Source organism: Budorcas taxicolor, chromosome X, assembly GCF_023091745.1.
Source record: "Budorcas taxicolor isolate Tak-1 chromosome X, Takin1.1, whole genome shotgun sequence".
In the NCBI taxonomy this organism is placed as follows: Eukaryota; Metazoa; Chordata; class Mammalia; order Artiodactyla; family Bovidae; genus Budorcas; species Budorcas taxicolor.
The window spans coordinates 9,044,207-9,188,385 of NC_068935.1; the positions used below are offsets into that span (position 1 = coordinate 9,044,207).

Here is a 144,179-nt window from a genome sequence, read left to right on the forward strand (position 1 = left end):
TGTGAGGAATAGTAGTTACAGCTTGTGTTAGACTTTTTCCTACAAATATAAACAAAAGCCTATACAGAACAGTCCAAAAGAATCAAAGTTTTCTCAACTTCACACACACAAAAATGTGTACATTGCTTAGCTTCTAATAATTTAATCACTTTGGCTGGCCAGCATCACTGTTAAAAGTACCAACTTGGATTCTGACAGGAGGTTAAAAGCATAGTCTCAAAGAATCCTGTATGAGCTGAGGAGAAACAGAAATGGCATTTATACCTTGTATTAGGGACTTACTTTCTATAAAAGTTTGATGCCTACAACATAAACCCAACCCCTCACAGGAATAGGCCAAAGATGCCACGCTTTCCACACTTTCAGAAAAGTGTGCTTCTCAAAGTGGAGTTCAGAGCTGCTTTGCAGTGGGCAACCTGGTGCCTGGAAGTGAGACAACCCACAGGACACCTCTGGCGCATTGCAAAGGGGGAGGTGGACTTGATAGTCCGTGAACAGATGCGCCTCAGCTCGAAGGGGCTTTTAACTGGCCATCCAAAATAAACAAACACACCGGCCCACCTTCAGGGCAAAGCAGGCTGTTTTTTCTACTTTTCACGTGTGATTTTTTCTTTTTTTTTTTTTTAGTAATGAGAAAAAATGTCTATAAAATACCAAAGAAAACTTCAAAAGGTTCTCCTAGGCCACCCTAGCGAAAAATAGCTATTTGAAAATTGCTCCAATTATCCTTTAAGGAAGCTTGATTATCCTTTAAATCCTTCTTTAGCATTACTGATTTCAATAACTGAGTCACTACATTTGGAAAGCCACGATTTTTTTTTCAATTGTGTTATCCCTATACCTTATATCAAGTCACCCATCGAATGTTTTAATGGAGAATACCCTTTTTCTGCAGTAACTCCAAGTACTTTCAAATAGGTACTGCCAAATTCATTATTAACTTTAGTAGCTTTTATCCACTTTCCTTGTACTGTGATTGACTCCTTACCATTAAATTTGGGCTTCCCTTGTAGCTCAGTCGGTAAAGATCTGCCTGCAGTGTAGGAGACCCGGGTTCAATCCCGGGGTTGGGAAGATCCCCTGGAGAAGGAAATGGCAACCCAACTCCAGTATCCTTGCCTGGAAAATCTCATGGACAGAGGAGCCTGGTGGGCTGCAGTCCACGGGGTTGCAAAGAGCTGGGCACGACTGAGCGACTAACACTTAACTTACCATTAAATTCAAGGACTGTGAACGTGTGGCAGTCAGAGATGAGCTTGCTTCTTCTACTGGATAAAGAGGGTTATCCTGGTGGCTCAGATGGTAAAGAATCTGCTTGCAATACAAGACACCTGAGTTCGATCCCTGGGTCAGGAAGATCCACTGGAGAAAGCAATGGTAACCCACTCCAGTATTCTTGCCTGGAGAATTCCATGGACAGAGGAGCCTCGAAGGCTAGAGTCAGGAGAATCAGAGTCGAACACAGCTGAGCAACTAACACCCACACAGTGAATAAAGAAACTCAAAACCAAAGAAAGAATTCCCCCATTCCAACTCCAACTTCAATGATTAATTTCCTTATTACCCTGAAGGTACAGGTTATTTCTCTCCCCATCCAACTTCTTAAACTATACAATAAAAATGTCTAATCTCTAGGAGAATGATAAGCATTATGCTCTTTCATAGCAAGGAATGTGTGTCTTTCACAGGGAATAATTTTTGTACACGGGGACTTTTTAAAAATGTGTCAAGATCTCAGGTTTACATTTCATATCCACAACTATATTCACCAAGTAGAAATGTGGGGCTTAGCTTTCGCAGTGGGAAACCACCATCCCAGATTTTCCAAAAGTTAAAACACAATGATTTTAGAGGAAAACACTATTCTGTAAAAGATTTATATTTATTAATCAAAGGCACAAAACTATTAAAAGTTAACCTTAGTATTGACAATTAAGTCATATGAACCTGGCAAGGAAATACCAGCTAAAGCTAATGAAGATCTGTTGCTTTAAAATCCCCAAAAGAATACAATAACTCTGGCACCAGTAATAATTAGAACCTTTCAAATAATAAGGGAAACATGTTACTGTAAATACCTTAATTCAGAGGCAGAGAAATGTAAAGTGTTAAGGTGTTGCAACCTGGTGTATCACGGAGCATGTGTAGTGCCTTTTAAAGTCTTGACTGCCTTAGAAGTCAGAGACCATTACCACCAATTGGCAACTCTGATGATGAGTGTTATCCAACTACTGGCTGGAATTAAATTACACAGTGTGACTAATGAAAACATTTTAATTTCTTGAAGCAAAGTATACAATCACACGAGATAACTCTGGCTGGGAAAAGGGCAACTTTGGAAGGGTCAGTTTTTGATCTTACTACATGAACAGCAAACTCACTGTCTTTCAAAAGCCCCATACCAAGACAAAAAAGTCAAGAGGAACAGTTTTGCTTTGTTTACAATTTATTAAGCTCTTCCAGTGTTTCAGAGTGATATGGAGATTTCAATGATATAACATGAATGGGACAGAAGGTGGACTTCGAACGTATCAAACTGTCTTGATCGAATCAGACTACCGATGTAATTTTTCAATCTATCTGTAACAAACGTAGGTCTTCCATCCAGGCAATCTTATAATTCACAAAGTTGGGGATAGGGATGTTAATATCCTAAATTAAAGGAAAAATAGTTAATTTCCTTGTAACCCAAACGTCAATATCTGTATTCATTTGCACACATTTTAATCTAGTCTGCTACTGAAGATCTCCAGGTGTTCCCAGTGAGTGACTCATCAAATGTGAAGGGAACCCTAGGGATTAATTCAGCCAGCTACAGTTCTCACGTTTTATCATTTAAATTCTGAAATTATTGAAACACATGTTTCTCCAGAATCTAGTGAAGCTAGATGAGTTCATGGCTCTAGTAATAGTCCACCAGAAGACTGCAGTAAATGAGAATTGGGTAAAAGACCAGGGGGAAATGCCGGTACTGATCAAGAGCCAGAGTGTACTTGCCAGGGACCCTTACAAGTATCTTCATTTCTCTTCATTAGGTCCAAATCTGTTAGAAAGGGGACCATGAAGGATCTTTAGGCTGACATGTAGGTAAACCCAGAGAGGCCCATCTGTCCTGTTACGGCCATATTTTTGCCAGACTAGTGCTTATGCATGGCTGTGCTGTGTCAAGTCACTTCAGTTGTGTCCCGCTGCTAACACAATACTGATAATATCTGAATGCACTGCTGGACATGATCTTCTTTGCAAACTCAGTCCTATCCATCACATGTATAGGCTGGAATAAACACTGACAGTGCTGAGGATCAAAATGAACATACCTTAAAGTTGGAGAGTAATAGGCCCGTGTTATGTTGGTTACACTATCTCATACTGGTTATTTGTAATGGCACGAGAAAGGCAGTAGGCTAGAAAGATTCCAATCAGCTGGAAATAAAATATAAGCAAAACTAAACATACATATACACACAAAGCTTAAAGACCTCAAGATACAGGTCCTTTCACTTCCAATTCGCTACTTATTTCCTTAAGTTTTTTCTATAATAAGCTTATACGTGATGTCTTAACTACAACTGTGATCTGGAATTTCACAACCATCCCTGACATAAATCACTCTGGGAAAATCCTGAAGCCTGGGGAAACTTCTTATTCTCCCTCTCAGTTATCAGAGCAAAAAGGATATGGCTTAGAATAAGCATCTCATCAAGTAAAATCTCCATCTATGAGGCAGTACTGTGATAATGAAAATGCTGTCCAGCATGGTGGCAACTAACCACATGTGGTTTTCAAGCACTTCATATGGGAGCCTGAGGAGCTACAATTTTAATTTCATAGTTATAACTTTTGAAAGGTGGCTATTTTATTAGAGAGTACAGATTCAGAGAGACCCAAGAGGGTCTCACAGAACTCTGGAGCTGTGGAAGACAGCATGGTAAAACAGAAGCCAAGACAACCAAAAACTGGAATGGAAAGGGCAAAACCACTATGTTTCTACTGAAATGATCGACTGAGTTTTGTGAAAATGCGACTTCTCTAAAAAATCTCCTTGCTATACAGGACCCAGAGGCAAAAACTCAAAGCCTTTAAAGTGGAAATCTTGTAGCCTACACCTACAAGAGTGATGAAACATTTCCTAACAACAAGGACTTACTTGGAAGCAAGCGACTCCAAAAGAAATTCCAGCAATAACTCCCATCTCTGATTCTATAATGGTCATCACCATTATAAAACAACCCTAATGGAAGAGAAATTTTAAAAAATAAACAGTAAGTACAGTCCAAGCAATTAATACTTTGATCACATCTCTGCAAAAGATGATCTTTGTTCTTTTATTAAAATTGATTCTTTCAGAACAAATCCTATCTCCTTTGAGGGACATGAGATTCACTTTTTGGATTATGCATTTAAGTGTCACTTAATCACACGTCACAAATTTTCTGAGCTTCAGTTTTCTGCGCTATTACAGATTATGTGTATTGTGAGGGAAAATTAAATTCTTTTTTTACTCCTTACTTCATTGTTTACTTTATCTGCATCTCTCTGAGGAGAACAATCTTCAAGTTTACAGCAGCTTTCAGGAAATCCTTTTTCCGAGTAATAATTAGTATCCTTCCAATCTCTATAGTTGGTGACACCACAACAATGCAACTGAAAAAATCCAACAAAAGCATTTAGAGTTCATCTTACAACTATGTAGTCAAACAATTACACCAGCATCTAAGACTATACTCAGTGATCTCTATCCTATGACATTGGCATTAAAATTCATGAGATAAACATTTTGGAACTGGTCTGCCTTTCATTGTTATGGTGCAAGTGGACAACATATGATAGGCAGGGCCCTATCATCGTCTCTGAGGGAACAGGGAATGTGCCTCCCTCTTGAGAAGCCACCAGCTATGACCACTTACCATGCTTTGGATCTTGTCTACCGCATCACTTCTGTAATCTCCCGTAGCGTTATATTGCTTTACAGCTTTCTCATAATTATTCTTAAAGCTGTTCTTAATCTACAGCAAAGAAACACAAGGCTGGTAAACAAAGATTCTAGAATGTTCTTTCGCTCTCCAGGTCAAATAAGAAATTGCAGCAACATATAATTAATATCTATGGTCCAATTCTATCTTCTAAGCAATATGGTTTTGCTAAGGGGACTCCTAAGCAAAACATTCCAGTAAAAGATGATAACTATGAGAAGTTCAAAGTACAATGGGGACCTATATTTATTCGAGTGGCAGCTTTGTCCTGCTGTATCTCCCACCCTCACTATCATTTTGTTAAACACTCTCCTTGATGAGGCCTCAGTACTCACTGAATGATTTCCTAACCCCAGATTTAACAGAGTGGAATTCCAATTTCTAATTCGATTTTAAGGTTTTGATGAGTGGAGAAGGTATCAATTTTGTGTTACCAGTTTTGTGCTAGTGAAAGCACTATGAAAGCTGTCTTTTAACTGTATTACTTAAATTTATCCAGTTTTATCTCTTAGAGGATAAATTTTCACATATTCAGGTTCCCAAAGGCAGGCTTACCTCATGTCTGAAAACAAATCCTACGATAGCAGCAACCAATTCAACCAAAAAAATGAGAGTCAGAAACATTGCATACTGTGGGATAAAAAGAAAGTCCAAGTCAGCATAAATAAGGTACATGACAGCTGCAAAGGGAGTCAGTGTTCAGCGCATTGTTCCTGAAAAGGGCAGGGAAAACACAACACAAGTGGGAATTGGCAGCTATGCTGTTACTTGCTAAGTTTTCATAAGGAAGAGGAAAAATCAGAAAGGGGCCATGCCTAGTTCCAAGAAACAAAACCTACAACATATAAGCCTTTTCAAAAACCTACAACCAATTTTAAGAAAACAAGGACTCACCAGTTTCAGCATCCATGCAGAAGCTCGGCAGGTAGCAAAACAGCCAAAGGTGCCCAAAAGTATAATGACAGTGCCAGTGCCAATGAGCACAAAGGGGACATTGGTGGCCTTCTCATTTAAAAGGGAAAAATAATTCTCTAGGCTCACCTTGCCCCAAATGCCAACGGCAAGAAGGATAACACCAGTGATCTATGTGGGAAATCAGAGAATAGAGTTACACACTGTATACAGTAGCATCTTCAAACCACACACCACTAGATGTTTAAGAAACAATAGGTGTGAGAACTGACGTAGCACTCTGGCCACAGAAACTGTGGCTGGGATACGGCAGACAAGGGGGGACTGTACAGGGGCTTAGGAAGCGGAGCTGCACACAAGAACAGGTCTTGATAAACCCACACGCTGGATTGCTGTAGCCAGGACAAAACCAGGGGGCAGCTAGGCATCTTGACAAAATTCTTAAACTTGATCTGGTTTTTTTTTTTTTTTTTTTTTTTGCCCTAGGGCTCAAAACTTCCTTAACCCATTTCCTCCCGCCTTAGGAAGAAAACCTTCCCGCAGGTACGGGGAGAGGGAGTGTTTCTAAGCGTTCCAGAAACAGATGTGCACAGCGTACAAAAGAATGGTACACAAAGCAAGCCTAAGGATAGACTGGCGGGAGTGGAGCCATTATCATACTTACCTGCGAAATACTCCCCTCTTAGGAAGCAGTGAAAAGAAAGAGACTATTATGCAAGCGAGCCCTCACCGGGCCCAGGCAAGCCTTGCTTCTCAGGGGACACTCTCTGCTTGCGTTGGGGGCGGGGGAGGGGGGTGTCACTCCATTCCAGGCGCCCCGCATAGAATTCGAACGCTAGGCACTTCTGGTCCTGGTTCAGCCTCTCGGCTGCCCAAGACCCCGACCCGAGCGGGCGAGATGCCGGAACCCGAGGTGGAGTCCCAGCGCCGAGGTCCCAGCAGCGACCGCCGCCCCAACCCCCCTCGCGCCTCCCTTCCCACTTCGGATCCGAGCTCCCTGGGCTCAGGGTCACACACCCCCTCCCCGACTCGAGCCCGGGGTCCCCTCCCGTCCCCGGAGTCTCCGTCTCTCACCCAGAAGATGAATGTGTAGATCAACAGGACGCTCTTGAAACAAGTGATGACCGGTTTGGTCTGCAGCCTCCGAGAAGGGGACGCCATGACTCGCCCGAGACCCTGCCCAGCGGCGCCCGGCGATCGAACAGCGAGCGAGGCGCGGAGCCCCCGAGTCTTCCCGGAAACTGCCGAAAAGTTACGAGCGCCCGCAACTGAGAAGAGCCGGAAACACTGTACAGTTTTCCAGAGGGTAAAGTCTGGGAGGCTGTCCGGAAAGTGACGACAATTTCCGAGCGCCCTCTGCCGAAGGTTGCCGAAAACGCTGCACAAAAGGTTCTAGTCTCGGAAATTTCTTCGATCTTCAGAGTGGAGGTTGCTTCATTTTTTCGCTTATGGAATGTTTCCTGGCCCCTACCCCTCTCCATGCCCTTATAACTGCATCATATTGTTTCTAACACCAGCAGCGCCAGCAGCGCTCTGAGATACGGCCTCGCCGGCCCCTAATGCCCTAAAAGGGTGGGAGGAAAAAAAGGATGAAAAGAGGTTAAAAGTAATCTAAGAGTATCTTATTACGTAGCAAAATATTCTCAAGACACAGACATATATTTCCAAAGAGAAACAAAAGGAAAAGTGCAATTTACCTGAGTGGTGGAATTACGCTGATTTTTTTTTTTTTTTTGGTCCCTTGTTTTGTGCTTTTCCATTTTTGAATACTGTTTTAGGAGGTGGGGAAGGGACTGAAGAATAAATAACCACTTACTGAAAGAGTTCCAAAGGTAGATAGGAAAGATAATGAATTTTAGAATTTCTCTACAAGAATTTGCCAAAAATTCTTTTTTTTTCTAGTCATTTTATTTATTTATTTATTTATTTATTTATTTATTTTTACTTTACAATATTGTATTGGTTTTGCCATACATCAACATGAATCCGCCACGGGTATACACATGTTCCCCATCCTGAACCCCCCTCCCTCCTCCCTCCCCCTACCATCCCTCTGGGTCATCCCAGTGCACAGCCCCAAGCAGCCTGTATCCTGCATCGAACCTGGACTGGCGATTCGTTTCTTATATGACATTATACATGTTTCAGTGCCATTCTCCCAAATCATCCCACCCTCTCCCTCTCCCACAAAGTCCAAAAGACTGCCATTCTTGCCTTTATCCCTCTCCCTCCTTATCATCTAAATTACTGGAGATTAAGGAAAAGTGCTTTAAAGTAATTAATCCTGAAATGTAAGTTCAGCTATTAGCTACAAACTTTCAAAAGGGAAGGCGCTACAGAGAATACCCGGTAAATGTGACTCTCTTTTAAATATTAAACTTGAAAGGCACTGTAAATTCCAGCCCTCTGTATTTTCAGATCAAGAACAGCTGATCATGAAGAGGGTGAAATCATGGGTCACACAACTAATAGCAAAGGCAAAGCTAGAGATAACTGTGCTCTTCAATCCTCTCCTCTATTATATAAGCTGTATTTGGTATTTGGTGCCTACTCATCCCAAAGAAATTCTACCAGTTGCTTAGATCTTCCTACAACTTGAGACCATGTGTTCCTAAGAACTTAAACTGCTTCTAGGATGGGAATGAATCACCAGAAAGTTTCCTGTCCCTTATGTCCACAGGCAGACCTGAGTCAAACTCTAGGGTGAAGTGGAATTTTAAAACACACACACCCACACGCGCGCGCACGCACAACAGCCCTCTTCACAATCTCCTAAATACTAGAGACCTCAGGATAGGTAGGGATTTTTTTTTTCATCCCTTAAGGTCCGGTTTCTTAACAAAAGTATAAGCTGTTTGAGGGAAGAGACTGTCAAGTGCATGTGGAGGGGGGGAGGGGGTTTCTAGGGGGATGGGATTAGAAGACAGTATCAGTTTCCTAACCAACCAATTACATCATCAGTGACACAAGCTTAACATCACAAATGGTCATTCATTGTATTGCCATGGCAATAAGCCCTGCATTGGTGAAGAAGAGGTGACTGCCTAAACTTTTTTGCTCTAAATCTTGCTTTAAACACATACCACAGAACCAGAAAACAGGAAAGTTCCATTCACTTGGTCACACAGAGCTTCCTTGTGCTTCAAATATTGACCTAGGACCAGCTCCTATAGCATCATGCCAGATGTCTGAGGTCCAAGAGAGCAACTGTTGGAGAATTATTGCACTGCCATGCTTTATACTAAAGCATGAAAAGCCTAACACATAAACACATGGAGAGAACAGGTAAATGATACATCTATACACTTCATAAACACTAAGATCATCAGGAAATAAGGCAGACATCAACTTTTAAAACACCATATATGCCACAGCCATAGGAAATGAGGTTGAGGGGGCTCTCAGTATATGCAAAGTTTAGGTCTCCCTAAACTAAAGAGCACACATCTGAGGGGTTCTCATATTAAAACAAAAAAGTATCAAGGGAAGTCTTGCTAAATTATTGTCATCTTAAATGAAGTTTCCTCTGAAGCTTAGGTTTGTACCATGTCCTGAAAGGGATTTTCATTGTGAGCCTGAGAGCAAATATTTCTGTGGCCAAAGGAAAAACAAAATAGCAAAGCAAAAGCTGCATCTTATTTCCAAGAATGTGTTGATTTTCCTCCCCTCCCTTCCTCTGCTACTCACAAAACTGCTTTGTTTGAATAACAGTCAGTGCCAAATTAAACCAAAACCTGACATGGAATTTAATATTCCTATGGCCACAACACCTTGAACAGTGCCTCCCACCCTGCTAACCCCACTCCCACCATTGCCATGCCATCAAGCCCAGAAGTTCAGTTTAGTTCAAATTTAGGCCTGGGTCTGGTCGAAACCCAGACGAAGAGGCATCTAATCCCATCTAGGCAATGTAAGAAGTAAGTCTCTATGTTATAAAATAAATTTATTCCTTAAAGTATTAATAAATGCTGTACTGAGCATTGACTATGTACCGACCACCGTTGCTAAGCAACCAAAAAGTGTTACCTCATCCTGACATCACAAAAGTCCTTATTGTGAGGCCGCGACTACCATTGCTCATGTTTTACAGATGAAGAGACAGGTTCAAAGAGGCTAAGTAACTTGCCTAGGACTAAACCCTGGCAACTTCCATTTCTCTCATCAGAAACAGAGCCCACTCTGTGATGAGATATGGCTGCTATTGTACATTTAACCACAAACAAGGGCTCTTTGGAGCCCCTGAAGCACAAGAACCTCAATGGTTTCCCCAATTCTGCCTTGTACTTGCGGGTTTTGTTGAATTTTACTTTTGCCTTCACTCAATTAGCCCAACCACCTAGGAGGTAACCCTGCCCATCCCAGCGTGGTAAAGGGAGTTCAATAGCTTTTTTTGGTTCAACCTCTTAATTTCTCCCTCTTTTCTGATCACAAAAACACATTTGATGTTGAAAATGTAGGGGGGGAAAGCAAGATACTTTCCTTAAATATTGTTACTGCTTGTTTTACATTCAACATTTAGTATAGATCTGGTCCCTTCTCTATTAACTTCCTGTAACCTTTAAGATTAAAGTGTTTTTCTTTGACATTTGAATGATGTCTCCTCCAGCACATCAGCTTATTTCCTATGGCTTTTCCAAAGTGAATTTTCTGTTCCATAATAAGCCAGTAAGATTATCTCCCCAATAAATAAGATCTGTTCCCTACTTCCCAATCTCTAAACTCAAAATCCCTGTCCCACAACTTAAGGTTCAGCTCAAACCCAACCCAATGAGAACAACCTCCCCCAACTCTCCAGCCTGGCCAACACATATACCTCTTTCTTTATCATCAGTCCTTATACTCTGATCATTCACATTAACTCATACCCTTAGTCAATTGCTACAGTATCTGCTTCTTTTCTGCTTACCTGTCTTACGTCTGGTTGTCTACATGTTCAGAAACTATGTGAAGAGCCAGTTTGGCTGGGCTCCTGCACCCGCTTTTATACTCTCCGGGACCCTAGGACACAATGCTCAATTGATGAGGTCATTTGGTGTTCGGCCAATCCCTGTTCAGCTCATTGGTCATAGCTGACCTCTGAGGCTAACCACTTAGTAGTTGCTCAAGGTTTGATTAATTAAGTGAAATTAAAAACTAAATGTCTAAGCCATCCCAGTATCACACTGACATAAAATGGAAAAATTAAGTTGAGCTGTTAGATAACGTCTTGGGACATTACTTCACTCAGTTGTGTCTGACTCTTTGTGGCCCCATGGACTATACAGTCCATGGAATTCTCTAGGCCAGAATACTGGAGTGGGTAGCCTGTCCCTTTGCCAGGGGATCTTCCCAACCCAGGATCGAACCCAGGTCTCCCGCACTGTGGGTGGATTCTTTAGCAGCTGAGCCACAAGGGAAGCCCTCTGCTTATCTTATTTTCATTTTCTAATACCTTTTCTAGCATCCCTCCAGTTACCTTTGGCTAAGCACCTATTGTAAAATGTAAAAGCACCTTCTACTTATTAAAGTCTCATATTTTACATTATAGTCATCAGATAAGCATCATTTAAACAGATAATTTAAACATCATAATTTTGACAGATAATTCATAGGTATAGTTTTAAAAACTAGCTTCCTAAATAAGAATATCTTTTTTATTCCTCTTGTCTTTTGTGTATTCTCATTGTTCCTTCTCTGAAATTGTCTTTTTCATTCACCCTTTTCCCATGTACTCCTTTCAAATTCTCTATGAATCCTTTCTTCCTTTTCTAGTCCTTATCTTGCCTTTTTCAAAAAGACTCATAATATACAATTTGGGACACATGGGAATGAGAAATACTCCTAAATGGTATTAAAATTTACATTTACGTATCAATTTGTCTTAGTCTGCTTTCTAAGAATGATTTCGAATGTAGGCTTGTTGAGCTTTGCTGAGATTTCAACTAGTCAGTTTCCGTATGTAATATTTCTTAAAACGATATCTTTTTGACTCTGAGGTGCTTCTTCTTAAAAGTTTTGATACTAAACTTCAAGAACTGAAAAAAAATTATATTTGTATGTATGAATGTTGCCAGTCTCTCTGTCTTTGTGTTGTCTTCCCAACCAAATCATAGGAAAAAGTGTTTTATTTAACTTTATATCCCCACAGTGTCTAACATAGTGTTACCCACACGTAGTAGTGCTGAAGAAATGTTGGTTTTTTTAATTAACCCCCCCAAAAAAATATTAAAAAAGAAAGAAAGAAATTAACCCCACCTGTTTGTTGTAAGGTCTCCGCATTACCCACCCCAGTGCTTCATAGGAATGCTGCCCCTCTTGTCTCACTTATCCCCTTACCTTGATCTCCCTATGATTTCCATAATCTTCTCCTTCATTTTCTTCTTTAATGTCTCACTGCCACCCCTCTGCCCTGCTCCTTCCCGCCCTGAGTGGGACACAAGGCCTGTGTAGCATCTTCATCTAGCATGTTCTGGGCTCTGTGTTTGGTGCTGGGGGGATGAAGAAGACTAAGCCGTGGTCCCACTCACAGTCTAGTAAGGGCCAGAGACGAGTCTGAGTTGAACAGACTAGTTAGAGTAGGGAACAGAGGTGATCATAGATCAATAGTGGCAATAATGTGATAAATCCTATAATTGAGACATGAGGCATGTACAAAGTGATATGATAGAAAAGGAAGGTGAAGTAAACCAGCTCTGGCTGGGATGGGCTGAGGGAAGCTTCTCAACAGGCCAGGAAAGAAGGGAAAGGGTTACAGAGTGGAGTAAACATATCTGTCCCAAGCCACCACAGTGTGAAAGGAAGAGCAAGTTTAGTGTTTCCAGAATGAGGAGTCACGGAGTGAATGTTTCAACCAGGCTGAGGACATAGGGAGATTTGCTTGTGTAGGGTACGGTGTGTCCTGCTAAGAGCTAGGACTATATTCTTTGCCACAAGGCAGTCAGTGAAGGGATTTTTAGAAAGAAAACAGCCCTGGTAGAATTTATCCCTCTGCTCACTTGCTCGCCCTCTCTCCTCTCAGTCTCTCTCTTTTGCTCTCTCTCTCACGCTCTCTGTCACACACACATTTATATAATAGATTCACTCTTTTCTAACACATAAGTTGAATGTAAATGCCTATATCTGATTTCAAGGGCCCTACAGGATTTATTCAACTTGATTTCCCACTGCTCCTCTGAACCCTCATACCAGTTAGCCCATCCCCCGCTTTGACCTAACAATGAGCTCTTGTTTATGTCATTTCCCTTGCCTGAGAGCAGACCACAGCCCATGTCTTCCCACAGAGTTTTCACAGTGTATTCCATACCTTTTGGAAATTTATAGGGTCTTGTACAATTTTCTAATTGTGTCCTCCTTCTCTCCCCTAATAAACACAAACCCTGTGGGAGCTGCAGAGTAAGCTTCATAAGACCAAAAATCACACAATTTTTCTCACCACTGTCCCTCATTTCTTAGCTTACACTGGAAGCCCAATGAAGATTGGTCAGCTTAATACACAAAATTGTAACATTTTTGTTAAGTGTCTCTTTCCTCTAATCCATAAGGGCAAGGGTGTCTCTCGAGCACCTCGAACAGTGTGTGGTACATAATAGATGCTCAATAAATATTTGTTCAATTAATTATGGATTAGGATGTCAGGAATTTTGTCCTCCATTCTTAACACAGTAAATGCTTGATAAATTTATTGAAGAATGAGGCCAAGACCATGTCTTTAGCTACCTTATAAAATGATCACACTGTAAACACTCAGTACGTAGTCATGATCAGTGGATGGAAAATGAAACAGGCTTGCTACTGAACTTTGTATTATTGTAAGTACAATTCTTCCCTTCATAACTGAGAAGGGGTTACCAATTTGCTTACATACACAAGGAATAAATTATTTCGACAGCATCTAAAACAATTTCTTCCAGGACCACTGCATTTTCGAAGTTGGAAATGCAACTCTGAAGGGAGGGAAAGTATCAGGAGCAGATATGTCCCATGGTAGAACAGTCTCATTATCAGACACTAAAATGAAGAAAGCTTGCTTGGTGAGGGGAAACACGGCCCTCCATCAGAGATCTGTGAGAAACAGCTTAGCAATGGCTCTAACCTTGCCATGCACAGAGAGATCATTTCAATTCGCTTAAACAACCTCCCCCTAAAGCATCTGTAAGTATGCTTTCTCTCTGCTCTTTTTACAGGAAATCAGTTTGATCCTGAAGGCTGGAAGCACATGGTGTATTTTGTCAACAACATAATCTTATCAGAAACTGAAATCCATTGGAATTAGGTCATCAGAGAGAATTTCAAAGTGGGTCTGACCCTGTGCATATGGATGGCAGGGCAACTCGGGGGTGGTGAGTACTAAAGAATTACAGGGAAATCTCCAGGCAATTTCAAAATCAGCTCCGCTCCTCCCCTCTCCTGAGAGTTTGTGGAATTCCTTTTCATTCAATCCTGATGTCATTTAAAAAAAAAAGAATGTGTTCTTCACTGCGCCACATCTCTGGAGGCCCTTTAGCCAGCCTGTTAGTCATTACTATACTCACGGGCTTGAGGCCAGCGCCACTCACACTCTCCTCTGCTCAGCAGCAGACGGGCTGAGCTCCTCTTATCCTTGCATTCCTTCTCCTTCATCTCTCTAAAATCTTTCTCTGAGGGAGGAACAGCTATAGCTTTGGCGCTGCTATAGCTTTAAGGAAACTTTTGGCAGATGCCAATGTCCTAACATCTGGGCAGTGTTAACAGAATCCTGGAGGCCCGGACAGACCAAGAGCCACTCATTCTAGGAATGTTAAAAAGTAGTTTTTCCGACTGAAGAGAGGAGCAGAGAGGAAGGAGAAAGAGAAGAGCGAGTACAAAAAACCCATACATCAGGTAAGATCTGCTGTTTCACCCTTCACCCCATACCACACCACCCCATCTCTCAACCCGAGGGAATAGTGAGACCCAGGACTTAGGCAACATGGCTCGGGGATGGGGTGGGGGGAAGAAGTTCTTTTATGAAATTGGACCATATGCTGCTTTCTCTTTGAGCTGTGGCCTGGCTGCAGACACAGGTTCCCACTACGTTCCCTGCCCACAGCAGAGGGGTGGCTGACCCCATGACTGAGTGAAGTTTTCAGTTTGAGATTGGCGAGAAAGGTGGGTAGGGAAGGGGTCACAGACTCAGAGCACTGGGTCTGCAAAGGAAAGCCCCTGCTCCCAAACCAAAGAACTGGATGGAGGCTGCATGTGGGAGAGGGGCTTGATGATTAGTGCATCTCTCTGTAATCTCCTCTCTCTCGTCCTTTCATTCCCTCTTTCTGCTTTCATCTCTTGTCTTCAGCTCTGGCAGATTATCTTTTCTTGCTGAGATTCCTTCGCACGTCTCTCCACTTTCCTTGCCTCCCCAGCTTGCTCTCACTTCTGTATTCTGCTTCCTTGCTGCTCTCTAGACAGAATCTGAAGCTAGATAGCAATGAATTGGAAAATGAATTTCTGCCATTCTTGTACTTCTCATGACCCTTAGGGATGCTGGTCAGAATCTGCCATCTTTTTGTTCCTCCATTTCTGGGACTGACCCCTCCCCTGAGCATGGCGTTTCATTGAAAGCCTGTGGGTAAATGGGTACTTGCTGAGAAATCCAGTGGCCAGTTTACAGCAATGGGCAGCAAGTTTCAATACTGTCATTTTGAAGTATTTGCCTACTGGAAACCACAAAACTCTCATCCCATTAGAGTCCCATTAGAGAGTCCCTCACTCATTAGAGTGAGGACAGGATGGGAAGTGAGAGGGCAGTGGGAGGTTGCTTACCCTCTCCTCACGTACCTTAGTATGTTCTTTCCAACCTTACTGACTTCCTGCTGGCTCAGCAGGATAAAACTAGAAAGTTAGGCTGGACTTGAAAGCCAGAAGCCACTACCAAACCGCTAAGCCTCGAAATCCAAAGCTAAGAACTGAGCCAGGGTATAGTCACTGCCTGAGAGACTAGAGGAAGGAGACATCAGTCCTGTTCAAGATGGAATTGGTAATAACAATATCTAATATATATGGACTGCTTCCCTGTGTGTCAGGCAATAATCCACTCTATAATGTAAATTCTATTATTATGCCCATTTTATAGATAAGGAAACTGAGGCTAAGAGAAGGTTAGGAATTTGTCCAAAGCCCCATAACTAATAGGGACAGAATTGGATACATATCCAGGTCTATGTAACTCCAGAGTTCAAGTTCTTAGTCTGTATATGCTGACACTTTCTCAGATTCATGGTTAGGAAGCGCTAGTTCAAAGGATGGAGCCTGGGACCTTTAGATTGCAGGTTTCTCTCTTGGTTCTATATGACTTAATGTTGGCCCTTTCCTGGTCTTGATATCTCAGTGTCCCTCTCTGTAACTTAGGCCATGGAACTCTGGCATCAGATATCAGCAGGATCAACTGAGAAGTGGTTGTTTTCTGTCCTCTTCCTCCTGAGAGGAAAAGACCAGAATTCACAAATAGAGTCTTATTATCCTCAAAGTGGGAGATCCTTACATAGGGGACAATATAACAGGCATTTGTTAATTTAAAAATCTCTCTTCTTCCTCGTAGATCCTGCATGTGTGCTTCCTCTCACTTTTGGAAGTTCACTGATGTCTGATTTCTGAAAGTCATCCTCCTTTGCCTTGGTGCTCTGGCCACATACCTCTGTTTTTGAGTCCCTAACCCTCTTCCCATCCCTCCTCACCCCCTTTTCAAGGATGGCCATTCAACTAACTCGAAGAGGAGCTCTCTCTCTGTTGCTCTTCCTCACTCCAGCAGTGATGCCAACATGGTATGCAGGTATGTCATAGGAACTGTAGCCCATTATTTCCAGGAAGGGCAGGGCTTAGACCAAGTCTTAGAGAAGGGAAGGGTTAGACTGAAATCGGAGGCACTTAGATACAGAGAAGAACCATCCTCAAAAAAGAAGATGGTTAAACATTAAGGCAGGCTACGGAGGGAGGCTTTTGAGGCAAACTAATAAGAGATTTTTGAAAACAGGCTGCACCAGCATAAAAGTGAGTTTGGTCGATATATCCTTGTAGCTTATTTGCACAACACACGGAGTATAGCAAATATTTTATAATCACTAAAAATGGAGTATACTCTTTAAAAATTGTGAACCACTATATTGTGCACTAGTAATTTACGTAATACTATATACATGAACTATACTATACATGCTGCAGTCCATGGGGTCGCAAAGAGTTGGACACAACTAAGTGAACAACAGCCGCATACTTGAACTAAACTTCATAAATATAAATAAATATTACAACTGTGGCTTGTTAACATGGCTTTTGAGACCATTATATTACCTGCTTTTCCATTTTCTCTGTCTTTCTCTCTCCCCTCCCAGACATTATTTATAGGATGAGATTTTTATAGCTCCTTTCTGATAAAGATTGCTAATAACAACAATTCAGACCACATTCTGTTGAACAGGAATCCCTCAGTTTCTTCTGGCTTGTTTCTTACTTTGGAAAGGATGGGGATTTCTAGATCCCTGAATGTTTCATCCTTTGCCTCTGGGGAGATATAAGGAGCTCAAGAGAACTCACTCCGTGAGGAGGGAAAGGAAGGGGAGGAATGAAGGAAGGATAATGAGGTGCCAGACAGGAGTTTTTGATGGGGCCCAGCTGGCATTCCAAGTGGTAATAATACTCTGTGGCCAGCACTGTCTGCCTTCATGGGGGCTGGGGGGAGCAAGGGAAGGAGCCGGCCCAACTAATGGAGTTAGAAAAACATCCAGAGATGAGTAAATAACAAACTGCTTCCATCACAGCTGCAGTCATCGTAGCTAAAATTTTCCACATGCCCTTAGCTCCTGCTGGAAGCCTCTGGCAGAAGCTCTGTTTGGAACAGCTGCGTCAAGTTTTCAAACAAATATGCGAACTTCTTCCCCTGTTTGGCTTAACTTGGCTTTGTAGGGGGTGAAGCATGAGGGCTGATACTGAGATGAAGATGTTCAAATCAAGCCCTTGGCAGAGCACACACTGTTTGGGGTTAAAGGAGCCCAAGTCTCCAGAATATATGTGCAGCTATCCTCCCCAAACTCTCCCTAGCTTCAGTTCAAGTACATGAGACCAAAATCCAGCCAAAAACCATGAGTGTAGGCTAGATGAGTGAACCCTGATTCCGAATCACTATAAGAAACCCCAGAGCACACTGAGGCCCTTACCTTCCCCAGGGTGGAAGCCTGAGCTTTTGGAGTCTTGAAGACAATGCAGCTTTTTAAGACTTGGATTCATTTGAAAGTCTCAAAAGGCCATTTGCAAAGGTGGCCACTCCCCACTTCCTACAAGAGTCACCATGCTCATCACTCCTTCTTGGGAGCCCCGACTAGTGAAGTCTCTGACGGTCCTGCTAACCTGTTCATTCTGTCCTTTTCTTTTCTTAGAAGGCTATGTGATGAGAGATACTTGAGGATTTCCCAGTAATCTTTCCCTACATCACTAACTCAACTGTCTGAGTTTGCTCTGTTCATGTGTTCATTTCTTCACTCAGTAGATATTCAGTGACCACCGTATGCATTCGGGACTGTTTTGTTCATGGCTATAACCTTGTCCTCCAGTGGGAGTAGCACAAGGAAAGCAGCCATGTATGGATTCTGGGCTAATCAGAAATAGGATCCAGGAATAATCATCAGGGTGTAGGAAGGGTTAAAAATAACAATCAAGCCAGCAGTGGGTTAAAAGTGTGTATTGGCATATCTGTGCAGTTCAGGAAGTCAGACAGCATTTCTTATCATAATCCAAGCATTAGTGTGGATCTTAAAATAGTCATCAACTATCAGTTACATTTCCAACCACACCTTTGTAAAGTGTAGTGCTTTAGAGGGTCTGTTCCATGGATGTTGGAGGAACCCAGTAACAGAACTCACGGTAACCACCAATCAGCCTAAAGGGACCAAGGAATGATGCCAAAGCTTCTCCCCACCAGGGCTGAAGAGGGACAGACAGATAGAACAAGGTGGGGAGAGGGGTCCTCTAGTTTCATATATCACATCTCAGTATCTTAATATTTTCCAAAAATTATCCAAAGACAGGCAAAGATGAGCAATGGAAAGGCTTAAAGTGGTAAGGTGGCCCTAACTTATTCCTGTCACAAAGCAGACTTGGCACTGGGCCAGCCAGCTTTGTGCCCTGGTGAAGACTGTAATTATCTGACTGAGTCTTCACCTCAGCTTTTCCACATCCCTTGTAATTCTGGAATGATATGAAATGTTGGGTGGCCTTCGATCCCACACCCACAGAGTTTAAAAAGCTGAATTGCAAGAAAGATTTTGGATTTTTATTTCTGTTGGATGTTGTCCAAAGCTTTCCCCTACAACCATCTTTAGTGGAGTGTCTGAGTTTGGCATCAAGGGGATCAAACCACTGTGGGCTGCTATGCCCACTCTGCTCCTTACTAGCTGGGAAACCTCAAGCTAGTTCCTGAATGCCTCTGAGCCTGTTGCCTCATCTGTATTTGAAAGCAATAAGAGTGTCTACCTCACTGAGATGTCGGAGTAGGTGCTGAGTGATGGTAAGAATCACTGTTGTTATTGTGGGGGTCGTTATCCAGCCATAGGCCTTGGACACTCCTGTCTGCTCTTTTGGTAAACAGAGGCTTGCTCCCATGCTGGGAATTTGTTCACAAGCAAGCTCTGGAACAAGAGTATGGGGACCAAATCCTTTAGAAAATCACACGCATCTGGCCTCCTGTTTATAGGCATTGTAAGGCTTTGATACTAAACTGAAACAGCTGACAAGAATTCTGTCCACCCCGCCACCTCCCTCCACCACAAAGAAACCACTCGGGTGGGAAAAGAGGGAGCAAGGGAGAGAGGCCCAAGGAGAAATAAAGGAAAGCCAGGAGAGAACTGAAAAGGGAAACCAGAAAAAAATAAAGGGAAGGAGAAAATATGAACTCTTTCCTCTGGAATGAGGGCAAACCGATGAGGCTATGATTTCATAAGACAAACTTTCAATTTGATTCATTCCCTTGTTCATCAAGTTGGACTAGTTTCCCAACACCCACCCCTCACCCCCAGTCTGGGCCCGTGGGGAATGGAGGAGCCTCATCATCTACCCTCTGCTCCACCCATTAGTGCAGGGGGCCCCGTGTCCCTGCCCAGAGAGGAGACAGGGTAAGCTTGTGGTCAGGGTGTTTACATAGGCCAAAGGGCTCCAGCGCTAAAACCCAGCCTCGTCCCAGAAGCACACCCTCTCCTGGAAATGAAGAATTGTCTCTGACTCCAGCACGGCTGGCTGCTCTATTAATGTGTGTGCTTTAGGCACAACAGTGAGGCTGGAAAGAGAGCTTCCGGAAACTTCCCTCCGGAAAGGACCAAGTTGTATTCCAATTAGTATGCATGACCCATTTCCTGCTGTCTGGTGGAACACACTGTTTAGTCTCCCAGACAGCCGCAGACTGGCCTCCACAGGGACTGGACCACTTAACAGAACGGGGGTGGACTCAGAATGTTCTCTAGTTCAGCAGCTCCCTGCTAAGGCTCCTGCTGATTAGAGTGACTGAATATTTCTGCAAACCAGGGCAAACTGCTCAGGCAGTGAAACTCCTACCCCCTTGCCTCTTGAGCCCTCCCTCTTTGCCCTGGCATGCCACCCCTAGCCCTGGCAATCAATTTAAATTGAAATTGTAAGATTTCCTATCACCATAAGGCTCTATGTGTTTTTTTTTAAAAAAAGCTTCCTGCATAGAATTATCCTTAATACACAGTTGATAAAAAAAAAAAGTGAAATTCGCTCAGTTGTGTCCAACTCTTTGCAACCCCATGGACTGTGTAGCAAATGGCTGGTGCCCTGTGGGCTGGTGGGAGCTTGAGGAATTGTTTGCCTCTGATGACTGTAAGAAGGCCCATCATTAGTGGAAAGACCCTTGCTCAGGTTCTATTTTTTGCCTCCTATCTGGGACAACAGTCCATCCTCAGAACTCAGTCATCAGTATCTCACCAAGACTCCTGTGTTGCATCAGGGAAATGGATCATTTCTAGTCCAAATGGGCAGAATGCGTGGATGGTCAAGAAGTTTGTTTTTTTTTTAATGGAGTCTTCCAGTGCTACCAGTAGCCACCTGACCCCCTGGACTATAGCCCACCAGGCTCCTCCATCCATGGGATTCTCCAGACAAGAATACTGGAGTGGGTTGCCATTCCCTTCTCCAATGGATCTTCCCAATCCAGGGATCAAACCCGGGTCTTCTGCACTGCAAGCAGACTCTTTACCGCTTGAGCCACCAGGGAACACCAGTAAGCTGCCCACCCTTCCCCCATTATGAGCTCACCCTCTATGTACCTGAGGTGTGGAGGTTTGCCCACATTAGTTGCGCTGCTTCACAGCATAGGATTTTTCCCACTAAATAGCCACCTCACTCTCCACCCATGGAGTGTCATGTCCTCAGAAAGGGACCAAGCTGGAAAGCAGGAAAGGTTGGAAAGGATTTGCATCAGAGACCAATATGTTATCTTGATATTTTCTTCATTCTAGGCTCAGGCTACCACCCAGATGAAAGCTACAATGAAGTCTATGCTGAAGAGGTCCCACAGACTCGCATCCTAGACTACCAAGGTAATCCTCACTGCTTGTCAAGCTTAGGAAAGGCCTTTTCCATCCTAATGCCTAGGCCCTGTCTGATGCATCCTCACCCGGCTTGGCTCATTTGTATCAAAGCTGCAGTTCAGGGAATCAAGGGCTGTGGTTTCCAGCCATGAATCTTGTTACTGACTTGCTGCGTGATCCAACCTCTCGCATTGTTTGCCCATCTATCACTAAGTGTGGACTGAGAACCTACTGTATGCCTAATTCTGTGTAAGGAAAGCCTTGGGTGCTACAAAGGTAAAGTTTTGTCCCCCTCAAGAAGCTTACATTCTCCTAGGGGATATGAGTGAGGGGGCAATAAAGTTAGCAGGTGTAGGGCAAGGAAGCATGAAACTCTGTGCTAGCAGGAAACACAATAGGAATTAAGAAAAAGAAGTCAGGGGAGGGGTCATGAAAGATGATGTTTAGACTAGGCCTTGAATGATGGGTAGATTTCGAGAAGCAGAACAGAGACAGGGGGGCATTCAGCAAAGCAGATGGCCACAGGTAGAGAGAGAAGAACAAACGTGTAAGAGGAAGGCACTGGGAAGAATCTAGTCTGACTGGAGGAGATGGGATATGTAGGGAGTTGGAGGAGGTAAAGTTGAATATAAACAGTGAGACCAAATTAGGAAAGGCTCCACAATCTAGGTGGTGGTAGTTTAGACACTAGGTCATGTCAGACTATTTTGTGACCCCCATGAACTGTAGCCCTCCAGGTTCCTCTTTCCACGTAATTCTTCAGGCAAGAATACTGGAGTGGGTTGCCATTTCCTTCTCCAGAGTATCTTCCTGACCCAGGGATTGAACCCATGTCTCCTGCATTGGCAGGCAGATTTTCTTTACCACTGACCCACCTGGGAAGGCCACCATGATCTAGAGACCCTTCTAAAGAGAGGCTCAATAGCGGTTCCTGCTTTAAAAGGCAAGTTAGACCACGTGATTTCTACTATCCTTTCCATTTCTAAGATTCTTAGTTTCTGTGCTTTGCTGCCGGGGTCCAGCCCCTGTGGATCCAGGGAATTTGAAGGGTGGGCGGCGTTGGCGTGGAAAGACTTGTTTATTGATTGATATAAGATTAGATTAAGAAACTATAGTGCAGTAAGAAGATTAAGTGGAGGAGGAGGGCTGAATAGCTTGGTTTACGCGGAAGACCAATAAAATTCCAGACAAGGAATTTGCACCATCTACGTTGGGCCACCGGCGCCGGCTTGAATATCTAAGGGTGCCTCGCCTTAAGCTCCCTTTCGAGCGGGTCTTAACAGCCAGGGCAGGTAAGTAGACCTGGCGAGCCTCCGCGCCCCAGATGGAAATTCAGCCTGAAATTAAAGTAAAGAGCAGAGGGAGGAAAAGGGAGAGAAGAAGAGAGAGAGAGAGACATGAGGGGAGCCAGATTCCCAAGAAACCAGGCCGAGACTAGTCCGAGAAGCTGGTCCGAGAAACTGGTCCCATCCTTTATTGTTCAGAAAGCCTTTTATACTTTTTATAAAACATGGAAATCAATGGGTAACACAAAATTATGTAGCGTTCACAGCCCAGACTCTTTCTGTACATCATTTTGTATACAAAAGGTCTCAGGTGATTTACATTATCTTCTGGCCAAGAGGCTTGTTAACTTTTTGGCTCTCTTCTTTAATGAATGTTAATCTCGTTTCCCCTGAAGTGTTTTTCTTTAATCTGCATCTCCTTAAAGCGCTAAAGTTACATCTCTATAGAACAAAGGCGCAGTGGGTTATAACAAAGAAGGTACTTAACTCAAAGATCTAATGTTGCTAATACCAGGTCTACTAGTTTTTCTATATACCAACTATATCTAAAAATAAAGGATATGAAAATTTGGCAGCAAGCGTTGACTCAACAAATGAAACTTTTAATCAGTCCTATTGTAGTGACTTTGACTCCTTGGAAGCCCCTACATTCCTAGGATGTTTTCAGCTTCCCGTGCCTCCTGCGGTCAGGAGGCCTCAAACAATCACATGCGCAGCTGTACGAGTCCTGCAGGCAGGCCAGAAAGCCATCAGAGGGGTTTTTGGATTGAAACACTCAAATGCAGAAGACTAAAGCCCTGAATTGACTTTTTCCAGAGAATGTCAGAAGAGTGGAAAAGCAGAGCACAAAAACCGGCAGATTTTTGTTGGGGTACATGCTTAGAAATTTCCAGAGGGGCCCCTGAAGTCTGAGCACGCCTTGCGTATGTCAGCTTCCTTCCTCATGACCTTGTCACGGGCGGGATTCCTCACACTGGCTCCCGGCACTTTGCGAGCCATGTTGAGGAGTTTGGCTGTTGTGATAAGAGTTATAGGGAGTCGTCATATGTTTTTGCATAGGGGAGCGGCATGGTAAATAGTCATTTCAGAATATCAACCTCATTATTGTGGGCAGAAAGTAGGAGTTCAGGAGGGATAGAGCCTGGGTCAAAGAGATTCTCCAGGAATCAGTAACAGTGAGGTTGGTTAGAGATGATTGATGCCAGTGGAAAGGAAATGAAGACCAAGGATGAGCACCAGAGATGTTGTAAAGAAAGAGATGATAAGACCTAGTACAGATTTGATGTACCGAGAGGTTAAGAAACAAAGGACTCTCTGAAAGCATCCAGTCTGGCACCTGGGAGAACTGTAAGACCCTTCTCAGAGAGACAAGGTTAGAAAAGAAAAGTGGTTTGTGCCCTATAGGCAGTGGGGAGAAGAAAGACGGAGCTTCGTGGGTCAGAGTCATTAACTTAGATGGATGAGCTATCTGAGGGAGCAGGGGCCAACATCAGAGCCTTAGAGGTCATCTGCATATGCGAGCAGGAGAAGGGGAAGCAACAAGGGGAAAAGAGATCACTCATGGTCATCCTTGTAGGAGATTGGGGTAGCATCTAATATGTTACAAAAGCCACAGGAGAAGAGAATTTTAAGGGAGGGGAAGGAATAGGAGATCTGTGTCAAATACTGGAAAGAAACAAATTGAGGGGATTACAATGTATTTGGCAAGAAGAAGGTAAATGGTAACGTTTGAGAAAACAGTTTCAATAGAAAAATGATGAGAGGTTGGAGTTCCTCTCTGCTCCTTTCTAGCTACCTTCTTTCTGCCTATCTTCTCACTCTGCCAAATGGTCTAGACCCACTGCCTGTCTCAGCACCTGCCAACCCCCAAACTCCCTACAGTCTCTTGCCTTCTCACCCACAGATCTCCATGCTGAGACAACAGCCCTTGAAGGTCAATGACAATCCTCTCCCAAAGCCCAAGTCATATGGCCCCTTTTTGAGCTCAGCCTCCACATCTCTCAGCAACAGTGAACACATCTATTATCTCTTCTCACCCCACACCCATCCCTGGACTCCATGACATTTCACTGTCATGATCATGGCTGAGGCCAAGAAAGGAGATGGACTCTCTAGTAGTGACAGGAGGAAGAGTGAGGCATGGATCTGAACTTCAAATGATCATGATCTGTCTCCTGAGCTCCCAGACTACACCTCTAATTGCTGCTAGACACTTCCATTTGGAGATATTTAAAACTAAATTCTTTGATCTTCCCTGAAAAAGGTTTGATATCTGGCTTCACACTTTTGATAACCGTACCATCATTCTGTTCAAAATACCTTAATGTGACCTTTAACAGCCCCCATCACCTTTAATAGCCCCCCTTTCTTCATCACCTCTCACCAATCATTCACCAAGAATTGTCATTTCTTTATTAATCCAAGTGATTAAAACTTATTACCTTACATATGGTTAATGACAACTGCCTCCTAATTGCATTCTCTGACTCATGTGGTCTCAGTCTAGATAGTCTGACAACACATTATCCCTCCTCCTCACATGAAATCTATGAGTAGCCAGATTAATAGAGCTCTACTCTGTTTCCTGACAGCTTTAGTCCACACTGAGCTTTCCCTCATTTATTCATTCTTTTATTCATTAATTCAGTGACTAGTTATTGAGTACCTACCTTCTGATATAAATTTTTATTATCTGGATCACTCATTTGGCATTCATTATATACTGCCTCTTTGGTTTACTTTTTATTACCCTCAACCAAATAGTTCTCTGTTTAACAGAAGGTGCCACGTATGACACTCCCATAGAACTATGTCAAAAGTAGATGCTCAAGAAATGAGTACTGGCTGGTTGGAATTCTGGGAGCAAATGCCAGATTGTAGTAGACCATAAATGGGAGACACAGATAGGAAAAAGCAACAGATGCAGAAGGTACTTTCAAGGGGTCCAACAGCCCTGTGATTAATATTAATCTGCCTCATTGGTTATTTTTAAATGTGTATAAAGCCATTTAAAAAAATATAAGCTACATGGTGGCCTTTGGTCTTGGGGATAAAGTGTCTCATGGCTATCTTTGGGACTTAGTCTCAGGACATAAAACTAATTTGGTAAGGTTATGGATTGCAGCCTTCCAGGCTCCTCCATCCATGGGATTTTTCAGGCAAGAGTACTGGAGTGGGGTGCCATTGCCTTCTCCGTATCTATGTTGAGGGGGGAGGGGCTGCCAGGAAGGTACAACCTGAAGTTCCAGCATTCCTTGTAAGGTCTTGTGATCTCATAATCAACAGCTCTGCCACTGTGGTGCTTAAAAGACTTTCTGTAACTTGGGGCAGGCACCTCCACATGGCAGCCCTGTGTTGTTCCTTGAAATGGGATGAACCAGTGGTTCAAACCCAGACAGCGACACAGGGAATATCATTCCCACTCCCAGGGCTAGATATGTTTTACACATGCATCTTCATTTGACTCTCAAAACAGTCCTACGAAACTGGTTTATTAGTCCTACTTTACAGATCAGGAAACAGCTCTGCTGCTGCTGCTGCTAAGCTGCTTCAGCCGTGTCCGACTCTGTGTGACCCCATAGACGGCAGCCCACCAGGCTCCCCCATCCCTGGGATTCTCCAGGCAAGAGCACTGGAGTGGGTTGCCATTTCCTTCTCCAATGCATGAAAGTGAAAAGTGAAGGTGAAGTCGCTCAGTCGTGTCCGACCCTCAGCGACCCTGTGGACTGCAGCCCACCAGGCTCCTCCGTCCATGGGATTTGCCAGGCAAGAGTACTGGAGTGGGGTGCCATTGGGAAGTTCAATTTAGAGCATCACAGAGCTCAGGAGTGGCAGGGCAGGAATTCAAGTGCAGGAATGTCTGACTTCAAAGCCATGCTCATTCTATCTCTTTCATCGGAAATGTAGCCCATTGTGGGTTTTTTGTTTGTTTGTTTGTTTGTTTTAAAGGATGTTTAAAAAAAAATTAAGGTTAACCAATAAAAAGCACATCATTATTTTAGAGCAAACTGCCCACATACTTTGGTACCATTTTCACTAATCTTGAATTTCCTTTCCCTCTCTTAAACTGACTCCTAGCTTGGAGTCAGAAACACTTCTCTGAGGTGTGTCCCGATCCTCTGGGCTACCACTTGCTCCCGGATTGCTCCATCACCGGGCAGGCTGACAGCTGCCTGTGTCATCTGATGATAGTCACGAAGAAGGCGCTTTCAATCATGTTGGCAGCACACTGTTCTCTTTACAATCTCTAGAAAGAGATATTGCAGAGGCCACAGGCCTGAATTCGGATCCCAGCTCTTCTACCTTCCAGCAATTTTGACCGTGGACAGACACGTATTATGTGCCAGTCACTGTGCTATGCGTTTTATAAATATTATCTAATTTAAATACTTTTCATGCTTGCTCTCCAGTTGTTGGCAAGACCTCTGAAACACATTATTAAGTTTATTTTAAAAAGCGCTGTGGGAACAGTGGACGTACTCTATGTGGTAGAGGAAGAGAAAAGAAGACTCACTTTATATGTGTAAAGAAACTATTAACAGTAGTTTCCGGTAGGGGGACTAAGTAGGGATAGGTGGGGGAGCAGGGGTGGAAGGGAGAATTTAACTGTATAACTTTTTTTACTTTGGGGATTTTGAACCACATGGTTCTATTACATATTCAAAAATGTAAATGTATACTTCAAAAGAGCAGAGTTTCACATGCTGCAATGACAGATACTGTGGTTTGAAAAAAATGGGTTTTAGAGCCAGACAAATCTTGGGTTCATATCCAGCTCTGCCCCTTACTTGCTTCTGGTTTGGGGCAAGTTACTTCCTCATCTGTAAAATAGTGATAAACACCCACGCACCTTTTCAGGGCTGTTGGGAGAACTATGTGAGATGATGGATGGGAAAATGAAGTTATAAAGCATCGTGCCTAGCACACTGTAGTTACTCCATAACGACTAACACTTTTCCTACCACATTCTTTGTTTCAGTTTCCCATCAGCATTCTCTGGGTATATTTGTTCACTTAAGATGTACTCTGTTAGTAAATTTCAATTATGCTGCTTGGTGAGACTGAATGTGGATGGCATGAAGGGCACTGTCACATGCCTCACTTGCTTCCACATAATGTACCCACCGTCTCCCCTGTTCTACCAGTCTGGTGACCACACCCAAAAAGAAAATGAGGTTAGCCTTGAATTCTTTGTTCTCGAGGTCACTTGGAGATCACGTTTCTCTTCCTAACTGCTCATAAGCCTGTGTTTAATTCTAAACCATTTTGCTATCAGTGCTATCAGTCTTACCAAGCAGCATAATTGAAATTTACTAACAGAGTACATCTTAAGTGTTCTCACTACCAAAAAAAAAAATGGTAACTATGTGAGGTGATGGATGTGTTTATGAACACATTTGAAGTCATCATTGAAGTAATCATTTAACATTGAAGTTAATTGTTGAAGTAACTATTTAACAATGTATACATATATTAAAACATCATATTCTTCACCTTGGTGCATGCATGCTCAATTGTGTCCAACTCTTTGCAACCCCACGGACTGTAAGCCGCAAGGCCCCTCTGTTCATGGGTTTCTGCAGGCAAGAATACTGGAGTGGGTTGCCATTTCCTACTCCAGGGGATCTTCCTGACCCAGGAATCAAACCTGGGTCTCCTGTATTTGCAGGCAGATTCTTTACCACTGAGCCACCTGGGAAGCCCATTGTTCACCTTAACTATTTACAATTTATGTGTCAATTATACCTCAATAAATCTGGGGAAAATGAAAATTGGGATAGTGAATTTGCTCTTTCCAGCCTTCCAACCTGTTCATTTTTTTCTTTTGGTAAACTGTAATGCTTTATAGTTCTTTATTTTTATCTTACAGTCTTATTAAAATATAATTGACATACAACACTGTATAAGTTTAAGGCATACAGCACAAGTTTAGTGAGCATCCATCATCTCATATAAATATATCATTAAAGAAATAGGAAAAAATGTTTTCCTTGTAATAAAAAGTCTTAGGATTTACTCTCTTAACAACCTTCATATATGACACACAGCAGTGTCGATTATATTCATCATGTTGTACATTATATCCCTAATACTTATTTATCTTATAACTAAGAGTTTGTACTTTTGACCACCTTCATACAACTCCCTTCCCTCCTTCCCCTGCCTCTGGTAAACCATAAATCTAACATGTTCTCTTTATGCCAGTATTCCTTCAAGCCAGCAAATCTGAGCTTATTTATAAAAGCTGCTGCTGCTGCTGCTGCTGCTAAATCACTTCAGTCGTGCCTGACTCTGTGCGACCCCATAGATGGCAACCTACCAGGCTCCCCCATCCCTGGGATTCTCCAGGCAAGAATACTGGAGTGGGTTGCCATTCTTTCTCCAATTCATGAAAGTGAAAAGTAAAAGTGAAGTCACTCAGTCATGTCCGACTCCTAGCGACCCTATGGACTGCAGCCCACCAGGCTCCTCTGTCCGTGCAATTTTCCAGGCAAGAGTACTGGAGTGGGTTGCCATTGCCTTCTCCATTTATTACTGTCTCAGCATTTACCCTGATGTTTATATTTCCCTTTACTATGCTTGCTTATTCTACCCATTCCAATTTTATGTGTATTTTTCTTGACCCAATAAGGGTGAAACATAGAACAGGAGTGATTGTTGAGGTCCCAGCCTCGAATGTAAAGTCTTAATCATATGTGTTGTGACCATATAATCAACAGCCCTGCAACTGTAGTGCTTAAGAGACTTTTTGTCATTTGGAGATGGTTTCTCCAGATGGCAGCTGTGTGTCACAGCCACAGGCTCAAAAATAGCACTGGAAGCTACAAGCCTGTTGTGGCTTAAAGGCTAGTTTTCTCACTGTCATCTGTTTTCATTCTCCAGCTGCCCTCAAACAGAGGCTCTAACTTTTTTTGTTCCTTTGGTTCCTCGTGACCTTTTTTCAAAGCCCCCCCTTTTTTGTCTCTTAGGATTTCGGAACCAAATGAGCTCATATGGGGCTTTAGCTTTCCCAACCCCAGGCTAAGAAAGCTCTGTCATCCCATGTACCCATCCTTGAGCAGGTGGTCCTCTGCTTGTTTTTATGTTCCCCTTTCAAACCTTAACCTACTGAAGAGTCATTATTTGTGTAGCCAATGAGGTGTTTTTATGATGCTTTTATGATCTCATGACCCTATTACCTTTTGTGCTCAGTATTGTACTGCGATTAGACTTTCCTTCCTAAACAGCCTACTTTGATATGCATTCCCTCCCTCTCTCTAGCTTACATCTTTGTGTTATTTTTAAACAATTATTAAAAGTGTACATCCTATAAAATTCACTTTTTTGGTGTATAGTTCTATGATTTTTGACAAATGTGTAGAGTCAGGTTACCAATGCCACAGTACCAAAAATTTGCCAAGGGCTGCCCCTTGAGGGTATCCCCACCGCTATCCCTGATCTCTGGCAACCCCTGATCTTTCCCAATATTTCTGCTTTATCCAGAATGTCACATGCATGGAATCATAGTCTGCAGTCTTTTGATTCTGACTTCTTTCATTTCACAAACTGCACTGGAGATTTGTCCAACTTGTTGGATGTATCAGCACTGCCTTCTTATGTATGGATAAACCATGCCTAGTTTAAACGTTCACATTTGGAAGGATATTTGAGCTGTTTTCAAGATTTGACAATTATGAATAGAGATATCTTAAACATTTGTGTACAGGATTCTGTATGAACATGGATTTTTATTTCACTTTCAGCTCAGTCAGTTCAGTCACTCAGTCACATCTGACTCTTTGTGACCCCATGGAGTGCAGCACGCCAGGCCTCCCTGTCCATCACCAGCTCCTGGAGTTTACACAGACTCATGTGCATTGAGTCGGTGATGCCATCCAACCATGTCATCCTCTGTCGTTCCCTTCTCCTCCCATCTCCAATCTTTCCCAGCATCAGAGTCTTTTCAAATGAGTCAGTTCTTCACATCAGGTGGCCAAAGTATTGGAGTTTTAGCTACAACATCAGTCCTTGCGATGAATGTTCAGGACTGATTTCCTTGAAGATGGACTAGTTGGATCTCCTTACAGTCCAAGGGACTCTCAAGAGTCTTCTCCAACACCACAGGTCAAAAGCATTAATTCTTCAGTGCTCAGCTTTCTTTATAGTCCAACTCTCACATCCATACATGACCACAGGAAAAACCATAGCCGTGACTAGACAGACCTTTGTTGACAAGGTAATGTCTCTGCTTTTTAATATGCTGTCTAGCTTGCTCATAACTTTCCTTCCAAGGAGTAAGCATCTTTTAATTTCATGGCTGCAGTCACCATCTACAGTGGTTTTGGAGCCCAAAAAAATAAAGTCTGACACTGTTTCCACTGTTTCCCCAACTATTTGCCATGAGGTGATGGGACCAGATGCCATGATCTTAGTATTCTGAATGTTGAACTTTAAGACAACTTTTCACTCTCCTCTTTCACTTTCATCAAGAGGCTCTTTAGTTCTTCTTCACTTTCTGCCATGAGGGTGGTGTCATCTGCATAACTGAGGTTATTGATATGTCTCCTGGCAATCTTGATTCCAGCTGTGCTTCTTCCAGCCCAGCGTTTCTCATGATGTACTCTGCATGTAGCTTAAATAAGCAGGGTGACAATATACAGCCTTGACGCACTCCTTTTCCTATTTGGAACCAGTCTGTTGTTCCATGTCCAGTTCTAACTGTTGCTTCCTGACCTGCATACAGATTTCTCCAGAAGCAGGTCAGGTGGTCTGGTATTCCCATCTCTTTCAGAATTTTCCACAGTTTCTTGTGATCCACACAGTCAAAGGCTTTGGCATGGTCAATAAAGCAGAAATATATGTTTTTTCTGGAACTCTCTTGCTTTTTCACTTGGGTATATACTAAAGTGGGATTGTGGAGTCACCTGGCAACTGTATATTTGATCTTTTTAAGAAATTACCAAATAATTTCCTGAAGTTTCTTCATCTCAGCAATGTATGAAAGTTCTAGTTTTCCCCCATCTTCATCAACACTTAGTATTACCAGAGTTTTTTTTTAGCTTTAGTCATCCTAATGGGTATATAATGATATCTTTTTGTAGTCTTAATTTGCGTTTCTCTAATGACTAGTGATGCTAAACATATTTTCATGTACTTATTTGTATCACTATATCCTCTTCAGTGACATGTCCTTTCATATCTTTTGCTCATGCTCTGACTGGATTGTTTGATATTTTTATTGTTGAATTTTCCAAGCTCTTTAAATATTCTGGATACTAGTCCTTGGTCTTATATATGGTTTGCAAATTTTTAGCCCCAGTTTGTGGTTTATCTTTTGTTTATCACCAGTGCTTCCCATAGAACAAAAGTTTTTAATTTTGACAAGGTTCAATTTCTTGATTTTTTTAAATTTTATGAATTGTGCTTTTGGTATCATGTCTAAGGCCCCTTTGTGTGCGCATGCTAAGTTGCTTCAATCATGTATGACTCTTTGTGGTCCTATGGATTGTAGGCTGCCAGGCTCCTCTGTCTGTAGGATTCTCCAGGCAAGAATACTGGAATGGGTTGCTATGCCCTTCTCCAGGGGATCTTCCTGACGCAGTGATCAAAGCTGTGTTTCTTATGTCTCCTGTATTGTGAAAGGTTGTTGCTGAGCTGTGAAAAATGCCAGGATTCTTGGCCTCTGGAGAAGAGAAATTCCATCTGGGGCCAGTGATGAGGCTTGATCGCTCAGAGCTTTTGTGGGACAAAGTTTTATTAAAGTCTAAAAGAGATAGACAAAGCTTCTGACATAGACATCAGAAGGGGGCAGAAAGAGTGCCCCCTGCTAGTCTTTCGCCAGATGTTTTATGTCTGTTAGGAAGCTATTAATCAGAAAGAGACACCTCAAGGCTGAGGGAGTTTCACCAGGCCCCTCTCCCACAATATGTATTTTTGAGATGGGACGGCACAAGGTGTATCATCCTCCAGCCATAAAACAATTGATATGAACACTGGTTTGTTGAGCTATTATCAGTCCAAGGTTTGAGAAAAGAAAAAAGTTAGTCTTCGGTGGAACCATTTTGAAGAAAGGCAAATTCCAAAGCAAATACATCGTTTCATTAGCACAGCTTAAGAAAAACATCTCTATAAGAAAAACGCATTGGTTAGTTCAAGGTCTGAGAAAAGTTACGTTCAGGTGGAACCAGGTGTCTTTTAAACTTGCAGCCTATTTCCTCTGTTTGGAGACCCCTGGCCTTCCTGCCTGTTACCCTCTCAATTAGCAGGTGGGTTCTTTACTAGTAGTACCACCTGCCCTTTGCTGCTGCTGCCAAGTCACTTCAGTCGTATCTGACTCTGTGTGACCCCAGAGATGGCAGCCCACCAGGCTCCCCCGTCCCTGGGATTCTCCAGGCAAGAACACTGGAGTGGGTTGCCATTTCCTTCTCCAATGCATGAAAGTGAAAAGTCAAGGTGAAGTCACTCAGTCATGTCTGACCCTCAGCAACCCCATGGACTGCAACCTACCAGGCTCCTCCGTTCATGGGACTTCCCAGGCAAGAGTACTGGAGTGGGGTGCCATTGCCTTCTCCACACCTGCCCTTTGCCTAGTCCTAAATCCTAAAGACTTTTCTATTTTTTTCTAAAAGTTCTATAATTTTACTTTTTTCATTAAAGTTCATGATCCATTTAGAGTTAACTTTTGTTTAAGGTATGAGATACGGGCTTCCCAGGTGGCTCAGTGGTAAAGAATCCCTGCCAATGCAGGAGACACAGGAGATGCAGGTTCAATCCCTGGGTTGGGAAGATCCCCTGCAGGGGGAAATGGCACCCCACTCCAGTACTCTTGTCTGGAAAATCCCATGGACAGAGGAGCCTGGTGGGCTACAGTCCATGGGGTCACACAGAGTAGGACACGACTTGGAGATTGAGCACCCATACACACACATGGGACATTTCAGTTGAAGTTCTTTGCCTTGCTTTTCCTCTTTATTTTTGCCTATGGAAGTTCAGTTGCTCCAGCATCATTTGTTCAAAAGACTATTTGTCCTCCATTAAATTGTTTTTGTACCTTTGTCAAAAATAATTTTGCCATATTTGTGTGAATGTGTTTCTGGGCTCTCTGTTCCGTTCCATCAATATGTGTATCTGTCCTTCCCCCAATACCACACTGTCTTGATTACTGTACTTCTAGCTTACTTTTCTTCTATTGCTACAGTCCCCCGATGGTGTTATACATTAAATATCCAGGATGGAGAAGCCACATGCTACTCACCAAGAGGAGGAAATTATCACAGCAGCCTGGGCACTCGCTGTGAGCTTTCCTGTGACCGGGGCTTTCGACTGATTGGACGGAGATCCGTGCAATGCCTGCCAAGCCGCCGTTGGTCTGGAACTGCCTACTGCAGGCGTAAGTGGTGTGCATGTATAGGCCGACATCTGCATGTGAGAGAGGCCAGCCAGCCATCCAGCCAGGGTACATGCCTGGAGGTATTACTATGCCCTCTGTCAAGTACAAATTGAAATTTTTCGCAGGATCCCAACAGGGCCTTTCGCCATCCTAACATTCCAGCTCATGTTCTCTCCCTGTGACTATGGATCAAGCAATAGGGGCATTTTAAGTTGCAACCAGGCTTCCCCAGTGGCTCAGTAATAAAGAACCTGCCTGCCAATGCCAGATACATGGGTTCAGTCCCTCAGTTTGGAAGAACCCCTGGAGAAGGAATGGCACCCCACTCCAGTACTCTCGCCTGAAGAATCCCATGGACAGAGGAGCCTGGCCGGCTACAGTCTGTGGAGTCGCAAAGAAACTGGCGTGAGTCTCAAAGGGCCCAGGAGTGCATGGAAAGCTTCCACCCGGGGCCGGATGTGCACTTAGGCCTTCCTCTGGAACTCTCAAGCATGTGCAGTCTCAGACTCTTTCCCACTTGTGGTAAACTAATGTACTTCCTGGCCTAAGGTCTTAGGCCTTGGCAGTGAAGCTAAAAGACATCTTCTGGTCTTCATTTTCTTCTGAAAGTCAAGAAGAACCTCCAAGGTTCGAATGCAGGGGTGCTAGTACATACATTTCACATCATGTTCACCTCAGCTCCCAAATCCCTACCTCTTACTGAAACCCTACAGCCTACCCTATTTTGGCAGCTAAGCTTTGCCTGTCCCTACATCCATTGCTGAATGCCATTTGTAGAACACCCCTGTGTGTAGAGCCATTAATTACCAGGCTGATTCTAGACTAGCCAATGTGTGCATGTGAATGGAGTGTCAGGGGATGTAGAATGCTGAGCATTCAGAGATAAATGGGGTTGTTTGGAGAAGATGCTGTGGAATAGAGGAGAAGTTTGGTAGCCAGAAAAAGGAAGCAACCATTCCCCTCTAGGTGACTATAAGCCTTGTTATAGGACTAGACCCCATCATTTCCAAAATGAATTTGAATTGACCTTACAAAATTAAAATACATCGACAAATTAACATGAAACCAGTTAAAAGTTTGTGTTGTATGCGTGCTCAGTTGCTCAGTTGTGTCCGAGTCTGCGACCCCATGAATTATAGTCTGCCCGGCTCCTCTGTCCATGCAATTTCCCATGCAACAATACTGGAGTGGGATTCCGTTTCCTTCTCCAGGTGATCTTTCCAACCCAGGGATCAAAGCTATGCCTCCTGAGTCTCTTGCATTGCCAGGCAGATTCTTTACCACTATGCCTGCTTAAACACTGAATCTCACTTTGTACTTCCTCATAAGAGACACATGGAAAACACTTTGGATCTATCATTTTCACTGTCATATAATACTAAGAAAATCAAATCAACAGAACAAAAGACCTTTCTTCTTGGCCCTGATTTCAAGAAGGTCATTCTTGCTTAGGTCTTTATATAAAGGAGGCTGGAAAACATAAAAGGCAATCACCTTCAAGTCTGGTTTGACCAGGAAGCAAAAACAAACACAGTCAATAAAATCTTTAGTCAAAGCTCCGATAATGAAGTTAGGGAGGGTTAGAACTTAGACAACCTAAAGGAACATATGGCTGGCCTACTTCCTTCAGGTGTTGGGTATTTCATACTGGACTTTGGCAAGCACAAGCTTACAATCAGTTCATGGGAGCTGTTGCCACTTCTGGCACACGTAATGTCTAAAGCACATGGACTCGCCTTTAAGCAAATGCCTCCAAAGCTGTCTGCCCCTCCCCACTGGGAGTGGCCTGACTTGTACTCTCACCAGCACAGAGGACCAGTGGGCATGTAAGTGAGCCTCAGCTGAGGAGTGTGGCAGAACCAACATTATATTCAAAATGGAGTCTTGAATTTGTTCAAGGGCATCTAGCATTTGTGGAACAAGAGAGGAAAACTATGAGCTGCTGAGGCCCCAAATAAGCCCAGAGATTTATATGCATTGTCTCTATATTTGGCGCAACAATCCTACTTCATGGTATACACGTTTTAGTGATGGAGACACTGAGGCTTGGAGGGAGATGTAAGTTGCTCAAGTCACAGAGCTAGTTAAGTGGTGGAGCTGGGATCCAAACTGAGGTGCGTTCCTCAAATCCATGAACTTGGATGAGTAACTTCTTTGAGACCATCTCCCGACCTCCGCCCCTCAAGAGTACTATTGTACTTCATAATATCAAACATAAGAATGAAATTAGGAAGAAGAGGCAATCAGGCACAAAAATGTCAGAGCAGTTGGGCATAGGTTTACCTGTATTTTCTGCTGTCTCTGACATGGTCTTCCCTGGGCTAGATGCCTAGGTATTACTTCCACATAGCTCCACAGGCCACTGAGCTTGCCTCCTGATTCTCTCTTAGAGATGAGATGCCACGCGTTGCCATTCATCACGAGTGGCACCTACACGTGCACAAATGGGGTGCTTCTTGACTCTCGCTGTGACTACAGCTGTTCCAGTGGCTACCACTTGGAAGGCGACCGCAGCCGAATCTGCATGGAAGATGGGCGATGGAGCGGAGGAGAGCCTGTATGTGTAGGTAAATGCTGGTCGCTCCCAGTTGTCCTGCTGCAAAGAGCCAGCCTCGCATTATGTCCACTGCAGAAGGCATTCCCACTAGCTGCAAAAGGCGGCACCCTGGGCACAGGCTTAACAAAGCAATCGCTTCCCTTGGAGTCAGGCCTCACAAGTTTCATTGAGCATCTTGAACTGCCTCTTTTACCTACCCAGTGGTGTGGTATCGTTTCATGGGTTCCCTCCAGGGAAGGCAGGGATCCGCAAGTCAGCACTTAATTTCTGACCTTGGCAGACATAGATCCCCCCAAGATCCGTTGTCCCCACTCCCGTGAGAAGATGGCAGAGCCGGAGAAACTGACTGCTCGAGTATACTGGGACCCACCCCTGGTGAAAGACTCTGCTGACGGCACCATCACCAGGTGAGCCAGAGATGCCGCCTACACCTCCCGCCAGCTTCTCTCTCCCAGGCACTCAGGTAGCCCCACTGAACCACACAGACTGATGGCACAGTGATGTGTGCCCCAAACCCCAGTGCTAAGAGCCACTTTCCTCAGTGGCTCTCTCACCCTGTCCCATGTAGGTTGATACTTCGGGGCCCTGAGCCTGGCTCTCACTTTCCAGAAGGAGAACACGTGATTCGTTACACTGCTTATGACCGAGCCTACAACCGGGCCAGCTGCAAGTTCATTGTGAAAGTACAAGGTCAGAAAGAAGTTTTCCATTTCGGCATTGCTTATTATTTCTGCTCTTCTCTTACCCTCTAGATGCTCATCACAACCCTCTCCTCACTATGCCTGAAACAGACACCTCATGCAGATTGGGAGAGGGGAAACTCAAGTTCATGAAATAGGTCACTCAGGAAACCTGTATACATGTGTACACACATTTCAGAAACTCTGCCCCCCAACAAGACTTTCTCATTCTCCTAAATCTACATGAAACCCACCAACATACTCTGTATCCATTTCTTTTCTTAGCCTTCAAATCAATGATTAAAGTCAATCAGCCTTCATTCTCAGTCTTTCTCCTCTGCTGAAATTGGTGGTACTGGCTACTGATTCTTGCTTTTTGTTTTGTTTTCATCATAAAATTAATTCATGCTCATTGTTGAACATATGGGAAATAAAGTAATACACAAAGGGGGAAAAAAACTATTACTCTGTCACCCAGAGGCAATTGTTGTTAATCTTTCGGTAGTTTTCTTCCAGTCTTTGGTTCACACATACTTAAAAAATACCTAATTGAGATCACACTGCATGTCCAATCTTAGGTCACCCTTTTTCACTTTTCATTATAACACAAGTAAATTTCTCATGTTCTTTAAAGTTTTTTCAGAAGTCTTTCAATCACAGTATAATAATCTACTTCTAAGAATATATCATACTTTGCTCAATGCTTCTCCTCCCACTGACGGATATTTTGAAGTGTTAGTGGCTCAGTCATGTCCAAATCTTTGCTACCCCATGGACTGTAGCCCACCAGGCTCCTCTGCATGGAATTCTCCAGGCAAGAATAATGGAGTAGGTTTCCATTTCCTTCTGCAGAGAAACTTTCCGACCCAGGGATTGAACCTGGGTCTCCTGCATTGCAGGTGGATTCTTTATCTTCTGTGCCACCAGGGGAGCCCAATGATATTTCATATTAAAGGTAATTTATAAGGTGGTCATCTGTATGCAGAGTGTCCCCAAAGTCTGAAAACAAAAGTGGCAATTTTTTTTTACAGATTGCTAGTCTTTTGATGACTATATATATATACTTACCCATGCTTCCACATTTTATGAACACTTTTGTCTACATTTCAGATTTAACTCCATAAGAAAGCAAAAATTTTGCCTCTAGCCCTGGCCATTGGCAACACAGAGAAGTCATTCATTCTGATTATCCTGGGTCTGCTGATCTAGAAAACCCAGCATGGGCACCCTCTTAGCCTATTGTTCTCTGCAAGAATTACCATAGCCCCTAACTGGAACTTCTCCCTGACAGTGAGACGCTGCCCAACTCTGAAACCACCACTGCATGGCTACCTCACCTGCACCTCAGTGGGGGACAACTATGGTGCCACCTGTGAATACCACTGTGATGGAGGGTATGAGCGCCAAGGGACCCCCTCCCGGGTCTGCCAGTCCAGCCGCCAGTGGTCAGGATCACCACCCATCTGTGCTCGTGAGTACAACTAGGGAATGGGGAGAGTGGACATAATGATCAGGGCTTCTTTGAGGGGTCTCCCAATGTCTATGGCTCAGGAACCAAAAGCAATGCGTCTGATGTGGGAATGGGGGATTCTGTGATGTTTCAGAGCCAATGTTCCCCTCTAGCATACTCCACCTCCAAGAAAAAGGATTTAAAATCTCCAAGTGTTCTTTTAGGATTTCCCCTCAAGGAAAGGGAGAAACAACCGAAAAATTTTAACCTGAAAAACTCAGGATGTTGTTATCCATTCTGGGATGAAGGGACAGGCCATATTCTGACTGGCCATGTGCTTCTGCCCTAGCTATGAAGATTAATGTCAATGTCAACTCAGCTGCTGGCCTTCTGGATCAGTTCTATGAGAAACGGCGACTCCTCATCATCTCAGCCCCCGATCCCTCTAACCGATATTATAAAATGCAAATCTCTATGCTACAGGTAAGAGCCACTCCCCTAATCAGGGCTTAGCTCCTTTGCATTCCCCTATCCCACTCCGCTGGGTTTCCCTGGTGGCACAGTGGTAAAGAATCCAACTGCCAGTACAGGAACTGTGGGTTTGCTCCCTGGATTGGGAAGATCCCCTGGAGGAGGAAATGGCAACCCAGTTTACTATTCCTGCCTGGAGAATCCCATGGGCAGAGGAGCCTGGTAGGCTACAGTTCATAGGCTCACAAACAGTCAGACAACTTAGCAACCAAACGACAACAACAACCCCACTCTGTTAATCTCTTACTACGTCTTACTCAAAGACTTGCTCTTTCTACAGCACAGATGCTACTTCTTTAGATTGTAGACAACATTTGATTAGTTTTACTGTAGACAAATTTAGGACAATTTTAAAACAACTGTGTTTTTACTGAAAAGGTAGTGAAGTCATTGGCATGGTGTGTTGCAGGAAGCTTGATGAAGGATGAGAAGGCAGTGTGGCAAAGCACTCCCGAAAGACTTGTAAGACCTGTGATCAAATGTAAATGTGGGGAATTAGTTTGTTTAAGTCTTCAAGGAATAATAACACTAACAAACATTTAGACAGTGAGGGCTGTATAAGGACCAGGTATACAAGTATGTACTTTATACATATTCATTTAATTCTCCCAACAATGCTTAAAAAGTAGGTACCCTTACTATCCCCATTTTGCAGGTAAAGAAACTGAGGCACAGAGAAGTTAATGATTTGCCCCAAATCACTAGCTAACAAATGGCTGAGCTGCAATTAAACCCAGGCAATCTGACTCAAGGATCTGTGCTCTTAACCACTACTAATAGCAGACAAGAAGGAAACAGGTCATGATATTGCAAAGTAAAACAAGGGTATTGCATAAGGATTTTTAACATTCTACCAGATATCTAGTTAAAGCCGCTGTTGGGGAATGAAAACAGAAAGGACAGAGTAGTTCTGACTCCTGGGACTTTCAAAAAGAATAGGCTAAGTTCTATCACTATTCTATCACTATGTTGCACACCTGAAACTTATATAATATTGTAAATCAACTGTTTTTGTTGGTTCCATTGACCAAGTTGAGTCCAACTCTTTGCAACCCCATGGACTGCAGCACACCAGGCATACCTGTTCTTCACTATCTCGCTGAGTTTTCTCAAACTCATGTCCATTGAGTCAGTGATGCCATCCAACCATCTCATCCTCTGTCACCTCCTTCTCCTCAACTGAAAAGGAGAAAAATAATATAATAACAAAAATAAAGAATAGACTAGGTTCTTGAAGAGAATTCAAAGTATGCTGACAAGACTCTGAGAAGCTGAAAGGGTCTGGATACCCAGGTCAAAGAAGAAGCTATTTAGGGGGTTTCTAAAGGTTGAGTTCTTACGAGTTTCCAAGTTAGCATTCAGAAGGCCATGATGAAAGCATCCATATCAAAAGAATGACCCTGGGTCTAAACCAAAAAGGACCCCGTCCCTCCAGGGATCCAAAAATGGCAGACAGAAGCAACACCTCAGCTTGAAAAGAAAGCAGCAACAAGAAAAGGGAACAGCCAGGGAGGACTGTGACTTTGAGGCCAGGTCTAGAAGGGCAACCCAAAGGTTCAACAAGGGGTGGAGCGCCAGGCAGTTCTCACTGCTGCTTTCAACCTTGCCCCAGGTAACTGGCTGAGAGGCACCCCTGATGGGCGAAGCAGGACAAAAAACTGGTACGGTTACAGGCTGCACTTCCTAGTGGGAGGAAGGCAAGAACGGGTCACAGAAAGAGCACTGATACTATTTGGGGGGAAATTCTGGAGACCAAGAGAAGGCTGTGGCCGTGTAGCCTAATGGTAAGGAGCACACAGGCTTCTCAGGTGGCACAATGGAAAAGAATCTGCCCACCAATGCAGGAGATGCAAGAAGCATGAGTTTGATCTCTGGGTCCAGAAGACGCCCTGGAGAAGGAAATGGCAGCCCACTCCAGTATTCTTGCCTGGGAAATCCCATGGACAGAGGAGTCTGGTGGGCTACAGTCCATGGGGTCACAAGAGGAGGACAGGACTGAGCGATTAACACACCAAGAACTTATGTAGCTTCAGTTGTAAAATAAGGAAGTCCTGTGGCTGTGATGTACAGCATGGTGACTATAGCTATATAATATATTTGAAAATGGCTAAGAAAATAGATCTTAAAAGTTCTCATTGTAAGAAAAAAAGTTGTGACTCTGTGGTGATGAATGTTAACTGGACTTATTGCAGTGATCATTTAGACAAATATCAAATCATTATACTGTACACCTGAAAGTAGTATGTCAAGTAGGATCTCAATTTTATTTTATTTTACTTTTTTTTTAACAAAAGTTTATTCTTAAATGTACAATAGGTTCCAAGACAACACTTCATTCTAGCTATAGGTGGCAACAGATATTATGGCAGGGAATCCAGGTGTTTAAACAGGAATGGAACTAAGGGTCATCATTACCTCAGGCACAAGGAACAGCTTACTTTTTGCCAGATTTCTTAATTCCACCAGTGGCCAGGGGGCCTTTCCCTGCAGCCTTTGATTTTAGCTCCTTGAGTCTCTTCTGCTCCTCCTTCCGCTTCTGCTTGAATGCCTTATCTTCCCCGTCCATCTCCTTGGCTTGCTTCTTGGGCTGCTTCAGGGGCTTCTTCTCACCACCTTCACGGCCAGACATGGCGCCTGCCGCCCCTTCCCCAGACCCTGCCACTGGAAGTGGACTCAGTTTTAAAAAGAACATGGAAAGATGCTCAACATCACTCATTATCAGAGAAATGCAAATCAAAACCATAATGAGGTACCATCTCACGCTGGTCAGAATGGCTGCCATCAAAAAGTCTGCTAACAATAAATGCTGGAGAGGGTGTGGAGAAAAGGGAACCCTCTTACATTGTTGGAGGGAATGCAAACTAGTACAGCCACTATGGAGAACAATGTGGAGATGCCTTAAAAAAACTGGAAATACAACTGCCATACAACCCAGCACTCCCACTGCTGGGCATATACACTGAGGAAACCAGAATTGAAAGAGACACGTGTACCCCAGTGTTTACTGCAGCACTGTTTACAATAGCCAGGACATGGAAGCAACCTGGATGGCCGTCAGCAGATGAATGGATAAGAAAGCTGTGGTACATATACACAATGGAGTATTACTCAGCAGATGAATGGATAAGGAAGTTTTGGTACATATACACAATGGAATATTACTCAGCTATAAAAAGAATGCATTTGAATCAGTTCTAACAAGGTGGATGAAACTGGAGCCTGTTATACAGAGTGAAGTGAGTCAGAAAGAGAAACACCAATGTGGTATATTAATCTATATATATGGAATTTAGAAAGACGGTAATGATGACCCTATATGCAAGACAGCAAAAGAGACACAGATGTAAAGGAGAGACTTTTAGATGATATGGGAGAAAGTGAGGGTGGGATGATATGAGAGAATAGCATTGAACATGTATATTACCATATGTAAAACAGATGACCAGTGCAAGTTCGATGCATGAAGCAGGGCACCCAAAGCCAGTGCTCTGGGACAACCCAGAGGGACGGGATGGGGAGGGAGCTGGAAGGAGGGTTCACCATGTCAATGTATGGCAAAAACCACCACAGTATTGTAATTAGCCTCCAATTAAAATAAATAAATTAAATTTTAAAAATGAACAGGAGGTGTAGGCTGAAGGAAGAGGCAGCACTAGAGCAAAAGCAAGACAAGGATTTAAAAAATATCAGTAAATGAAAAGTTGGTAACCCCCCCAAAAAAAATAACTTATGTATTTAAAAATCTATGCAAAACTAAGCAAGGAGAGATGATGTTACTGCAATTTGTTAATTACATTTCACTTTTCTGTCCCACATAATATAACCAATCTCTACACTTCATTAGAATAAAGGAAACACTGTTAGGGTAAGTGGGCTTCCCAGGAGGCACTGGTGGTAAAGAACCCACTTGCCAATGCAGGAGACATAAGAGACACGGGTTCGATCCCTGAGTCAGGAAGATCCCCTGGAGGAGGGCGTGGCAACCCACTCCAGTATTCTTGCCTGGAGAACCCAATGGACAGAGGTGCCTGGCAGACTATGGTCCATAGGGTGACAAAGAGTCGGACAAGTTTGAATCGGCTTAGCATGCACACACACACATTGGGGCAAGTGCTTCAGGAATGACAGAGGAAAGTGGTGGTAGACCCCTTCATGTGATGGTTTGTGAAGAAGCCCCTCCTTTCCCACACTGCCTCGACATGGTCCCAAGAGGAATCAGTTAAGCAGCCTTAGGTTTGGGAATTTAGCAGATGGAACAGCTTTGATCTATTCAGGAAATCCTTCAGGATTTTTCTATTCAGGAAAACCTTCTTCTCTCCCCTCCCAGCAATCCACTTGTGGACTGGACCTGAGGCACGTGACCATCATCGAGCTGGTGGGGCAGCCACCTCAGGAAGTGGGGCGCATCCGGGAGCAACAGCTGTCAGCCAATATCATTGAGGAACTCAGGTCCAGACTGGAGGGCGACAGGAAAGGAGTGGGCAGAAACCTTAGGCAGGACATTGGCCACAAGAAAGTTGTGGGAAAATCAGCAAACACTATTCTCTTGGGGAATTGCTTGTTTGAACTCTTTGGATGCATTAGGTAAGATCAGAGTGGCAGGGCATCAGGATGAAATGGCAGGGTGTTGCTGAAAATACAGATGACTACCTCAGACCAGCTCAGGACTGTGCTTTTATGAGGCACCTCAGGTGACCCTGAATCACAGCCAGGGCTGAGACACAGACTCAAACATGACTTAGATAAGCCTTTGATCCTGTCACCTGGTGGTTGTATCCTTTTGCCTTCAGTCTGCAAATGAGCAAAAAGCATCTTTAGGCAGTGAAATCTGAATCATACTCATCTGCCCCTTGGGGAGGAGAAGACCATAGGGAACAGGTGGTAGAAGTTGACTTTGCTCATGATCTGTCTGTTACCACCCTCCCAACCCCTCCCCCCACATATACTCAGAACCAATAAAGCCATCACTCCCCTCTGTTCCATAAACAATACCTGCCCTTAGGGCTTAATCTCAGGGACAGAAAGATTCAGTCCCAGGTAAAGACTGGGCCTTCCCTGGTGGCTCGGTAGCAAAGTCAGTGGTAAAGAATCCACCTGCCTATGCAGGAGATGCAAGAGACTGTGGATTCAATCCCTGAGTTGGGAAGATCCCCTGGAGAAGGGAAGGGCTACCCACTCCAGTCTTCTTGCCTGGAGAGCCTGGTGGGTGACAGTTCATGGCATCACAGAAGAGTCAGACACAACTTAGCCACTAAACAACAGGAACAAGAGGAAAGACTGGAAAACACTCAGAGGAAGGAGACTGCACACTTGGTGACGTTGATCAACCTGAAGTTTGACCAGGTGATATTGATCAACCTCAGGGCTGCCATGTTTGTTTGTGCAGGCTATGCTTGTCTAGCTCTGGGAAGCACCGGTCACGGCACAGTGCCCGTGACTGGTGCTCCCTGGAGTTATTACGTGCAGCCCGCATCACTATATGTGATAGCCCTGTGTAAGGGGGCCTGTGAGGCAAACACAGCTTGGTAGTATCAAAGCTGTTCCATCTGGGGTGAGGAAGGGAAAGCTTAACAGAGCTAGAAATGTTGGGGAAGCAAGACTAAGGTGTGAGCAGAGAAAAATCAAGGGGCTTGAGATAGGTACTAGAAGGGATGGGGCAAGGGATTCGGTGGGGAAAGAATTAGTCCATCAGTGGAGCTGTGAAAGATCAGAGAGGACTAGAGTCTGGCGGGATGATGTCCAGACAAGGTCTCACACGTCCCTGGGCTCATCTCTCTAGGCAATTTCAGCACCTCACTCGCTCCTACTTCAACATGGTGTTGATTGACAAGCAGGGAATTGACCGGGAACGCTACATGGAACCTGTCACCCCCGAGGAAATCTTCACGTTCATTGACGACTATCTACTGAGCAATGAGGAGCTGATCCAGCGCCGGGAACAAAGAGACATGTGCGACTGAACTTGAGTCGGAGCATGGTTGAGGTCAAGGGAAAATGTTCCCTGGTCAGCCAAAACTGGGGCCTAATCAAAGGAGAAAATGCTTTCCCACAGCTCTGAGGAAAGGACTCTAAGGTGGGTGAGGTTCCCTGATCCTGGGACATTTCCAGACACCTTTCCTCAAGCAAGTCTCTGCTTTACGTAGCACTGGAAGAGCATAAGAAGCTAGGGAGGGACTGAGGACAGGCCCTGGGCAGCAGCTTGTGGATAGAAAGTCTTGCTTCTGCCCAGCTCTCTAAAATCTTTCAGAGAAGTAAATTCTAAATTCACTCACTAACCAGCTGTGTTTGAAATGGTTCCTCTACCCTGAGGGGACAGCAGAAGTCAGCACCATCACAACAGACAACCAGGGCACCATCAAGTGTGGCTGGATCTTCCTTACAGGTTCACTGTGGGGTTGGAAGTGAGGCAGAGCTCACTCTTATTTGTCCTTCTCCCTTGTAGGATGTTGGGCTACAAATGTTAACCGTCTGTTAACCATTCTATTAACCATCATCTCCCCTAAGAGCTAGCAGGCTGCTGCAGTTGGGAGGGAGCTTGGGGACAAAAGTCAGACTAGAGCAGAATGCTGTCTCCTGCCCGTCCAGCTAGCTCATGGGCCACAGTCTCTCCCTGCTGAGCCCCTTCCTCGAAGAAACCCCCAGCTCGTGAGCCAGGAAACCTCAGAACCACCAAGTGGAAACTACAGCATGGAGAAGGAAAACAGACAGCATCAGCCACATGTATAACCTATTAACACGTTAAAGAGATGAGTGCAGAGCAGGCAAGGATTGCAACAGCGCACACACAAGCACTAAGGGCCGTGAGTGCATTTCCATTGGGAAATGTGAGTAATGTGGGATCTTGTGAAGCAGAGCAACACTGATGCACACTAACCCTGCTCTGGCTTCGGCCACACTCAAGCATGCACAGTGTTTGAAGAAAGGCAGTCTTCCCTAGGCTGCTGGGAACCTTCTTTTCTACACAAGTGGAAACAGTGTCAGGTTAAGACTCAGAAGCCATTCACCTTCCACCTTACCCAGGGGGTAATTATTAGGAAATTAGAGGTGAAGAGGAAGCGGGCTAGACTGAGAAACAGGACTAAAAGGCTGGAGCACTGACTATGTGCCCGGTGCTGTCCTGAGCACTCACAATTGACTGAAATGCTCATAAGAACCCTCTAAGCTAGGTCTTGTTGTAAGCCCATTTACACATGCAGGGATGGAAGCACAGAGAGGTCACACAACTTGTCATGATCACACAGTTCAGAAGTGTAAGCCCTGAGAGGTCACACAACTTTCCTCAGATCACAGGTTCAGAAGTGGAAGCACTGAGAGATCAGGCAACTTGCCTAAGATCACACAGCTAAGATATGAAAAGCAGAGAGGTTAGCCAACTTGCCTAAGTTCACAGAGTTCAAGAGGAATCGAAGGGAGGTCAGGCAACTTGCCTAGGATCACAGAGCTCAAAGTGAAGAACAGAGAGGTCAGGCAACTTGCGTAAGATCACATAGCTGATAAGTGGAAGCCTACAGAAGAGAGGCAACTTGTCTAAGATTGCACATCTCAGCTATGAAAGCTCAGAGAGGTTAAGCAACATTTCTAAGATCACACAGCTCAGATATGGAAGCACAGAGAGGTTAGGCAACTTACCTAAGTTCAACAGTTCAAGTGGAAGCATAGAGAGGTCAGGCAACTTGCCTTAGATCACACAGATCAGAAGTGGAAGCACAGAGAGGAGACACAACTTGCCTATGATAACACATGTGAAAAGTGGAAGTATAGAGAGGTCAGGCAACTTGCCTAAGATCACACAATTCACATATGTATGAACACAGAGATTCGGCAACTTACCTAAGATTACAGAGCTCAAAATGGAATCATAGAGATGTTAGGCAACTTGACTAAGATGAAACAGCACAGATGTGGAAGAAGATAGTGGTCAGGCATCTTGTCTAAGATCACACAGCTCAGAAATGGAAGCACAGAGAGGTCAGGCACCTTGTCTATGATAACACAACTTTGAGGTGGAAGCACAGAAAGGTCAGGCAGTTTTCCAAAGATCACACAACTCAGATAATGAAGAATAGAGAGGTTAAGCAATTTCCATAAGTTTAACAGCTCAATTGGATGCACAGAGAGGTCAGGCATCTTGCCTAAGATCACACAGGTCAGGGATGGAAGCACTGACAGAAAGCCTAAGATGCCACAACTCAGAAATGGCAGCACAGAGTTTTGGCAACCTGCCTAAGATGACACAGCTCATATGTGCAAGCACAAAGAGGTCAAGCTACTTACCTAGAATCACACAGCCCAGATGTGGAGCACAGAGATGTAAAGCAACCTGCCTAACATCACACGGGTCAGATACAGAAGCACAGAGAAGCTATGCAACTTGGCTAATATCACACAACACAGAAGTGGGAGCACAGTGAAGTCAGAAAACCTGCCTAAGATCACACAACTGAGAAGTGGAAGCACAGGTAGGCAATTTGCCTAAGATCACCCAGCTCAGAAGCAGAGCACAGAAAAGTCAGGAAACTGGCCTAGGATCAAATATTTCAGAAGTGGAAGCACAGAGAGGCAAGGCAGCTTACCTTAGATCACACAGCTCAGATATTGAAGAATAGAGAGTTTAGGCACCTTGCCTAATATCGCATAGCACAGACGTAGAAGCACAGAGAGGCTGAACAACTTTCCTAAGATCACACAGCTCTTAAGTGGAAGCACAGACATACAGGAAACTTGCCTAAAATCACCGACCTCAGAAGTAGGAGCACAGAAAGGTCCGGAAACCTGCCTAAGATCACAATGACAAGAGTGGAAGCAGAGAATGATGAGGAAACCGGCCTACAATCAAACAGATCTGAAGTGGAAGCACAGATAGGTCAGGCAGCTTGTCTAAGATGACACGGCTCAGAAGTTGAAGCACAGAGATGTCAGGCAACTTCCCTATGATTACACATTCAGAAGTGGAAGCCTAGAGAGCTTAGGCAACTTGCCTAAGATCACACAGATCAGATATAGAAGCACAGAGAGGTCTTGCATCTTGCCTACGATTACAAAGCTCAGAAGTGGAAGCACAGAGAAGTCAAGCAACTTGCCTAAGAAAACACAGCTCAGAAGTGGAAGCACAGAATGGTTAGGCAACATGCCTAAGTTCACACATCTCACATATGGAAGCACAGGGAGCATAGGAAACTTGACTCATTCACACAGCTGAAATGGAAGCACAGATCAGTCAGGCATTTTGCATAACATCACACAGGTCAGAAGTGGAAGCACAGAGAGGTCAGGCAACTTGCCTAAGATCACAGAGCTTAAGTGGAAGCACAGACGTTAGGCCACTTGCCTAAGATCACACAGCTTAGAAGACAAAGCACAGAGATGTCAGGCAACTTCCCTATGATCACACCGCTCAGACGTGGAAGCACAGAAAGGTCAGGGTATGTGCCTCATATCACAGAGCTTAAGTGGAAACACAGAGAGGTTTGGCAACTTGCCTAAGGACAGACAGCTCAGAAGTGGAAAGACAGAGAGTTACACAGAATCCCTAAGATCACACAGCTCATAAGATGAAGCACAGAGTGATTAGGCAAGTTGTCTAAAATCACACAGCTCAGGAGTGGAAGCAAAAGCGGTAAGGCAACATGCCTAGGATCACACAAGAACTGGAAGCACAGAGAGGCTAGGGAATTTGCCTAAGATCACACCGTTCAAAAGTTGAAGCACAGAGAGTACAGGCAGCTTGCCTAATATCACACAGCTTAAGTGGAACCATTGAGAGTTTAGGCAACTTGCCTTAGATCACACAGCTCAGAAGTGGAAGCATAGAAAGTTTAGGCAAATTGCCTAAGATCACACATGCCAGATATGGAAGCTCAGAGATGTTAGGTAACTTGCCTAAGATCACACTGTCCAAAATTTGAATCACAGAGAGTTTAGGCATCTTTTGTAAGATCACAAAGCTCTGAAGTAGAAGCACAGAGAGTTCAGGCAAATTTTCTAAGATAATACAGCTCAGAAGTGAAAACACAGAGAGGTTAGGCAACTTGCCTACAATCACACAGCTCAGAAGTGAAAACACAGAGAGGTTAGGCAACTTGCCTACAATCACACAGCTCAGATATGGAAGCACAGAGAGGTCAGGAAACTTCCCTATGATTACACAGCTCAGAAGTGGAAGCAAAGAGAAGACAGTCAACTTGCCTAATATCACAGAGCTTAACTGGAAACACAGAGATCTTAGGCAACTGGCCTAAGATCATAGAGCTCAAGTGGAAGAGTGAGAGGTCAGGAAACTTCCCTATGATCACACAGCTCAGAAGTAGAAGCACAGAGAGGTTATGCAGCTTGACTAAGATGAAACGACTCAGAAGTGGATGCAGACCATGATTAGGGAACTTGCCAAAATCACACAGCTCAAATGTGGAAGTACAGAGAAGCTAAGAAATTTGCCTAATATCCCACAGCTCTTGTGGAAGGACAGGCGGGTCAGGCAACTTGCCTAAGTTCACAGAGCTCAGAAGTGCAAGCACACTGGGGTCAGGCAACTTGCCTATGATCACACAGTTCATAATAGGAAGCACAGAGAGATCAGAAAACTTGCCTACCTCACACAGCTCATCAGTTCAGTTCAGTTCAGTCACTCAGTTGTGTCCGACTCTGCGACCCCATGGACTGCAGAACACCAAGCTCCCCTGTCCATCACCAATTCCCAGAGCTTACTCAAACTCATGTCCATCGAGTCAGTGATGCCATCCAGCCATCTCATTCTCTGTCATCGCCTTCTCCTCCTGCCTTCAATCTTTCCCAGCATCAGGGTCTTTAACAAGGAGTCAGTTCTTTGTATCAAGTCGCCAAGTATTAGAGTTTCAGCGTCAGTCCTTCCAATGAATATTCAGGACGGATTTCCCTTAGGATTGACTGGTTGGATCTCCTTGCAGTCCAAGGGACTCTCAAGAGTCTTCTCCAACACCACAGTTCAAAAGCATCAGTTCTTTGGTGCTCAGCTTTCTTTATAGTCCAACTCTCACATCCATACATGACTACTAGAAAAACCATAGCTTTGACTAGATGGACCTTTGTTGGCAAAGTGATGTCTCTGCTTTTTAGTATGCTGTCTAGGTTGGTCATAACTTACCTTTGAAGGAGCAAGGGTCATGGCTGCACTCACCACCTGTAGTGATTTTGGAGCCCCCAAAAATAAAGTCTCTCACTGTTTCCACTGTTTCCCCATCTATTTCCCATGAAGTGATGGGACTGGATGCTATGATCTTAGTTTTCTGAATGTTGAGTTTTAAGCCAGCTTTTTCACTCTCCTCTTTCACTTTCATCAAGAGGCTCTTTAGTTCCTCTTCACTTTCTGCCATAAGGGTGGTGTCATCTGCATATCTGAGGTTATTGATACTTCTCCCGGCAATCTTGATTCCAGCTTGCGCTTCCTCCAGCCCAGCATTTCTCATGATGTACTCTGCATATAAGTTAAATAAGCAGGGTGGCAATATACAACCTTGATGCAATCCTTTCCTGATTTGGAACCAGTCTGTTCTTCCATGTCCAGTTCTAACTGTTGCTTCTTGATCTGCACACAGATTTCTCAGGAGGCAGGTAAGGTGGTCTGGTATTCCCATCTCTTGAAGATTTTTCCACAGTTTTTTTGTGGAAAAAAAAAAACTCTGCCATCTTCTTCACACAGCTCATATCTCGAAGCAAAGAAAGTTCAGGCATCTTGCCTAAGATCAAACAGCTCTTAAATGGAAGCAGAGAGAGGTCGGGCAACCTGACAGAGATATCACAGCTCAGATATGGAAGCACAGAATGTCTAGGCAACCTGTTCAAGATCACACAGCTCAGAAGTGGCAGGACATAGAGGTCAGGGAACTTTCTAAGATCACACAGCTCAGAAGAGGAAGCACAGAGAGGTTAGGCAACTTTCCTAAGATCACACAGCCTTTATATGGAAGGACAGAGAGATCAGGCAACTTGCCTAAGATCACACAGATCAGAAATGGAAGCACAGATACATAGGCAACATGCATAAGATGACACATCTTTTAAGTGGGAGCACAGAGAGGTTATGCAACTTGCCTAAGATCACACAGCTCACAAGTGGAAGCACAGAGAGGACAGGCAACTTGCCTAAGTTGACACAGCTCAGAAATGGAATAACAGATAGGTTAGGCAACTTATCTAAGACAACACAGCTCAGAAGTGGAAGTACAGAATGGTTAGGCACCTTGCCTAATATCATACAGCTCAGATATGGAAGCAGAGAGAGACTGTAGTCAACCTGCCTGAGATCACATAACTCAAGTGGAAGACAGATAGGTCAGGCAACTTGTCTAAGGTCACAAAGCTCAAAAGTGGAAGCACAGAGAGATCACGTAACTTGCCTAATGTTACACAGCTTAAGTAGAATCACAGAGAGTTTAGGCAACTTGCCGAAGTTCACACAGCTCAAGTGGGAAGCACAGAGCATTCAGGCAACTTGTGTAAGATCACACAGCTCAGAAGTGTGAGTGTAAGATTAGAGAGGTTAGGCACCTTGCCTAAGATCACACATGTCAGGTATGGAAGCTCAGAGATGTTAGGTAACTTGCCTAAGATCACACAGCTGAGATGTGGAATCACAGAGAGGAAAGGCATCTTGCATAAGATCACAAAGCTCAGAAGTGAAAGCACAAAGATCAGGCAACTTGCCTGAAATAATACAGCTCAGAAATGGAAGCAGGGAAGGGTTAGGCAACTTGTCTAAGATCACACACCATAAATATAGAAGCACAGAGAGATTCAGAAACTTGTCCAAGATCACACAGCTCATGTGGAAGCACAAACAGGTTAGGCAACTTGCGTAATTTCAGTGGCTTATTGGAACCACAGAGATGTCAGGCAACTTGCCTATAATCACACAGGTCAGAAATGGAAACAAAGAGAGGTCAGGCTACTTGCCTAAGATCACACAGCTCAGAAGTGCAAGCACAGAGAGGTCAGGCTACTTGCCTAAGATCACACAGCACAGACAGGGAAGCACAGAGAACAGGCAACTTGCCTAAAATAATACAGCTCAGAAATGGAAGCAGAGAATGGTTAGGCAAGTTGTCAAGATCACACAGCACAAATATAAATACACAGAGAGATTAGGAAACTTTCCTAAGTTGACACAGCTCGGAAGTGGAAGCACAGAGAGGTCAAGCAACTTGCCTAAGATCACACCTGACAAGTGCAAGCAAAGAGATCAGACAGCTTGCTTAAGATTACACAGTTCACAAGTGGAACCACAGAGAAGATAGGTAACTTGCCTAAGACCACACAGCTCAGAAGTACAAGCACAGAAAGGTCAGGCAGCTTGCCTAAGATCACACAGCATAGTAGTGGAAGCACAGAGAGGTCAGACAACTTGCCTAAGATCACACAGCTTGGAAGTCAAAGCACAGAGATGTTGGCAACTTCCCTGTGATCATACCGCTCAGAAGCCGAAGCACTGAGAGGTCAGGCAAATTGCATAAGATCACACAGCTCAGATATGCAAGCAACAAGCAGTTGCTCAACTGGCCTATAATCACACAGCTCAAAAGTGGAAGCACAGAGATGTCAGGCAACTTGCCTAAGATCAGACAGCTCAGAAGTGGAAGAACAGAGAGGTCTGGCACCTGGCTAAGACCACACAGTTCAGGAGTTGAAACACAGAGATGTCAGGCAACTTCCCCATGATTACACATGTCTGAAGTGAAAATGTAGAAAGGCTAGGCAACTTGCCTAAGATCACAAGGTTTACATATGGATTCAGAGAGAGGTTATGCAACTTGCCTAAGATCACACAGCTCAGATGTGGAAGCACAGAGAGGTCAGGCATCTTGCCTAAAATCACAAAGCTCAAAAGTGGGAGCACAGAGAGGTTACACAACGTGCTTAAGACTACACAGCTCAGATATGGAACAACAGAGAGGTTAAACAACTTACCTAACATCACACAACTCTGATGTGGAAGTACAGACAGGTAAGAAAACTTATGTAAGATCACACAGCTCAGAAGTGGAAGACAGAAAAGTCAGGCAACTTGCATAGCATCATACAACCCAGAAGGGGAAGTACAGAGAAGTCAGAAAACTTGCCTAAGATCACACAGCTCAGATGTGAAAGCACAGAGAGGTCAGGCAACTTGCTTAAGATCACACAGGACATACATGGAAGCACCGAGAACAGGAAACTTGCCTAAAATAATACAGCTCAGAAATGGAAGCAGAGAATGGTTAGGCAATTTGTCAAGATAACACAGCTCAAATATGAAAACAGAATTTGGAAACTTGCCTAAGTTCATACAGCTCATGCGGAAGCACAGATAGGTCATGCAACTTACCTAACTTCATACAGCTTAGAAGTGGAAGCTAGAGAGCTCAGACAACTTGCCTAATACCACAGAGCTTAAGTGGAAGCACGGAGAAGTTAGGCAAGTTTACGAAGATCACAAAGCTCGCATATGGATGCACAGAGAGGCTATTCAATTGCTTAAGATCACACAGCTCAGATATGGATGCACAGAGAGTTTACACAACTTACGTGAGTTCACGCAAACAGATGTGGAAGCACAGAGAGGTTCAGCAACATGCCTTAGATCACACAGATCAGCTATGGAAGCACAGAGAGGTTAGGAAACTTGCCTAAGATCACACAGCTCAGAACTCAAAGAACAGAGAGAGCAGGCAACTTGTTTGATCATACAGCTCAGAATAGGAAGCACAGAGAGGTCAGGCAACTTGCCTAAGACAAATAGCTCCTAAGTGAAAGCACAGGGAACAGGAAACTTACCTAAGTTTACAGAATTCAGAAGTGGAAGCACAAAGATGCTCTGAAATTAGCCCAAGATCACACAGCTCGGATGTGGAAGCACAGGAAGATTTGGCAACATGTCTCAGATTACTAAGTTCAAAAATGGAAGCATAGAAACGTTAGGCAAGTTGCCTATGATTGTACAGCTCAAATGTGGAAGCACAGAGAGGTCAGGCAATTTGGCTAAGATCACGCAACTCAAAACTGGAAGCACAGAAAAGCTGGAAATTTGCCTTAGATCACAAAGCTCAGATATTGAAGCAGAGAGAAGTTAGGCAACTTGCTTAAGATCACACAGCTCAGAAGTGGAAGCACAGAGAGGTTACACAACTTACCTAAGGTCACACAACTCAGAAATAGAAGCACAGAGAAGTTTGGCAACTTGTCTAAGATCACAAAGCTCAAATATGGAAGCACAGAGAGGTCAGGCAACTTCTGTAAGATCATACATCTCAGATATGGAATCTCAGAGAAGTTAGGCAAGCTGCCTAAGATCACACAGCTCAGATGTTGAAGCACAAAGGGGTCAGGCATCTTGCCAAAGATCACAAAGCTCAGAAATAACCTTTACTACACAAAAAGCTCCAAGGAGTTAAGCCTTATCTCTGATCCTGGATCGAAATCCTCTCCTCTGGAGGTCACGAATCCTGGCATAACACAGCTCGCAGCAGCAGCCTTTCATCTTGGGAGCTCGTCTGGGATCTTCAAGACAAGGTAAAGGTGCTTGGAGCTCTAATTATTTGCTCTCCTGGTAAGAAAGTTTTCTGCTGTACTTTACTAACTCTATGGTGTGCCTGTGTGTTTGAAAGCAGCATGAAAGAGACGTGCCCTGCTCCAAGCCAGTGATGAGCCCTGCTCTACAGTTTTGTGGTGCCTCATAATGACTGAAGGCAGCCCCCAAAAGGGAGCCTTGTCAGGGGTTTATACCAACCTGCCAATGCCAAGAGGCACTCAACGTCCATGCAAGGGGAACAGTCAGAAATGGGTGAAGCATATGGACTTTTTCAGTCACCTTTTCCTAGTCTCTTTGACCATTTTGTAACTGCCTGAGGAATTAAAACTACTAACCAAACCCTGTCAGATCACCGTCTTTCAAGGGACTTGCGATCCACGCTGTTGGTTGTTTTATCAGACACTAGAGACAAGGGCATGTTCAGTAGCTAGGTGGAGCACTAGCTCCAAGAATGTCTCTCAGGCAAGCAGTTGCTCTCCTGGCCGCCTGCCTCAGGGGCTAGCAACCTGAAAGTGAATCTTTATCATGGCTGTGCCTCCGATCAATGTGGATAGGAGTACTGCTGGTGACCATGAGGTTTTTGAGGACACAGATTGGGAATCCCAGGATCTGGTCAGATTGGAAGTGCAATGGGCTTCTTCCTTTGGGAGTGCTAGCTCTTAGCAGACCAGAGGAGGCTCTCCAGTGGCTTTGGAAGGAATGAACCTAATAGCTCGAGGACAAAAATTAATTTTTCCTCACTGGCCAGCCTTTTACCACCTCTTTTGCTATTACATATACTGGTGTGGTGGAGAAGGCAATGGCACCCCACTCCAGTACTCTTGCCTGGAAAATCCCACGGGCCAAGGAGCCTGGTGGGCTGCAGTCGGTGGGGTCGCTAGGAGTCGGACACGACTGAGCAACTTCACTTTCACTTTTCACTTTCATGCATTGGAGAAGGAAATGGCAACCCACTCCAGTGTTCTTGCCTGGAGAATCCCAGGGACGGGGGAGCCTGGTGGGCTGCCATCCATGGGGTCACCCAGAGTTGGACACGACTGAAGCGACTTAGCATACTGGTGTGGTGACACTTGGAAGGGACATCTCGGAACACCAAGAAACAGGTTAACTCCAGCCAGGGAAGGATGCTTAAGTGGGAGACTTGTCTCCACCCCCATCTAGAGCAGGGAGGGACACCTCTGGTAGAAAAAAAGCACTGGTCGTTGATTTTTTTCTCTTACAGATGGGAGCTAAAATTCCAGCCTCACTCCTTTGAACTGTATCCTAAAAAACTGGGATAGATTCAATCCCTACAGCTTAAAGAAAACGCACCTGATCTTCCCATGTGATACTGCATGGCCACGGTATCCATTGGAAGATGGCGAACAATGGCTGGTTGGAGGGTCTCTTAATTATAATACTGTCTTACAATTAGACCGGTTCTGTAGAAAACAAGAGAAATGGGTAGAAATAGCAGGTGTGTTGCCTTTTTTATTTCTGTGAGACATGCCAGGCTTATGTCCTAATGGTACAGATTTGGGTGTGAAAACCTCAGCTCTCTCCTGTCCTCCTATGAGAGGGAGGATAGAAGACAAAGAGATAAGGAAAACAGGTTTCTCCAATCTATCCCTGGGATCATATGCATGCAAAGGGCAACCTGAGAGGCTGAGGAACAGCCACACAAGCCATTGCCTCTCCATGAAGCACCCACTGGGGAAAATAACCAATCCATCAGAGTTAATAACCCCTTTTCTTATCAAGAAATACAAATAATCAAGGAAGATCTGGGAAACTATTTGGAGGACCCAGAAAAATATATTAGAGCCTTTAAGGGTGTTACTCCGCTTTATGATCTTACTTGGAAGGATGTGATGTATATCCTGGGGCAAACACTAACTTCTGACTCAAAAACTCAAGCTTTGAAGAAAGATATTGCCTATGGAGATGAATGGTTTGGTAATGAATCAGCAGGAAAGAGGGAGGACAACATAGCCGTCCTCCCTACTGGGAATCAGGTAGTCCCAACTACAGAACCAGACTGTGACTATAACATGGGTAAAGTAAGATGGAATCTGGGTCATTTTGTCAGATGTATTCTTGAAGGACACAGGCAAGCATGTGCTAAGACTTTAAACTATGCCAAACTGGCAAACATAGAACAGGAAGAGAAGGAAGCACCTGTTAAATTCCTAGATAGACTGCAAGAAGCCCTTCATAGATTCACCAAGACTGATCCTGAAAGTGAAGAGGCAAGAGTGATCTTAAAGGATAGATTTTTCACTCAGTCGGCTCCAGATATCTGCTGTAAGCTACTAAAACAGGCATATGGACCAAATCAGTCTTTAGATAATCTGTTGCGACTGGCTCATAGTTTAGTATGGCAAGAAATATGAGGAGAAGAAGGAAAGGCAGAGAAGACCAAGGAACAGGCCTAATAATGACAGTCAGAACCATTCTGAGACAGCCTGAGAAAAGTGCCCAGAGGGACCCAGGTGGAAAGGCATAGATTTGCTATTACTGTGGAAAGGAGGGGCACCTCAAGTGGAATTGCCCTCAGGCTTCTAAGCTGCCCCTGAATCCATATCCAGCCTGCAAAGACCACACTGGAGGGGAGACTGCCCCCAGAGGTATAGGCCCCAGCGGTCAGACTCTCAGGACAATCAGGACCAAAGCTGCCTAGGAGTCCCCACACAAGCTCCAGTCTTAATTACACCTGAGGAAACCTGGGTATTAATAACTGTGGGGGGCCAATCCGTTGATTTCCTTTTTCACAATGGGGCAACTTACTCCGTGCTTACTGAAGCCCCTGGCCCACTTTCTCCCCGATCCAGTACTGTGATGGAAATGCCTGGATGAGCCAAACGTTATTATTTCAGTTGTCCTCTAAGTTGCACCTGGGGCTCTGTGCTGTTTTCACAAAAGTTTCTGATCATGTCAGAGTCTCCCTCACCACTTTTTGGGGAGGGATATACTGAGCAAGGTCCATGCCTCTGTTTTCATGAATATGGAGCCCTCTCTTTCTCTCCCATTAATTGAACAAAATGTAAATCCTAGAATGTGGACTGATGGGAAAACTGTAGGTCGATCACAAAATGCTGTTTCTGTCGTTATCAAGCTCAAAGACCCACACATATTTCCACATCAAAAGCAGTATGCTCTAAAACCCGAGATTAAGAAAGGGCTAAAACCTATCATTGAAAATTGAAGAGTAGGGGCTACTAATTCCATATAACAGTCCACGCAACACTTCTGTTTTGGGTGTGAAAAAGTCAAATGATAAATGGAAACTAACTGCCGGGGTCCAGCCCCGGTGGATCCAGGGTGATTCGAAGGTGGGGGGACGGAGTCGGCATCTTTGGAAAAATACATATTTAATCACAGATATAGAGAGATTAGAAATGGATAGCATAGTAGGAAGATTAGTGGAGAAAAAGAAGCTGAATAACTTGGATTACGTGGAATAGCATCCATGCTCCAGATGGGAATTCAGCCAGAAAAACGGGAGCAAGAAAGAAGCGACATGGAGGAATCAGTCTTTCCGGAAACTGATCTGATTTCTTTATTTTTGGGTTTGCTTATATACCTTTTGTTACACATAGGGATGAATAGAGTCACGCGGGGGGTCAGCAGTCCTGACCTTTATCAAAATCAGGTGCTTCACATAAATGCATAAAAAAAGGTACATCATCTTCTGGCCATGAGTGAGACCTGCTGACATTTTATGATCCTTTCTTTCTGATAACCAAAAAACTTATTTCTTCCAAGGGTGTTTTTTCTTAAACCAGGCACCACCCTCCAAATAAAGTTACATTCCTATAGAGTGAGGGTGTAGTGAGTTACAATCAAGCAAGGAATTTATTTAACCCAAGGTTAACATGATTAGTCTTAAAGGTTAATACTTATTTCTCCTATATGCTTAAAGGTTAATACTTATTTCTCCTATATGCTAGTTATATTCATTATAAGTGTAGGGAACATGGAGATTTAGCAGCAAACATCAGCCCAACAGATGAAAATCCTTTCACCAATGCTCCCCTTAAGATCTATTTAGTCTTAAGATATGATAAAGTTACATTTTTACATAGCAAGGACACAGTGATTTATAACAAAGTACAGTGATCTATTACAAAAGAGAAAATCCATTAACTCAAAAAGTCTAGTATTGCTAACCTTAAAAACTACTGTATTTCCTTTGCTATATTCCAAATACATTGATTAATATATTCCCAGGTGCCTAAGGATATAGAGGCCTGGCGGCAATCATTGACTCAACAAGAAGAAGAAGCCCTATGCTAATTAAGACTCTCAAAATACTCCAAAACTCTCTGTGCTGTTTATGGTTGAGAGGTAGTAAACAATCATGTGGCAGGAGTATGGATAATCCTGTCACACAAGCTAGTCTGTCAGCAGAGAGGTTTGACCTGAGACATCCTTGTCCCACCCAGAGCAGGGAATTAGCAGCAATTATTGACACAACAAATGAAAAACCCTTCACCAATATAACCTAACCAACCCACTATACTGACAATTTCCCAAAAGAATTTGCCTTTAGTAAGTCTAAAACATCTCGTGCCTCTCAGATTGGGAGGCTGTAAACAATCACATGTGGCCAGACTAACCTATACAGGTGGGCTAGATAACCCTCAGAGGAGTCCGTAAGCTGAAACACTCTTGTCACGCCCAGGAATTTTTATTGCCTTGGAGCTGCACGTTTACTCCTTCTCCGAGAGAAACGGTTATGGGGGAGAGCCCCCCGTAAAGTCAGAGGTGTAGGTGAGAGCATAAAACAGACTCTGGTTTTGGGGTAGATGCTCGGGAACAGGGGGTTTCCTGAGGCTTGATCACACCTTTGCGTATGCCAAGCCTCCTTCCTCATGACCTTTGCCATGGGCGGAGTTCCTCACGCTGGCCCCCCGGCAACTAACTAGTTCAGTTCAGTTCAGTTCAGTTCAGTCGCTCAGTTGTGTCCGACTCTTTGCGACCCCATGAGCTGCTGCACGCCAGGCCTCCCTGTCCATCGCCAACTACCAGAGTCTACCCAAACCCATGTCCATTGACTCGGTTCGGTGATGCCATCCAACCATCTCATCCTCTGTCATCCCCTTATCCTCCTGCCCTCAATCTTTCAAAGCATCAGGGTCTTTCCAAATGAGTCAGTTCTTCACATCAGGTGGCCAAAGTATTGGAGTTTCAGCTTCAACATCAGTCCTTCCAATGAACACCCAGGACTGACATCCTTTAGGATGGACTGGTTGGATTTCCTTGCAGTCCAAGGGACTCTCAAGAGTCTTCTCCAACACCACAGGTCAAAAGCATCAATTCTTCAGCGCTCAGCTTTCTTTATAGTCCAACTCTCACATCCATACACGACTACTGGAAAAACCACAGCCTTGACTAGACGGACCTTTATTGACAAAGTAATGTCTTTCTTTTTAATATGCTGTCTAGGTTGGTCATAACTTTCCTTCCAAGGAGTAAATGTCTTTTAATTTCATGGCTGCAATCACCATCTGCAGTAATTTTGGAGCCCAAAAAATAAAGTCAGTTCAAAAAATAAAGTCAGCTACTGTTTCCACTGTTTCCCATCTATTTCCCAAGAAGTGATGGGACTGGATGCCATGATCTTCGTTTTCTGAATGTTGAGCTTTAAGCCAACTTTTTCGCTCTCCTCTTTCACTTTCATCAAGAGGCTTTTTAGTTCCTCTTCACTTTCTGCCATAAGGGTGGTGTCATCTGCATATCTGAGGTTATTGATATTTCTCCTGGCAATCTTGATTCCAGCTTGTGCTTCCTCCAGCCCAGCGTTTCTCATGATGTACTCTGCATATAAGTTAAATAAGCAGGGTGACAATATACAGCCTTGACGTACTCCTTTTCCTATTTGGAACCAGTCTGTTGTTCCATGTCCAGTTCTAACTGTTGCTTCCTGACCTGCATACAGGTTTCTCAAGAGACAGGTCAGGTGACTAGTTCAAGATTCACAAATAATAAATGAAGCTGTGGTTCCTTTACTCCCCATGGTGCCTAATCCTTTTACTTTGTCTAAAATTCTGGAATGAGACAAATATTTTTCAGTAATTGATTTAAAATATGCCTTCTATTCTATACCATTGGTGGAGGAAAGTCAATTAGTCTTTGCCTTTGAAGACTCTACCCGCCAGATTCTCATTTAACCTGGACAGTTTTGCACTAGGGGTTTCATGACAGCCCTCATTTATTTGAACAGAGTTTGTCACAGGATATATAAACTTTAATAGCCCCAAGGCAGTGTCATTACAATATATAGATGATAATCTGCTCTGTGATCAGACAGAGGAAGCTTGCTCACAAGCCTCAGAAGACTTCCTAAACTTTTTGACTGGCTGCGGTTATAAGGCATCTAGAGAAAAGGCTCAGCTTTGTCAACAATCTGTTAAATATCTGGGCCTAGTCATATCTAAAGGGATGAGGGCCATAGGCCATGAGAGAATTAAATCTGTACTAAATCATCCCCTACCTATGACTTTGAGACAATTGAGAGGATTTGGGGGAATCACAGGTTGCTGTCGCATTTGGATTCCGGGTTATGGGCAACTTGCCTGGCCTTTATATAAACTTGTAACTGAAACTCAGCAAGCCCAAACTGACACACTGGTTTGGTCTCCAGATATTCAAAAGGCTTTTAAGGCTCTTCAAAGTGCTCTCCTGCAAGTTTCCACTTGAGCTTGCCCACAGGATCAGAGTTGAATCTATTTGTCACTGAAAGGAAAGGTATGGCCTTGCGAGTTATGACACAACCCCAAGAACCTCACCAACAACCTGCAGCTTATCTAAACAAAGAATCTAAGAGTAATTTCTGCTATTGCTTTACTAGTGCCTGAAGCTCTTAAGTTCACTAGTGGGCAAAATCTTACTGTACTGACTTCTCATGATGTGAGTGGAATTTCAAACTCTGAAGTTAATATTGGATGACAGACAGTTGGTTTCTTAAATATCAGTCATTGTTATATAACTCAAATTTCAGCTTTTCAAAAGACATTATGGGAACTCCAGGAGGTGACTCCTGACCCAGCGTCTGAGTCAAACAAGTCACTGTTTGAGCAGGAACCGTCCTGATAAAGACATTGGGATCTGGAATGAGCCAGAGTAAAATCTCTTGAGCCCCTCTGGGAAGGTCCTTACCAGGTATTCTTTCTTCTCCCACAGCTGTCATGGTGTCAGGAATTGATTCATGGGTGCACCACACTCAAGTTAAAAAGTGGCACCCTGACCCCTCAGACTAAACAACATCATTTTTATGTCTTTGTTCTCTATACTTTTACTTTTCAGATGGGCCTAATAATCTATGTGGGCCTGCTTTTGCTGACTCCAAAAATCCTGAGTCTGCTGTTTGAGTCTCAAGTCAATGCCTTCCTGTCCTGGGCTCATTCCTATGCTGCATTCCACAATTGGTCTAGTTGCTGGGTCTGTGGAGCACTCCCCTCCTCATCAGTGGAAGCCTTCCTGTGGTGGACATCTCCACTTCAGAGAAAGGACTTTCTCCAAGTTGGCGACTACCTTCTCCAACAACAATCATATGTGATACCACTTCTTAATCTGATGACGACTAACAATGCTAAGAGGGACTGTTGTAACACTTTGTACCTTAACTACAGACATAATGTGACTTTTAACTTTGATTATACTTTGTCTTCGTTTATGACTCTTTTGCTGCATATAAGAAGAATTGATGCTTTTGAACTGTGGTGTTGGAGAAGACTCTTGAGAGTCCCTTGGGCTGCAAGAAGCTCCAACCAGTCCATCCCTTTATTTATTTGTGTGTGTGTGTGTGTGTGTGTGTGTGTGAATGCGGCAAACTTTTATTTTATTTTTTTTATTTTTTATTTATTTATTTATTTATTTTTTAATTTTAAAATCTTTAACTCTTACATGCGTTCCCAAACATGAACCCCCCTCCCACCTCCCTCCCCATAACATCTCTGTGGGTCATCCCCATGCACCAGCCCCAAGCATGCTGTATCCTGCGTCAGACATAGACTGGCGATTCAATTCTTACATGATAGTATACATGTTAGAATGCCATTCTCCCAAATCATCCCACCCTCTCCCTCTCCCTCTGAGTCCAAAATTCCGTTATACACATCTGTGTCTTTTTTCCTGTCTTGCATACAGGGTCGTCATTGCCATCTCAGTCCATCCCTTTAGGATCAGTCCTGGGTGTTCATTGGAAAGACTGATGCTGAAGCTGAAACTCCAGTACTTCGGCCACCTCATGTGAAGAGTTGACTCATTGGAAAAGACCCTGATGCTGGGAGGGATTAGAGGCAGGAGGAGAAGGGGACAACAGAGGATGAGATGGCTGGATGGTCACTGACTCGATGGACGTGAGTCTGAGTGAACTCCAGGAGTTGGTGATGGACAGGGAGGCCTGGCATGCTGCGATTCATGGGGTCGCAAATAGTCAGACACGACTGAGCGACTGAACTGAACTGAAGAGACAAATGGGTCTAGGTCTGGTGGTTTTTAACTTGATTTTATTAAATATGGGGTGAGGTCATATGGCTAACTCCTGAAAAGGGACACCTAATGTCTAGTGCCCCCATATGCTGGGAAGAAATAGAGCCATCCCCAGAAGTTAGCCAACAAGTTAATTATAATGACTGGAAACAATTGGGGGTTTTGCCTCAAGAAATATGCAATGTAATCATGTCTATGTTTTATAATCCCAGTACAGGTCCTCCTTTTGCCTGGCCAGGCATTGACTGGGACTGGACCCCTCAGTCATGCTGGCTTGTTCCAAACAGAACCTACTGGATATGCCGTTCTTATCTATGGGTGTGGCTTCCCCCTGGCTGGATAGGGAGATGCACCCTAAGTCTAGCTTGTACTCATGGCTTCATATTTTCAGAGCTTCCAGAGAAGCCTGGTAACTTGCCATACCCTAGAACTTGTTGGATACGGTCTGTATTTCACTGGCATGATTATTTGGCTGCAATATTCATTCCCTCTCTGGGGACCTCAGATGTTATCCTATGAGTTGATGCTCTAAGTTTACTCAACAAGCCTTACAAGATTCTCAAAAAGCTATTTAAGCCCTTAATGCTGAACAAATACAAATTATAAAGGTGGTTTTAAAAAACAGATTGGGCTTAAATATTCTAACAGCCACACAAGAAGGAACTTGTGCCATTATTCATACTCAGCGTAGTACATATATACCAGATATGAGCACTAATGCTACTCAATTTACTAAACACATGAACGCAATGATTCAGGCTATGGATACTCCTGAAGCCTCAGTTGCTTCAATTTGGGAGAGGTTAACTAGTTCCCCATGGTGGAAAACTATCTGAATTGTAATAATTCTGATTGTTCTGTTTTTGCTGCTTGCCCCTTGCACTTGTAAGTGTGTAGCTGGATTTGTTTCTAGCCACATGAAGGCTTTTAAGTTACAACTGGTTGTCCAAGCTCCTATGAGTGCCACAGCTTTCTCCAACTACTACTTGGGGCCTCTGGGTCAGAGAACCTCGATATGAGGGTTAGGAGAATATGTTGCCTCACCAGTTAAGGGATGACACCCCTTGTCAGCTCAGAAGCAGTTATGGAATAAGAATGCTACCCCTTTTCCCTGCTTCCCTGGTGGCTCAGACGTTAAAGCATCTGCCTCTAATGCGGGAGACCTGGGTTTGATCCTCTCCCTAGACAACATAATTCCCCTAAAAGAAAAGGGGGGAATGATAGGGTAGAAAGGCCAGAGGTCCCCAAGTGGCAGGAGGAAATAAACCGCAAGTGGCAGACATTTTTTTTTCCTTCTCTGTTGCCAAAACTAGTTCTGCCTAAGACTACCTTTTTTCTTTTCTCAAACCTTGGGCTGATAATGGCTCAACAAACCAGTATTCATGTCAATTGTTTTATGGCCAGAGGATGACACACCTCATGCCATCCAATCTCAAAAATACATATTGTGGGAGAGAGGCCTGGTGAAACTCCCTCAGCCTTGAGGTGTGTCTCATCTGACTAGCAGCTTGCTAACAGACATAAAATGCCTTGCTAAAAACAAGCAAGGGGGCACTCCTTCTGTCCCCTCTGATGTCTGTGTCAGAAGCTTTCCCTATCTCTGTTAAACTTTAATAAAACTTTGCTACACAAAAAGCTCCACGTAGTCAAGTCTCATCTCTGACCCTGGATCGAAATCCTCTTCTCTGGGGGTCATGAATCCTGGCATAACACACGGTTTGCAGCAGCAACCTTTCAATATGAAGAGAAAGAGAGGCTTGTGGCTGAATAGGAAAGAGAGGTCCAAGGAGTGATACTTAATCTTCAATGTCTGTAAACTTGAGCAAGATTAAAAGTTAATGTAAAGGAGCCATCCCATTTAATTTTTTACCTTTAACTTTTCCCATACACTCATTTTCCTTCTCAACCTCTTATTTCCACTGCAGAGTTAAGAGACATCTCAAATGGAATAGTGTAAATTGTGAGCCCAATGTATATTGAGTTATTAGTAAATGAAAGAATGAGCCATTGTATTTCAATACAATGGTAGTACTTTCTAAATCTTTTGTCTCACATAGAGACAGCAGATGTTAGAAATTCTGGTGTGACATACCTGGATATGGCATGGTCTGAGGAGCCATGCAGTGTTGAATGGAAGACAGGTCTAGAATTGTCCTATCAATGCACTAACCTAGGGGCCAGCCCAGGAGCAGCAGTTAAGCAACACCACAACTTGCTGCCCTGGTGCCATCTCTCACTGAGCTCAGTGCCACTCACTGAGCTTGCCAGGTGAGTCAAAGACAAGCCTGTATTCCCAGGATGGGAACTGGATTAGGGTCTGCTCAGAGGCATGATGTTGCACTCCTCTTAGGAGCTTTTGAGTCTCCCTAGAGCCTAGACATCCTTCTCTCTTTAGAAGTTTGAACTCAAGCCATATCAGAAAGACATTTGCTTCCTTTCTAATGACATCTACCTTCTCTTCTCCTGGAGAACCAGGAGAAATGACTTCACACAATGCCTGCCATAGCCCCAGGTTTTCTTATTCACCCTTCAGGAGAGCTCTTTGTTAGAGATGAGTCCCATTTCACAGATGACAGAGCTCCTCCTCTTATAGCTTCTATTGCCTGTCCAGATAAGTGGGAACCTGGGGTGAGGTTCCATCCCTTGCCCTCTCTGGGGGACAGTGGAGCAGGCTTCATTTTAGACAATGGGCTGGAGAAATGGTCACTTTGCTCTCCCTGATATAACAGGCTCCAGGGGTACTCCCTCAAAAGCCCCTATTGATGAGTATGATAGTGCAGATACATGTGCTCATGCTTTCATTACCTAGGAAAATCATTCACTGTGTTCAATTTCATGTGGAGATGAATTAAAATCAAAATGAATTGCCAGCATATTCCATGCCATATATTTCCATGTGTGTGTGTGCGTATCATTGGGCTGTGTATAGGAAATATATAAGGTTATTACTTATAAAAGTACAGTATGCCAGGTAAAAATGTTGAGATGACATACCTCTGAGAGGTAGACATTTCCTTCTTTACCTCAGAGTCCCCCTTCCCTAGTGGGCAGGACAGCTTTTGAAGACTGGGGAAAATAGAGTATCATTTGTATGTGGAAGCCCTTCAAGGGTAAAGTCTGGAAGGTTCCACAGGGGGACATTTTCAGATACCCAGAAGCAAAGAGCAGGGAGATGGCAAAGGAGGGGCAGGTCTGATGGCCTTCAGTGGAGCCGGAGCTGATCAGAGCAGTGCTTCAGCTAGCCATCTCCCTGGCAGCCCCCAGGTTACCACTGTCCGCAGCTGAGAACCAGGAATGCTCCTGAGTAAGAATCTTCCCTGAGTCATGAGAGGATGGGCACAGGGCCAGGCATCCAGGGAGAGTCCAGTGCTTGTCTGCTTCCTTCACCTCCATTCTCTGTATTCACTGCTTATATTCTCCACCTTCAGTTGGGTTCATCCCTTGCTGCTGCTGCTGCTAAGTCGCTTCAGTCGTGTCCGACTCTGTGCGACCCCATAGACGGCAGCCCACCAGGCTCCCCCGTCTCTGGGATTCTCCAGGCGAGAACACTGGAGTGGGTTGCCATTGCCTTCTCTGAGGCATGAAAGTGAAAAGTGAAAGTGAAGTCGCTCAGTCGTGTCCGACTTTTCGCGATCCTATGGACTGCAGCCCACCAGGCTCGTCCATCCATGGGATTTTCCAGGCAAGAGTACTGGAGTGGGGTGCCATTGCCTTCTCCGGGGTTCATCCCTTAACTTCATGCTAATCACCACTCCTAACATTCACATTTTGGCTGAGTAGTAAGAAAAATAATAATACTCATAAAACTGAAAATAAAAAAAAAAACCAACCCACAGCAGTGATAAAAGATACCAAGCACACATATTAGATGAACTACTAATTTATCAAGGTAAATTAAATCCCAGCATCAACTCCTAGTCTTCTGACTGAAAAGGCTCTATCCGTAGTCTGTTTCTATAGTGAGTGTACTGTGTTAGGACTGAGGCCAACACAGGTTAGGGACTCAACCCAGGCCCTGTGGCCAGTTGATGTCTCTGAAATTGGACACTTGTTTGATGACTTCTGTCTAGCTGACCTGTCCCTACTCTCTACCCTCCTGTACTATCCTTCTTGTACTAATCCTCCTTCAATAAGAAGTGACTTGCTCAACTTCCTTTTGGGGGTTCAATAAGAAGTTACTTCTGGTCAAACTAGAATTTAAAAAATGGGACCAGAAAGCATGAGGAAGTAGGAAGTGATGAGATGGAACCAAAGTTTATTTCGTGATACTTTCCAGATACTTTTTCAAATCTTCTATTTAATAGGGCATAGGAGACACATTCCCAGGTGGCACTAATGGTAAAGGACCCATGTTTCAATGCAGGTAGATGTAACAAATTTGAGTTTGATCCTTGGGTCAGGAAGATCCCCTGGAGAAGGAAATGGTAACCCACCCCAGTATTATTGCCTGGAGAATCCCATGGACTTAGGAGCCTGGTGGGCTGCAGTCCATAGGGTTGCACAGAGTCAGACATGCCTGAAGTGACTTAGCACACACTCATGCACAAGACACAAGGTGGCCCTGGAGTAATACGTCTAAAGTCCTCTTGCAGGACAGCCATTCTTTGAGGTTTTCCCCTTTTCTTCTTCAAGTCTAGAAGTAGGTGCCCATAGTCCTATTTTACAGATGGTCAACCTCAGACTGACAGAGAATGTAAAATTTCCAGGGTCAGATGTCTACCCTTTGCTCTCTGTACAGGCAAAGCAGCAGCTCCGTTTTAGATGGTAGATTTCCAGGGCTTAAAGATTGATAGTGGAAAACTAACCTGATGCCGGATCTAGGTTGTGTCATGCTCTCTGTTGGATGTGAAGATGATAATGGGGATGAAATCCTACTCCATGGGTCAGGAGGAATGGGTGTGGGGGCCACAATGATTAGCTGATTCCTGAGGTGCTGAACTGAACCCAGGAGGCAGCACAAGCTGTTACTCTTTGGAAAGAGGACCTGAATTGTAGGATATTAACATGTTCACAACTACTATATAAAACCTGTTTTACATTTTATCTCATTCAGTCCTAATCTCTATTAAAGGCCAATATGCACTTACAAACACTGAGGAAGAGAAATTTTTGTATGATTTTTTAAAATTGAAATACTGCTAATGTACAATATTGTGTTAGTTTCAGGTGTACAGGAAAGCAATTTGGATATATATATATTTCAGATTATTATCCATACTTTTTATAAATTATTGAATATAATTTTCTGTACTTTAGCAAAACTCCTTATTGCTTTCTGTTTTTGGGTATAGTAGTTTGTATCTGTTAATCCCATATTCCTATTAATATTTTGTCCCTCTCTGCTCCCTATGCCCTTTGGTAATCATAAGCTTGGTTTCTCTATGAGTTTGTTTCTATTTTGAATATAGATTCATTTGTATTATTTTTAAGATTCAACATATAAATGATATTGTGTAATATTCAGTTTCACTTTCTGATTTGCTTGACTAATTATAATATGCTCTAGGTCCATCTATGTTGCTGCAAATTGTAATATTTCATTCTTTTAGGACTAATTGTCCTCTGCGTGTGTATGTTTGTATTATATCAAATCTTAAGCCAGTCATCTATTGATGGACACTTGTGTTGTTTGCAAGTCTTGGTTATTATAAATGGAGATGCTATGAACATCTGGGTGCATGTTTCTTTGAATTACACTTTTTTTGTTGTTATATATCCAGAAGTGGGATTTCTGGATCATATGGCACCTCTATTTGTACTTTTTCCAGAAACTTCCATGCCATTCTTTATAGAGGCTGCACCAGTTTACATTACAACCCACAGTGTATCAGGGTCCCTTTTCTACACACTCTCTCCAGAATTTATTTTTAGACTTTTTGATGATAGCCGTTCAACCCATGTGAAGCATAACCTCATTGTGCTTTTGATTTGCATTTCCAGAATATTTAGTGATGTTGAGCATCTTTTCCTGTGCATCTTGGCCATTTGTATGTCTCTGGAAAAATATTTAGATCTTCCCCCTTTTTTCACTGTGCTTTTTATCTTTTGTTATGTGTGATGTGTGTGTGCTTAGTCATTTCATTCCTATCTTACTCTTGGAAAACCTGTGGAGTCCTCCAGGCTCCTCTGTCCATGGGATTTTCCAGGCAAGAGTACTGGAGTGGGTTGCCATTTCCTTCTCCAGGAGATCCTCCCGACACAGGGATTGAACCTGGGTCTCCAGCATTGTAGGCAGATGCTTTATTGTCTGAGCCACCAGGAAGTCCTAACTTTTTTTTTTTTTACACAAAACTATATTAAAAGAAAGTTTTATAAAACAGGTTGATCAACAGCTGAGTCACAAAATAATAGTGTAGAAATACATTTATTGACTTAGATATTAAACATCTCTTTAATAATAATTCACTGAATGTGTATTGTCAAAGATAGAGGATGTTTTTATGTTACAACTTTGCATTTCTAGAGTGTTTTCAATATGTAGATCACTGAATAAAATGTTGAAAATACAAAAACTTGCACCTTGACAACAGACATAATATTCATATATTCATTGCTTTAAAAGGAGATTAACACAATGTATTTTGCATTTTTCTGTATATGTGTGTATTTATATCTGTTTTTTTGTCTCAAATTGTTTATACCAGTTACTCATACACTAACTCATGGAGCTTTCTACTCAGTTCACTTAGGGGCTGGATTTCCAGTCCCAGGGCTTGAAGATCCCACCATGGGCATAAACACAGAAGGACTGCAGCCACTGAGCAGTCTGGAAATCTTGGACTGCAGGATGGAATCCGTTCAACTCCACACCAACACTACAGCTCTTTCCATCCTCCATCCTTTGCCAAATCCCCAGTTCAGACATTCACACCTGCAGTTCTGACTCTGCTCACCAAGTGGCAGCGTTCTCCTTTTTCGACAGGTTTTTCCTTATCTTCCTCAAAGAAAAGACATCATTTTTTAAAAGTAAAAAGTTTCCTAAAAGAAAAAGTATGTACAGTGGGACCTTAACTTTCTTTGAACATTCAGATGTGTATAAAAAGACTAAAAGGATATATGTATAGTTTCTATCCTGCTTCTCACTGAAGTATTATCTGTACTGTGTATGTAGTATGTACCAGCCAGGAACTGTCAGTCCAGTTCCTTCTCTGCATCTCAGCCTCTCTTTTCATCTTCAGACCTGCATAACTGGAAATGCCCACAGGAAACAAGATGGACATCTGGAGCCATCCCTTAGGGTATGACCTCAGGCTCCATTCTAAGCAAGATTAGTCCAAACTTGACCCTGAGTACTGGAAACCATCATGGAAACAAGAAATAATGTAGCTGAGTGGGAGAGCTTGTAACATGGGAGATTGTGGCACCTTCTAACTCAAACCCCTGTCCTTTTACAGAGGACTAATAGGCTATTACCATCTTCTGACTCAGAGAGTCAAGGATGAGGTGATCAATATTGGTTTCAGTTTTGCTTCTCACCAGATCCAGCTGGAAGTTTCCCTTTCTCTTAGTCTTTTGTTCTGTCAGAATGATACACTTTGGAATTGATTTCATATGTCTTCTCTCTATCCCCAAGAAAAACAAATGCAAAAAGGCAAAATGGTTGTCTGAGAAGGCCTTACAAATAGCTGAGAGAAGAAGAGAAGCTAAAAGCAAAGAAGAAAAAGAAAGATATACCCATCTGAATGCAGAGTTCCAAAGAATAGCAAGGAGAGATAAGAAAGCCTTGCTCAGTGATCAATGCAAAGAAATAGAGGAAAACAATAGAATGGGAAAGATCTCTTCAAGAAACATAGAGATACCAAGAGAATATTTCTTGCAGAGATGGGCACAATAAAGGACAGAAATTAACCTAACAGAAGCAGAAGATATTAAGGAGAGGTAGCAAAAATACACAGAGGAACTATACAAAAACGATCTTCATGACCCAGATAACCACGATGGTGTGATCACTCACCTCGAGCCAGACATCCTGGAATGCAAAGTCAAGTGGGCCTTAGGAAGCATCACTACAAACAAAGCTAGTGGAGGTGATGGCATTCCAGTGGAGCTATTTCAAATCCTAAAAGATGATGCTGTGAAAGTGCTGCACTCAATATGCCAACAAATTTGGAAAACTCAGTAGTGGCCACAGGACTGGAAAATGTCAGTGTTCATTCCAATCCCAAAGAAAGGCAATGCCAAAGATTGCTCAAACTATCGCACAACTGCACTCATCTCACACGCTAGCAAAGTAATGCTCAAAATTCTCCAAGCCAAGCTTCAACAGTATGTGAACTGTGAAATTCCAGATGTTCAAGCTGGATTTAGAAAAGGCAGAGGAACCAGAGATCAAATTGCCAATATTCGTTGGATCATTGAAAAAGCAAGAGAGTTCCAGAAAAAACATTTACTTCTGCTTTATTGACTATGCCAAAGCCTTTGACTGTGTGGATCACAACAAACCGTGGAAAATTCTTAAAGAGTTGAGAATACCAGACCACCTGACCTGCCTCCTGAGAAGTCTGTATGTAGGTCAAGAAACAACAGTTAGAACTGAACATGGAACAATGGACTGGTTCCAAATTGGTAAAGGAGTACATCAAGGCTGTATACGGTCATCCTGTTTATTTAACATATGCAGAGTACATCATGCAAAATGCTGGGCTGGATGAAGCACAAGCTGGAATCAAGATTGCCAGGATAAGTATCAATAATTTCAGATATGTAGATGACACCACCCTTATGGCAGAAAGCAAAAAAAGTACTAAAGAGCCTCTTGATGAAGTGAAAGTTCAGTTTAGTCTTTCAGTCGTGTCCAACTCTTTGAGACCCCATGAACCACAGCATGCCAGGCCTCCCTGTCTATCATCAACTGCCGGAGTCCACCCACACCCATGTCCATCGAGTCAATGATGCCATCCAACCATCTCATCCTCTGTCATCCCCTTCTCCTCCTGCCCTCAATCTTTCCCAGCATTAGGGTCTTTTCCAATGAGTCACCTCTTCACATCAGGTGGCCAAAGTGTTGGAGTTTCAGCTTCAACATCAATCCTTCCAATGAACACCCAGGACTGATCTCTTTTAGGATGGACTGGTTGGATCTCCTTGCAGTCCAAGGGACTCTCAAGAGTCTTCTCCAGTGTAAGATGGGTGCAATTGTGTGGTGTTTTGAGCATTCTTTGGCATTGCCTTTCTTTGGGATTGAAATAAACACTGACCTTTTCCAGTCCTGTGGCCACTGCTGAGTTTTCCATATTTGCTGGGATATGGAGTGCAGCACTTTCACAGCATCATCTTCCAGGATTTGAAATAGCTCAACTGGAATTCCATCACCTCCACTAGCTTTGTTCATAGTGATGCTTCCTAAGGCCCACTTGACTTCACACTCCAGGATGTCTGGCTCTAAGTGAGTGATCACACCCTCATGATTATCTGGGTCGTGAAGATCCTTTTTGTACAGTTCTTCTGTGTATTCTTGCCACCTCTTCTTAATATCTTCCGCTTCTGTTAGGTCCATACCATTTCTGTCCTTTATTGAGGCCATCTTTGCATGAAACGTTCCCTTGGTATCTCTAATTTTCTTGAAGAGATCTCTAGTCTTTCCCATTCTATGGTTTTCCTCTATTTCTTTGCACTGATGGCTGAGGAAAGCTTCCTTATCTCTCCTGACTATTCTTTGGAATTCTGCATTCAAATGGGTATATCTTTCCTTTTCTCCTTTGCTTTTCACTTCTCTTCTTTTCTCAGCTATTTGTAAGGCTTCCTCAGACAGCCATTTTGCTTTTTTCCATTTCTTTGTCTTGGAGATGGTCTTGATTCCTGTCTCCTGTACAATGTCAGGAACCTCCATCAATAGTTCATCAGGCACTCTGTCTATCAGATATAGTCCCTTAAATCTACTTCTCACTTCTACTGTATAATCATAAGGGATTTGATTTAGGTCATATCTGAATGGTCTAGTGGTTTTCTCCACTTTCTTCAATTTCAGTCTGAATTTGGCAATAAGGAGCTCATGATCTGAGCCACAGTCAGCTCCCGGCCTTGTGTTTGCTGACTGTATAGACTTCTCCATCTTTGGCTGCAAAGAATATAATCAATCTGATTTCGGTGTTGACCATCTAGTGATGTCCAAATGTAGAGTCTTTTCTTGTGTTGTTGGAAGAGGGTATTTGCTATGACCAGTGTGTTCTCTTGGCAGAACTCTACTAGCCTTTGCCTTGCTTCGTTCTGTACTCCAAGGCCAAATTTGCCTGTTACTCCAGGTGAAGTGAAAGAGGAGAGTGAAAAAGGTGGCTTAAAACTCAACATTCAAAAAACTAAGATCACTACATCTGGTACCATCACTTCATGGCAAATAGATGGGGAAACAATGGAAAGAATGGCAGAATTTATTTTCTTGGGCTCCAAAATCACTGCAGGTTGTGACTGCAGCCATGAAATTAATTTCCTTGGTAGGAAAGGTATCACAAAGATTGACAGCATATTTAGAGCAGAGACATTACTTTGCCGACTAAGGCCCGTCTAGTCAAGGCTATGGTTTTTCCAGTAGCCATGTACGGATGTGAGAGTTGGACGATAAAGAAAGCTGAGTGCTGAAGAATTAATGCCTTTGAACTGTGGTGTTGGAAAAGACTCTTGAGAGTCCCTTGGACTGCAAGGAGATCAAACCATCAATCCTAAAGGGAGTCAGTCCTGAATATTCATTGGTAGGACTGATGCTGAAGCTGAAACTCCAATACTTTGGCCACTTGATGCGAAGAACTGACTCATTGGAAAATACTCTGATTCTGGAAAAGATTGAGGACAGCAGGATAAGGGGACAATAGAAGATGAGATGATTAGATGGTATCACTGACTCGATGGACATGAGTTTGAACGAGCTCTGGGAGTTGGTGATGGACAGGGAAGCATGGCGTGTTGCAGTCCATGGGGTCACAGAGAGATAGACACAACTGAGTGAACTAACTGATGTCTTCTCTCTAAGAAGATGAGAGGGTGGTTCTATCCATTTAGTCATGTGACGGGTGCATTTGAGGTGACGCAGAATTCCTGCTTCATAAAGACGTTCTCTGCCAGTCAATGGCAGCCTGGTATGTATTCACAAGAGATGGGAAGGACTAGAGACTGAGCTATCAAGACAAGCACTGGATGAAGACTCCGGTCCAAATACCAATTCTCTTGACTTAGTGAAATGGTCTTCCCAGATTTCTCACATGATGACCACTCTTTTCTGGGTTCCTCTTAAACCTGGCACTCTAATATGATCCTTTTCTCTCTCTCCTGCCCACAAATGTACACTCACAGTAAATTCCTCTATAAGCTAGTAGTCGAGAAGTTTTCCAAAGATGACTTCAAATCCATGGGCAGTAAGGGAAAACCCTGGTAACACTTGATTCCATTAAAAATTGTCTGGCAAAAAAAAATCCCATAAGCAAAGTAAAATGAAAAATTACACATTAGGAAAAAATATGCAAGTTATGTAACTAACAAAGTTTATCTACTTGTAGAAGAGAGATTATGCAAAAGAAAAGGCAAATTAGAACATTCTGAAGGAGAAAGCACACTAGACACAGAGGAGTACTTCCAAAAGAAATGTTCCTTAAATATGTTTAAAAATGTTCAACCCAACTCTTGATTAAGAGATGTAAAGAGAAAAAAAAAAAAAAAAACAAGTTGCCCTTTCTCATCATGTACATAGTCTGTGAGGAAATAGGGAGACATATACACTGCTGGTGGTAATATAACATGTACAACTCCTAGCCAGGGGATTTGTTACAGTGTAAGCAAAGAATGGGACACGACTGAGTGACTGAACTGAACTGAACTGAATGAAATTACCAGGGTACTTACCCTTGGAATCAACAATGTCTCTTCTAAGAATCTACCCTAAAGTAGCAATGTAAAAGGAAAAAAAGACATAAGCACAAAACCATTTCTTCCAGAACAATTCATAAGATTTTAAGATAAGATACAAGACATATACACCAACAGGGACCTAGTTGAATAAACTGTGGTCCACCTACATCCGAAAGGACTATGCAGCTATTAAAAAAAATAATAAGACTCTCTTTCTGTATTGCTATGAAGTCATCGCCAGGATATAATGTTCAGTGATTTAAAAAACAGGTGTAGAAATGTGTGTAGAGCTGCTGCCTCAGGTAACTACTTACAATAAATTAAAATCACATGACATTAAGAATCAATCACAGTTGCCATGTTTTAGTAGCTAAATGTTCAATTCCTGAATAAACCTCTGTTAGTTAATGGTTGCTATGTTGAATAGCAGAATACGGAATGTTCCCATCTCCACAGAAATTTCTATTGGATAGCTCTGAAATAAAATATAACAAATTTTACATATGAAAGGTAGTGAAAACAAATGTGTGTTATCTTTTCTCATATTCTCTAAGCTGTACAGTTGATACAAATGATGATAAAAATGTGTACCTATAAGGGGACAGAGGAACATCCCAGGATGCATGACGACGTTCTAGATTCTCTAAATATGAGACCTATGTTTACTGGCTCTATTCACTGAAAAGGGCAAGAAACTGACCAATCCAGTAGCAATCAGCAACCATAGTCCCTGCACTGAATACTCTAAACTCATTTCCCACTAAAAGGGACCAGGCTTCCTGGAGAAATGCCTAATTTCCAATCTAGGTAAGGATTGTACAAGGTGAGTCTGGACTGAACTCTCATACAGAAATTATATCAAAAGGAATCATAACCGGAGGGGCTTCCATTGGCCAAAGATAGAACAATTTGAACGTCAAAAAAAAAAAAAGTTAATGATTGTAATGCACTGCTGCTGCTGCTGCTGCTGCTGCTGCTGCTGCTGAGTCACTTCAATCATGTCCAACTCTGTGCGACTCCAGAGATGACAGCCCACCAGGCTCCCCCATCCCTGGGATTCTCCAGGCAAGAACACTGGAGTGGGTTGCTATTTCCTTCTCCAATGCATGAAAGTGAGAAGTGGAAGTGAAGTCGCTCAGTCCTGTCCGACTTTTCGCGATCCCGTGGACTGCAGCCTACCAGGCTCCTCCGTCCATGGGATTTTCCAGGCAAGAGTACTGGAGTGGGGTGCCATTGCCTTCTCCGTGTAATGCACTAAAACGCCTTAAATATAGGAACATCTATGAGCTATGTATCTATGTATCACATTCTTTTAAAAAAGCCAACAAAATTAAAACACTGCTCACCTTTGAGAGTCCTAGGGTAAAAACTCATTTTTGAAAGTGGAAATGTTGCCAATAAATTGTATATTCATCTGGCCTTTCCTTGCATATTACACCCATGCATAGTTAATGAGGGATGGATTCTTTTATAAAAGAATTATAGCTAATACATGCAGAAGAAATTGAAGAATTTGTACACCACACTTTTGCAACCTTTTATGAAATGTGGTTCTAAGCAATGATCATTAGATGCTGCAAAAAATGATGTGAGAATTAGATGGGAAATTTTAAAATGATTGTGTCACAATATCTTTTAATTCGCCTTTCCTCATTTGAAAAATGGAAATAATTATATTCATATTAGACAATTATTGTAAGGAGAAAATATCTCAAGTGAATCCGGCAAAGGATGCATATAGTACTGAATAAGTATCAATGGTCTAATTTCATACCTTACCTTCCTTCAAAGGAGATTCCCTTGAAACAGTCCAAATAGTATCATAAGACAATAATGTGGAAGTACTACACAGAAATGCATGTTTTCACTATGTCTTCACTTTAGTGCCGACTCTTTGCAACCCCATAGACGGCAGCCCACCAGGCCCCTCTGTCCATGGGATTCTCCAGGCAAGAACACTGGAGTGGGCTGCCATTTCCTTCTCCAAAAGGAACTACAGAAAGAAAGAAAGTGAAGTCACTGAGTCGTGTCCGACTCTTTGCGACCCCATGGACTGTAGCCTACCAGGCTCCCACATCCATCGAATTTTCCAGGCAAGAGTACTGATGTGGGTTGCCATTTCCTTCTCCAGTTTGAGAGTAGTAGATGCAAACTATTATATGTAGAATGGATAAGCAACAGGACCTACTGTATAGCACAGGTAACTAAATTCGATATACTATGGTAAACCATAACGAAAAATAAAAAGAATATAGATGTATAACTGAATCACTTCGCTGAACAGCAGAAATTAACACAACATTGTAAATCAACTAGACTTCAAAAATATTCAGTTCAGTCGCTCAGTCACGTCCGACTCTTTGAAACCCCGTGGACTGCAGCATGCCAAGCTTTCTTGTCCTTCACCATCTCCCAGGAGTTTGCTCAAACTGATGTCCATTGAGTCGGTGATGCCATCCAGCCATCTCATCCACTTCATCCCCTTCTCCTCCTGCCTTCAATCTTTACCAGCATCGGGGTCTTTTCTAAGGAGTCAGTACTTCGCATCAGGTGGCCAAAGTATTGTAGCTTCAGCTTCAGCATCAGTCCTTCCAATGAATATTCAGGACTGATTTCCTTTAGGATGGACTGGTTGGATCTCCTTGCAGTCATCATCTTAACTCTGTACTAAGGATTATATAACAACAATATATCTTGCTTGAGGACATGTTTATCTTTTTTAACAAGGAATTTCTGACTAATCTTGTTATTTTATATGGGAGTGGGTCTGGTAAGACCTTTCTATTGTTAATGCATGTTGTGGGAGTGGGTCTGGTAAAAGTATATAAGGCCTTGATAAGACTAGGGACTAGGGCACTATCAGTCCCTCTTCTGATGTCTGTGTCAGAAGTTTTCTCTGTCCTTTTTCACTTTAATAAAACTCTGCTACACAAAAGCTCTTGAGTGATCAAGTGACCAAGCTGGTCCCTAAGCTAAATTTTCAGAGATCATGAATCTGACATCATTCACCATAAGCTATCACCATAAGCTATCACAGTGACCCAGAAAACCACAGGGACTTAACTGTTGTGAATTTATACATTTTCCAATCTCATGCATTTTCTACAGCACTCATAGAAGGTAGAATAACAGATCTTCACAATATTTTGGAAAAAACTAATGTACAGAGGTTAAGCAACTTGGCTAGGGGTCATACTTTTGTTAAGAGGGAAAGCAGAGATTGACACCCTATATTTCCAAGCGCAGAAGGCATGAGGCTCAGGAGCACATCACACCACACCGTATTCAAATGAGTCTAACTTTCCTGCTGATCTGTGTCTTTTTTTTAAATTTGATTTAATTTATTTATTTTAATTGGGGGCTAATTACAATATTATAGTTGTTTTTGCCATACACTGACATGAATCAGCCATGGGTGTACATGTGTTCCCCATCCTGAACCCCCCTCCCATCCCTCAGGGTCATCCCAGTGCACCAGCCCTGAGCACCCTGTCTCATGCATCAAACCTGAACTGGCGATATATTTCACATATGATAATATACATGTTTCAATGCTATTCTCTCAAATCATCCCACCCTCATCTTCTCCCACAGAGTCCAAAAGTCTGCTCTTTACATCTGTGTCTCTTTTGCTATCTCGCATATAGGGTCATCGTTACCATCTTTCTAAATTCCATATGTATGCATTAATATACTGAATTGGTATTTTTCTTTTTGACGTACTTCACTCTGTATAATAGGCTCCAGTTTCATCCGTCTCATTAGAAGTGACTCAAATGCATTCTTTTTAATAACTGTGTAATATTCCACTGTGTATATGTACCACAGCTCTCTTATCCATTTGTCTGCCGATGGACATTTAGGTTGTTTCCATGTCTGGCTATTTTAAACAGTGCTGCGATGAACACTGGGGTACATGTGTCTCTTTCAATTCTGGTTTCCTTGGTGTGTATGCCCAGCAGTGGGATTGCTGGGTCACAAGGCAGTTCTATTTCCAGTTTTTTTAAGGAATCTCCATACTGGTTGTATTAGTTTGCATTCCCACCAACAGTGTAAGAGGATTCCCTTTTCTCCACACCCTCTCCAGCATTTATTGTTTGTAGACTTTTGGATAGCAGCCATTCTGACCAGCGTGAGATGGTACCTCATTGTGGTTTTGATTTGCATTTCTCTGATAATGAGTGATGTTGAGCATCTTCTCCTGTGTTTGTTAGCCATCTGTATGTCTTCTTTGGAGAAATGACTGCTTAGTTCTTTGGCCCATTTTTTTATTGGGTTGTTTATTTTTCTGGAATTGAGCTGCAGGAGTTGCTTGTATACTTTTGAGATTAATTGTCAGTTGCTTAGTGTGCTATTATTTTCTCCCACTATGAAGGCTGTCTTTTCACCTTGCTTATACTTTCCTTTGTTATGCAAAAGCTTTTCTGTTTAATTAGGTCAATTTTTTAATTTTTGCTTTTATTTCCATTACTCTGGGAGGTGGGTCATAGAGGATCCTGCTGTGATTTCTGTCAGAGTGTTTTGCCTATGTTTTCCTCCCGGAGTTTTATAGTTTCTGGTCTTATATTTAGGTCTTTAATCCACTTTGAGTTTATTTTTGTGTATGGTGTTAAAAGTGTTCTAGTTTCATTCTTTTACAAGTGATTGACCAGTTTTCCCAGCACCACTTGTTAAAAAGATTGTCTAAAGGGGTATACCCCTCTATAAGCAAAAATAGATTCTTGCCTTTATAAATATAAATGACACACACACTAAAAAACTAGTTTAGTTAAAACATAAAAATGGTGTTTTTGTTGAAATCAAATAGAGCTTTCCACTCAGCATAAAAAGAGGCTTCACTTTCTGTCTAGATACCTCAGTATCCCTGTATCCAGTCTGTGTCCATTTTCTACACAGACTTCCTGAGGTCTCTGGGTTTAGGGCATAGCCCTTCCCTCCCACCTTCTAGCTCAGGGATGTTCAAGCTGTAGTTCAGTGTACTGTCACGAGGTGGCACCATCCTACCGCCAGTCACGTTTCTCTATAAACTTCGGTTCAGTTCAGGTGCTCAGTCATGTCTGAGTCTTTGCGACCCCATGGACTGCAGCATGCCAGGCTTCCCTGTCCATCACCAACTCACAGAGCTTGCTCAAACTCATGTCCATCGACCTGGTGATGCCATCCAACCATCTTATCCTCTGTTATCCCCTTCTCTTCCTGCCTTCCATCTTTCTCAGCATCAGGGTCTTTTCTAATGAGTCAGTTCTTTGCATCAGGTGGCCAAAGTACTGGAGTTTCAGTTTCAGCATTAGCCCTTCCAATGAATATTCAGGACTGATTTCTCTTAAGATTGACTGATTTGATCTCCTTGCAGTCCAAGGGACTCTCCAGAGTCTTCTCCAACACCACATTCCAAAACATCAATTCTTTGGTGCTCAGCTTTCTTAATGGTCCAACTCTCGCATTCATACATGACTACTGGAAAAGCCATAGTGTTGACTAGATGGACCTTTGTTGGCAAAGCAATGTTGCTATTTTTTAATATGCTGTCTAAGTTAGTCATAACTTTCCTTCCAAGGAGTAAGCGTCTTTTCATTTCATGGCTGCAGTCACCATCTGCAGTGATTTCAGAGCCCAAGAGAAACTAAAGTCTGTCACTGTTTCCATTGTTTCCCCATCTATTTGCCATGAAGTGATGGGACCAGTGGAGAAGGCAATGGCACCCCACTCCAGTACTCCTGCCTGGGAAATCCCATGGGCGGAGGAGCCTGGTGGGCTGCAGTCCATGGGGTCGCAAAGAGTCGGACACGACTGAGCAACTTCACTTTCACGTTTCACTTTCATGCATTGGAGAGGGAAATGGCAACCCACTCCAGTGTTCTTACCTGGAGAATCCCAGACATGGGGGAGCCTGGTGGGCTACTGTCTATGGGGTCGCACAGAGTCGGACACGACTGAAGTGACTTAGCAGCAGCAGCAGATGGGACCAGATGCCATGATCTTAGTTTTTTGAACGTTGAGTTTTAAGCCAGCTTTTTCACTTTCCTCTTTCACTTTCATCAAGAGGTTCTTCAGTTCTTCTTCACTTTCTGCCATAAGGGTGGTGTCATCTACATATCTGAGGTTCTTAATGCTTCTCCCCACAATCTTGATTCCAGATTGTGCTTCATCCAGCCCAGCATTTCTCATGATGCACTCTGCATATAGTTAAATAAACAGGATGATAATATACAGGCTTGATGTACTCCTTTCCCAATTTGGAACCAGTTGGTTGTTCTATGTCCAGTTCTAACTATTTCTTCTTGACCTGCATACAGAGTTCTCAGGAGGCAGCTGAGGTGGTCTGTTTTTCCCATCTCTTTAAGAATTTTCCAGTTTGTTCTGATCCACACAGTCAAAGGCTGTAGCATAGTCAATGAAGCAGAAGTAGATGCTTTTCTGGAGTTCTCTTGCCTTTTCTATGATCCAACAGATGTTAGCAATTTGATCTCTGGTTCCTTTGCCAGTCCAGCTTGTACATCTGGAAGCTTTAAGTTCATGTACTGTTGAAGCCTAGCTTGGAGAATCTTGAGCATTACTTTGCTAGCATGTGAAATGAATGCAATTGTACAGTAGTTTGAGCATTGTTTGGCATTGCCTTTCTTTGGGATTGGAATGAAAACTGACCTTTTCCAGTCCTGTGGCCACTGCTGAATTTTCCAAATTTGCTGGCATATTGAGTGCAGCACTAACAGCATCATCCTTTATGATTTGAAATAGCTCAGCTGGAATTCCATCACCTCCACTGGCTTTTTTGTAGTGATTCCTCCTCAGGCCCACTTGACTTCACACTCCAGGTTTTCTGACTCTAGGTAAATGATCACACCATTGTGTTGTGGTTATCTGGATCATTAAGGGTTTTTTTGTATAGTTCTTTTGTGTACTCTTGCCACCTCTTCTTAATATCTTCTGCTTCTCTTAGATCCATACTGTTTCTTCCTTTATTGTGCCCATCTTTGCATGAAATATTCCCTTAGTATCTCTAATTTTCTTGAAGAGATGTGTAGTCTTTCCCACTCTACTGTTTTCCTCTATTTCTTTGCATTGATGATGTAGGAAAGCTTTCTTATTTTTCCTTGCTATTCTTTTGAACTGCAGTCAGATGGGTATATCTTTCCTTTCCTCCTTTGCCTTTCACTTCCCTCTTCTTAGTTTTTTGTAGGCCCTCCTCAGACAACCATTTTGCCTTTCTGCATTTCTTTTTATTGGGAAGGGTTTTGATCATCCACTCCTGTACCATGTTACAAACCTCCATCCATAGTTTTTCAGGCACTCTGTCTATCAGATCTAATCCTTTGAATCTATTTGTCACTTCCTCTGTACAATTGTAAGCATTTTGACTTAGGTCTTACCTGAATGGCCTATCGATTTTCCCTATGTTCTTCAATTTTAGTCTGAATTTTGCAATAAGGAGTTCATGATCTGAGCCATGGTCAGCTCCTGGTCTTGTTTTTGCTGACTATATAGAGCTTCTCCATCTTCAGCTGCAAAAAATATAATCAGTCTGATTTTAGTGTTGACCATCTGGTGAGGTCCATGTGTAGAGTCATCTCTTGCGTTGTTGGAAGAGGTCCTTTTCTATGACGAGTGTGCTCATTTGTTTCTGTATGTGTGTGAAAGAAAAATGGAGGTGGGAGCCACCTGCAGGCCAGAGTCCTGACTGCAGTTTGAGGCTCAGGACAGATGGCTTGACAAAGGAGTGAGGACGACGATTGGGATGTGGGTTAATGGTTTTAGCCAGGGTTTTCCAGAATTTTTCACTTACTGGTAGCAGTTTTCCTGTGTCTTCCTTTTTCTGGCGTATATAAATCTGAGATTGGAATCAATCTCTAGTCTGATCTGAAGAGAAAGCTACACTGGTAAAGGCGGCATGTGCAAGCTATGGGAGGCACAGAAACAAGCACACACACGTAGATACAGTGCCCATTCAGCTTTGAAATTCACTTTGCTCTATGAAAGTGATCACAGGGAACGTCTATAATGTGAAGGCTCTATGTGCCCGTACACGTGCACTGTCATCTTCATTGTCAGCTGGGATTTGGGCGTGTGTACTCTCCGGGCCACAGCATCAGCGACTGGAAGACGCTCAGTTCTCAAGCCTGGGAAGCCCATTTTATAAAAGGCAAGCTTCTCTGTGTCTTCAGCTTATGGTGAGGTACATAACTTCCTTCCAGTCCTGCCATTAATCTGGAGAGATACTGTTGGTGCTATGACCCTAAACTTTGTTGTCTATCAAACGGGACTTTGGATACTTTGTCACATGGCTATCACAAGGAGAAAATGAAGAAACATATCCAAAGCATTTGGCATAGGGTGTAACTTCAAGGGGAGAAGGCAATGGCACCCCACTCCAGTACTCCTGCCTGGGAAATCCCATGGGCGGAGGAGCCTGGTAGGCTGCAGTCCATGGGGTCGCGAAGAGTCGGACACGACTGAACGACTTCCCTTTCACTTTTCACTTTCATGCATTGGAGAAGGAAATGGCAACCCACTCCAGTGTTCTTGCCTGGAGAATCCCAGGGACAGGGGAGCCTGGTGGGCTGCCGTCTATGGGGTCGCACAGAGTCGGACACGACTGAAGCGACTTAGCAGCAGCAGCAGCAGTGACTTCAAGGGCTCTTTCAAAGTCAGGACTCAGTAGTAGGCTCTGGCTGAGTCTTGTGGCTAAGGCAGGCATTGTGGAAAGGTGTTTTTCATTGTTTCTCCTAATGAAAAGATAGCTCTCTTTATGCAGGAAGCAACTATTTCTCTGATATGCCTTAACTTCAAAGTTTTAATAACAGAAGGATGTCTAGTTTCTTAGGAGACTCTGAAGCGCCAAGGACTGCTCCACGTCACACTTGTGCATCCTAATCCAGTTCCCCACACTGCGAAGACAGCCTTGCCTTTGACACGCCTGGTCAGCTCCGTGAGAGATGGCACCGGGGCAGCGAGCTGTGATGTTACCCTAACTGCTGCTCCTGGACTGCTCCCTGTTTTGATACACTGATAGGAAAATTCTAGACCTGTCTCCCATTCAACAGCGCAAGGAGCCTCAGATCATGTCACACCAGGATTTCAGCTATGTGCTGCCTCCTTGAAAGGCAAAAATCCAAGAATTACTAGCATTTTGGGATACAATTGTCTATTATTTTATCCACTAATAACTACAAATACATACTAGAAACCATCTTGTCCATTGAAAGTGTTTCATTAACTCTACTGTGAAAAAAAATAAGAAAATAAGGAAGGAAATGAACATATAGGAAAATTCAATGGTTAAATCTGACATAAGATGGCCCATTCATATTAATTTCTAAACTTGTTCCAAATTTCTGGCATGGAGAATTTTCGAAACTACTTATTATGTGGCTGTGCCCGATCTTAGTTGCTGCAAGGGAACTCTTAGTTGTGGAATGTGAAGTCTTAGTAATGGCATGTGGGATCTAGTTCTATGACCAGATGTGAACCCAGGCTGTCAGCCTTGCAAGCACAGAGAATTAGCCAGGGGACAACCAGGGAAGTACAGACACTGCACATTAAAAAATAAAACCTCTCATGTCCCCTACTGCCTATGGAGACACAGGTGACTCTTTCTCCTTCTCTCTCTCTCCCTCTACACTTTAAAATGTAAGTTCCACAAAGATTTTTCTACATTCCCTATTAACATCAGAAAAATTTTTACATTCCCTGTAAATATTGCTCATTCCCATCAACCTCTCATCTCACTGCGTTATCGGTTCTGCCCCCATGATTGCAAAGAACACGCTCTCACCAAGGTCACAAGCCACCCATTTGCCTGTAGGTCCAGCTATTTTGTGCAAGTATTCACATAATATTACTTTTAATGACCATGTGATATAACCGTGTTTGAGCAGACTGCACCTGTCACTTAATAAATCTTTGACAGTTTCCCAGGCTCTGGAGCATGAGGTACTTACTGGGTACAAGCTGTCCTGTTCCCTAACTATGCAGTCCTATGTTAAATCCTGTTCTCACTGTTTCTCAGTTTTCCTCTTTTTTTTTTTTAGTGTTCCTATTATAAAATGGGAACTAGCAACAGTGACTACCTCATAGGGTTGCTAAGAGCACTTAAAGTGACAATATATTTTTTTAAAAGGTAATAATAAATGCCATCTACATTTATTTAATTTTATGTATCTTTATTGGCACTTCTATCAACATAGGCTGAAAAATATAGAATATAGTGTCATGATTATTCACAATACATTTAGGTATGCTGTTACTCAGTGTTATCAGCTACCAAAAATCATTGAACAAATCTCCAGAAACTATGTGGTATAAAATATCTAAAATGTGTTCTCTCATAATCCTGAAAACCTCAAGCCCAAATCAAGACGGTGGGCAGGACCATGCTTCTTCCAAAGGCTCTGGGGGAGAATCAGTTCTTGATTCTTCCAGGCTCTGGTGGTTTCGCTCCAATCTCTTCCTCCATCTTTACATGGCCTTCTTTCGTGTGTGACATTTCTCTCTTGCCTTCTCTTTAACAATTACTTTAATTTCCAGATTCTCAATCTCTACGGTTTAGTGATCCATGAGAAATGAAACACTCTCACATCGCTTGCACAAAAATGATAAGAATGCTAATCAGTACATTCTAATGGCTAACACATAACACTTAATATTTTCTCACAGAAATGCCTATATGGTACGAGTATCAGAAAGACTAACTGAGACACTGAAAATTATCTGCAAACCAACTACAGTCAGGAAGACTTTTCACAGACAAACATGTGATTATATATGTAAACCTTAATACATTACACTGTTTTGCTCCTTTTTGGTCATGGACTATTCCAGGAAGGTTTAATTGCATAACTTTAAATTTGAGGAGTCCCTAAAATATAAACCAAAACTGGTCTTAAAAAATATTGGTATGATGAAAGGATAGATTTTTGTCTATTGAGACAAATGTGGTTAGTTGCTAACTACACTTCAGCTCTATCATTACTCAGAGGATAACCATTTATGACAGAGGTCAAACTAAATTTTAAACTAGCATCAGAATTCTACACACAATTACCCAATCAATATTGAAGTAGATGCCATCACATATGCAAAAGATTACAGAATTTCAGTTTCAAAATTTGGAGGGAAAAAAAATCTTACTAATGCTTAAAAACCCTGACAAACTTAACCTAGAATTATTAGCTCCAAGACATTTTATTGTATTACGACCTTAAAAGGATGACAAAGTAGACATCAGTCGAAATGCTGTTAGAACTATTGTTTGTTTGCTCAAAGTTGTTGATAATAATGAAACAAAAAAGTAATAATGTCTGAATTTCACAGAACATAACTGCTCCCTTCTTATTTAACATTCGAGGGTATGACAAGGCAAAATCTAAGTATCATACTTTCTATTTTTGTTCTTAAACTCAAATAAAAGTTAGTATCAATACAAATGATAACAGAATAAAATAAATACATGCTTACACAGGTTCTACAATATAGGATATAGTGACATAACTCTGCCAAAATAAAATCCAATTTTGTGTTGTAGAACAGCAGATTACACAGAATAGTGTGAAAAACTATAAAATCCAAAGTTTTCTGTGTCATTAAGCAAAGAAAGGATGAGGAAGAATATTTTGCCAAACTGCACCTGCTACTCTGTCCTAGACCCAGTTGTCTGATCATCCACTCAGTTCCAGCGCTTACAAACTCTCAATCTACCCAGGCAGCCGCACCCAAGATTAACTCCTTTCGCATCAAAGGTCTAGTTTCTTTTCTGTACACTAAGTCCTACTTTTCTAGGAAAGTCTGATTTTTCTGACTTCATGTTCAACTTAAGCCATTGAAGGCATAGAAATTGCTGTAATACTGAAAGCAGAGATGGAAATTAGAGTTGTCAAAGGTGATTTTCAAGTGTTCTGCAAATATAATGGGAAAGTTACAAGAAAAGAGATTTTAAACTCTGCCTGGATTATGTAGCTACTTGGTATATTATAATGTTACTTTGATTACTAGTCAGGATAAAAAGGTGCTCAAAGGCAATAAAATATGCATTTGGGGGACATACATGGAAATGAAGTTTTCTTGACAGTTGGCTAAGGCATTTTTATATCCATAACAACTGTCAACTAAAACTTAGTATGTCACAGATCAGTTTATCTTTTAAAGCTTCTATCTTTGGCATTCTTCCTCTGTCCATTTAGTACTTTGTCTGGAGGTGAAGACATAACCCATAACTGATATTCATCTGGGGATCCTTTTGACCAGGTTAGCCTCATTTGTTCTTGATCCACCTCTTTCTGACGCTGTAATGAAGCAGAAAATAACCTGTCCCTTTCTTCTTGTTTATGTCTCTCAAAGAGGTTCCAAATCTATCAGTCTTGGGGTAAAGTGAACTTGTTTACTCGGCCTGAGGAAGATTTGGGGAACAGTTTTGTTCTTTTTGTAAAACAGCATGGATTGCTGACTGCTTCAGACAAAGATTCCTGGTTGTTGTTGTTGTTGTTGTTGTTTTGGAGATATCTTTATTGGTCAGTAGGTGAGACTCCTGGTTTCCTGTCACAGCTGTGTTATTTTCAAGTGTCTAGGTTATATCTGATACTGTACATCCACTCTCAGCTTTACCATAAGGCTTAATTGCAGCTTCTGCAGAAGAGGGAACTCTGGCTTCAGGTTCCTTATGACTTGCGACACATAACTTTTTCATGACTGCTCTGTTTTGGCTTCCTTCAAGGCACCATTCTCCACCTCTGGCACATAACTAGGTTTAGGTGACTCCACTGAAGATTCTGCACCTTGCTTTTGAACTTCAAGGCATATCTGAGGAGAAAATGTGGGCATACCTTCCTCAATTTCTGTATCTTGCCATGTAGGGTTCTTCACATCACTGCTGTCAGTCCCCTTGGACATGGAGGTTTTCCCGTCTTCTTCTACAACTTCAAACTGTGATGCTAACCCAAGTTGAGAATTTGGTGACAAATACTTCGGAATATCACCAGTGTTTTTTTGTTCGCTCTTCCTTTTCCTTTGTGACTTGGTTGTGTCAGGATCAGATTTTTTGGAATCCGAGGGGGAAGCTGAGACACTTTCCTCACAGATATTGCTAATATCAAGGCTTTGCCTTCTTGCCAGGGTTTTATTACTTTTCAGTTGTGCTTCCATCTCTCTGTGCCTTTTTTCTGCCTGTCTCTTTTCCTCTTCTTCCTCCTCTGCCAGTAATCTCTGCATTTATTCTTCACTGGCTTTGTTTTCTTCTTCCTGATTGGCTCCTCACTCCGCCTCCATCTTGCTTTTCTCCTTTTCATATTCTCTTCTTAACTCCCTAGGTTGACTTAATAGGTGAACTGGCTGATAGCTGATGGCTGATTTCCTCTGACTGTTGCCCAGAGACTCTAAGTCTGCATTCCTCTGAATAGTACTTTTTGAATTATCTCCCACAGTTCCATATTGACAAGAGAATTTCTTTGGGTATGGTACCGAGTCCAGGAAGCAATCTGGCAGTGACAGCTGGAACAGCACAAATTTGTCTTTTCAACAGTTGACTTGAAACATGCTTCACAGAGCGTGTGGTTACAAGGTAGTGTCACAGGCTCAATGAGGATTTCCACACAGATCTGGCACTGGCATTCCAACAAGGAAGGGATGGTGTCTTTGCATACAGCCATTTTAATATGCTAATAAGGTGTATTCAACATCAATACAACACTTCAGGAACTGGGTGCATCAAGTGCACCACTTGACGTAAAAAGGTGTTCCAAGGGCCAGGTAAACAGTATGACCGTGGAAGGTGGTGTATTTGCCCATGTTTAAGACAAGTACGAACGGGCTTCCCTGGTGGCTCAGAGGTTAAAGCATCTGCCTGCAATGTGGGAGACCTGAGTTCAATCCCTGGGTCGGGAAGATTCCCCTGGAGAAGGAAATGGCAACCCACTCCAGTACTCTTGCCTGGAAAATCCCATGGACCAAGGAGCCTGGTAGGCTACAGTCCATGGGGTCGCAAAGAGTTGGACACAACTGAGCGACTTCACTTTCAAGACAAGTATCCAGAAAGGAAACAAACAGACCTTGGCAGCTCCCAGGCATTAACAACCATTGCAGTAGGGCAGATGCTGGGCAACAGTATCTGAGCAGGGCAGAAGGAAAGCACCAAGCTCCCTTCCTCCCTCTTACCACCTGAGGGTTCTCCCTTAGCTTGGGGCAGCCAAGCCCAAGGCCACCGAGTCTCAAAGCCTCTGGGCCACTCCTCCATGAAGATGCTTCCTTCAGGACTCCAGTTTCCTCAGCAGAAGAACTTCTGTTTGACCTTTGCTGTGGAGTCATTCCTGCACACTTCCCAGTGCTAGGAGTCCGCCCTCACCTCTCTTGTGTGTTACTCGCTCAGTAGTGTCCGACTCTTTGCAATCCTGTGGACTGTAGCCCACCAAGGCCCCTCTGTCCATGGGATCTTCCAGGCAAGAATACTGGAGTGGGTTGCCATTTCCTCCTCCAGTGGCTCTTCCCCACCCAGGGATCGAACCTGGGTCTCTTGCATTGGCAGGCAGATTCTTTACCATCTGAGCCACCAGGGAAACACAATCTCCTCTCCTAGGTCAGCTAAAAAGCCTAATCTTGGAGGCACTGCTCTAGCAGTCCTGCAAGGGCTAGGAACATAACAACCTTCTCTCTCCTTTTTCTTTATTTTTTTCGGGGGTGGCAACAGCTAATGAGGTTTTTTGTTTGTTTGTTTGAAATGAATGATTAAATAGTTTCTAAGACTCTTTAACTTTAAGTTCAAGAAGATAAACAGCAAGGCAGAGTTCTCGCAGAAGACTGCTGAAGCCTCAATTCAACCCAAAGTCCTAGAGTTCTGGAACCTTTCTCTCAGGGCCTTGAGAATAGGGCAGCTAGCACACTTCAGGGTCTGGGTGCCCCACCATGCTAGAGGCTCTCACCTTCTGAAGGATGTTCCCTCCCTACCCCTAGCACCTGCTGGGCTCCTCATCCAGCCACCACTCACAGGAGCCTTCCTCCTGGGCCCACTGTATCCACTGTCCCCGGGTCCTGGACTAGCCACCTCTCAGGAACCCTCAGTCAGTGCCCAGCTGCTCCTCAGATGGCCCCTGGGTTCCGACCCACCCCCAGAAATAAACATGCCCAACACCTACAGGGGATGGAAGCACTTCTGGCCACACAAACCCCATGCCCACAGGCAGTGCGGGTCATGGGTGCCACCCCATGCACCCCCAGACCCTCTCTTCCTGCATCTGGCCAAGCCTTGAGTGGGTCATCATTGGGCTAGTTGGGGCCTGGAGGGTCCCAAATACACTCCTGTCCTGCAAGGCCTTGACTGGGGGCAAGTCAGGCTTCAGGAGGCACCTCTTTGGGGAACAAAGTTCACCTTTCCCATGGGCACCCCCTCCCAGGGCAGAGACACCTACAGCCTGCCCTAGCCCCCATGAGGCTGCCTGGGGAGCTGAAGGCTGCCATCTGTCTCCGTGGTAGGAGGAAGCCCATGCTGAGGATGCTGCTGGGCATTTCCATAATAAATCCTTTGCTTAGTTAGAAAAACCTGGAGCTTCCAACACAGGAGTCACCTGCTGTTTCCACTCTCAGGTTCCTGCCACAAGCCTGGCCACCTGCTGCCTGTGGGAGGTGGGCCAGGGTCTACTGCAGAGAATGGGTCTTGGAGGGCAGCCTGGGGGGCCTTTCAGAGACGTGGGGTGCAGAAGAAGTTCTGGGGTTTGTCCTTTGCACTCAGACACTGAAAGTATATTTCAGTGCCCCCCCCCCATTTCTGGAACCTTCCACGAGGTCAAAGATCCAGAGTGTGAGGGTTTGAAATATCCCGACTGGATCCAGATGGGGTGAACCACGAGACTGAGGCCAGCAAGTGGGCCTAGGGGGCTTGCTGCCTAGTGGGAGAGCTGTGTGGGTCTGCAATACCTTCAGCACGCAAGGACAGGCTCCCCCATCCCAGGTGGCTTTGCCAAGAAAGTTGTCACCAGCCCCCCAGTTTGAGTCTCACCTTCATACCTCCCAGCAACCCCCTAAAAACCTGGTGCCACAATTTGCTCACACATCCCCTCAGGCCCCCAGACCCCAGGATGACCACATGCTGCCTCCTGCTGCATGCGGGGTACATCCAGTTCAGCATAAGCCCTGCCAGCAATTTCCAGGAGGATCAAGCATGTAGGAGGTGCCACAAGGAAAGGGGACACCAAGGGACAAAGATGAGGTAAACATACTCACACAGGACACAAGTAATAGTTGCGGACCCAAGAGTCATTTATGAGTCTCAGTTCAGTTCAGTTGCTCAGTAGTGTCTGACTCTTTGCGACCCCATGAATCGCAGCACGCCAGGCCTCCCTGTCCATCACCAACTCCCGGAGTTCACTCAGACTCACGTCCATCGAGTCAGTGATGCCATCCAGCCATCTCATCCTCGGTCGTCCCCTTCTCCTCCTGCCCTCAATCTCTCCCAGCATCACAGTCTTTTCCAATGAGTCAACTCTTCACATGAGGTGGCCAAAGTACTGGAGTACTTTGCATCATTCCTTCCAAAGAAATCCCAGAGTTGATCTCCTTCAGAATGGACTGGTTGGATCTCCTTGCAGTCCAAGAGACTCTCAAAAGTCTTCTCCAACACCACAGTTCAAAAGCATCAATTCTTCAGCACTCAGCCTTCTTCACAGTCCAACTCTCACATCCATACATGACCACAGGAAAAACCATAGCCTTGACTAGACGGACCTTAGTCGGCAAAGTAATGTCTCTGCTTTTGAATATGCTATCTAGGTTGGTCATAATTTTTCTTCCAAGGAGTAAGCGTCTTTTAATTTCATGGCTGCAATCACCATCTGCAGTGATTTGGGAGCCCCCTAAAATAAAGTCTGACACTGTTTCCACTGTTTCTCCATCTATTTCCAATGGGATGATGGGACCAGATGCCATGATCTTTGTTTTCTGAATGTTGAGCTTTAAGCTAACTTTTTCACTCTCCACTTTCACTTTCATCAAGAGGCTTTTTAGTTCCTCTTCACTTTTGGCTATAAGGGTGGTGTCATCTACATATCTGAGGTTATTGATATTTCTCCTGGCAATCTTGATTCCAGCTTGTGTTGCTTCCAGTCCAGCGTTTCTCATGATGTACTCTGCATAGAAGTTAAATAAGCAGGGTGACAATATACAGCCTTGATGTACTCCTTTTCCTATTTGTAACCAGTCTGTTGTTCCATGTCCAGTTCTAACTGTTGCTTCCTGACCTGCATACAGATTTCTCAAGAGGCAGGTTAGGTGGTCTGGTATTCCCATCTCTCTCAGAGTTTTCCACAGTTTATTGTGATCCACACAGTCAAAGGCTTTGGCATAGTCAATAAAGCAGAAATAGATGTTTTTCTGGAACTCTCTTGCTTTTTCCGTGATCCAGCGGATGTTGGCAATTTGATCTCTGGTTCCTCTGCTTTTTGTAAAACCAGCTAGAACATCAGGGAGTTCACGGTTCACATATTGCTGAAGCCTGGCTTGGAGAATTTTGAGCATTACTTTACTAGCACGTGAGATGAGTGCAATTTTGCGGTTGTTTGAGCATTCTTTGGCATTGCCTTTCTTTGGAATTGGAATGAAAACTGAGCTTTTCCAATCCTGTGGCCACTGCTGAGTTTTCCAAATTTCCTGGCATGTTGAGTGCAGCACTTTCATAGAATCATCTTTCAGGATTTGAAATAGCTCAACTGGAATGCCATCACCTCCACTAGCTTTGTTCGTAGTGATGCTTTCTAAGGCCCACTTTACTTCACTTTCCAAGATGTCTGGCTCTTGATTAGTGATCACATCATCATGATTATCTGGGTCATGAAGATCTTTTTTGTACAGTTCTTCTGTGTATTCTTGCCACCTCTTCTTAATATCTTCTGCTTCTGTTAGGTCCATACCATTTCTGTCCTTTATTGAGCCCATCTTTGCATGAAATATTCCCTTGGTATCTCTAATTTTCTTGAAGAGATCTCTAGTCTTTCCCATTCTGTTGTTCTCCTCTATTTCTTTGCATTGATCGCTGGAGAAGGCTTTCTTGTCTCTTCTTGCTATTCTTTGGAACTCTGCATTCAGATGCTTATATCTTTCCTTTTCTCCTTGGCTTTTCACCTCTCTTCTTTTCACAGCTATTTGTAAGGCCTCCCCAGACAGCCGTTTTGCTTTTTTGCATTTCTTTTCCATGGGGATGGTCTTGATCCCTGTCTCCTGTACAATGTCACGAACCTCATTCCATAGTTCATCAGGCACTCTATCTATCAGATCTAGGCCCTTAAATCTATTTCTCACTTCCACTGTATAATCATAAGGGATTTGATTTAGGTCATACCTGAATGGTCTAGTGGTTTTCCCTACTTTCTTCAATTTAAGTCTGAATTTGGTAAGAAGGAGTTCATGATCTGAGCCACAGTCAGCTCCTGGTCTTGTTTTTGTTAACTGTATAGAGCTTCTCCATCTTTGGCTGCAAAGAATATAATCAATCTGATTTCGGTGTTGACCATCTGGTGATGTCCATGTGTAGAGTCTTCTCTTGTGTTGTTGAAAGAGGGTGTTTGCTATGACCAGTGCATTTTCTTGACAAAACTCTATTAGTCTTTGCCCTACTTCATTCAGCATTCCAAGACCAAATTTGCCTGTTTCTCCAGGTGTTTCTTGACTTCCTACTTTTGCATTCCAGTCCCCTATAATAAAAAGGACATCTTTTTGGGGTGTTAGTTCTAAAAGGTCTTGTAGGTCTTCATAGAACCGTTCAACTTCAGCTTCTTCAGCGTTACTGGTTGGGGCATAGACTTGGATAACTGTGATATTGAATGGTTTGCCTTGGAGACGAACAGAGATCATTCTGTCGTTTTTGAGATTGCATCCAAGTACTGCATTTCAGACTCTTTTGTTGACCATGATGGCTACTCTCCATTTCTTCTGAGGGATTCCTGCCTGCAGTAGTAGATACAATGGTCCTCTGAGTTAAATTCACCCATTCCAGTCCATTTTAGTTCGCTGATTCCTAGAATGTCAACGTTCACCCTTGCCATCTCTTGTTTGACCACTTCCAATTTGCCTTGATTCATGGACCTGACATTCCAGGTTCCTATGCAATATTGCTCTTTACAGCATCGGATCTTGCTTCTATCACCAGTGACATCCACACCTGGGTATTGTTTTTGCTTTGGCTCCATCCCTTCATTCTTTCTGGAGTTATTTCTCCACTGATCTCCAGTAGCATATTGGGCACTAATGACCTGGGGAGTTCGTCTTTTGGTGTCCTATCATTTTGCCTTTTCATACTGTTCATGGGGTTCTCAAGGCAAGAATGCTGAAGTGGCTTGCCATTCCCTTCTCCAGTGGACCACGCTCTGTCAGACCTCTCCACCATGGCCCTCCCGTCTTGGGTTGCCCCACAGGGCATGGCTTGGTTTCACTGAGTTAGACAAGGCTGTACCATATGAATATCCCAATTGAGCAGCTTCAGGGAAATCACATGGGTAAGAGAAGAGCATCTGTCTCTAAAGAAATGTTACATTCAACAGTTAGGAAGCATCTCTATTTCCCAGGATTTTAACCAAGGTCTTGAGTTGAAAGTAGTTTCACAATATGCATCTCTCTGTCCTTTCCAAATAAACTCTCTTGAAATGAAGACAAGACAGGAAAAAAGACACAGCTGTGAATAACGGACTTTTGGACTCAGAGGGAGAGGGAGAGGGTGGGATGATTTGGGAGAATGGCATTCTATCATTTATACTATCATGTAAGAATTGAATTGCCAGTCTATGTCTGACGCAGGATACAGCATGCTTGGGGCTGGTGCATGGGGATGACCCACAGAGATGTTATGGGGAGGGAGGTGGGAGGGGGGTTCATGTTTGGGAACACATGTAAGAATTAAAGATTTTAAAATTAAAAATAAATAAATAAACTCATCAAGATTAGAAAAAAAATAAAATAAAATAAAATAAAATACGTTGAATAGAAAAAAAAAAAAAAATGAAGACAAGCTCTTGGGTTTAACCACCCAGTTAGCTAAGCAGTGAATACCACAGAGAAGGGAAAGGTTGGGAGTTTCCATGAGATCACCCAGCCCCACAGCATCCAGAGGGGAAAATGTTCAGAGGGCAGGTGTCAGGGGAGAAATTTTGTCCCAGGATCATTCAGACAAAGTCCCCAGAAACAGTCAATAGAGGTAAATGAAATCATCTTTGAAGTACCTTCCTTGTTGTTGTTGTTGTTGTTGTTGTTGTTCAGTCATTGCTCATGTCCAGCTCTTTGTGACCCCATGGACTACAGCAAGCCAGGCTTCCCTGTCCTTTGCTATCTCCCATAGTTTGCTCAAACTCATGTCCACTGAGTCAGTGATACTATTCAACCAACTCATCCTCTGTCACCCCTTCTCCTACCTTCAATCTTTCCCAGCATCAGAGTCTTTTCCAATGAGTCAGTTCTTCACATCAGGTGGCCAAAGTATTGGAACTTCAGTTTCAGCATCAGTCCTTCCAGTGACTATTCAGGGTTGATTTCCATTAGGATTGACAGGCTCTATTTCCTTTCCATCCAAGGTAATTGCATGAGTCTTCTACAGTACCACAATTCAAAAGAATCAATTCTTTGGTGCTCACCCTTCGTTATGGTCCATCACATCATTGCATGACTACTGGAAAAAACCATAGCATTAACTATATGGACTTTTGACAGCAAAGTGATGTCTCTGCTTTTTAATACACTGTCTAGGTTTGTCATAGCTTTTCTTTCAAGGAGTAAATGTCTATTAACTTCATGGCTGCAGTCACCAGCAGCAGTAATGTTGGAACCCAAGATTATAAAATTTATCACTGTTTCCGTTTGTTCCCCATCTATTTGTCATAAAGTGATGATGCTGTGAAAGTGCTGCACTCAGTATGCCAGCAAATTTGGAAAACTCAGCAGTGGCCACACGACTGGAAAAGGTCAGTTTTCATTCCAATCCCAAAGAAAGGCAGTGCCAAGGAATGTTCAAACTACCGCACAGTTGCACTCATCTCACACGCTAGTAAAGTAACGCTCAAAATTCTCTAAGCTAGGCTTCAGGAATACGTGAACCATGATGTGATCACTAATCGAGAGCCAGACATCTTGGAAAGTGAAGTAAAGTGGGGCTTAGAAAGCATCACTACGAACAAAGCTAGTGGAGGTGATGGCAGTCCAGTTGAGCTGTTTCAAATCCTGAAAGATGATGCTGTGAAAGTGCTGCACTCAATATGCCAGCAAGTTTGGAAAACTCAGCAGTGGCCACAGGACTGGAAAAGCTCAGTTTTCATTCCAATTCCAAAGAAAGACAATGTAAAAGAATGCTCAAACTACCACACAATTGCACTCATCTCACATGCTAGTAAAGTAATGCTCAAAATTCTCCAAGCCAGGCTTCAGCAATACATGAATCATGAACTCGCTGATGTTCAAGCTGGTTTTAGAAAAGGCAGAGGACCCAGAGATCAAATTGCCAACATCCACTGGATCATGGAAAAAGCAAGAGAGTTCCAGAAAAACTATTTCTGCTTTATTGACTATGCCAAAGTCTTTGACTGTGTGGATCACAATAAACTGTGGAAAACTCTGAGAGAGATGGGAATACCAGACCACCTAACCTGCCTCTTGAGAAATCTGTATGCAGGTCAGGAAGCAACAGTTAGAACTGGACATGGAACAACAGACTGGTTACAAATAGGAAAAGGGGTACATCAAGGCTGTATATTGTCACCCTGCTTATTTAACTTCTATGCAGAGGACATCATGAGAAACGCTGGACTGGAAGCAACACAAGCTGGAATCAAGATTGCCAGGAGAAATATCAATAACCTCAGATATGTAGATGACACCACCCTTATGGCAGAAAGGGAAGAGGAGCTAAAAAGCCTCTTGATGAAAGTGAAAGCAAGAGTGAAAAAGTTGGCTTAAAGCTCAACATTCAGAAAACGAAGATCATGGCATCCGGTCCCATCACTTCATGGGAAATAGATGGGGAAACAGTAGAAACAGTGTCAGACTTTATTTTTTTATTTTTATTTTTGGCTCCAAAATCACTGCAGATTGTGACTGCAGCCATGAAATTAAAAGACACTTACTCCTTGGAAGAAAAGTTATGACCAACCTAGATAGCATATTCAAAAGCAGAGACATTACTTTGCCAACTAAGGTCCTTCTAGTCAAGGCTATGGTTTTTCCTGTGATCATGTATGGATGTGAGAGTTGGACTGTGAAGAAGGCTGAGTGCTGAAGAATTGATGCTTTTGAACTGTGGTGTTGGAGAAGACTCTTGAGAGTCCCTTGGACTGCAAGGAGATCCAAGCAGTCCATTCTGAAGGAGATCAGCCTTGGGATTTCTTTGGAAGGAATGATGCTGAAGCTGAAATTCCAGTACTTTGGGCACCTCATGTGAAGAGTTGACTCATTGGAAAAGACTGTGATGCTGGGAGGGATTGGGGGCAGGAGGAGAAGGGGACGACCGAGGATGAGATGGCTGGATGGCATCACTGACTCGATGGACGTGAGTCTGAGTGAACTCCGGGAGTTGGTGATGGACAGGGAGGCCTGGCGTGCTGTGATTCATGGGGTCGCAAAGAGTCGGACACGACTGAGCGACTGAACTGAACTGAACTGAACTTACTACCACTCCACAAGGAAGGGACGCCCTCTATTGGAGGAACCAGAGAAAAGACAAAAGTCACTGGACTCTGGTCTTCTCTCCTTCAGATGGGAGTAACCTCTTGGAGCTCCATACTTGGCTCAAAGTAGATGCCTTTGATATGTATACTGAAGAACTGGAAGAAGTTTTACCCTCAGGCCCTGTTAAAGAAGCATAGGATCTTTTTCTTCACCGAGGCATGGCCTCAATGTGATCTATCTGATGGTGGAAAATGGCCCCCTGAGGGCTCACTTAATTATAATACCATCCTCCAACTAGACCTGTTTTGTAGATGAGATGGAAAATGGTCAGAAGTCCCATATATACAGGTTTTCTTTGTCTTGAGAGAAAACACCTTCTGTGATGCCTATAATTTCCCCCACACCTTTGGGTTCAAACCATCTACCTTATCCAGGGCTGCCCAAACCTAGCCCACAGGAGCCTCCACAGTCTCTGGTGACACCTCCAGCTCCAGCAGCAGCTCCCATCCTAGCGGCTCCTAACGCAACCCCGGTGATCTCTAGGCTATATTCTTCCCTCCTTCCATTACAGGAAGTTCCTAATGGGGAGTTGGGACCCATACAAGTTCATGTCCCTTTCCCCTTCCAAGATTTAAGACAAATTGAATTAAACCTAGGAAGCTTTACTGAAGATTCTGACAACTATAGGGTCTATCTCAATCTTTTGAAGTGGCATGGAAAGATGTTATGCCCATCCTGACTAGCACCCTTACTGACAATGAAAGAAGCAGAGTAATTAAAAATGCCCAGGAATGGGGAGATGAATGGTACACTACCAGCTTGCAGGGGATATCTGACAGTGAATCATCCTGGTTACCTATAAGACTCCAGGCAGTGCCCATAGCTGATCCTAATTGGGCACGTGACAAAGTCAGTGACGACTGGAAGAGAGTTCACTTTATGCTTTAAGGAAGACAAAAAAATCGTGAGCAAAGCCATTAAACTACTCCAAACTATCAGGAGTGACTCAGTAAAAGGAGGAAAATCCCATAGCTTTTCTGGAAAGGCTCAGGGAGGCATTGAGAAAAGTTATTTGGACCCAGACTCCCCAGAGGGCCAATTTACTCTTAAAGACAAATTTATTACTCAATCAGCTCCAGATATTTGGAGGAAACTCCAAAAATTGGCCTTCAGCCCAGATGGATTTAGAGCGCCTCCTAAAAGCTACCACATCAATATTCTTTAATAGAGATCAGGAGGAACGTATGGAAAAAGACAAGAGAGATAAGAGAAAGGTGGAATCTCTCATTATGGCCCTACAGGGAGTTAACTTTAGGGCTGCAAAGGTGGGAGGACACAAGCAAGAATCTGGAGGCTCTTTCCGTTGTGGAAAGAATGGACACTTTAAGGGACAATGCCCCCAATGCAAGCAGAGGTCACTACTGAGGCCTTGCCCCACTTGCAAAGGAGATCACTGGAAGAGTAACTGTCCCCAGGGACATAGGTTTCAGGAGTCAGAAACTCAGACCCAGGATGAAGACTGAGGGGACCAGAGGCTTCCCACTTTGGCGCGTCCTCATCACCGCACAGGAGCCTCGGATGACTCTAACTGTAGGAGGCCATCCTGTTATCTTCACGCTTGGTACAGGAGCTACTTTCTCAGCCCTCCTCTCTAATCTGGGTCAGCTACTATACGTGGCATTTCTGGAAAGCTGGTTACAAAATTATTTACACAACAGTTGAATTGTAACTGGGATTCTATTCTTTTTTCTCATGCCTTTTTGATAATACCAGAAAGCCCAACCCCCATCCTAGGAAGAGATGTTCTATCTAAAAGGCAAACTTCAATTCATATGGAAATAGAATCTACAGAAAACTTATGCTTACTCCTGACAGGAGTAGAAATTAACCCTGAAGTCTGGGAAACCGGAGAAAAGATAGGAAGAGACATCTCAGCTCAACTAGTACAGATAACTCTTAAAAATCCTAATAACTTTCCTTACCAGAAACAATACTCTCTAAAGCCAGAGGCAAAACAGGGACTTATTCCCTTGATTGAAAACCTCAAAGGACAGGGGCTCTTAATAGAATGTAACAGCCCTTATAATACAACTATTCTGGGAGTTTAAAAGCCTAATGAGGAATAGTGTCTAGTTCAGGACCTCTGCCTCATTAATGAAGCTGTAAATCCTGTCATGCCTAACCCCTGTACTCTACTCTTCCAAATCCCAGAAACAGCCACTTATTTTACTGTTTTAAATTTGAAGGCTGCCTTTTTTTTTTTTTTTGCATACCCTTAGCTCAAAGTTCACAATTTTTGTTTGCTTTTTAGGATCCATCTGATTCCTCTACTTAACTTGGACAGAGTTGCCTCAAAGATCTAGAGAGAGCCCTCACTTGTTCGGGCAGGTGTTAGCCAAAGACCTAGCTGCCTTTCACACAACTGAATCTATAAAAGTCCTTCAATATGTAGATGATATTCTCCTTTGTGCTGACACAGACAAAAAATGTAACCAAGCCATTTGTGACCTTCTTAATTATCTAGCTCCATGTGACTACAAGATATCAAAATCAAAAGCTCAAATGTGCCAACAAGAAGTCAAAGATTTAGGACTCAAACTCTCCCATGGAGTTTGAACCCTGGGAAAAGAAAGAATGGAACCCATTTTACAACATCCACTCCCTAATACTCTTAGACAACTCCATGGTTTCCTTGGCATAACCAGTTACAGCTGGATTTGGATTCCCAGATATGGAGAGTCAGGACAAAAGGCATTACAATCGGAACCTGGAGAAATACATCCATTTAAGACTTTAAAACAGGCTCTTCTTCAGGCTCCTGCTGTCAGCCTGCCGGTGCTAAGTTGCTTCGGTCATGTCCAACTCTGTGCAACCCTATAGACTGTAGCCTGCCAAGCTCCTCTGTGCATGGGTTCTCCAGGCAAGAATACTGGAGTGGGTTGTCATGTCCTTCTCCAGGGGATCATCCCCACCAGAGATCAAACCCAGGTCTCCTGAATTGCAGGCAGGTTCTTTACCACTAGTACCACCTGGGAAGTTCCTCAGCCTGCCTGCAAGAGACAGTTTAAACTTTTTGTAACAAAGATCAGGATAGGCAATAGTCACATTATCTAAAATTTTATAAAGTAATCCCCTATCTCCTAGAACTAGTGCTCAATTAGCTGAATTGACTGTTTTAACCAGGACCTTAGAGCTGGAGACTGACAAGAGAGTGAACATCTATACTGATTCTAAATATGTTTACTTAGTCCTTCATTTTCACACTGCTATCTGGAAGGAAAGAAACTTTATTTATTATTTTTTTTTTACTTTAAAATACTGTATTGGTTTTGCCATACATCAACATGAATCTGCCATGGTTGTACACGTGTTCCCCATCCTGAACCCCCCTCCCACCTCCCTCCCCATACCATCCCTCTGGGACATCCCAGTGCACCAGCCCCGAGCACCCTGTATCATGCATCAAACCTGGACTGGTGATCTGTTTCACATATGATAATTTACATGTTTCAACGCCATTCTCCCAAATCATCCCACCCTCGCCCTCTCCCACAGAGTCCAAAAGACTGTTCTATACATCTGTGTCTCCTTTGCTGTCTCGCATACAGGGTTATCATTACCATCTTTCTAAATTCCATATATATTCATTAGTATACTGTATTGGTGCTTTTCTTTCTGGCTTACTTCACTCTGTATACTAGGCTCCAGTTTCATCCCTCTCATTAGAACTGATTCAAATGTATTCTTTTTAATGGCTGAGTAATACTCCATTGTGTACATGTACCACAGCTTTCTTATCCATTCATCTGCTGATGGACATCTAAGTTGTTTCCATGTCCTGGCTATTATAAACAGTGCTGTGATGAACACTGGGGTACACGTGTCTCTTTCAATTCTGGTTTCCTTGGTGTGTATGCCCAGCAGTGGGATTGCTGGGTCATAAGGCAGTTCTATTTGCAAATTTTTAAGGAATCTCCACACTGTTCTCCATAGTGGCTGTACTAGTTTGCATTCCCACCAACAGTGTAAGAGGGTTCCCTTTTCTCCACACCCTCTCCAGCATTTATTGCTTGTAGACTTTTGGATCGCAGCCATTCTGACTGGTGTGAAATGGTACTTCATTGTGGTTTTGATTTGCATTTCTTTGATAATGAGTGATGTTGAGCATCTTTTCATGTGTTTGTTAGCCATTTGTATGTCTTCTTTGGAGAAATGTCTGTTTAGTTCTAAAACCTCAGATGGCAGTCCCATTAAATACTACCAAGAAATTATGTGCCTCTTAGATGCAATTAAACTACCCAAAGAAGTGGCTGTTGGGGCCATCAAAGGGATGATTCTGACATAACAATGGGAAATAGGAGAGCTGACCAACAGGTAAAAGAAGGCAGCCATCCAGTCTTTTAATACGCAGGCTCTCCTCCTCTGGAATAAGAGCCCCAGTGACATAAAATCCCAGTATTTTCCTGAGAAATGTCAACACCCTCTCTCATGGAGATACTCTACTCCCCTCTGGATGGCTTCAAACAGAAAATGAAAAACTTGTATTGCCCTACAGCACCCAGTGAAAAATCCTTAAAGCTCTATAGCAAACTTTCCATTTGGGAATTGAAAATACTTACCAACATGCTAAGAGTCTTTTCAAGGGAAAAAGATTAATAAAGACTGTAAGCTAGATCGTTAAAGGATGTGAAGTCTGCCAGAAGAATAATGCCTGTAACAACCAGTCAGCTCTCCCAGGCTTACAGTGTACAGGAAGATATCCTGGAGAGGACTGGATAGATTTCACTCATATGTCAAAAGCCAAGGGACATCAATACCTACTGGATTGGGTTGATACCTTTACCGAGTGCATAGAGGGTTTCCTTTGTAGAATAGAACAAGCAAAAGAAGTTGTTAAAACTTTAATATAGGAGATCTTTCCTAGCTTTGGCCTGTCACGTGGAATGGCCCTGCCTTTAAGGCTACAATAGCACAGGGCATCTCCCAGGCCCTAAGAATCGAGTTTCATTTACACTGTGCCTGGAGGCCTCAATCCTCTGGGAAGGTAGAAAAAGCTAATAGTATGATTAAGAGACATTTATGAAAACTCTCACAAGAGACTCATCTTTCCCGGACTTCATTACTTCCTTTAGATCTTGTGAGAATAAGAAATACTCCACAGTCACTGGGACTCAGCCCTTTTGAAATGTTATATGGGAGGCCATTTCTCAAAAATGATTTACTTCTAGATCAAGAAACTGCCGAACTAACAAAATATGTCACTAACTTCTTTTCAAAAAATAGTTACAATCCTTAGAAAATGAGATCTCACAACCAAAAGAAAATAAAAAGTCCTTATATAATCGTGGGAACTTGGTGTTAGTAAAGGCTATTCCTGACAATAATCTGACCTTAACTCCCACATGGGAGGGACCTAATTCTGTTATTCTCTCTTCGCCCACCGCTGGTAAGGTTACAAGTATTGATGCCTGGATTCCTCACACACAGATAAAGCCTTGGAATTCTCCTGGAGAAAATCACAAGGACCATCTAACACCCCCAGTAGAAAATTCACAGGAAAATTCTCAGTGTTTGGAATATCAATACACTCCTTTAGAAGGACTGAAAGGACAACTGTTCAAAAAGGGCCCAGGATATGATAAGTCAAGTCTAGGCAATGGCTGATTCCACTTCTCCTTTTGGGACCACCCTATAGAACTAGATATCAACTTCCATCTGGTGGAAACCCCTGGTCCTGATCTGAAGCCGTGTTTTGCTCTTATTGCTTTTTGGCCCTTGTATTCTAAATTGTCTCTCTTGCGTTGTAATGTTTCACATAGAAGCTATCAAACTTCTAATGATTATAGAAATGGAGCCTAAGATGACATACCGAGGTCCACTAGATCGTCCCCCTGGTGGAGACCTAACTGCCATCCCTTAATGACACCCCTACACAGCTTGAAGAAGCCAGATTGGTCATCTCCCCTTTCCTCATAATGGCAGTTAGAGTCTCCATCTCTAGACGGGGGGATTGAGGTAGAAATTACTAGGCAGTCAGTCTAGAACTCTGAGACCTTCGTCCTGTTTTCAGTAACCATCCCACTCCATTGTCCTGAATTCCTGTGTCTTTCAGTTCAGTTCAGTTCAGTCGCTCAGTCATGTCTGACTCTTTTCGACCCCATGGACTGCAGCACACCGGACTTCCCTATCCATCACCTACTCTTGGAGCTTGCTCAAACTCATGTTCATTGAGTCAGTGATGTCATCCAACCGTCTCATCCTGAGTCAACCCCTTGTCCTCACACCCTCAATCATTCCCAGCATTAGGGTCTTTTCAAATAAGTCAGTTCTTCGAATCAGGTGGCCAAAATGTTGGAGCTTCAGCCTCAGCATCAGTCCTTCCAATGAATATTCAAGACTGATTTCCTTCAGGACAGACTGGTTGGGTCTCTGCACTCAAGGGATTCTCAAGAGTCTTCCCCAACACCACAGTTCAAAAGCATCAATTCTTCTGTGCTCAGCATTTTTATAGTCCAACTCTCACATCCATACATGACTACTGTAAAAACCAAAGATTTGACTAGACGGACCTTTGCTGGCAAAATAATGTCTCTGCTTTCTAATATGCTGTCTAGGTTGGTCATAACTTTTCTTCCAAAGAGCAAGGGATTTTTTAATTTCATGGCTGCAATCATCATCTGCAGTGATTTTGGAGTCCCTCAAAATAAAGTCCGTCACTGTTTCCATTGTTTTGCCATCTATTTGCCATGAAGTGATGGGACCAGATGCCATGATCTTCGTTTTCTGAATGTTGAGTTTTAAGCCATCTTCTTCACTCTCCTCTTTCACTTTCATCAAGAGGTTCTTTAGTTCTTCTTCACCTTCTGCCATAAGGGTGGTGTCATCTGCATATCTGAGGTTATTGATATTTCTCCCAGCAATCTTGATTCTAGTTTGTGCTTCCTCCAGTCCACCATTTCTCATGATGTACTCTGGATATAAGTTAAATAAGCAGGCTGACAATATACAGTTTTGATGTACTCCTTTCCCAATTTGGAAGCAGTCTGTTGTTTCAAACCCAGTTCTAACTGTTTCTTCTTGACATGCATGTAGATTTCTCAGAGGACAAGTCAAGTGGTCTAGTATTCCCATCTCTTTAAGAATTTTCCAGAGTTTTTTGTGATCCACAGAGTCAAAGGCTTTAGCATAGTCAATAGAGCAGAAGCAGATGTTTTTTAGGAACTCTCTCACTTTTTCGATGTTTCAATGGATGTTGGAAATTTGATTTCTGGTTCCTCTGCCTTTTCTAAATCAAGCTTGAGCATCTGGAAGTTCATGGTTCATGTAGTATTGAAGCCTGGCTTAGAGAATTTTAAGCGTTAATTTGCTAGCGTGTGAGATGAGTGCAACTGTGCAGTTGTTTGAGCATTCTTTGGCATTGCCTTTCTTTGGGATTGGAATGAAAAGTGACCTTTTCCAGTCCTGTGGCCACTGCTGAGTTTTCCAAATTTGCTGGGATATTGAGTGCAGCATCATCTTTTAGGATTTGGAATAGCTCAACTGAAATTCCATCACCTACACTAGCTTTGTTCATAGTGATGCTTCTTAAGGCCCACTTGACTTCACATTCCAGGATGTCTGGCTCTAGGTGAGTGATCACACCATTGTGATTATTTGAGTCATGAAGATCTTTTTTGTATAGTTTTCCTGTGTATTCTTGTCACCCTTTCTTAATATCTTCAACTTCTTGTTGGTCCATACCACCTCTGTCCTTTATTGAGCCCAACTTTGCGTGAAATGTTCCCTTGGTATCTAATTTTTCTTGAAGAAATCTCTAGTCCTTCTCATCTTATTGTTTTCCTCTATTTCTTTGCATTAATCACTGAGGAAAGCTTTCTTATCTCTCCTTGCTTTTCTTTGGAACCCTGCATTCAAATGGGTGTATCTTTCCTTTTCTCCTTTGCTTTGGCTTCTCTTCTTTTCTTAGCTATTTGAAGGCCTCATTGGACAACCATTTTGCCTTTTTGCATTTCATTTTCTTGGCAATGGTCTTGATCCCTGCCTCCTGTACAATGTTGTGAACCTCCATCCATAGTTCTCCAGGCACTCTGTCTATCAGATCTAATCCCTTGAATCTATTTATCACTTCCACTGTATAATCATAAGGGATTTGATTTAGGTCATACCTGAATGGTCTAGTGTTTTTCCTGACTTTCTTCAATTTAAGTCTGAATTTGGCAATAAGGAGTTCATGATCTGAGCCACAGTCAGCTCCAGTCTTGTTTTTGCTGACTATATAGAGGTTCTCCATCGTTGGCTGCAAAAAAAAGGTGCTTGAAACAGTTGGCCAAATACATAGTTTTATAAGATCAATTGATTATGATAGTGTAACACTAGATATGAGAAGAAGAAATAAGAGGGAATCATTTCCTAGACCAACAAAGACTAGTAGGTCAGATGGCCCAAAGATCTGGGCTACTGCGGACATGGTACAGGAGACAGGGATCAAGACCATCCCCATGGAAAAGAAATGCAAAAAAGCAAAATGGCTGTCTGGGGAGGCCTTACAAGTAGCTGTGAGAAGAAGGGAGGCGAAAAGCAAAGGAGTAAAGGAAAGATATAAGCATCTGAATGCAGAGTTCCAAAGAATAGCAAGAAGAGATAAGAAAGCCTTCTTCAGCGATCAATGCAAAGAAATAGAGGAAAACAACAGAATGGGCAAGACTAGAGATCTCTTCAAGAAAATTAGAGATACCAAGGGAACATTTCATGCAAAGATGGGCTCAATAAAGGACAGGAATGGTCTGGACCTAACAGAAGCAGAAGCTATTAAAAAGAGATGGCAAGAATACACAGAATAACTGTACAAAAAAGATCTTCATGACCCGGATAATCACGATGGTGTGATCACTCATCTAGAGCCAGACATCCTGGAATGTGAACTCAAGCGGGCCTTAGAAAGCATCACTATGAACAAAGCTAGTGGAGGTGATGGAATTCCAGTTGAGCTGTTTCAAATCCTGAAAGATGATGCTGTGAAAGTGCTGCACTCAATATGCCAGCAAGTTTGGAAAACTCAGCAGTGGCCACAGGACTGGAAAAGCTCAGTTTTCATTCCAATTCCAAAGAAAGGCAATGCCAAAGAATGCTCAAACAACCACAAAATTGCACTCATCTCACATGCTAGTAAAGTAATGATCAAAATTCTCCAAGCCAGGCTTCAGCAATATGTGAACCATGAACTTCCTGATGTTCAAGCTGGTTTTATAAAAGGCAGAGGAACCAGAGATCAAATTGCCAACATCCACTCGATCATGGAAAAAGCAAGAGAGTTCCAGAAAATCATCTATTTCTGCTTTATTGACTATGCCAAAGCCTTTGACTGTGTGGATCACAATAAACTGTGAAAAATTCTGAGAGAGATGGGAGTACCAGACCACCTAACCTGCCTCTTGAGAAATCTGTATGCAGGTCAGGAAGCAACAGTTAGAACTGGACATGGAACAACAGACTGGTTCCAAATAGGAAAAGGAGTACGTCAAGGCTGTATATTGTCACCCTGCTTATTTAACTTCTATGCAGAGTACATCATGAGAAATGCTGGACTGGAAGAAACAAGCTGGAATCAAGATTGCCGGGAGAAATATCAATAACCTCAGACATGCAGATGACACCACCCTTATGGCAGAAAGTGAAGAGGAGCTAAAAAGCCTCTTGATGAAAGTGAAAGCAAGAGTGAAAAAGTTGGCTTAAAGCTCAACATTCAGAAAACGAAGATCATGGCATACGGTCCCATCACTTCATGGAAATAGATGGGGAAACAGTGGAAACAGTGTCAGACTTTATTTTAGGGGGCTCCCGAATCACTGCAGATTGTGATTGCAGCCATGAAATTTAAAAGATGCTTACTCCTTGGAAGAAAAGTTATGACCAACCTAGATAGCATATTCAAAAGCAGAGACATTACTTTGCCGACTAAGGTCCATCTAGTCAAGGCTATGGTTTTTCCCGTGGTCATGTATGGATGTGAGAGTTGGACTGTGAAGAAGACTGAGCACCGAAGAATTGATGCTTTTGAACTGTGGTGTTGGAGAAGACTCTTGAGAGTCCCTTGGACTGCAAGGAGATCCAAGCAGTCCATTCTGAAGGAGATCAACCCTAGGATTTCTTTGGAAGGAATGATGCTAAAGCTGAAGCTCCAGTACTTTGGCCACCTCATGTGAAGAGTTGACTCGTTGGAAAAGACTCTGATGCTGGGAGGGATTGGGAGCAGGAGGAGAAGGGGACGACCGAGGATGAGATGGCTGGATGGCATCACGGACTCGATGGACGTGAGTCTGAGTGAACTCTGGAAGTTGGTGATGGACAGGGAGGCCTGGCGTGCTGCGATTCATGGGGTCGCAAAGAGTCGGACATGACTGAGCGACTATACTGAACTAACAGTGCCTAATCCAGTAATAGCACACTGAGTGACCTATCAATGAAATCTTTGCCTGTCCTAGGAATGAGCATTCCTATCTCTGTGGGATAAAATAGTCATGAAATGCCTCCCAAAACTTGGTTGAATTTATTACCATGGAGTGGGAAGAGGAGGAGGGGTAGGAGCACTGACAACAAAAATAGGTCACTCACCGATCTAGTTCTATAAGAATGAAGTCACTCAGCTACTGCAGTCACTGACTTTGAACACATTCTTCAAGGAGCTCAGGAATGAGGTACTCTCTACTCTGGGAAAACTGGAATGAAGTCACTCAGCTACTGCAGTCACTGACTTTGAACACATTCTTCAAGGAGCTCAGGAATGAGGTACTCTCTACTCTGGGAAAACTGGCAGAATAGGCCTTCAGATCCTTCAGATAATTAAATATTTTGGGGACACAATTTTATGAACCTGATTTTTTGCATCTTCACATACCTAGCAAAGGATTTAAAATCATTATCAGAGATATCTGGTCCTTGTGAGTAGCAACAACCTTCTACTGAGATTTGTGCTTGATTGCACATACCTCCTTCATGAAAATCATAAATATACTGACCTCTCACATCTTCAAAGCAGTTCCCCAGAGCTAGCTGAGAGGCTGTCTCCCAGCTATGGTCCTCAATAAGTCCTCAAATAAAACTGAACTCACAGCTTTCACATTGTAAACTTTATGCCCACTAATATGAGTAGATACAAAGTTTCAGCTGACAATATATGGTGAGGATGTGGCAAATTCAGAATTCTCATACAGTGTTGGTAGAAATGTAAAGTGGTCAACCACTTTGAAAAACAATTTGGCAGTTCCTCAAATGATTAATCATATGTTGCCATGAGATTTGAAAACATTATGCTAAATGAAGAAGAGAGCGCCCAAAGAACACATATTATATGGTTTATGAAAATATGTAGATTTCCCCATTCTGGACATGGAAATTTACAGTGCTTCTCTCCATGGCAATTACTTTTCTGCAATTCTTGGAATCCCCCACCACAGAGGTGTGGAAGAGCCCCATCTAGTTTCCCTCATCTATCTGGGAGGTATGTTTCTAGGTTGGATTTGGAGGGAAAATGGAGGGAAGAAATCAAAGGAATTTACTCAGGTCAAGACCCTGAGGTCACCTGCCCATCTATATTTTTGGAGTAAGCAACTGCCAGGAGCTTGAATATGGGAAATGAGATATTCTGGAATGTGACAGCAGGAAGACCAGTCCCTTCCCAATCTCTTGACAGGATGGGGTGAGGCCATTATCTTTGTATCCCTCAACCTGCTTCTGCCTCAAGGCCCTTCCCTTTGCTTAGGTCTTCAAAACCATCTTTAATAATAGCTGTTAAATTTCAACAGATGACTTCAATTGCCAGCAAATGCTTTCCATATTTAATAAATGTTTATTATAGTAGAATAAAATATAAATGTTTATTAATAAGATTTGAAATCTGTCCCAGAAGGGGAAAAAAGGTAGATTACTTCCATAAAACAGCCAAGATTTGGCAAACAGACTTCTCCTTGAAGGTTAACTTCACAGATCATTTTCAAAACACCAACTGTGTGTGTTTAGAAAGATTCCCCCATTTTTTTTTTTATTCCATGAAACAATTTAGAAAGTTCTCAAAATGAAGCTGTGTGGAATCCACAGAAAATATTTTCTGTGAGGTGCAAGAGAACATAAATAATGAGGTTTTTGTTTTTTTTTTCTGTTTTACTTCCCCAGCTTGAAACATGTCTTTCAAAAATGAAATTTCCTAATTCTCAGGGTCTTTTTGAGACATACTGATTTTTAAAATGGAAATAAAGAGAAATTAGTAGGAAGTCAATATACAGCTAAGCAGAACAAGAGTAAAAAAAGCAGAAAAGGCAAAATTAATACCAAGGCCTTGGAGTGGTTGGGAGATGTAGACACTCCATTGTACCTGGAGAAGGTCAAACCCCAAGGATAGGGCAGCGAGGCCACCTATGGGTCTCAGATTGGAGAGGACTGAGCTGAGCCCAGGGCCTAGCACACAGCTGTGTGGACTGGGAGGTTCTTGCGTGCATAGGTGGAGGGGCGGGTCCTATTGGGGGTTGGGGGAGGGGGATCGGAAGGCGAGCTCGGCGATGAGGCGGGGCCCTCACGTGACCGCGAGCTGCAGAGCGTTGCAGCCTTAGGTGCAGGCGTCACTCCTGTCTGGTTATCAGCTCCCCGCTGCCCTGAGCTCAGCGGGCTGGCATCGGGCCCGCGGCAAGCGGAGCAGGTAAGGGCCCCGGGGCCCGCGTGCTGACGCCAGGGAGGCAGTGGCCAACCAACCCTTGAGGCCCAAGCAGGGGTTCAGTGCGGAGAGTGCCGGCGAGTTCTTTCCACACCCCGGCTTTCCTGGGAACAGAAATAGGGGCCCCCTGGGGTGGGCGTGCGGGAGGGGGAGGGACGGGGTTCCAGGGAGGGCAGCAGAGCAACTAAGAGCGATGGGAAATCATCCCTGAATTTCTGCAGGGCCATGGTGAACCCGGGAGTGGGGCGGGGGACGATGGTCGCGGGGGCTGGCGGGGGCGGGGGAGGAGCGGTGGTTCAGCACCGAGAGCTTGGTGACAGCACTCCCTCCCTCCATCCACTTAGGTCTACGTGTCAAGTGTTGCAGCAACTCACTTTGCAGCAGGAATCGGGAGGAGGAGGAGACAACCAGGATAGGCTAAGGTCGGTGCAGGGGACAATGTGCGTAGGGGGGTGCAGAACCCCGTCATACCCCCTCTCAACTTCCCCAAGCCCCGACCTCCATTTTGATGTTTGAAATGGCCTAGGGGATGGATCTGTAGGGAAAACGGTGGGTTTGGGAAGAGGGAGGGGAAAGAACTGAGAAGGAATGGGGAGAGCTCGGACTGGGGGGCCCCTAGAGGACGCACGAAGCCTTTCAGGTGTGAAAATTAAAAGAAAGAAAGAAAGGAAACCATGATTATCTAGACCTCTGAACATTCGTAGTAAGGCCTCTGTCCTCGGTGCTGATCTATCCACCAAAAATGCAGTCGCTTTTCCTGTCTTTTGTCTCCTAGGAGCAGTGATGCCCAAAGAGGAACAAGTGCTGAAAAATCTCACCATGGAAAATGCCAACGAAGAAAATGAAAAAAAGGATGAAAAAGAGCAAGATGCTAATAAAGGAGAGCCTTTGGCCCTCTCTTTGGGAGCTGGTGAATATTGTGTACCTAGAGGAAATCGCAGACGGTTCCGTGTTAGGCAGCCCATTCTACATTATAGATGGGACATGACTCAGAGGCTTGGAAAGCCACAGGCGAGGATGAGAGAAGAGAATGTAGAAAGGATTGGGGAAGAGATGAGACAACTCATGCAAAAGCTGAGGGAAAAGCAGTTGAGTCACAGTTTGCGGGCAGTTAGCACTGACCCCCCTCACCATGAACATAATGATGAGTTTTGCCTTATGCCTTAAATCCTGATGTTAACAGGGAGACACGCTTGCTTCCTAAACTTACATGTTCATGATGTACCTTTGTCATAAACCTTTTGATGCCACTCATTTCTGGTGGGTCTCAGATTACCAGCTTCTAGTTGAATGTTTTGACCCAGTCTGTAAGATTTTGTTAACAGGATAATTTCACCTGTTTCATAGCAAGATGCTTATTATATATTGTGAAGTAAATAAAGCAGTTTAAAAAAGCAATTTCTGTATGTGTTCTTTTTTATTTCGAATTTAATACTTATCTAATACATAAAGAGAAAAATGCTGAAATTAATGTACCAAAAGATTAAAACAGGGACTCATTTCTGTGACATGAGCTGATGTCTTTTATAATTTCTGTAGTTTGAGAAGATGTGGAGCTATTTTTAATGACTTTATGAGAGCCATAGAGTCACTTAATAAAGACTTGGCTATGAAATTTGAATCTTTAAGCCTGATGAATAAACCCAGGAATTCTTTACAAATTGGGAACTATATTTACTTCACATGACTGTGAAACAAGGTCTGGTGTGTCTGAACTGTGTTTACCTATTTTTGTCCCCATCTCCACATATTAAGCAAGAACCTCAGATTTCCCCCTGAGATTTCCCCCCTAACCCTCAGATTTTCCCTTCAAATATTTAGCAGAGTCCCCAAAGATAGCGGGCTTCCCTGGCGGCTCAGAGGTTAAAGCGTCTCCTCCAATGCGGGAGACCTGGGTTCGATCCCTGGGTCGGGAAGATCCCCTGGAGAAGGAAATGGTAACCCACTCCAGTATCCTTGCCTGGAGAATCCCATGGACGGAGGAGCCTGGTAGGCTACAGTCCACGGGGTCGCAAAGAGTCAAACACGACTGAGTGACTTCACTTCCAAAGATAGATCTCCCCAGTCCAGCATCCTTCCTCCCCCTCAGGGCTGCACTTTCTGCTAGTCAGTTTGTGACTCTGCCTGACATAAGGTAGGCACTTGGCAAAATACAATTAATAATGATTGCATCAAGAGCTCTGAGTTTTTGTCTCATTCAGTCCCTGAATAAAATAATCTTGGATATGTAACTTCAATTCTCTAGAAGAGATTGTTTTCAATTCCTAAAGGAACACTGGATTCATTTAATAATGTCCTAGTGTTTCTAAAACTATGATCATCAGCCACCTGTGTGAGAATCACCTGAGGAGTTTCTTAAAAATGTACCCGTCCAAATCTACTGAATGGAGTTCTGGAACTTCTGTTTTTAGCAAACTTCCCTGGTGATTCAGATGCACATTAATGTCTAAAAGGCTACTAGTGTGTATATACTTATTATGGCCTCAGTTCTTCAGTAGGAACCATAATAATTAGAAGAACATAAAGATGACTATCTGAATTCAGTGGAAAGAAGCATTAAAATGCAAAGCAGGAGAAAATTTAAAAGACCTTTAGGTTTACTATATAAAAATTAAAACTGAAAGTATATACACTAAAAAGTTAACAGTGGTTATCTTTTGTGGGATATTGGGTGATTTTTTTTCCTTGTCCTCAACTACATTTGTCTTAAGGCATATGGCTTACTTGTGCAGAAAAGAAATAGATTCAGATCCAAAGACCTCTAGAGTGAGCTTATAAGTGCAATAGAGGTACATAAAAAATTCTCATTGACAGAAAGCTATGTATATTTCAAGTTACCCAGAGATACAGTATTCATGCACACACGCATGTGAAGTCATTTCAGTCATTAAGTCCGACTCTTTGGGACCCTATGGACTGTAGCCCAGCAGGCTCCTCTGTCCATGGGATTCTCCAGCTAAGAATACTGGAGCAGGTTGCCATGCCCTCTTCCTGGGAATCTTCCCGACCCAGGGATTGAATCCAGGCCTCCTGCATTACAGGCAGATTCTTTACTGTCTGAGCCACCAGGGAAGCTTCCATGGTTTAATTGTCTCTCCCTATTGAATGTGGGCAAAACCACTAAGTCTTATTTCTAATCAATAGAATACAGCAAAAGTGATGTGATGTCACTTCTGTAATTGTGTTACAGAAGATTATGACTTCTCTCTTTCTAGGAGACTCCCTGCCCTCTACTCCCTTAGTGGCTTTGAGGAAAGACCCATATTGGAGAGACCCATATGGCAAAGAAGGCAGAGTATCTTACAGCCAACAGGCAGTAAGGAACTAAGACTCTCAGTCCTAGTCCTCCAAGAATACTGGAGTGGGTTGCCATGCTCTCTTCCAGGGGAACTTTTCAACCTTCAGATCAAACCCAGGTCTCCTGCATTGCAGGCATATTCTTTACTGCTGAGCCACCAGGGAAGCCTGCTAAAGGATAATAATGCTTTTCACTAAAGGGTAAGAATGCTTTTAAAACATAACCACAGTATCGTGATCACAAGTAAATGTGAAAAACAATTATTTAATTATCGGTCATGGTTCAAATTTCCAATAGTTTCATAATTTTTAACCACAAACTATATAAACTAACAAAAAATAAATTGGGTTCCTGAGCAGCATTATTGACCTTGCCAGGTTGCAAGTGACAGGAACAACCTAATGTAAAGTTTTCTATTGGGAATCTGAAAAAAGTGTATGCTTAAGAAAGAGTCTCACAACTTCTGAAACCAACATAGGCCTGAGGCTGCAGATATTGAAAATCAGCAAATGTAAAGAAATAAATTAGTCAGTTCTATACAATGAAAATATAGGGTAGCATCAGGGTTGGGAAAGGGAATCACATAGACAACTTCATAACCAAAACAGTCATCTGAGATTTTGACACTTGTATTTTGCAGATATGTTGGAAAACAGTTATACTTAATTAAATTTGCCAAAATAATCTGTTTAACTCTAGGAAAAAAAGCATTGGCTAGGAAAAGTGGAGGTCAACTGACAATGTTGGAAAGGTACAGGCATAATGGAAAACAGACTTAACCAAATTTGCAAAACTAACCTGTTTAACTCTAGAAAGAAAAGCATTGGCTAGGAAAAGTGGAGGTCAGACTGACAATGTTGGAAAGATGCAGGCATAAATCATCAGCTTACTAATCACTCTCGTGGTTGGGTAAACACCTACAAAAAAAGTTCTATTATGGAGTTACAATTGGAGGAAAGGTAGGCCTAAGGAACAGGATGAAAAAACAAGTATATGAAACCATTTTATCATCTACTTTAATTGAATAAGGCACAGAGTATGTTATTAAGAAGTCATTTGTATTTTTCGAGAAACACAAAATTTGGAGGACTAACATAAGTACATTAGGCTTTCCGGGGGCTCATTGGTAAAGAATCTGCCTGCCAATACAGGAGACGTGGGCTCAGTCCCTGGGTTGGGAAGATCCTCTGGAGACAGAAATGGCAACCCACTCCAGGAGTCTTGGCTGGGAAATCCCATGAATAGAGGAGCCTGGCGGGCCACAGTCCATTGGGTCACAAAGAGTCGGACATGACTTAGTGACTAAGCAACAATAACAAATACAAGTACATGCAGGACAGGAATTTCCAATGACTAGGACTCAGCACTTTCATTGCCAAGGCCGAAGTTCAATCCCTGGTAAGGGACATAAGATTGCACTATCTGTGTAATGCATCAAAAGGAAAAAAGAAAAAATAATAAGTACACGGAGAAAATAATTTGTGGGTCACCTGGAACTCAAATCTTGAAAATGTGGATACCCTCTGAGAGTTCTAAATTGGTCAACCTGACAGGCAATGAATATGGCTTTTCATCTCTGTGAATAACACAAGAAATTATGTGTGAATCTGGTAATAAAAAAGTTGAGAAGATCTAGTACTCCAATTAGCATCATTTGGGAGTTGTCCAATGCTGGCAGGACCAGGCAAACACTTCAGGAAGGAAAATAATAATAATATGCCCTTAAGAAGCAGAGTCTGGGAGATTCTTTAAGACACTTGAGGTTAAAACAGGTAGAGGTCTGAGAACACTTTAGAACACTTTAAGGAAGGAAACTATGAAATAGATGGCATAAGTGTGGCATAAGAGAGAAGGAAACAGGCCAAAACAGGACAAAAAGTAATGCAAAATGAGCTGAAGGGAGTTCTGACCATAATATCTAGCTGTCCATGTGGGGAAATGCATTCAGAAAAGATATCAACAAAAATAAACTCAAAATGGATTAAAGATCTAAATGTAAGACCAGAAACTATAAAACTCCTAGAGGAGAACATAGGCAAAACACTCTCCGACGTAAATCACAGTAGGATCCTCTATGATCCACCTCCCAGAATACTGGAAATAAAGCAAAAATGAACAAATGGGATCTAATTAAAATTAAAAGCTTCTGCACAACAAAGGAAACTATAAGCAAGGTGAAAAGACAGCATTCGGAATGGGAGAAAATAATAGAAAATGAAGCAACTGACAAACAACTAATCTCAAAAATATACAAGCAACAAATGCAGCTCAATTCCAGAAAAATAAATGACCCAATCGAAAAATGGGCCAAAGAACTAAACAGACATTTCTCCAAAGAAGACATACGGATGGCTAACAAACACATGAAAAGATGCTCAACATCACTCATTATCAAAGAAATGCAAATCAAGACCACAATGAGGCACCATTTCACACCAGTCAGAATGGCTGCGATCCAAAAGTCCACAAGCAATAAATGCTGGAGAGGGTGTGGAGAAAAGGGAACTCTCTTACACTGTTGGTGGGAATGCAAACTAGTACAACCACTATGGAGAACAGTGTGGAGATTCCTTAAAAAACTGGAAATAGAACTGCCTTATGACCCAGCAATCCCACTGCTGGGCATACACACTGAGGGAACCAGAATTGAAAGAGACACGTTTACCCCGATGTTCATTGCAGCACTGTTTATAATAGCCAGGACATGGAAGCAACCTCGATGTCCATCAGCAGACGAATGGATAAGAAAGCTGTGGTACATATACACAATGGAGTATTACTCAGCCGTTAAAAAGAATACATTTGAATCAGTTCTGATGAGGTGGATGAAACTGGAACCTATTATACAGAGTGAAGTAAGCCAGAAAGAAAAACACCAATACAGTATACTAACACATATATATGGAATTTAGAAAGATGGCAATGATGACTCTGTATGCAAGACAGCAAAAGAGACACAGATGTAAAGAACAGACTTTTGGACTTTGCGGGAGAGGGAGAGGGTGGGATGATTTGAGAGAATGGCATTGAAACATGTATACTATCATGTAAGAAACGAATCGCTAGTCTCGGTTTGATACAGGATACAGGATGCTTGGGGCTGGTGCACTGGGATGACCCAGAGAGATGATATGGGGAGGGTGGTGGGAGGGGGGTTCAGGGTTGAGAACTCATGTACACCCATGGTGGATTCATGTCAATGTATGGCAAAACCAATACAGTAAAAAAAATACAATTTAAATTTAAAAAATTTACTTTTTTATTAAAAATGTATATAAATGATGATTAAAAGACTAGACTAGAATGAATCAAACTGTTAAAAAAAAGAATGTAAAATATCTTGTTAATTTTTATATGGATTACATGCTAAAATGATAGCATTTTGGATATACTGTGTTAAACAAAATATAACATAAAAATTAATTTAACCAGTTACTTGTTCCTTTTAAAAGTGAGATTACTTGAAAATTTAAAATTAGATATGTGACTTACATTACTTTCTATTGAACTACACCATTGCAAATCATTTTTAAGAAATATCACATTTTTAAATTAAAATATAATCTAATTTTTTTAGTATTGCATTAAATAAGGCATCGATATATTTGGATTCTATTACTGTGAATTATTACCTTAATGGTCCACCGTTTGCTTAATACATGTTGTAAATTTCCCAAAGATAAGTCACTCTCCTGATGCAGAGAAGACATAGACACAGATTTTCCTGCTCCTCTCTTCAATCTCTGTGTCTCTGCTTCCCCTTCTTCTTCCTTCTTTCTCTTCCCTTCCTCTTCCTCCTCTTTCTTTCTGTTCTCTCTTCTTCTCAGACAAGATGCCTCATTGGCCTTTGCAACTCTGAAGTCTCTGTGGCCTGATGTTAAAATCCATAGGCTACATAACTGGGCCTTAATGTAGTTCATGCAAAAGGTACTGCCTGTTCAGGCTTCGCTGGTGGCTCAGTGGTAAAGAATCCACCTGCCAGCGTAAGAGACATAGGTTCTATCCCTGATCCAGAAGCAACTAAGCCCCCATGCCACCACTTTTGAGCCTGTGCCCTAGAGCCTGGTTCCACGACAAGAGAAGCCACTGCAATGAGAAGTCCACACGCTGCAACTAGACTGGTCCCTGGTCACTGCAACCGGACAAAGGCCACACAACAGTGAAGACCCAGCACAGCCAAAAGTCACGCAATAAAATTATTACTTTTAAAAGGTGCTGCCTTTTCGAGTATGCATTTTGGATTTACATGGGTCTGGCCTGGTTTTTACTATGGATCATTCTGAGGTAGAAATTACTAGGCAGTCAGTGTAGAACTCTGAGATCTAGTCTTGTTTTTAGTAAACATCCCACTTCATTGTCCTGAATTCCTGGACTGTGTCTTTAGTCTCATAAATTATCAGCACTCAGACCCAGGGAAGGGCAGTAATTAAATTCTGTTCCATATGCTTGAGGGAAAAAAAAAAAAACACTGGTGATCATTAATCCTAAACCCATACATCTGGTCAATGATAAAATGGCCAGGGGGCATGAAAAAGGGTACTGACTTAATCCAAGGATCAAGAGAAGCCATAAAGATGTTAAGTATCTTGACCACTAAATTGATTGGTTAGAAATAATGTGATTTAAGGAAGGATATAAAAACTACTGTAAGTCCCATCCTGGGGGGGGGACACTTTACCCCTTTTCAGTGTCTATGCTGAGAGCTATGTACTTTCCTTCTTTTTATAAATCCTATTGGCTTGATACCATGACTATTTGTATTTTCATGGATTCCATTCTTTGGCTCCACAGGCAAGAACTTGGATTCCTGTCTCAATCAGACAATTTGAACTTTTTAAAAGGAATATCAAAGGCTTATTAAAGGAAAATGTGATCCAAGTGCATTTCATCAGCAAAATGTAACTAGCAACGTAGGGCAGGTGGTTTCTTTACCACTACTGCCACCTGGGAAGCCCTTATCAAAACGCACATATTTTTAAAAGCCTTAGCTATTAATTTTGCCTTTTTTCATAGTTTCACAGGAAAAATTGAGACCTGGATTAAAAAAAAAACTTAATCTTATTTGTAAAAAGTCTCATGCCAAATGATACACATTCATTTGGAAAACACAAAAAATCATAAAAAAGAAATTCCAAAAATCATCTTAATCCTGATGAAAGAAAGTGAAAGTGTTAGTCACTCAAACATGTCCAACTTTTTGCAAACCCATGGACTGTAGCCCTCCAAATTCCTCTGTCCATGGACTTCTCCAGGCAACAATACTGGAGTGGGTTTCCATGCCCTTCTCCAGGGGATCTTCTCAAACCCAGGGATCACACCCAGGTCTCCCGCATTGCAAGCAGATTCTTTACCATTTGAGCTACCCAGTTCAGTTCAGTCACTCAGTTGTGTCTGACTGTTTGCAACGCCATGGACCGCAGCATGCCAGGCTTCCCTGTCCATCATCAACTCCCAGAGCTTGCTCAAACTCACATCCATTGAGTCGGTGATGCCATCCAACCATCTCATCCTCTGTCATCCCCTTCTACTCATGCCTTCAATCTTTCTGAGCATCAGGGTCTTTTCCAATGAGCCAGTTCTTCACATCACGTGGCCAAAGTATTGAAGCTTCAGCATCAGTCCTACCAATGAATAGTCAGGACTGACTTCCTTTAGGATTCACTGGTTTGATCTCTTTGCAGTCAAAAGGACTCTCAAGTGTCTTCTCCAACATCACAGTTCAAAAGTATCAATTCTTCGATGCTCAGCTTGCTTTATAGTCCAATTCTCACATCCATACATGACTGCTGGAAAAACCAAAGCTTTGACTAGTTGGACCTTTGCTGGCAAAGCAATGTCTCTGCTTCTTAATATGCTGTCTAAGTTGCTCATAGCTTTCCTTCCAAGGAGCAAGTGTCTTCATTTCCTGGCTGCAGCCACCATGTGCTATGATTTTGGAGCCCAAGAAAATAAAGTCTGTCACTCTTTCTATTGTTTCCCCATCTATTTGCCTTGAAGTTATGGGACCAAATGCCATGATCTTTGTTTTTTGAATGTTGATTGTTAAGCCGACTTTTTTACTCTCCTCTTCCACTTTCATCAAGAGAGTCTTTAGTCCCTCTTCACTTTCTACCATAAGGGTGGTGTCGTCTGCATATCTGACATTACTGATATTTCTCCCAGAGATCTTGATTCTAGCTTGTGCTTCATCCAGCCCAGCATCTCACATGATGTACTCTGCATGTAAGTTAAATAAACAGGGTGACCATATACAGCCTTGAGGTACTCCTTTCCCAATTTGGAAATAGTCCATTGTTTCATGTCAGATTCTGACTGTCACTTCTTAACCTGCATGCAGGTTTCTCAGGAGACAGGTCAGGTGGTCTGGTATTCCCATTTCTTTCAGAATTTTCCACAGTTTGTTGTAATCCACACAGTCAAAGGCTTTGGCATAGTCAATAAAGCAGAAGTAGATGTTTTTCTGGAACTCTCTTGCTTTTTCGATGATCCAACAGATGTTGGCAATTTGATCTCTGGTTCCTCTACCTTTTCTAAATACAGCTTGTACAGCTGGAAGCTCTCAGTTCACGTACTGTTGAAGCCTAGCTTAGAGAATCTTGAGCATTACTCTGCTAGCCTGTGAAATGAGTGCAATCGTACAGTAGTTTGAACATTCTTTGGCATTGCCTTTTTTTGGAATTGGAATGAAAACTGACATTTTCCAGGCCTGTGGCCACTGTTGAGTTTTCCAAACTTGCTGGCATATTGAGTGCAGCACTTTAACAGCATCATTGTTTAGGATTTGAAATAGCTCAGCTGGAATTCCATCACCTCCACCTGCATCACTATGAACAAAGCCCGTGGAAATGATGGAATCCCACTTGAGCTTCCTAGGAAGTCCCTTAATCCTGCTACACATATTAAATATTTCAGTTTATTTTCTCTTAGCCTTTTTTCTACACAAAATATACACAAATGAAATCTTGTTCTATAAAAATTTGATAATACCGTATAGGGGATTTTGTATGCTCCTCTTCCACTTAACATTTTGAAAGGTTGCTGCTGTGGCCTGCGTTATGCTGGGATCCATGACATCCCCTCCGGAGGAGACGAGACTTGACTACTTGGAGCTTTTTGTGTAGCAAGGTTTTATCAAAGTATAACAGAGATAGGGAAAGAGTCTGATATAGACATCAGAAGGGGACAGTAGGAGTGCCCGCTTGCTAGCTTTTAGCAAGGCATTTTAGGTCTGTTAGCAAGCTGCTAATCAGATAAGAGAGACATGTGAAGGCTGAGGGAGTTTCACCTAGCCTCTTTCCCAGGATATGCATTCTTGAGACAGGATAGCATGAGGTGTGTCATCCTGCCCCCCACACCCCACCCACCATAAAACAGTTGACTTCAATACTGCTTTGCTGAGCCACATTGCCAGTCCAAGATTTGAGAAAAGAAAAAAAGGTTAGGCAGAACTGGCTTCATCAATAGAGAAGGGAGAAAAAAAAAAATAAAAGTTTGCCACTTGAAGTTTATTTCCTCCTCCCACTTGAGGACCTCTGGCCTTCCTACCTGTTACCCTCTCGATTTTAAGATAACCTTTTTTTGCTATCTTTAAGAATTATTTAAAATTAAATTGCTACTTAAATGGATTGACAAATTGAATACAATAACGATAGAAGTGGGAGAAAATACAGATGATTAAGTTAAGCATGCTAATGGCATTTCTCGAAATATAATCCAAGGCAGAAATCATGCAGAAAAATTACTTTTATTACTTTAACAGTAAGCTTTTCCCTGATATAATTTTAAATGGCAAATAAAATACAGGAAAACTAACATACAGTAAACACCACGAGTTATTATTATAACTAATGAATTCGGTTCAAATCATCAAGGAAGGGGCAACGCACATAAAAATGAACAAAAAAGGAAAAGGTAAACCATTTTACAACTGAGCAATAGACGTGAGAAAAAATGATGTTTCATCAGTAATCAGGGAAATTCAAAGGAGAATAAGAAAATATTTTCAAATCACAAGTTGGTAAATAATCTTCATAACGATAACAACCTACATTTATTGATCGCTTATAATCTAAGTGCCTTACATGTCTTATTTAATTTCCCTAGCCGCATCATCTCACTATTAAGGTATAGAGCTAGAATTTGAACAGTCGGATTTCTTAGTCCATGCCATTATTAGTGATTTATATCTAGAGGTGAAGGTACAGAAAAGGGGGCGCTTTCATATGGAGCCGGTGAGAATGACAACTGGTACTTTTCTGAAGGTTAGTTTGAAGGTATGTATCAAAAACTTTAAAATAATTCTACAGTCTTTAACCCCAAATTTCTTTCTTTTTTTAAAATATAAAATGGAATTTTATTTATTTTTAAATAAAAATATATTCATTTTAATTGGAGGTTAATTACTTTACAATATTGTATTTGTTTTGCCATACATCTTTCTGTGCCTATGACTACATCCCAGATGAAAAGTCACACAAATGTCTTGTGTCTGAGCTGTGAAAACATCCAAGTGTGCAAATATGTAACTATATTCAATAACAAGATAGTTCTTTCAGCATTGTTGAAATGTCAAGAAACCCACAAAATTGGATACAACTTTAATACTTGTGAATAAGGTAGAAAATAAATACGTTAGGGTTCAATAAGACTTCGGAAAACTATTCAGTCATTATAAATAATGGAATAGTTCTGCCCAGAATGAAATGGAAAATTCTCTAAGAAATATTGGATGGGGGAATTTTAGCTATATGTGAAGAATAATTGACTGCAAGTGGCTAAAATATTAAGGAAATTTATGATTTCACTTAGCCAGAAGAGCAGTAGATAGAGCAGGCTTCAGGACTGACTGATTCAACAACTGAAGTACGTCATCAAGACTCGAGGTCCTTCCATCTCTGGTCAGCTTCCGCCACACTGTTACTCTCCTTCCTGAGGCTGATGGTTACCCCTGATGCAACAAGATGGTTGCTTATGGTGACTGAGGGCATGTTCTTCTCCGTTTCTGTCCCTCAGGAGAAAAGAGATAAACTTCTCCTCTAACCATCGAATATAAGGCCTTTTCAATCTGACTGGGCCATTTTAAAATTGTTGGCCACCCTCAACCTCACCCTCCCTAACAGTACTCAGGGAGGTTCTAGATCCTGATAGATTCAGAATAATAAGGACTTGCTCCCAGAAGCTATCAGTGAGGTAAAGTGGGGTAGACATTCCGACGTCTGGAGTTGTGTCAGTGAGGAAGTGGGAAAAGGATGTTATCTAAGCATATACTACACTGGATGCCTCAAAAATAAGAATACCTCAGAACACTCTGACCTCCAGAGGCCCTGACTGGTAAATGAAATAGCCAGAAGACACACTGAATAAACTTTGGAAGGAAAGGAGATAGATCATAAAAAACAGAAGTTTCCAAAAAAAAAAAAAAATTCCAACATGCAGAGGAAGGTAAAAGAGACAGAGTGGGAGGAAAGGAGGGAAGGGGAGACAGAGAGAGAGAGAAGAAATCACGAATGTGACTTGGCAAAAGCTCCCCCATTGATAGCAATCTGAGATGTCCCTGGAGTCCTATGATCAACAACCAAAACCAAAACAAGGATAAGCTGCTCCAAGTTACCAGGTCCAGTAAGACCACTCACTATGGCTCAACAGATTTCAGGTGGGTCTGTGCCCACAGATGCCCAAGAAACCAGTCAGTCAGAAAGAGAACCCAGTGGAGATCATTCCAAGGAGATAAATTTTCCACAGAGTTTCCACTTTCATCACATATATAACACCTCCCTTCTTAGAATCTTGCCCTGCTCTGTGGACCTGTGCCAGGTGTGTTGGGCACATCCCTTTCTTCTGAAGTAGGTAGAAAGTCAGCCTTGAATGTCATTTAACAACATTTCTAAGAAGCAAAAGTTTTAGTTCTCAGCTTTTAACCTTATTGGGGTTTGTAGGGATTTCCACTGGACATTGCTTGCTCGCTTGGTGGGCTCATGACCTCTACCTGAGCCAGGCTACTCTCTTTTACTTATTATTTCTTTCCAGAACTCCTTCTCTTAGGGGAGGAAAAAGCATAAAGTCCCAAACCTAGCTACATTTCAAGGCTCAACGGAGATCCTTCTTCCTCATGACATCTTTCCTGGCTCTGTGAATATCTCCCTTCTTATACTACTATTAAGCTGACAGAACCCCATAAATTTTCCATTTCTTTTTTACTAGAAGTTATGTGCAATAGCAGACCTTCCCAGGCCCATCTTGTTCTCCTTTCCCTGTGATATCTTGGATTGTGTTTTATAATTGCTTTGTATCTTTCACAGACTTTAGACCGCTGAATCAGTGAACTAGTCTGTTAATCTTCTTGCCCCTTTCCAACCCAGTCTCTACATGGGAGTCCAAGGAATATTTTAATACTTTAAAGGAGAATTAGAACATGCTCCTCCTTTCAATTATATCCCTTCAAATTCCTCCATTGCATTTGAATACTTTAAAACAAAACAAATCATTACCATGGCCTTCAAGCTCTGCAAGACTTGGTTCCTGGTCACCTCTCCCACTCAGCCAGGCCACTCCCCCCCTCTTTTGATAAGCTCCAGCTACAATGCCCTCCTTTGCTTCTAACTGGGCCAAGGACTTTTCTGCCCTAGAGCCTGTGCACGTGCCATAGCTCCTTAAGAGCTAACCACTTTCCCTCCCAACCTTCTCACTGGCCCCGATTAACTCATTTCCTTATTTCCCCTTTAGGCCTCAACTTAAACATCATGCCTACTCTTAATCCCTGGTCTAGCTCCTCATGTTATGCCTCACAGAAACTTGTTTTCTTTCTTTATCGTAATTTGGGATTACATGTTTGTTTAGTGTTTCCTTCCACACTAGACTGTTCATCTCATGCTCTGAGAGATCATGTCTTTCTTATTTAACAGGGCATATCCTGCAACTAGCCCAGTGCCTGACACATGGTAAGTCCCACGAGAGAGTAGACTAAATCCTACCAAACTGCCATTTTTTTAAGGTAAAAACCAGGCACATATAGGCAATCTGCTTACGCTCAATCTCCTTTTGTGATTGTTAGCATTTGCCTTATATACAGAGGTGCCTCTATGTTAAGTGCATAAATATTTATAATTGTCATGTCTTCTTTGGTGGCGGTGGCACAGTTGGTAAAGAATCCATCTGCCAATGCAGGAGATGCAAGAGACATGCTGGTTCAATCCCTGGGTTGGGAAGATCCCCTAGAGGAGGAAATGGCAACCCCCTCTGGTAATCTTGCCTGGAAAATCCCATGGACAGAGGAGCCTGGCGGGCTACAGTCCATGGGATCACAAAGAATCAGACACAACTGAGCATGCACACACAGACACCCCATTCTTGGAGCGATCCTTTGATCATCATGTAGTGTCCTTCCTTGTCTCTTGTAACAATCTTTACTTTAAATACTATTTAGTCTGACATAAGTATTGCTACTCCAGCTTTCTTTAGATTTTTATTTGCATAGAGTTACTTTTTTAATCTCATTTTCAATCCATATGTGCCCTAGATCTGAAGTGGCTCTCTTGTAGACAGCATATATTTGGATCTTATTTTTGTATCCATTCAGCAAATCTATGCCTTTTATTGGGGGCATTTAATCCATTTGCATTTAAGGTAATTATCTATACATATGGGCTTTCCTGGTAGCTCAGCTGGTGAAGAATCCACCTGCAATGCAGGAGATCCCAGTGCAACTCCTGGGTTGGGAAGATCCCCTGGCGAAGAGATAGGCTACCCCTCCAGTATTTATGGGCTTCCCTGGTGGCTCAGATAGCAAAGAATCCACCTGCAATGTGGGAGACCTGAGTTCAATCCCTGGGTTGGGAAGATCCCCTGGAGGAGGGCATGGCAACCCACTCCAGTATTCCTGCCTGGAGAATTACCATGGCAGAGGAGCCTGGCGGGCTACAGTCCTTAGGGTGGCAAACAGACACGACTGAGCAACTAAGCACAATATTGCCATTTTCTTAACTGTTTTGTGTTTGGTTTTGTAGTTCTTTTTTCTTCCCTTCTTTTGTTATCTTTTCTTGTGTTTCCTGCCTAGAGAAGTTCCTTTAGCAGTTGTAAAGCTGGTTTGGTGGTGGTGAATTCCTGTAGCTTTTGCTTGTCTGTAAAGTTTTTGATTTCTCCACCCCAGTATTCTTGCCTGGAGAATTCCATGGACAGGGGAGTCTGGTAGGCTATACAGTTCATGGAATTGCAAAGAGTGGGACACGACTGAGTGACACACACACACACACACACACACACACACACACACACATCAAATCTGTATGAGAGCCTTGTTGGGTAGAGTATTCTTGGTTGTAAGTCATCCCCTTTCATCCCTTTAAATATATCCTGCTACTCTCTTCTGACCTGCAGAGTTTCCGCTGAAAAGTCAGCTGATAACCTTATGGGTATTCCACTGTGTGTTATTTATTGCTTTTCTCTAGTTGTTTTTAGTATTTTTTCTTTGTATTTAATTTTTTTAGTTGTTTCAATATGTATCTGAGCATGATCCTCTTTGGGTTTATCCTGTATGGGACTCTGCACTTTCTGGACTTGAGTGGCTATTTCCTTTCCCTTGTTATAGAAGTTTTCCTCTATGATCTCTTCAAATATTTTCTCAGACTCATTCTCTTTTTCTTCTTTTTGTCAGACCCCTATAATTTTAAAGTTGGCATTGTCCTAGAGGCTTCTGGGACTGTCCTCACTTTATTTCAGTCTTCTTTTCTTTAAAGTCTGCTCCATGGCAGAGATTTCCACCATTCTGTCTTCCAGGTCACTTATCAGTTCTGCCTCAGCTATTCTGCTATTGACTCCTTCTAGTGTAGTTTCCATTTCAGTTATTGTCTTGTTCATCTCTGTTTGTTTGTTCTTTAGTTCTTCTAGATCTTTGTTAAAATTTTCTTATATCTTCTTGATCCATGACTCCACTCTTTTTCTGAGATCCCAGATCTTCTTTACTATCATTACTCTGAATTCTTTTCAGAAAATTGTTTATCTTCTCTTCATTTAGTTGTCCTTGTAGGTTTTCATCTTTCTCCTTTGCAATATATTTCTTTGTTGTCTCATTTTGTTGGACTTGCTGTGTTTGTGGTCTCCTTTCTGTAGGCTACAGGAATGTATTTCTTCTTGTTTATGGTCTGCTCCCTGTGGCAGGTTAGGTTGGTCCAGAGGCTTTTGCCATTATCCCGTTGCTATGTAGTTTGATTGGTGTTGCTGTGATCAGAGCCTGCCCTATATATTGAGCAGGGGCTCCCCTTTGCTCTGTGGTTGTCATTGCCTTGTCAGGGGCAGGGTCTGCTCCCTAGTTGTTGGGGTAAAACCCCCAAGATCTGTTTCTTAGCTGTGATTCTGATTTGTGGTGTGAGGTAGGTGGGATTGGAGCATTCCTACTGGGAGAAAAGTCACTGAGTACACCTCTTCTGAAGAAGTTCACTTGTGAATGTGGTTGGTTTTGTCCCCTTCTGCCCATTGTGTGGGCTCACAAAGTACACTGTTGCTGGTACTGCTCTCAGTCCCACCTTAACTGTGGATATGCCAGCAATTGGCCTTGATGACTCTCAGGCATCGTTTTCACCTGGCCACCAGTGTAGGTCCACCAAGGTTAGATCCCAGGACTGTAGTATTCATGCACCTGGACCTTCTGTGGGAGCTATAGAGGCAGCTTGTACTCTGGTCTGGCCCAACTCCCATGTGTACATGCCCACAGAGGCCACAGCTGCTAAAGCCACCCCTATCCCCCATCCCAGATGAAGGAGTAATTTTCCTCCTTTCAGATATTTTGTAGGCTCCGAATTAAGGAAGCTATAAGTAGAGATATAACTTGACATTTTGTACCACCACAAGGAGAGATTTCAGCTCTTCTTCCTTAGTCACCCAACCCCTAGGGCTCAGCTCTGGTTTCATCCTTCCTATGGGAGAATTTCCTAGTGGGGGTAGCTATTTGCACCTTCCTCGGACAGTGGGGCAGGTCCTGACACTCACTGGTGGATTTCCTAGTACCGAGAGCTAACCATGGCCTTCTACTCCAGCAGGGGCAGATACTGAGGCCCACTGGCAGAATTGCTAGTGGGGAAAGCTGTCTGCACCTTTTTGGGTCTGCAGGGGCAAGGCCTGGTGCCTTTCTACAAGTCTGGAAGAGGCAGCTAGTGCCCACCTCTGGAACCCGAGATGGTGGCAGCAACTCACGCCTTCCCACTGAGCTCCTATAGGCATTGTCCTGTTGCCTGGGTGCACTCACAGGGATAGAATTTCTTGTGGTTGTCCCACCTTTCTCCATGTGCATCTGCCAATAATGGCGTCTTGCCTCTCTGGTGGGGCAGGCTTCTTCTTAGTGATAGTTGAAAGCTTAAGGGGTTCTGCCATATTCGTTGTCTCCAAAGGAGAAGATTTAACTCTGGAACCAAAGACAGTCTCAGACGCTCAGAGCTTTGTGTAGTGGAAATTTTACTAAAGTGATAGTGACAGGAAAAAGCTTCTGACATAGATATCAGAAGGGGGTAAAGAGATTACCCGTCTTGCTAGTTTTAAGCAGGGCATTACATACTTTTCTGCTAGCTGTTGAGAACAGAAAAAAATACTTCAAGGCTGGGAAAATTTTGCCCAGTCCCTTTCCTGTAACATAAGGATGACATCAGCATGAGATTAATCAGAAGAAACAGGTTAACCCAGAGCTCAAGGCTGTGGAAATTTTACCCAGATATTCTTCCATAACATACACTCTGAGCTCAAAAAAAGACATGTCCTTGAACAAGAGATACGGCTGCCTATGAGGCCTACTTGTCTAAGGCAAAAGAATGTGAAAAAGAATGTTCACATCCACCCTAAATGGGCCTTAGGCTTGGACTCCTTATCAACCTGCCTAAGTTAAGGTTTTATGAAGACCTACAAGATCTTTTAGAACTAACACACAAAAAAGATGTCCTTTTCATTATAGGGGACTGGAATGCAAAAGGTGGAAGTCAAGAAACACCTGGAGTAACAGGCAAATTTGGCCTTGGAATGTGGAATGAAGCAGGGCAAAGACTAATAGAGTTTTGCCAAGAAAACGCACTGGTCATAGCAAACACACGCTTCCAACAACACAAGAGAAGACTCTACACATGGGCATCACCAGATGGTCAACACCAAAATCAAATTGATTATATTCTTTGCAGCCAAAGATGGAGAAGCTCTATACAGTCAACAAAAACAAGACCAGGAGCTGACTGTGGCTCAGATCATGAACTCCTTATTGCCAAATTCAGACTTAAATTGAAGAAAGTAGGGAAAACCGCTAGACCATTCAGGCATGACCTAAATCAAATCCCTTATGATTATACAGTGGAAGTGAGAAATAGATTTAAGGGTCTAGATCTGATAGATAGAGTGCCTGATGAACTATGGAATGAGGTTCGTGACATTGTACAGGAGACAGGGATCAAGACCATCCCCATGGAAAAGAAATGCAAAAAAGCAAAATGGCTGTCTGGGGAGGCCTTACAAATAGCTGTGAAAGGAAGAGAAGTGAAAAGCCAAGGAGAAAAGCAAAGATATAAGCATCTGAATGCAGAGTTCCAAAGAAAAGCAAGAAGAGATAAGAAAGCCTTCTTCAGCGATCAATGCAAAGAAATAGAGGAAAACAACAGAATGGGAAAGACTAGAGATCTCTTCAAGAAAATTAGAGATACCAAGGGAACATTTCATGCAAAGATGGGCTCGATAAAGGACAGAAATGGTATGGACCTAACAGAAGCAGAAGATATTAAGAAGAGGTGGCAAGAATACACGGAAGAACTGTACAAAAAAGATCTTCATGACCCAGTTAATCATGATGATGTGATCACTCATCTAGAGCCAGACATCCTGGAATGTGAAGTCAAGTGGGCCTTAGAAAGCATCACTACAAGCAAAGCTAGTGGAGGTGATGGCATTCCAGTTGAGCTATTTCAAATCCTGAAAGGTGATGCTGTGAAAGTGCTGCACTCAATATGCCAGCAAATTTGGAAAACTCAGCAGGCCACAGGATTGGAAAAGGTCAGTTTTCATTCCAATCCCAAAGAAAGGCAATGCAAAAGAATGCTCAAACTACTGCACAATTGCACTCATCTCACGTGCTAGTAAAGTAATGCTCAAAATTCTCCAAGCCAGGCTTCAGCAATACATGAACCGTGAACTCCCTGATGTTTGAGCTGGTTTTATAAAAGGCAGAGGAACCAGAGATCAAATTGCCAACATCCACTGGATCATGGAAAAAGCAAGAGAGTTCCAGAAAAACATCTCTTTCTGCTTTATTGACTATGCCAAAGCCTTTGACTGTGTGGATCACAATAAACTGTGGAACATTCTGAAAGACATGGGAATACCAGGCCACCTGACCTGCCTCTTGAGAAATCTGTATGCAGGTCAGGAAGCAACAATTAGAACTGGACATGGAACAACAGACTGGTTCCAAATAGGAAAAGGAGTACGTCGAGGCTGTATATTGTCACCCTGCTTATTTAACTTCTATGCAGAGTACATCATGAGAAACGCTGGACTGGAAGAAACACAAGCTGGAATCAAGATTGCCGGGAGACATATCAATAACCTCAGATATGCAGATGACACCACCCTTATGGCAGAAAGTGAAGAGGAGCTAAAAAGCCTCTTGATGAAAGTGAAAGAGGAGAGTGAAAAAGTTGGCTTAAAGCTCAACATTCAGAAAACAAAGATCATGGCATCTGGTCCCATCACTTCATGGGAAATAGATGGGGAAACAGTGGAAACAGTGTCAGACTTTGTTTTTTGGGGCTCCAAAATCACTGCAGATGGTGACTACAACCATGAAATTAAGAGACACTTACTCCTTGGAAGAAATGTTATGACCAACCTAGATAGTATATTCAAAAGCAGAGACATTACTTTGCCAACTAAGGTCCGTCTAGTCAAGGCTATGGTTTTTCCTGTGGTCATGTATGGTTGTGAGAGTTGGACTGTGAAGAAGGCTGAGCGCCAAAGAATTGATGCATTTGAACTGTTGTGTTGGATAAGACTCTTGAGGGTCCCTTGGACTGCAAGGAGATCCAAGCAGTCCATTCTGAAGGAGATCAGCCCTGGGATTTCTTTGGAAGGAATGATGCTAAAGCTGAAGCTCCAGTACTTTGGCCACCTCATGTGAAGAGTTGACTCATTGGAAAAGACTCTGATGCTGGGAGAGATTGGGGGAGGTGGAGAAGGGGACGACCCAGGATGAGATGGCTGGATGGCATCACGGACTCGATGGACGTGAGTCTGAGTGAACTCCGGGAGATGGTGATGGACAAGAAGGCCTGGCATGCTGCGATTCATGGGGTCACAAAGAGTCGGACACGACTGAGCGACTGAACTGAACTGAACTGAAGCATCATACTTAATGGGGAAAGACTGAAAGCTTTCCCTCTAAGGTAAGAAACAAACTGAGCGAGTGAGTGAAGTCACTCAGTCGTGTCCAACTCTTTGCAACCCCATCGACTGTAGCTCACCAGGCATCTCTGCCCATGGGATTTTCCAGACAAGAATGTTGGAGTGGGTTGCCATTTCCTCCTCTAAGAAACAAAGTAAGGATGTGTATTTTCACCACATCTGTTCAGCATTGTACTGGAAGTTCTAGCCGGAAGAATTATGCAAGAAAAAAAAAAGGCATCCAAATTGGAAAGGAAGAAATAAAATGTAGATGATATTGTCTTATATGTTGTTGTTCAGTCATTAAGTCATGTCTGATTCTGTGACCCCATGGACTGCAGCACACCAGGGTCCTCTGTCTGCCACTGTCTCCTAGACATTGCTCAGATTCATGTCCCTTGAGTCAGTGATGCTATCTAGCCATCTCATCCTCTGCTGCCCTGTCTCCATTTGCCTTCAATCTTTCCCAGCATCAGGGTCTTTCCAATGAGTCAGCTCTTTGCATGAGGTGACCAAAGTATTGGAGTTTCACCTTTAGCATTAGTCCTTCCAATGAATACACAGTGTTGATTTCCTTTAGGATTGACTAGTTTCATCTGCTTGTAGTCCAAGGAACTCTCAAGAGTCTACTCTAGCACCACAATTTGAAAGCAGTCATGATACTAAAAGACCCTTGCTCCTTGAAAGAAAAGCTATGACAAACCTAGACATAGTATTAAAAAGCAGAGATATCACTTTGCCAACAAAAGTCTGTATAGTCAAAGCTATGGTTTTTCCAGTAGTCATGTATGGATGTAAGAGTTGGACTATAAAGAAGTCTGAGCACCAAAGAATTGATCTTATATGTAGAAACATTAAAGGCTCTACAAAAAAAAAAAAAAAAAGCTGTTAGAATTAATAAATGAATCCAGCAAATTTTCAGAATACAAAGCTAACATGCAAAAATCAATTGTATTTCGACACTTTAGCTGTGAATACTCTGAAAAGGAAATTATGAGAACAATTTCATTTATAATAGCATCAAAAGAATGAGAAAATAGAAAATAACCAAGGGTGTTAAAGACTTGAACAATAAAAATGAAACACTGCTGAAAGAAATGAAGAAAACAGACTAAGGAAATCGCAACCCATGTTCATGGATTGGAAGACATAATATTGTTCAAATGTCAGTGGTATCCAAATTATAGATTAATTCAATCCTGATCAAAATCCCAATCATGTTTTTAACAGGTATAGAAAAATTTATATTTAAATTCATATAGAATTTCAAGAAATCATAAATAGCCCGAACAATCCTGAAATAAAAGAACAAATTTGGAGGATTCACACTTTCTGATTTCAAAGCGTATTACAAAGTACAGTAGTCAGTGAAGTACTGGCATAAAGACAGACTATAAAGAATAGAGACTCTCTATAAAGAATAGAGACTCCAGAAATAAACCCTTATATATCTAGTCAAATGATTTTTCACAAGGGTACCAAGGCCATTCAATGGAAAAACAAACGGTGCTGGAGAATCTGGATATACACATGCAAAAGAAATAAGTTGAATCCTTATCTAACAACATACGAAAACATTAACTCAAAATGCATCAAAGACCTAAATGTAAGATCTAAAACAATGAGGGAAGAGGGAGGGGGGATCAAGAGGGAGGCAACTCATGTATATCTATGACTGATTCACCTTGACGTACGGCAAAAACCACCACAGTATTACAATTATCCTCCAATTAGAAAAAAAAAAAAAAACTTAAGCAAAAAAAAAGGAACTTCCCCAGTCATTCAGTGGCTAAGAATCCACCTTGCAATGCAGGGGACGCAGGTTCAGTCCTGGTTGGGAGACTATGATCCCACATGTCACAGAGCAACTAAGCCCATGTGCTCCAACTAGAGTTAGCACACTGCAATGAAAGACTCCACACAATGCAACAAAGATCCCATGTGCTGCAACTAAGACCTGACCCAGCCAAATAAATAGACAAATTTTTTATAAAAACTCTTAAAGCAAAAATTTCAGTGTTGGACTTGGCAATTTCTTTGATGTGACACCAAAGACACAGATAATAAAAGAAAAAATAGACAAATTGGACTTCATGAAAAATCTTTCAATTTGTTCATCCAAAGACACTATCGTCAGAGTAAACCCACAGAGGCAACCTGTAGAATGAGAGAAAATATTTACAAATCATATTGATAATAAGAAATTAGTATCTTAAAAAAATCCAAACAACCTGATTCAAAAATAAGTAGAGCAAAGGATATGAATAGACATTTCTCTGGAAAAAAAAATACAAATGTCCAGCAAGTACATGAAAATATGCTCAGCATCACTAAGTATTTGTTGTTGTTCAGTTGTTAAGTCGTGTCCCAGTCTGCAACCTCATGGACTGCAGCACACCATGCTTCCCTGTCCGTCACTGTCTCCCAGAGTTTGCTCAGATTTATGTCCATTGAGTCAGTAATGCTATCTAACCATCTCATCCTCTGGCGCCCATTTCTCCTTTTGCCTTCAGTCTTTCCCAGCATTGTGGTCTTTTCCAAAGAGTTGGCTCTTTGCATCAGGTGGCCAAATTATTCAAGCTTCAGCTTCAGCATCAGTCCTTCCAATGAATATGCAAGGTTGATTTCCTTTAGGATTGTCTGGTTTGATCTCCTGGCTGTCCAAGGGATTCTGCAGAGTCTTCTCCAGCATCTCAATTTGAAAGCATCCATTCTTCAGACCTCAGCCTTCTTTATGGTCCAAATCTCACATCCATATATGACTACTAGAAAAACTATAGCTTTGACCATACAGACTTTGTTGGCAACGTGATGTCTTCACTTTTTAATATGCAATCTAGGTTTGTCACAGCTTTCCTTCCAAGAAGCAGGCATCTTTTAATTTCATGGCTGCAGTCACCATGAAATGCAAATTAAAATTACAATGAGATACCACTTCACACACATTAGGATAGCTAATATTAGAAAGGAAAAAAAGAACAGAAAACAAGTGTCATTGAGGATGTGGAGCATCCTCACTGTAGATGGGAATGTAAAATGGTATAGCCACTGAGGCAAACAGTATGGTTGTTCCACAAGAATTAAAAAAAAGAATTGTCATATGATCTAAATCTGGATTTTTATCCAAAAATTTTGAAAGCAGGATCTTGAAGAAATATTTATATACCCACAATGATAGAGAGCAACATTATTCACAATAGCTAAAATATGGGGGCAACCCAAGGGTCCAGTGACAGATAAATGGATGAACAAAAATGCAATATATACATACAATGGTATACTACACAGCCTGAAAAAAGAATGAAATCCTCTCATATGCTACATCATGAATGAACCTTGAGGACATTTTGCTGTGTGAAATACGCCAGTCACAGAAAGACAAATACTGTATTAGTTCATTATATGAGGTATTTAGAGTAGAGAGCAAATAGAATGGCAGCTGCCAGAGACGGAAGGAAGCGAAATGGGGAGTTTTGGTTTAATAGGTATAGAGTTTCAGTTTTATAAGATGACAAAAAAAAATAGAGGTGGATGGTGGTGATGGTTGTACAACATTATGAATATTTAATATCACTGAACTGACTTAGAATGGTGAATATGGAAAATTTTATACTCTGTGTATTTCACCAAAATTTAAAAATGAAAAAAAGAATATATGCTCCATTTGTAAAAAAAAAAAAAAAAAAGAGTATCCAAATATAGAGCACAGAAAGTCAAATTCTTTGGTACTCTTCTCTTCTAATGACAGTTGCTGTTACTTTCAGTGTAGTGTTTGTATTTCGTGTATGCATATTTTAACACATGTTAGTAATTCTTTTAAGAAAGATATCACTATATGTAATGTTCAGTCTGCTTTGTTTAATTAAAAGTAATACAAATATTTTCACTAAATGATCTAAATTTGTCCCTCTCCCCAGAAGTCTACAACAAAATAAAGCAAAAACTAGAGCATTAAATATAAAGATGTTAAACCAAACATCTATTAAAGCACCAAAAAATGTTCTGGGAACATTTGTCCCTCTATTAAAGTCCATCTTCTTAAACATATAATTGTAGATAAAAAATATATTCTTAAAAAAAAGAAATACATTCTTGCTGACATGCTTGCTTTCAATCTACCCCAAACTCTTACCTGCTGTATGAACCATTTCCTAGTTAACATATTCCCTCAGTGCTCAGCCTGCCTCATTTATGTTCCTTTGGTGGCAATCTACAATTTCTTAAAACTGTCGACACGTGAAAATATAATGTAAACACAGGCAACCAAAGGACCTGCTGGCAACCATTGTTAACACTGCGCCGTATTTCCCTCTGTAGGTTTTTCTGTAGAAGGCGGAGGGCTCTTCTGAACCAAAATAACGCTTTTTTCATATCCACTTCACCTTGAGGACTGGAAAGGGGTCTGCACTTTGAAAGGACTTTGTCATGTGACAAAGGTGTCAGATTTTGAAGGGCAGAGGGGTACAGAGAAAATGCCCTGACACTTAGAATTGCTATCTTTCACTGTTATTCAGTTGCACCTATTTTTCTGCACATGACCATAGATGCACAGCAGGTGGTATGGTGCAGCGTTGCTCTTTTCTAAATACTCTGTCAAATGGCCTTAGGACTACTCGTCTCTGCACTTTTATCAGATAACACCTTAACGGATCAGGGTGCAAGGGGTTAATACCACATGGTTTTTTTGCCATACCAGTCCTAAGAGGAATTTTAGTGACCACTGGGAAAACAAAATATTCATCCCTTTACACATGGAAGAATTCCTCTGAGGTGCTGGCAATGTTCAACATTTCAATCAAGCATAAAGAAGAAAATGCGTATAATCAGGGATCTCATTAACCACTGACAACGAGTATAACAAATAGATGTGATATTAATATTTCTGAATTTTGAATTCTTTATTGGCTTGAAAAATATACCCTATAAAGTTTTATAAGGACTAAATAAGTTTCTATGAATGAAGCATTTTAGAAATGTGCCTGGAAAAGAACAAATGCTCAATATTGCCACTAATAGTAGTTAGGTTCATATTCTTTGCATAAATGCATATAAATGCACGCATTCATAAATTTCATATATGTTTTAGTCAAATATAGTCATATTGCATATGCTATGAGAAAAAGATATGACCTTACTTTATCCAAGTGACTACTTAGCATATAATACGCTGCTCAATATCATTATTCATTGGGAAAATCCAAACTACAAACATAATGCACTGCCCTCTGGAATGGCTGAAAGTAAAACTAACTCACTAATAATATGCTGGTGAATCTATAAAGTAAGTGAAACCCTTTGCATGGCTGGTATGGGTGTGAATTGGTACAGCCACTTTGTAAAACTGTTAGGCTGTATCTACTAAGGCAGAACTTGCAAGTACCTGATAGCCTACAGGTTATCCTGATAGCCTATATTACACCCATAGGCAAATATATATTGAAAGTGAAAGTGTTCATCACTCAGTCATGTCCAGCTCTTTGCAACCCCATAGACAAATACATAATATTTCACAACAATTAATTTGTGTGTATGCAAAAATATATGTATAAAATGTTCATAGGAGCATCATTCACAAAGATCCAATGCTGGAAACAGCCAAACACTCATCAATAAGAACAGATAAATTAAATTTTTAAGTCAAAGAATGGAAAACTGCAGTGCAATGAAAATGAACAAAATATTGCAAAAAGTGGTAACAGACATAAAGAAGCCAGACACAAAAGAGTTCAAGCTATATGATACCTTTTTTGTAAACATCAAAACCAGGCAAAACTAATCCATGACTTAGCAATCCAAGTAGTAGTGAACTTTGCATAGGGGCAGTGGTAGTAATGGCTAGGAGGACGCCATGAAGGACTCCTCAGGGGTTATGGTAGTGTTCTATACCTGGATTGGGGTAGGAGTTATATGGTGGTGTTTATGAAAAGTGCTGTTGTTGAACTCACACCTTGTACAGTTCTGGTACCCCCACATTTCTGAGATATTAAGTGTTTAATTGAGGATTTGTACTTTACAGAGTGAAAAGTCACTGGTGCTGGTGGTGTGCAACTTCTTCAAGATATAAATGTGAAGACTTCAGGTAAAACTTGTAGATCCTCTCTCATTAGGATCCAAAGTTTTAAAGAGACAGTTAATCATCTCTAGACAACAACTACAGACATAGACTGTCCAAGCCTAATGATACGTTCAGAAGTTACCTTGAAGGTTTCTAGATCAGATCTTGACACTTGCTCCCCTCACCATCCCCAACAGCAAAATTAAGTAAGCAAACAAACAAAAAACAGATTGTGTTGCTTGCCAGGTTTGGCAACAACAAACCTACAGGGTAGCACCTTGATCCCCTGGACACAGTGTTCTAAGCTCTCAGAGACTTGTCTGCTCCTATCCTCTCATCAGTTCTCATATCACCCATCCAAGTATCTTACATTGAAGCAACGCTGGACTGTTCATCATAACTACCAAGTATACCTTTGTACATTGTCTCTTCTGTACCTTGGATCATACCTGGAATGTCCTCTGGAGACCTTCCCATGACTACTCAGCCTTCATCAGTTCACACTGCATCTCCTTCTTGAAGCTTCGCTGACAATTCCCAATCCCACTATTGGCAGGGGACACCCATACGCTGTTCATCCACAGTGTGTCACTTATCTTTCTAGTCTGTTCATCCAAAGCATGTCACTTACCTTTCTAGTATGTTGCTCTGATGCAATTAGTGTGAGGACTATAAGGAGAGAATGCTAAATATCAGCAGGTGGCAAATCTGGGTAATGGGTACTTTGGTGTTTGTAAATTTATTCTCTGCACTTTACTGCACATGTATATATGTTTGTCATGTTGCATTTTAAAATAGCTTGAAAGCGTGGGCAAACAGATACTGTAATATCTAAATTTCACAATCTTTTTGGAGAGCAAATAACATTCATGGAGCTTAATGGGAGCGATTTGATAACTGTGAAATTTGGTTAAGAATCCAAAACTCCAAGTGTTTTACAACAGGAGCAACATTGGTGTTTGGGGGTGTGAGGTCAATCTTCTCGTGAGGCATCAACCACAGTTGTCATTAAACAATACTGAGTACACTGATACAGTGAGATGCTATGCATCCATTAAAAGGAGTGAGATGCTTCTATGTGCACATGAATTTATATGTGATTCCGCACGGTGGAGATGTAAATAAAGCACAATCTTTTGCACTGCATTTAAGATTTAAGAAAACTCACGCTTACTTTTGTTTCTGTCTCAATTGGAAGAAAATTTTTAAATAATTCTTCCTTATGTTATCAAGACAAACTGACTTTCATAGAGGGAAAACAAAATTCTTTCTTTAACAATAATCTTATCAAGCTTTGAACTTGATGTGTTACATTTACTGTTACATATTTTAAAGCATCAATAACTTTTACAATCACCATTGTTTGCAACTTGTTTTATCATATGGAAAATATTTCAACTTGAAATAAATGCAACAAAAAAATCTTTAATACCATGAAAAAACAGTGATAAAACTTTCAGCTTGGAGCAGTTTTTCTCTACCATATGAGATACTAGATTAGTGAACAATAGTTTCTTGTATAAGGAATACTCTGCTTAGCAGCTATTTACCATTCTAAACAATTATATTCTTCCTTGAGTTTGAATGCATTCAAGAAGATAAGAGGAATTTTATGAATGCTGCTCATCCCCTAAGGCAAAACAGTATGAGGGTGTCCCAGTTGGTGGTGACCTCTCTCATAAGGGAAAAGAAGAGTAGTGAGTGAGTACCAGGTTATTCCAGCTTTGTGGGGTGCATTTTTCACCAGCAGCACCTAGAAGACTGAGGTTGGACCCCAATGACTCAGGAGAGGAAATATATTGGAAAAGGGGCAGAAGTTGTCCCACAGACCTCTGAGAGAACTTCACTGAAGGATCCCCCCACTAGGTCTGTGGGCTCTCCCAATACTGAATGCTAAACTCACATCCCCCTTCTTCTGAAACTGGCCCCCTGTATGCACCTCCAAGTGCAGAGGGGAGAGTAAAGAGAGTGCTTTCAGGAAAATAGACCAGGGTTTCAGGTAAGGGAAATGATACACATCGAGCTATAGTGCCACCTTGTGAAAAATAAACCAGAGTTTTCCAGCATCTAGCCTGGCAAGAACAAAAGAGGACATAAAAGGTTAATTCTGCTACAAGAGTGAGTGCAGAAGTGCAGAGCAGGTGTCTCCATACAAGATTTGAGAAAACCCAACAAAAAATATTCTACTTGAAGACAGATAATAAAGTGTGTGAGAGATGACTGCTATCAATACTTCAAATGTGAAGGTAGCAACAAAAATCCAAGGATCATGAAGAAACATGGAAACATGTCATCACCAAAAGATAAAGATAAATTTTTCAGTTATCAAACTCAATGACCTAGATCTGGCTGATAAAGAATTCAAAACAGCAGTTTTGAGGAAACTCAAAGAAAGCATAGAAAGACAGTTCAATGAAACACAGGAAAACAATACATAAACAAAATGAAAAATTTAACAAAAGAACAGAAATCATTAAAAAGAATCAGACAGAAATGCTGAAGCAGAAGCATTCAAGTAATGAAATAAAAAGTGTGATTAACTATATATATATAGCTATATATATATATACACCATATATATATGTACAGCATATATATATACAGCAGAATAGACCAAATGGAATTTATAATAAGTGATCTGAAGGACAGAAAACATAAAGTAACAGAGAACAAAGAAGTAAAAGCAAAGAAAGCCTGAATGATCTATGTGCTTAGTCGCATTCAGTCGTGTCTGACTCTTTGCAACCCCATGGACCGTGGCCCTCCAGGCTCCTCTGTCCATGGAATTCTCCAGGCAAGAATATTGGAGTGGGTTGCCATGCCCTCCTCCAGGGCATCTTCCAACCCAGGGATTTAACTCAAGTCTCCCGCATTGCAGGCGGATTCTTTACCATCTGAGCCACCAGGGGGGCCCCTACAAAATGTAAAACATTAAATAATTGGTATTCCAGAAGAAAAAGAAAGGGAGAAGGGGCAGAAAGTTTATTTTTTTTTAATGGATTAGAACTTCCCAAACCTGAGGAGAAACTTAGACATCCAAGTTCATGAAGCTAATAAATCACCTTCATCTCAATGCAAAAAAAAAAAACTTCTCCAAGACACATTAAATGAAACTGTTAAAAAAAATCAAACATATAGAATCCTAAAAGCAACCAGAGAAAAAAAGATTGTAGCCTATAAAGAACCCCTATTAAGCTATCCGAATATTTCTCTGCAGAAAGTCTATAGGTCAGAAAAGGATGGAATGATACATTTATATTGTTAACAAAAAATTCAGCCAAGAATACTCTATCCAGCAAAATTATCCCTCAGGTATAAAGGAAAAATGAAGACTTTCCCAGGCAAATGAAAGTTAAGGGAATTCATCGCTGCTAGGCCTGCCTTGCAAGAAATGCTGAAAGAAGTTCTCAACACTGAAATGAAAAAGATGCTAGTCAGTGACATAAAAACATATGAAAGCATACAATGCATCAGTAAAAGCAAATATACAGTCATATTTGGAAAAATCTAATTCTGTAGCAGATTGGGATATTAATCACTTAATATAAAGGCCAAAGGAAAAGATTATTAAAATTAATACTACTGAACTACACAGTTTAAAATGTTTAACTGATTAAGGTAGAAAACTATATTTTATGCTTTTCAAACCGCAAATAAAAATTTAGAAAAGATAGTGAGGGTGAATGTTAAATTTGGAGTAAACTTGGCAGAACAGAGCTCATCAGTCAGTGAGGAGAAGGCCCTTAGTGAAAACTCTGTGAGAGGTTGCAGAGGAAGTAAATCAAAGGGTGAATAGAATGCTAATACATGGAGAGGGGCTGTGCTTTCTGTCTGGATACCTCAGCGTACCTGTAACTGGGTTTCTCTCTGTACACACCAGGTGGCCAGATCAGAATGTCAGCTATGAGAGCCTCAGACCAGGATGCTCAGCAAGAGGAAAGAAGGGATGGAACTTGGGATCTTGCTATAATGACTTCAACCGTTATAAAAAATTCCAGAAAGCTCTGTCTGGTGCATTTTGGCAACACGTAGACCTTCCCTCCCACCTGCCTGCTCGCCTGTTCAAGCTGCTGTCAGGTCCTGTCATGAGGTAGCACCAGCATAACTCCAGTATCCGAGTTCTCTACAAAGAATTTTATTTAAAGAGCAAAAAAAGAAAAATACAATGTTGTCCCTTAAAAGCCAGCATATTGAATTAGGTATAAAGTAATTTTAATTCTGTCTGAAAAATGAAATCTGATAGGTGTTAAGGAAGCTGGTAAAACATACTCCAGAGCCTGCATACAATGAATCACCAGGTAGCAATAATGTATCGGCAATCAGCAGCATAGGGAAAGGCAGGGTTCTAAGAGGAATGGGCGGAGACTGAAGTCTGGACAGCTGTATCCAGTGTCCCAGTCATGGGATGGCAGACAGAGGGTGGGAGAAGAACCGGGCAGGTGATACAGAGGTGGGTGATTGAGGTAAACACTCAGCTCCTTGGGAGGGACCCTCTACAGGGAGAACAAGTCAACCTACATTTATGGGGGAAGAGATACACCAATGAATGTGATGTAGGTTTGGGGTCAACAACATATGGAATTGCTGTGATATACATAGAATTTTCCAAACAGAACTGGATTCATACTAAACAAGCCATTCCAAGACATCTGTTATTGTTTGCAAAATGTACTTCTTTTCCTTAAAAATGAAGATGGATGGAACCAGGTGGCCAGATAAGAATGTCAGCCATGAGAGCCTCAGACAAGGGTGTTCAGCAAGGGGAAAGAAGGGATGGAACTTGGGATCTTGGTATAATGGCTTCAATCAGAGTTTTCTGGAATTTTTCACCACCTGGCAGCAATCCTTCCTTATCTATCATTTTCTGGATTACTGAATCCCGAGATTGGAATCCAGTGGGAGTCTAAGCTGAAGAAAAATTTACACTAGTGAGAAGGGGGTGATTGGGCTAGAGGAGACCTAGAAAGAGAAACATAAACACACAGATATGCTCTCAATTACATTTTGATTAAACTTCATCTCGCCACAAAATTGAGCACAATGAATGATTTTCCAAGGCGATGAGTATATGTGTGTATGTATGTGCAGGATGATCTTCAGCATCACTTCTGAGACTGCTGGAAGGTCATCCCAGACTGGATGGAGAAATCTTGCCCCATTTCCTGTTGCTCCAAGGAGAAGGTGGGCACGGGGGTGAGAGGTTTAGGCTTTGGGATGAAGAGCACAGGCTGTCTTCTCCGGGCTGAAGTCACTCACAAACAGCTTATCATTCACAATGCAAAAACTGGAGGAAATACGGACTCTTAGACAATTGACAGATGTACCGACCCACACTCCCAACAATGATCTGCTGCCACCGCCACTCAGCCACCAGATTCCTTCCATCCCCCTCCTGTGTCTGTCCCCAGGCTCCTTGACTGGTTCCTCTGCCCCTTGTACAGACCCCACCTTCAGAGAGATTGTCTACCAGCTTCGCTCAGTGGAGGCTGATCCCCAACCCAGGGACAACTTCACATCTACCCTGAACAGCAGCCCAGTGCACTACAGTACAGGAGTGTACAGTCTGGTCCCCATTTTCAGAAGACACTGAGTCATGGAGAGGTCATGTGACTTGACCAAGGTCACACAGAGAGTGTTGAGTCAGGGAGAGAACCCATGTGCTCAAGGAGAAAACCCATGTGCCAGTGAGAAAGTCCATGCTCTACCTAACCACTAGGCTAGACTGTTCCTTGGAGCTCCCTGCTGGCTTTCCACAATACTGAGTCAGCCTAAGGTCTGCACCACCACATGCCCAGGGCCCTTAGACCAGGCTGGTTGGGCCATCCCGTCCACAACACAGCTCTTACCTGGAAGAGGTGGCAGGAGTAGTGATGAAGGTCCGGCTAAAGGCACGCACACAGCCAGGATACCTTCCTTCTACTTCAACAACAAACAAAAACAAGAGTACCCCTTAGAGCCCCATGTGTTTACAGGTTCCCACAGGGGTCCCCAGTCAGGGTCTGACTTGACACTCATGCTGAGGGGTCAGTTGTTCACTTGGGGAGCCTGGGTGTTGGGAATGGGGAGGGCAACTGTAGGCCAACTGGAGGACGGTCTGCTCCCAGTAACATGTTCCCATGACAACCACTTCACAAGTTCATGGGATACATTTTTCTTAACTGCCCAAGATGTGGGTGTATGGGGAAACTGCGAGGTTAAGTATTGGCCCAAGTTCTCAGTGTAAGGATCTGGTATGGGAGCCACAAAACTCCTCAGCCTGTGTCCCTAATGCCCAGGGTGGGCAGGGCAGACATGGATGCAGTTCAGCCCTGGGTTGTCTGTGGGAAAACTGAGGGCTGGAGATCACAGAGGGGAAAGGGAGGGGAGGGGAGGAAAAGAAGGGAAAGGGAAGGGAGGGAGGGGAGTCTAGAGGAGGGGAGGGAATGGAGGGCAAGGGAGGGGAGGGAAGCTGGAAGGAGGGAGGGAGGGAGCCCAGCCAGGGAAGGAAGCAGTGGATGGTCTGGGAGGGATCTATGAACACTCACTTTCCTTGAACACCCCCATTCACAGAGAAGCAGAGCATTGTTTCCTGAAAGAGAAGAGCGCAGGTACTCAGTCACCCCTCAACTTGACTCCTCCCCATCTGCAGCTTCCCACCCCTGCTCTCAACAAGGCAGGAAGCAGGTGCCCACCGTCTTGAACCACATGTCCACCATGAAGGACCTGAAGTCATGCTGAGTTTTGGGCAACCCACAGAGGGCCTGCACAATGTCACATTTTGTGTGTTTCAGCAGCTGGAACCGTAGATCTGTGGGGGAGGGGAAGCAAGCAAAGGTCAGGGACCCTATGAATCTTCCACTCACCGCCCTTTCCTGCCCAGTCTTCCCACCACACACTCACTGGGGTCCTTGAGCTTCTTCATATTCCTGCTGTTCTTGAAGTATGCACACATGCTGCTTCTAGGAGACACAGAGGAACAGTGGGTGGTAGTCCGGCCAGCACAG

The 144,179-nt window shown here is 42.6% G+C and overlaps 3 protein-coding genes and 1 pseudogene across 4 annotated transcripts in view; 1 reads left to right on the plus strand and 3 right to left on the minus strand.

Moving 5' to 3' along the window:
* Window positions 1-2,438: 2,438 nt before the first annotated feature.
* On the minus strand, window positions 2,439-7,146 carry TSPAN6 (tetraspanin 6). The gene is made up of 8 exons (XM_052663366.1): window positions 6,960-7,146; window positions 5,868-6,056; window positions 5,529-5,603; window positions 4,908-5,006; window positions 4,510-4,644; window positions 4,148-4,231; window positions 3,318-3,423; window positions 2,439-2,652 (listed from the first exon to the last, which is right to left on the minus strand). Exons 1-7 carry the CDS (start codon window positions 7,044-7,046, stop codon window positions 3,355-3,357), a joined length of 738 nt encoding a protein of 245 aa, XP_052519326.1. The 5' UTR covers window positions 7,047-7,146; the 3' UTR covers window positions 2,439-2,652; window positions 3,318-3,354.
* Window positions 7,147-14,443: 7,297 nt separating this feature from the next.
* SRPX2 (sushi repeat containing protein X-linked 2) lies at window positions 14,444-56,117 on the plus strand. 2 transcript variants are annotated; one of them, XR_008201586.1, is made up of 12 exons: window positions 14,444-14,723; window positions 16,417-16,647; window positions 21,338-21,418; window positions 33,872-34,063; window positions 36,454-36,630; window positions 36,901-37,027; window positions 37,189-37,310; window positions 38,592-38,771; window positions 39,100-39,233; window positions 43,609-43,730; window positions 45,061-45,354; window positions 56,042-56,117. XR_008201586.1 is itself a non-coding variant. In XM_052663226.1 (11 exons), the coding sequence occupies exons 2-11, from the start codon at window positions 16,566-16,568 to the stop codon at window positions 45,239-45,241; spliced, it is 1,398 nt and encodes a 465-aa protein (XP_052519186.1). In that variant the 5' UTR covers window positions 14,444-14,723; window positions 16,417-16,565; the 3' UTR covers window positions 45,242-45,556. The 2 variants fall into 2 exon arrangements, 1 of the variants encoding a protein (XP_052519186.1); XM_052663226.1 differs by lacking the exon at window positions 56,042-56,117 and having other exon boundaries at window positions 45,061-45,556.
* A 31,140-nt stretch (window positions 56,118-87,257) lies between these two features.
* On the minus strand, window positions 87,258-88,766 carry LOC128070569 (E3 ubiquitin-protein ligase RNF168-like; annotated as a pseudogene).
* Window positions 88,767-142,398: 53,632 nt separating this feature from the next.
* NXF3 (nuclear RNA export factor 3) overlaps window positions 142,399-144,179 on the minus strand; it is an 8,324-nt gene continuing 6,543 nt past the window's right edge. Inside the window, 6 exon segments of the mRNA XM_052663768.1 lie at window positions 142,399-142,480; window positions 143,043-143,115; window positions 143,721-143,736; window positions 143,738-143,764; window positions 143,868-143,983; window positions 144,076-144,134. Of these exon segments, the coding sequence (XP_052519728.1) occupies window positions 142,399-142,480; window positions 143,043-143,115; window positions 143,721-143,736; window positions 143,738-143,764; window positions 143,868-143,983; window positions 144,076-144,134 (373 nt within the window).

Bases quoted from the DNA above. Each gene is read 5' to 3' on its own strand.
- TSPAN6 (XM_052663366.1), bottom strand. From the start codon at position 7,046: ATGGCGTCCCCTTCTCGGAGGCTGCAGACCAAACCGGTCATCACTTGT. The intron at 5,007-5,528 runs GTAAGCCTGCCT...TCTTTGCTGTAG, and splicing joins GATTTGTTTTCAGACATGAG to ATTAAGAACAGCTTTAAGAA. The intron at 4,645-4,907 runs GTAAGTGGTCAT...GGATTTTTTCAG, and splicing joins TAGACAAGATCCAAAGCATG to TTGCATTGTTGTGGTGTCAC.
- SRPX2 (XM_052663226.1), top strand. From the start codon at position 16,566: ATGGCCATTCAACTAACTCGAAGAGGAGCTCTCTCTCTGTTGCTCTTC. The intron at 34,064-36,453 runs GTAAGTGGTGTG...ATTCTCTCTTAG, and splicing joins TGGAACTGCCTACTGCAGGC to AGATGAGATGCCACGCGTTG. The intron at 43,731-45,060 runs GTCCAGACTGGA...TCATCTCTCTAG, and splicing joins AATATCATTGAGGAACTCAG to GCAATTTCAGCACCTCACTC.